Here is a 132,423-nt window from a genome sequence, read left to right as displayed (position 1 = left end):
CTGAAGATACGGTCTCCAGTACTGCGTATACACCAAGTGAGGTCTCACCTGTGTTCTGTACAATGGCATGAGCACTTCCCTTTTTCTACTGCTAATACCTCTCCCTATACAACCAAGCATTCTGCTAGCATTTACTACTGCTTTATTACAGTCTTCCTACCTTTAAGGCATCAGAAATATTTAACCTTATATCCCTTTCCTCAGATGTTGAAGTTAGGACTCTATCAAATATTCTGTACTCTGCCCTTCAGTTTTTATGTCCAAGATGCATTATATATCCACATTAAATGTCAGTTGCCACAACTCTGACCATTTTTCTAGTTTACCTAAATCATTTTCCATTTGGCTTATCCCTCATGGAACATCAACCCTGTTACATATCTTAGTATCATCAGCAAAAATACATACCTTACCGTCAAGACCTTCTGCAATATCACTAATAAAAATATTAAAGAGAATGGGTCCAAGTACAGATCCCTGAGGTACCCCACTGGTGACAAGCCCAAGCTTCGAATATACTCCATTGACTACAACCCTCTGTTGCCTGTCACTCAGCCACTGCCTAACCCATTCAACAATATTGGAATCCAAACTTAAAGATTGCAGTTTATTGATAAGCCTTCTATGTGCAACAGTGTCAAAAGCCTTACTGAAATCTAGGTAAGCAATGTCTATTGCACCACCCTGATCTATTATTTTAGTTACCCAATCAAAAACATCAATAAGATTAGTTTGGCATGATCTCCCTGAAGTAAACACATGTTGTCTCTGATCTTGAAATCCATGTGTTTTTAGATGTTCAACAATCCTATCATTTAACATGGTTTCCATCACTTTCCCCACTACTGAAGTAAGGCTTACTGGCCTATAGTTGCCCGACTCCTCCCTATTACCTTTCTTGTGAATGGGCACAACATTCTCCAACTTCCAATCTTCTGGGACTACTCCTGTTAACACTGATTGGTTAAATAAATCTGTTAATGGTTTTGCTAGTACACCACTAAGCTCTTTTAATAACTTTGGGTGTATTCCATCAGGTCCCATTGACTTATTTCTTTTTATTAACACATTCCCACATTCTCGTTATATTAACAATGGCTGGACTTTTCCCAGATAGAACTCATATATAGTGGTCCTTGAGATATAAGGGGTGTAGGGCCCAGAAAATGACAGCTTCCCGGTCTGGCTGTGTATTTCCATGTGGAATACTGAGCTGTTACTTACAGTGCTTAAAGGGAAACTACAGAGACCGGAAAACAAAGTTGTTTTCCTGGCATTTTAGCTCCATATAGTGCCCCCTCCATTGCCCCTCCCCCACCCGCCCTATTGTGGAGAAGTTTAAAAAAAAAAAAAACCTTATGTCACTTACCTGATTCCAGTGCTGATGTCCCTCTGCCCTGGTTCAAGCTCTGCCTCCTCTCCTCCTTCGCATTAGGACTTCCCCCATAGGAAAGTATGTATAATTCTTCCCTATGTGGTTTTGGGTGACACTGGATGTCCTCATGCAAAGCGTGAGGAAGTCCAGCATCAGGCAACCAAGAGCCACCTAACCACCTGGAAGTCCCTCTATTGGCTGCTTAGTAGACAGCCTCTAGTGGTGGAGTTAACCCTCAAAAGTGATTATTGTAGTTTATTAAAAACTGCAATAGTTAAGGGGCATGGGAAACTGCATCCAATGAGCTGAAGTGAGTTGGGTGCCTATAGTGTCCCGTTAACGTCTCTGCTCTACAATGACTCCTAGAGCGGAATGCAAAATATAAGAAATAAACAAAGGTTAAATCAGTCTACATACCCATACAGTGTCCCGTATACCCATACAGTGTCCTACACAGCAGTGTCCCATATTCCATACAGTGTCCCACATACCTATACAGTGTCCCACAAACATACAGCATCCTGCATACCCATGGTGTCCCATATATCATGTGTCCCACACACCATACATCGTCCCATATATTATACAGTGTCCCATATACCCATACAGTGTCCAGTATTTCATACAGTGTCCCACACACCTATACAGTGTCCCACACACCATATAGCATCCCATATAGTATTATAGTGTCCCATATGCCCATACAGTGTCCAGTATTTCATACAGTGTCCCACACACCTATACAGTGTCCCATATACCCATACAGTGTCCAGTATTTCATACAGTGTCCCACACACCTATACAGTGTCCAGGGGCGGACTGACCGGTCGGGCACTTCGGACATGGTCCGAGGGCCCGGCCAGGAGGGGGGCCCGCCATCAGGGGGCCCGGCCGCCCCTTTAAATGCTGCAGCCGCCTGAGCGCTCTCTTAAGAGTGCTCAGGCGGCTGCAGCTTCTCACCTCCCCTCCCCGTAGCGTGGCCGAGCTGCTCTGCGTCCGCGGTGCCGGCCGGAGTTATAGGAAGGTGCACACACACTGAGTGTGCACCTTCCTGTCAGTCCGGCCGGGTACAGGAAACAGAAACTCCTGTTCCGCGCGGAACAGGAGTTTCTGTTTCCTGTACCCGGCCGGACTGACAGGAAGGTGCACACTCAGTGTGTGTGCACCTTCCTATCAATCCGGTCGGCACCGCGGACGCAGAGCCTCTCGGCCACGCTACGGGGAGGGGGTAAAAAGAGAGAGGGAGGGAGGGGAGTTAAAAGAGAGGGGGGGAGGGGGGGTTAAAAGAGAGAGGGAGGGGGGGTTAAAAGAGAGAGGGGGGGTTAAAAGAGAGAGGGAGGGGGGGTTAAAAGAGAGAGGGGGGGGGGGTTAAAAGAGAGAGGGGGGGTAAAAAGAGAGAGGGAGGGGGGTAAAAAGAGAGAGGGAGGGGGGTTAAAAGAGAGAGGGAGGGGGGGTTAAAAGGGAGGGGGGGTTAAAAGAGGGGGGGGTTGTTAAAAGAGAGAGGGAGGGGGGTTTAAAAGTGGGAGGGGGGTTAAAAGAGAGAGGGAGGGGGGTTAAAAGAGGGAGGGGGGGTTAAAAGAGAGAGGAGAGGTTAAAAGAGAGAGGGAGGGGAGGTTAAAAGAGAGAGGGGAGGTTAAAAGAGAGAGGGGGGGGTTAAAAGAGAGAGGGAGGGGGAGTAAAAAGAGACAGGGAGGGGGGTAAAAAGAGAAAGGGAGGGGGGTAAAAAGAGAGGGAGGGGGTAAAAAGAGAGGGAGGGGGGTAAAAAGAGAGAGGGGAGTAGGGGGGTAAAAAGAGAGAGGGAGGGGGGTAAGAAGAGAGAGGGAGGGGGTAAGAAGAGGGAGGGGGTAAGAAGAGGGAGGGGGTAAGAAGAGGGAGGGGGTAAGAAGAGGGAGGGGGTAAGAAGAGAGAGAGGGGGTAAGAAGGGAGGGGGGAGTAAGAAGAGGGGGAGGGGGAGTAAGAAGAGGGGGAGGGGAGAGTAAGAAGAGGGGGGAGGGGGTAAGAAGAGGGGAGATTAAGAAGAGAGGGGGGGAGTAAAGGGGGTAAGAAGAGGGGAGGGGGGAGTAAAAAGAGGAAGGGGGAGTAAGAAGAGGGGGAGGGGGGTAAGAAGAGCGGGTAGGGGGTAAGAAGAGGGGGGAGGGGGTAAGAAGAGGGGGGAGGGGGTAAGAAGAGGGGGGAGTAAGAAGAGGGAGGAGTAAGAAGAGGTGGGAGTAAGAAGAGGGGGAGGGGGAGTAAGAAGATGGGGAGAGTAAGAAGGGGGAGTAAGGAGAGGGGGAGGGGGGAGTAAGAAGAGAGGAGAGTAAGAATGGGGGTAAGAAGAGAGTGGGAGTAAGAAGGGGGTAAGAAGAGGGGGAGGGGGGAGTAAGAGGAGGGCAATTGCCCCCTCCCCTGTCCGCAGGCACCATGCGGGCAGCCGGCAGGGGAGGGAGGAAGAGAGGACCCGGGAGCTCAGCCTGCAGCTCCTCTGGGTCCTTCTTGCGCGAGCACAGATCGTTGCCGCGGTTACCACGGCAACGTTACGGCTCTTGCAAGAGTAAACTCTAGCCCTGGAGCTACGGGCTAGAGTTCACTCTCAACACTGTGACCACCAGGTATTCCTGGTGGTCGCAGTGGTGAGAGTGAACTTTAGCCCCATAAACACACTGCCCCCACACCATACACATTCACACACTGCCCCCCATACACACACACTGCCCCCACACACACCATACACACACAATGCCCCCACACACACCATACACATTTACACACATTGCCTCACACACACACACATACACTGCCCACCCATACACACACAGCCCCCCATACTAACATTGCCACACACATACACAGCCCCCTCGTACACACATTGCCCCACACACCCTACACATTCACACACTACACCCCCTCACACACACTGAACCTTTCACACAGACTGCACCCCTTACACATTGCACCACTGCTCCTATACCCTACTACAGCCTCATATCCCAGCAGACCCCAGGTAAGTTGTCAAACTGTTCTTAAACGGTTTGACTACTTACTCTGGGAGGGGGGCCCGGCCCTCCTGGCACCATAACGACTACACAGAGTAGTAGTGGTTATTGTGCATGGATTATTTCTTTAAATAATCTACGAGTGCCCCAGTAGCCAGCAAGCCAGCCAACCCACAGGCCAGCCAGCCCACAGGCTGGCCAGTAGACAGCCAGCCAGCCTACAGGCCACCAGTTAGGCTTAAAGCCAGCAACCCCACAGCCTGCCAACCGCAGCCAGCAAGCCACAGCCTGCCAGCCAGCAAGCCACAGCCTGCCAGCCGCAGCCAGCAAGCCCACAGCCTGCCAGCCGCAGCCAGCAAGCCCACAGCCTGCCGGCAGTAGCCAGTAAGCCCACAGCCTGCCAGCAAGCCCACAGCCTGCCAGCCGCAGCCAGTAAGCCCACAGCCTTCCAGCAAGCCCACAGCCTGCCAGCCGCAGCCAGCAAGCCCACAGCCTGCCGGCAGTAGCCAGCAAGCCCACAGCCTGCCAGCAAGCCCACAGCCTGCCAGCCGCAGCCAGTAAGCCCACAGCCTTCCAGCAAGCCCACAGACTGCCAGCCAGCAACAGTAATTAAGGTAAGAGGAGCCAACTTGGCCTAGGTATCAGCTATGTTGTGTTGCTATATTGTGAATAGGAACCAGAGTGTTGGAGAGACCCCCCTCCAGGCCCCATTAGACTCCATTGTAGTCTCTAATGGGACCTGGAGGAAATTCTTTCTAACACACTCTCTAAAGGACACTGAGATAGCCTCTGCTAGAATGCTCCCCCCCTCCATGGCCCATTAGCCCTCAATTGTAGTCTCTACTGGGGCCTGGAGGCGACTGTTTCCAGCAGGGACACTGAGATGGCCTCTGTTAGAAAGACCCCCTTCCAAGCCTGTTAGACTCCATTGTAGTCTCTAATAGGGCCTGGAGGGGATTCTTTCTAACACACTCTCTAAAGGACACTGAGATAGCCTCTGCTAGAAAGACCCCCCTCCATGGCCCATTAGCCCTCAATTGTAGTCTCTACTGGGGCCTTGAAGGGATTATTGCACTTTTGTTCCTTGTGTCTAAAGATTGTGTAGGGTGTGGCAGGAGGCGGTGCATGGAGGCGGGACATGGGTGGCGCTTGCTGCGGAGTATGGGTGGGGCCTGTAAGGGGGCCCTTGATTTATTTTGCCCGGGGGCCCTGAGGGTTCTCAGTCCGCCCCTGACAGTGTCCCATATATTATACAGTGTCCCATATACCCATACAGTGTCCAGTATTTCATACAGTGTCCCACACACCATACAGCATCCCATATACCCATTCAGCGCCGCACAAACATACAGCGTCCTATATATCATACAGTGTCCCATATACCCATACAGTGTCTCCCATACAGTGTCTCACACAGCATAGTGTCCCATATACCATTAGTGTCCCACACACACCATACAGTGTCCCATATACCCATACAGTGTCTCTCACACCATACAGTGTCCCACACACCATACAGTGTGTAGCATAGAGCTGATTTCCCACAGCTTAACTCCGCTGGTATATTAAAAGGATGCAGGAACAAGTAGTAAATCCAAGAGGGTAACCAGCACAATCAGCAATAAAATCCAATAGTATCCCCTCACCTTTCCCAATCACTGGACGACACACAGTATCAGGAGTAGAACTGAAGTTTAATCACACAATTCCTGCTTTTATGAGATTCTCCCATGCAAGGGAGGGACTCACCATAATTACTACAGTGCCCAATCACATAGACGTTACCTCCCACACATCTCCTCCCCTTAGCTTAACAGTTAACATAATTATAAAGTACATATTTTTCCACCATTCCTGGATGTACCCCATATATGGTAGGTACACCTTTAAATATGGTAGCCCTGATCTGGGTGAGGAACATATCCAAAAATCACCCAGATCAGACCAGGGGTTCGGGAGGTATGAGGAAGCAAAGTTTCGACCGACCGCATGGGTAAAGTAGCCGAAAATAGTTCCATGAGTTCTGGCCCTGCAGTCGGTCTCTGTTCGTAAATCAAAAGTCCCGAAAGGCTATGCCATCCATGGTTAAGTTGGTAGTCGGATGAATCCCCTAGTTTGTGGGATTCATCCTACCGAACGACGGGCTGTTCGTGTGTTTCAATCTGCACTTTCTGAAGTCCTGGAGGTCTTAGTGGTGTTCGGTTAGTCGAGTGTCCGTTTTGAGTTCCAGACACTTGACGACCAAACACCGCTGTCCGCGGGTTTAAGATGGCCGCCGCCACGTGTTCAGCTGCCGAAATGGCGGCCACCCAGGGAATACAACAGAGGGTTTGTGCGTTTAAACCAAGGGAATGGAACGATCATACAGGGAGGTAAATTATTTCACACCAGGGTGGTCCGGTTGTTCGGTACTTTGGTTCGTATGCTGAATATAGCCGTTCACATGCAGACTTGTACATCTTTTACCGAACAAAGCATGGCCACATATGTGTGTAGGTGATTCTGTATAATCCAGGCACAGGAAAAACGTTTAAGTACCAACAATAAAAAGGGAATATATTGGACAGCCAAAAGGGGTTCTGCTACACAGTGTCCCATATTTCATACAGTGTCCCACACCCCATACAGTGTCCCACACACCATACAGTGCCTCACACACCATACAGTGTCCCACACACCATACAGGGTCCCACACACCATACAGGGTCCCACACACCATACAGTGTCTCACACACCATAGTGTCCCACACACCATACAGTGTCCCCTATACCATACAGTGTCTCACACACCATACAGTGTCTCAAACACCATACAGTGCCTCACACAACATACAGTGTCCCCTATACCTTACAGTGTCTCACACACCATACAGTGTCCCACACACCATATAGTGTCCCACACACCATATAGTGTCCCACACACCATATAGTGTCTCACACACCATATAGTGTCTCACACACCATATAGTGTCCCACACACCATATAGTGTCTCACACACCATACAGTGTCTCACACACCATAGTGTCCCACACACCATACAGTGTCCCACACACCATATAGTGTCCCACACACCATATAGTGTCCCACACACCATATAGTGTCTCACACACCATATAGTGTCTCACACACCATACAGTGTCTCACACACCATAGTGTCCCACACACCATACAGTGTCCCCTATACCATACATTGTCCCACACACCATATAGTGTCTCACACACCATACAGTGTCCCACACACCATATAGTGTCCCCTATACCATACAGTGTCCCACACACCATACAGTGTCCCCTATACCATACAGTGTCCCCTATACCATACAGTGTCCCCTATACCATACAGTGTCCCCTATACCATACAGTGTCCCCTATACCATACAGTGTCTCACACACCATAGTGTCCCACACACCATACAGTGTCAGGGCCGGTGCAAGGATTTTTGCCGCCCTAGGCAAAAACAATTTTGCCGCCCCCCCCCCATATGTCCTGCCCACCATGTGACATCACAATGCCCCGCCCATATGCTCTGCCATATGGGCCAACGCCAGTCTTCACAAAGTGTCTTTTATCTGAAAAGACAGTGTGTTTACATTAAAAAGCCTACAGGCAGAGGCTATAGACACCAGAACCACTACATTATGCTGTAGTGCTTCTGGTGACTATAGTATCCATTTAATGTGCGGTAAATTAGAGATTAGTGCCACTAATAATATATTGGATTGCCTACTTACCACCAGATGAGGACAAGAGGCTGATGATGGGCTCAGTCTGGCTCCACAGGTCTGGTGTAGAAGAGGCTCTCTGGAGACTGTTTTTAACAGTGCTCACAACAATTAACGAACAGGAAGCAGCTCAATTTTTTAGGGCCCCTTACACAGCTCAAGGTCTGGGCCCCCAGGGGGCATACGCCTACAATGCCCACCCATAAATCCACCTACATGGCCCATCCATGAGTTGGGGATTTTTTATGTGTGCAATTTGTGTAAGGGATGTAGTGTGTTTATATGGGATGTAGTGTGTGTTTGCGTGTAAGGAATGCATTGTATGTTTCTGTGTGTGTGTGTGTGTGTGTGTGTGTGTGTGTAAGGGGTGCAAGGTTTGTTTCTGTGTATGTAATTGAATGCAGTGTGTGTCTGTAAGGGGTGCATTAATTATGTAAGAGAACGTAAGGGATGTATTGTGTGTGAGTAGGAATGCATTGTATGTTTCTGTGTGTGTGTGTGTCTCACTTAGTGCTCTCCCTTGGCCCCCTGTCCCTCTGCAGTCCCCCCTTGGTGGTCTTCTCACTCCCCTCTCCCCCCCTTAGTGGTCCTCCCTCTCTCAAACCCCTTAGTAGACCTTCCCCTACTCCCACCACCCCCTTAGTGGTAATCCCCCCCCCCCTTAGTGGTCCTTACCCTCCTTCCCTCCCCTTAGTAGTCCTCCCTCCTTACCCCTCTTTGGTGGTCCTTCCCCTCCTTAGTGGTCCTCCCTCTCCCAAACACCTAGTGGACCTCCCCTCCTCCTCCCTCAGTGGTCCTTACCTTCCCACCCCTGTTCCCCCTGTGTTCCTTCACCCCCCTCCCCCAGTGGTCCTGACTCACCCCTCCCCTAGTGGTCCTTACCCTCCCCTCCCCTCCCCTAGTGGTCCTTCCTCCCTCCTCCCCTCCCGTAGTAGTCCTTACCCTCCCTCCCCTCCCCTAGTGGTCCTTCCTCCCCCTCCTCTAGTGGTCCTTACTCTCCCCTCCCCTAGTGGTCCTTACCCCCCCCCCCCCAGTGGTTCTTACCCCCCTGGTCCTTACCCACCCCCTCCCTCCCCTAGTGGTCCTTATCCCCCCCTCTCCCTCCCTCCCCTAGTGGTCCTTATCCTCCCTCCCCTCCGCTAGTGGTCCTTACCCCCCCCCCCCCAGTGGTCCTTACCCACCCCAGTGGTCCTTATCCACCCCCTCCCTCCCCCAGTGGTCCTTATCCCCCCCTCTCCCTCCCTCCCCTAGTGGTCCTTATCCTCCCTCCCCTCCCCTAGTGGTCCTTACCCCCCCAGTGGTCCTTATCCCCCCCTCTCCCTCCCTCCCCTAGTGGTCCTTATCCTCCCTCCCCTCCGCTAGTGGTCCTTACCCCCCCCCCCCCCCCAGTGGTCCTTACCCACCCCAGTGGTCCTTATCCACCCCCTCCCTCCCCCAGTGGTCCTTATCCCCCCCTCTCCCTCCCTCCCCTAGTGGTCCTTATCCTCCCTCCCCTCCCCTAGTGGTCCTTACCCCCCCTGGTCCTTACCCCCCCTCTCCCTCCCTCCCCTAGTGGTCCTTATCCTCCCTCCCCTCACCTAGTGGTCCTTTCCCCCCCTCATGGTCCTTAGCCCCCCCCTGGTCCTTACCCACCCCCAGTGGTCCTTACCTCCCTCCCCTCCCCTAGTGGTCCTTTCCCCCCCTCATGGTCCTTATCCACCCCCCCCCCCCCCGGTCCTTATCCAACCCCCCCTCCCTCCCTCCCCTAGTGGTCCGTTATTCCCTCCCCTCCCCTAGTGGTCCGTTATTCCCCCCCCCCTCGTGGTCCGTTATTCCCCCCCACCCCCCCTCCCCTAGTGGTCCGTTATTCCCCACCCCCCATCCCATAGTGGTCCGTTATTTCCCCCCACCCATAGTGGTCCGTTATTCCCCCCCCCCCCCCCCCTCCCATAGTGGTCCTTACCCTCCCCTCCTGCCCATGTAGTGTGGCCGGGCGGCGCGGAACCCGGGACAGGAACCTCTGTTTCCTGTACCCGGCGGACTGACAGGAAGTGCTCACTCAGTGAGCGCTTCCCTTCAGTCCGCCGGCGGCCGGGTACAGGAAACAGAGGTTCCTGTCCCGGGTTCCGCGCCGCCCGGCCACGCTACATGGAGAGACCGGCAGGAGGGAGCGCTCTGCGCTTCCCTCCTGCCGGTCACTGAAACCCGGCCGCCCTCCATGCAGCAGTGCTGCGCCGCCTGGGGCTTGTTAAAGCGCTCAGGCGGCGCAGCATGAGGAGGTGCACCGGGGACAGGGATCCGGCGCCCCCTGGTAAGTTGCGCCCTAGGCGGCTGCCTAGGTCGCCTTACAGGTGGCGCCGGCCCTGTACAGTGTCCCCTATACCATACATTGTCCCACACACCATATAGTGTCTCACACACCATACAGTGTCCCGCACACCATACAGTGTCCCACACACCATACAGTGTCCCCTATACCATACAGTGTCCCCTATACCATACAGTGTCCCCTATATATAAATGTCTATCAGCTGGTATATTATTATGATGTATCACCTTCCATCCAAACAATTAATTCCTATTATTGTTCTGAACACCATAGCATTTAGTTATACAGTTCTGGCAGTAGACAGCAGGTTCCCCTGGGCTGGCTGAGCGTGCTGTGTATGCTGTGTCACGTTATTCAGCCTGCTACCAGCATGGCACCGCCCACTTGGTGAACACGCCCACTCCGGGGTGGAGTCCCGCCTAGTGGGGGGCGTGGCCTGTAGTCAGCGCGCCGTACGTGGTCTCCTAGCAGCAGGACGCGGTGGGCTGACAGTCCGGGCGGAGCGGCTGATATCGGCATCATGCCGCCCGATAAGAAACCCAAGGAGAAGGGCAAGCGCGGGGCCAGCGGGAAGAAGAAGAAGGAGGCGGAGAAGGTGAGAGCGGAGCCGGTACCCGAGCAGAGCAAGGACTTCTACCTGATACAGATCCGGGACCTGGAGGGCAGGATAGAGCGGTAGGTACCCAGCCAGGGGGGGAGAGAGAGGGTAAATACCCAGCCAGGGGGAGAGAGAGGGTAAATACCCAGCCAGGGGGAGAGAGAGAGGGTAAATACCCAGCCGGGGGGGGAGAGAGAGGGTAAATACCCAGCCAGGGGGAGAGAGAGAGAGGGTAAATACCCAGCCAGGGGGAGAGAGAGAGAGAGGGTAAATACCCAGCCAGGGGGAGAGAGAGAGAGAGGGTAAATACCCAGCCAGGGGGAGAGAGAGAGAGGGTAAATACCCAGCCAGGGGGAGAGAGAGAGAGGGTAAATACCCAGCCAGGGGGAGAGAGAGAGAGGGTAAATACCCAGCCAGGGGGAGAGAGAGAGAGGGTAAATACCCAGCCAGGGGGGGAGAGAGAGAGGGTAAATACCCAGCCAGGGGGAGAGAGAGGGTAAATACCCAGCCAGGGGGAGAGAGAGGGTAAATACCCAGCCAGGGGGAGAGAGAGAGGGTAAATACCCAGCCAGGGGGAGAGAGAGAGAGGGTAAATACCCAGCCAGGGGGAGAGAGAGAGAGGGTAAATACCCAGCCAGGGGGAGAGAGAGAGGGTAAATACCCAGCCAGGGGGGGAGAGAGAGAGGGTAAATACCCAGCCAGGGGGAGAGAGGGTAAATACCCAGCCAGGGGGAGAGAGGGTAAATACCCAGCCAGGGGGGAGAGAGAGAGGGTAAATACCCAGCCAGGGGGGAGAGAGAGAGGGTAAATGCCCAGCCAGGGGGGAGAGAGAGAGGGTAAATGCCCAGCCAGGCGGGAGAGAGAGAGGGTAAATGCCCAGCCAGGCGGGAGAGAGAGAGGGTAAATGCCCAGCCAAGGGGACAGCCAGTGGGAAAGGGGTATATACGCAGTGAATGGGAGCATCAAGGAGTGAGGGGTGAGAACCAAATAGTAGTACCCAGTCAAGAGGGCAGCGATGGCAAAGGGGTAAATAAATACCCACCCAAGGAGCATTAAAGGGAGTGTGGAAATATCCAGCCTTTGGCCAGTGATGGGTGAATACCAAGTCATGGGGACAGAAAGGGAGAAGGGTACATAGGCCAAAGGTGCAGAAAGGAAAATAGATATAAATGACAAATGGCAGTACATGGAGAGGAAATGCCCAACCAAGCGGCAGCATAGTGGAGAGGTAAGTAAATATCCACCCAAGTCCTTAACTTTCTTCCCTAATGTTTAAAAAAAGAAAGCAAATGTTCTGCCAGTTTTTATGATACTCAAAATATAATTCTGTAACCTCATAGTAAATTCAATGTGAATTAAAAATGTTGACCCAGAAAAGGCCAGCCATGTTTTGCCTTAAAACTTGAAATACATCACTTTGAATCCCAGACAATCCGCACTTTCGTTAATAACTGTGAGAGGTACCGAATGCTATTTACACAATGTGACTGTTTCTCTGTCTCCTTTCCTGAAGGATTAATCGCTGTGTGTTTATATAACAATTTCCAGGTATCAGACGAAATTAGATGAAATATGTGCCAAAGAAAGCGTGGTTCAATCTCAGCTTGATCAGCAATCCAGTGATAAGAAGGAAATTGTGTCATTTCTAAAGCGGACCTTGAACGAGCGCATAGACGAGATCGCTGACCTGAATGACCAGCTTCTGGGTCTACAGCAAGCCAAAGATGCAGAGAAAGACGCCTACGAGGCGCAGATGGCACAACTACGGCACGAGTTTCAGGAAACCAGAGACCGGCTCAGCTCTGAAAATATGCTTCTAGGTACCACTTTCTGTCCTATAGGCCAATGCTGTGCTAAAGCTATAACTGGGGAGCTCTAGGGTACATATCCACTAAATAATGGTCAGTGAACCAGTGTTAGTTTTGGCGGCAAATTTCAACTTTGTTCTAGTCATAGTCTTTTGACTAAAAAGCCATTTTAGTTTTAGTCGTATTTAGTCATCTGAATTGTTTTAGTCTTGTTTAGTTGACTAAATCTCCAGTACACTTTAGTCGATGCGACAAATATCTAATGGATTTAGTTAAAGCCTCTGTCTATTTTGCCCCGTTCCCAGCCCCTCTGTGTCTCTTTGTGTCCTCCCAGACCCCATAGGAGTCTCATTCCCAAGTCCTGGTCTGTCTCTTTTCCCCCTTCAACAGCCCCTCTGTGCAGTGTTAAAGGACCACTATAGGCACCCAGACCACTTCAGCTTAATGAAGTGGTCTGGGTGCCAGGTCCAGCTAGGGTTAACCCTTTTTGCAGTAAACATAGCAGTTTCAAAGAAACTGCTATGTTTACCTATGGGTTAATCCAGCCTCTAGTGGCTGTCTCATTGACAGCAGCTAGAGGCGCTTCCGCGCTTCTCACTGTGATTTTCACAGTGAGAAGACGCCAGCGTCCATAGGAAAGCATTGATAATGCTTTCCTATGAGACTGGCTGAATGCGCGCGCGGCTTTCGCCACGCATGCGCATTCAGCCAGGGATGTCAGAAGAGGGAGGAGAGTCCCAGCGTCGAGGGAGCCCGGCGCTGAAGAAAAGGTAAGGGATTAACCACTTCCTCCCCCTTCAGCGCCACGGGCGTGGGACCCGGAGGGTGGGGGCACCCTGAGGGCACTATAGTGCCAGGAAAACGAGTATGTTCCTGGCACTATAGTGGTCCTTTAATTTTGGCTGCAATTTCAATTTAGTTTTAGTCAAAGTATTTTGACTAAAATGCTATTTTATTTTTAGTGATCTCAATTGTTTTGGTTTTAGTCGACTAAATCTAAAAAATTTTAGTAGTAAAATTGTTAGTCGAGAAAATTAACACTGCAGTGAACTGACAGTCCTGTTACAATACTCAAACCAATATCTCCAAACTGGAATAAAAAGTCTCAATTGGTGTTTTTTGTTTAATTTGCTATGGTTTGGGGTTATTTACCAAAAGTGAAATTATTAAGCATTGACTTAGTAAAAGTAAGCTGAAAGTTGAAAAAATTATCCTTTTTTAATTTTTTTATCTTTTGCTGTTTTAGCCTAAATTTGAAGAAGTTGAAATATGTTGCTTTCAACAGTTTAAATCTTTAGTTCTTACTCTGTCAGTCAAGGCACAAATGGGTCCCAATGACATACATCAGAACATTCGTGTTAATCAATACAATTTGAATATAATACACACAGTTTGCACATGCCTATGTATGTCCAGACAAGTATTTTGGAACTCACTTTTTACGTTTGTACTTGTTAAGTAAATGTTAGGTGTTATTAAAAACAAAAGATGGTTTAGTCTATTTGATAATTACATATAAATATACTTAAAAGCGTTACTGCAACCACGATGACCACTCCAACATATGGGACTGCGAAGCTGCAGATTGGTCAAAGTGTCCATGATGACATCCCCTGTCCACCGCCAAGAGCGCCTTCAATGGGGATGTGAGCATCAGAAATGGATAATGGAGCAAGAAGGTTGCCTGGTCTGGTGAATGTTTCCTTTTAGATCACGTGGATGACTGGGTGCATGTGCATCATTTACCTGAGGAAAAGATGGCAACAGGATGCTCTATGGAAAGAAGGAAGGCTGGTGGATGCAATGTTATGCTCTGGGCAGTGTTCTCATGGGAAACCTTGGGTCCTGGCATTTATGGGGATGTTACTTTGACACGTAGCACCTACCTAGAGATGGTTGCAGACCACATTTACCCTTTCATGGCAATGGTTTTCTCTGAGGGCAATGGCCTCTTTTAGCAGGATATTGCACCCTGCCACAGTGCACAAATTGTTCAGGAATGGTTTGAGGAACATGGCAAAGAGTTCAAGGTGTTGCCTTGGCCTCAATCCAATTGAGGATCTGTGGGTTGTGCTGGAACAACAAATCAGATCCATGGAGGCCCCACCTAGCAGGACTTGTAGGACACATTCAGAGGTCTTGTGGAGTCCATACTTCGATGCTTCAGAGCTGTTTTGGTAGTACGAGGGTGACCTACACAATATTAGGTAGGTGGTTTTAATGTTGTGGCTAATCATTGTTACTGTTGTGCCTAGATAGGAGTACAAAAAATACTTCACATTGTGTTCGGGTCAAATAATAAAACCATAACAGAAAGAAAGCAAAGAACAGAGAATATATAATATAACATGTAGGATGCAAGTTCTCATGTTAAGCCTGTTGAGATACATTGGACTAATGATCAAAAGGGCGGTTAAAGAGGGATTGTCTTCAGCATATTGGTCATGGCACATGGCTTTAATTTTTTGGCTTATCAGTGAGTTATTTTAAATTGCACCCCCAGCCACTTCCCTGGTGCTTAGCTAATGTGGAAGCAGTGATGGGTGGCAGTAGTAGGTCAAGAAAGCCAAGGGACTCCAGACACCATCACCACTTTATTGAGATAGTGGTTATGGCAGCTAAAGTGTTCCTTTAATTACTTTCCTCCATGCGCACCCTAATGAAATGCACGGTGCACACTTATCCATGCCATTTAATGTATGAGGCATCCATTACTGAAGACACGATAACTACATCACTGCACTTTGTGTCTCTTCTTGCAGCGGGGAAGCTGGCTTCACTGGAGGAGTTCAGAGTTCAAAAAGAAGAGCTAATGGCCAAATTTGCTGCACTTGAGGAAAAATTGAAGAAACAAGAAGAAGATCACAAAGAGACGCTGTACAAGATGGAGAAAAAGGCCGTGCTGGACAAGGACCGGTGAGTGTTTCCTGAGTGACAGGCACACCTACTATAATTATGTTCCTTCTAATGAAGGACCCCCTATTTATTAGGGCTGTAGTAATGGTAATGGTGCTTAGAGTGTCCATGGTGTACATATCTTCTCCTCACAGGTTTAATAGCAAGAACCTATGAGGAAAACATGGCTCCTTGTGTTTGTTCCATCATGGCTTCTAAGATATCTGAATGTTTTTACCATACTGGATTGTAGATCAGTGTGTTGCAGTGGATGTGATCTACTTGGATTTTGCCAAGGCATTTGATACGGTTCTTCACAATAGGTTAGTCTTCAAACTAAAAGAAATTGGTCTAGATGAATATTCTTGTTCTTGGGTAGAACATTGGCTTAAGGATAGAGTACAACGAGTTGTCATTAATGGTAAATTTTCAGGCTGGACAAAAGTGGTAAGTGGTGTCCCACAGGGTTCTGTTTTGGGACCGCTTCTATTTAACATATTTATAAATGATCTTGAAATGGGCATTGAAAGCCATGTATCAGTGTTTGCAGATGACACAAAACTTTGTAAAGTAATAAAATGTGAGCAGGATATTGCCTTGCTGCAGAGGGATTTGGATAGATTGGGGGACTGGGCACTAAAATGGCAGATGAAATTTAACGTAGAGAAATGCAAAGTTATGCACTTCGGGGTTAAGAATGCATAAGCAATTTACACCCTAAATGGTAGTGAACTAGGGATAACCACACGCGAGAAGGATTTGGGAATTGTTATAGACAACAAATTAGGCAGCAATATGCAATGTCAATCTGCCGTTGCTAAGTCCAGTCAGGTTTTGTCATGTATAAATAGGGGCATAAATTCTTGAGATGAAAATATAATTTTGCCTCTTTATAAATCGCTGGTAAGACCACACCTTGAATATGCTGTGCAATTTTGGGCACCTGTTCTAAAGAAAGATATCATGGCATTAGAAAAAGTGCAGAGACGAGCTACAAAATTGATAAAAGGAATGGAGCATTTTAGTTATGAAGAAAGGTTAAAAAATTTAAATCTCTTTAGTTTGGATAAACGGCGCCTGAGAGGGGATATGATAACATTATACAAATATATTTGGGGCCAGTACAAACCATTATCTGGAAATCTATTCATAAACAGGGCTATACATAGGACACGAGGTCACACATTTAGGCTGGAAGAAAGGAGATTTCATCTAAGGCAAATGAAAGGTTTTTTTACAGTAAGAGCAATAAGGATATGGAATTCTCTGCCTGAAGAGGTGGTTTTGTCAGAGTCATTACAGATGTTTAAACTGCAATTGGATAAATACTTACAAAAACATGCATTAGTGGGGTAATAGTTGCTTGATCCAAGAACACATCTGACTGCTATTTTGGGGTCAAGAAGGATTTTTTCCCCTAGTTTGTTGCAAAATTGGAAATGCTTCAGACTGGGTTTTTTGCCTTCTTTTGGATCAACAGCAAAAACATATGTGAGGAAGGCTGAACTTGATGGACGCAAGTCTCTTTTCAGCTATGTAGCTATATCTGTTTTCTGGAAGACCTGCCTAAACTAGTTTATTTTTTTCCTTTTCTGTTTGTACAGACTTTCAGTTAACACCTAGTACCTTCACCAAACATCCCATTTGTTTCTGTCTTCTTACTGCATTTGGCCTAGATAAAGAACTCGATTGTTCCTGTACGTCCAGTTGTCTGATCTCAATTATGTGTCTGTTAGTCCACCCATTGTACAGCGCTACGGAATTTGTTGGCGCTATATAAATAATAAAATAATAATAACTAAAGACTACCAAATAAAATTTTTGATGAATTTGTCATTTGTAAACCTACCTGCAGTCAATTGGTAAATAATCCACTGCACTATTCTAGACCTGTTTAACATTGTGATTGCAGGCTTGCAGCCTATTCACAAACCTTCACAGTGCTCGGCTAGTAAATGCCCTATGCAATTCTTATCTGCTGCCTCAATCATGATGTATTCTGTTAACACACATCCCGATGCACCTCCTGCTATGTAAACATGCAGAAGAATGGCGTGGAACAGCCCTCCCAGGATAAAGGACGCTAGGGGGCAATTTCCCCAATTGCAAGCCTTCCCATGCCTATAGGCTTCTCTTGACTGAGGTTCTGGTTTTGTGAATTAAGTCTTATCCTCTCCATACAGGTTGAAGAAAGAGATGGTGCTGCGTGTCAATGCAGTAGCAGCCGAATTCCGCAGAGTATCCAACCACCAAATGGCAGAAACCACAAAACGTGCCATTCGCGAGAATGTGTCTATCAGTTCACAGCTCGCCAAGATGTCTGACAAGAGTATGGATCTTATGCAAGAGAACGACTGCTTGAAAGATCAAGAAGAAGAGTTGAGGAAACATCTGGAGATGTTGGAGGAAAATGAACGGGAACTGGTGAAGAAGAACATAAGCAACCAAAAGGTGACCAGCAATGGGATCAAGGCTTGTTTAATATTAACTGGACACCTTGGTCGTTAGGATTGTAGCATAGTATTGCTCGGGGGACACAGGCACATCCCAACAGTTATCTCCCCTTTATTTACTTTCGGTTAGTTCATTATCTAAATTGTCTCTTTTAGTATATACTTGGTTATTTTAGTTACTAAAGGCCACTCAAAGCAACAGGTGTGCTTGGGTCCACTGCAGTTCACCCAGTTCAACCTGGGGCATAGTTGGGTTAGCCCAGCACTCTCAGACTATCAATATTGTCAAGGTTGGACAAATTTAATATTGATAACGTAGAAATGTAAATCCTGCATTCAAATAATAAAAAAATGAGTAGTGATGTATATGGCTATAGGTAGCCTGATGCCTGCTGATAGCTGTAGTTTTATAATGACTGGGTATCTCACTTTTGACCACTACTGTTTTTAAGTATTATCCTGAAAACAAACATGACTTTGCCACATATGTACTAGCATTTTAAATATATAGTATGTTTAATATAACTTGTGATAAATGTCTACAGTTACACGTGGATGGAGTTTTTTTTAATATTGAATCGATAGAGAAACCAAAAACCATTCAATTCATTGCACGTCTAAAGCCCCGATGCTGAACACAAAACAAGGGCTTGGAAGAAACCCATTGGAATGCGTAACATTTAAAGCAAATCGTTAAGATTCTACTGATTCACTGCTCTCCAATTATATCAGAGATTGAGCTCAGTAGGCGTTAGCCCAGTAACTTCTCACAAGCAAACACTCTTTAGATTTATTTTTTTTGCCAACTTACTTTCTGTAGGGTACTTTCTTACCCTGAAAATGTGACCCTTAAGATGGCCAGAACTAGCTCGTTAGTTTTGATAGAGGATTCAGGGTAAGAGATTCTTTATCCTCTATACTGTATGGATCAACACAAAACCCTGGCCCAACTCAATGGATACAATAAGCAGATATTGGAGGTCAATGAAAACTCCTAAACTCAATGACAAGAGCATTGAATGCTACCAATAGCTGAACTCTGCACTTACTTACAATAATAGATAATATGTTTAAATTCATGGCTATTAATTGAAATTTAGGGAATTCACAAAGGAAAGGTGAATTTAGGCTAAAACGGCATACATTGAAAATTCTCCAGCTGAGCTATTTTTCCGCCTGTTTTGGCCTACGATTTAAATTACCGCAAGTTCTTCACAATTTTAAGTTTTCCCAACATGCAGATTCTAGTTTAGTTATACAATGCTCCACTTGTTGTGTTAATGCGTGGTTAATGTATAGATTGTTTTCAGGGCTTTAGAACTATTGAAATACTGCATTACTTGTGTAATGTTCCAGGTGATCCGAATGTTGACGGAGAAATGCAAAGAACTTCAGGACATGTTGGACTTGTCTGAACAGACCGAGATTGAGCTGAATCGAGTCCAGAAAGAACATGAAGACCTTCAGGAAGAAGCAGAGACAATGAGGTGCGACCTGGATAAACCACTGGATCAGACGTGGTACCAGGTGTAGAAAACAATAAAAAAGCTGCCATTAAAAATGCCAGCATTGTAACATCGTTATTATAATGCCACTGTCTCATTAGTGTAAGCCCTCCATCGTGGCAGCGCTGTTGGTACTGGAGAGGAGGTAAATATTTAACTAACTTCTCCTAAAGCAATTCAATATATAATGTATTACTATGATAAATTGTATACTGACTGCATAAGGAGATATCTCTTTGAGGTTCACTTTAAGAGGCTTTAATAATACAACTATTGCATAGAATTTATTTGCTGGCACATTACACTTTCTTCTTAATTTCATTACTGTTTTGAAATCAATTAAGAGGGTCTGTTCACTAAACAGCGAGGTGTGGTAGGTGGCGATAGCCATCAAATTAAGAAATATAGGGCAAAGTAGCCAAGTTGCAGACTTTTTGTTTCCTATTCAGATGTTTTAGGCAACATTTTACAAATCATGTGTCCACTCACTGTTTAGAAATCCCTGAAGCCTTTTTGAATTATGATTGAGCTGATAATCCAGGGCATAAGATGTTTAAATAAGATAAGGCTATCTATGCCTGGATCGCCTCATAAACATATTTATTTGTTCAGTTCTCATTTCACCAAACATCACAGTACAATACTGGTTCAGGATACTTTGATCAGGAAAGAAATGTTCTTAAATTTAGATTGGAGAACTTTAAAAGAACAAACATGTATTCCTGACCCTATAGTGTTAAAACATAATCTAGCCCCTCTCTAAATATAGGAACATCTTACCTTTATTCCAGTCTGGTGCTGGCTCTGCCCCTTATGTGCTTGCTTGGCTGACATCATCAGAAGTGGTGTTCTGAGCCAATCACTCCCATAGGAAAGCATTGGATTGGCTGAGACGGTCAAGGAGGCAGATCAGGGGCAGAGCCAGCATGATTCAAACACAGCCCTGGCCAATCAGCATCTCCTCATAGAAGTGTATTGAATGAATGCATGTCTATGAGGAAAGTTCAATGTCTGCATGCAGAGGTAGTCTGAATGGTAGTCACACTGTGCAGCACTGCCCCAGAAGGCACCTCTAGTTGTCATCTGAGGAGTGGCCAGTGGAGACGTCTCTAGACTGTAATGTAAACACTGCCTTTAATGCAGTGTTAATGCAAAAAGCCTGAAGGGAATGATTATACTCAACAGAACAAATACAATAACCTATCGTTGTTCTGGTGACTATAGTGTTCCTTTAAGAGTGTTCCATCAGGTTCAGCCCTTAGTCTGAATGACTTTGGAACTTATAAATGATCCCTTTGGGAGAAAACTGAAATGCAAATTGGAAAATGTACTTAAAGGGATACTATAAGTTCCAGGAATACAAACCTGTTTGAGTATCCTTAAAGTATCTATTTATTCTTCAGATGCTATTTTTTTTTTTATCTTCTTCAGGCTGAACAGTTCTGCAATAGAGGAAGAATTGCAGGCGGCCAAGCAGGAGGCAAAAAGTCTAAATCTGCAGCTCGAGGAAGAGAGGAGAAGACGGGAATCTGTAGATAAAGTCCTGGGTCAAGCAGCAACCTCTCTGAAAGATGTTCTCCTGGTGAGCATATATAACACAAGCAACTCACCCCATACTCTGTTTGGCCTGTCTACCCAGGGATGTGACCTACTCAGCATCCAACAAAAAGCACCATGGTATATAAATAAAATCATTTAACACCATTCTGGGCTGTCTACAAAGAGATAAAAATAATAATTAAACATGGTGGAACTCCTGACATTCATATTTACAGGGTTATTCACTAAGCTGTGAATTGCCAGGGAATTGCAAATCGTAGACTAAATTAGCTGATAAGAAAAACTCTTAAAAAGACATGTTTTCAGCTCGGGTATTTTGGCCTGATATATGTAAGTAAGAATTTGATTACAGCTGTCCTTTCAGGCCAAGGTAGCCACACTGAAGGCATAGCTGACACAACATCATCCATTTATTGCAAACTCTCACCAGGCAGCTTATCAGCAATATTTTTTAAACGTTGAAAGTGGATTGCTTCATTATATGAGGAGTTTGGTGTCAAAGTATGTCTTCCCTAAACAGGCTAAATTCAGAGGGGCTGTGGAAGGGGCAAAGGAGACAGATTAAAGCTTTAACTAATCCCATTAGATTCTAGTCGTGTCGACTAAAATCGCCAGTAGATTTAGTCGACTAAGACAAACAATTCAGATGACTAAAATACGACTAAAACTGATTCCGTTACAGGCTATGACCAAAACTAAATTGAAATTGGCCGCCAAAATTAACACTGTAAGAAGTGAAAACAATTGACTCCAATGCTACTATACAATTTGACGATAACAGCCATGTGATTGGTTACCTACTAGATGAGATGTGTTTGTGTAAGGATTTCGTGTTATAACGGATACTGTCTGGCCTGATGATTGTGTGCTCACTTATACAGTGCTCTTATCTTTTCAGGAGATGCCAATGGAACACGGAGAAGACACTGAACTGCAATTTTTAGTGAGAAGAAACCAGATGCTCCAGAATCTCCTTATATTGTTAAATAGTGCAGCAACCCTGGGCCTGGGCCCTAAACTCCAGGACTTTGAAAGGACAGGCACCCATTCTGCAGAATACCGCACAGCACCAAAGGTCAACAGGTAGAGTCAAAAATAAAATATAATTTTCATTAAAAAAGTGTGCATTATTATTTAAATTGTTACATATAGTAAAATACAGGTAACAAAAGTAAAAAGTCCTTTAATGCCATAGTATACGGAATAAAGTACAGATCATGGTCACACCATACTATCTTCGCAGAGCTCTGGAATCCCCAGAATTGAAAGGCCCTGGTATTGTCCCTCATTATCGGATGGGAGATTTAGGACTGGTGCCCAGATACGACATATCTGCAGCAATGCAGAGCAAGGTTGGAATGCTCTCTAAAACCACAAGACTCGGACCATTGCGGGGGAATCCTAATATTCCAAAGGTACATTGTCTTTCCCATACGAATATCACATTAAACTAATTTCCAGAAACAAAAACTATATTCATTGCCTGTCCAATTTTATAATATTTTAGCCATAAGATATCACACATTACAAGATGATTATAAACTTGCAATCCTACTCTTCTCACTGATTAATTGCTGATTTTCTTTTTTAATGTAACTAAAAGGTCCAGGATTCCAAAAAAGACGATTTGGGGGTTCTATGTGCTATCTATGCCACAAGTCATGCTGGTGGAATGTCATTATTGTAAACATCCAAAACTCTAAATGTTTTGGCCAGGGCCCCTCTAGAAAAGGTTGAATGTATTTCTCCAAATGCTGGACGGAACAAATCCATAGTCACCACTGATAAATGGTCCTCCTGGGACAATCTGATCTTGCAGCTATGCCATGGAAGCAGTGTTTAGCTACTCAATACAGAGATACACACTTTACAACAGGATGCCACTTCTGTATGTCCAACCTTTCATACAAACTTTCCCTCCACCCCAATACAGATCTATCATGTCAGATATCAGTGCCTTTAAAAATCCAGGTTCAATAGGTGATCAGACCACCTTACCAGTAAGTGTCCCTGGGCTAAAACACCCAACTAGATATCTGAATACCTCAAATCCTCATACATTATAAGCTCGGTTAGCTTGTCCTTCTTCACCTCTTCCTTTTCCAGAATTGTAAAGAGCTGTGGAATATGTCGTCGCCATATAAAAATTAATTATAATAAATAAGAGCATCATAGTAATTCAGATCTTCACATGAACTGGGACATTTATAGAAAGAAATTATTTTACATCTTTGGTCTGCTGCACACGTCATTAAACAAAAAAAATTAACTCCACTGTATATACCCACTATATAGCTAGTCTGATGTTAAAGAAAATTTCCAACTGATTTTTGTTCATTAATTACAATCCTATAGGTCGGCTTCATGACTAAATAAGCTAGCAACCACCAAATACACAGCACCACTGGGATGAGGATGTAGGCTATTTATAGGGTCACTGTAACAAATTGCTTGACAGTATCAATAGCATTATAATGTGCTATTGATCTTGTCTACCCCTCTTATTGTATTTATTGAATCCAGCACCACCTTGCTTCATTTCCACGGCACATCTCTCATCACGCAACATTATCTGTGGTCCAATCAAATGCTTCTCATAGAGAAGAATTTGATTGAACCATTTTACTGGCTCAGAGTGCATGCCAGCAGCAGTATTTTACATTGAATGGTTAAAATGACTGGACCACTGCACCTAGGCTACCACGTTGAGACGAATGGGTGACTTTAGTGGTTCTTTAATCTCGACCCTCTCACCTCCACCCGGCAGCAATGCTTTGCCGAAATTGAAATACATGTATTAGAGGCCATTACATCATCACTTAATGTTCTTTACTCAATGGATTTTAGCTCTATATGGTTCCTATCGTGAAGTCTTCACATTTTGATTACGGTATATATTTTGTTTCGCTCCTGTAAGTCTGATCAATGTAAGGTCACCTATAACTTATTTCTCTATATTGTTCAGCTGATTATTAAACCTCTGTTTCAAATAAAGATTGTCCAGAGAAGTGAATAGGTAGGAATTCTGAGTTTTCTGGTGGTCATAATCATAATGTAAAGGTGTACTCGGAGGACAAATCCACTTTCATATAAGATCATATGTAATGATCACTAATCACTGACACTCCAACTGTTGCAGACTGCTATCTCGGGAAACAAAGCCGCATTCATGGGAAAATTAAGCCCACAAGAGTTAGAATGCCATAGTTGATTAATCAATGCCTTGTTTGTGGGCTGCTATCTTCTAGATCTTAATCAGTTCTCTCCAAATTTGCTTTCAGAATATGACTTCACGCAGCCTGGATGAAAAACATATAAAACCAACCACCCTGCCTGGAATCTTCCCATCAACAGCCAACAAGACCCCACTCTTTGCAAAATAAGAACTTGCAACTAGTAGCAAGTATGTGATATATTGGGGGGAAAAACTAATTGCAAAAAAATTGGCTAGAAAAATGCACGGATCAACCGTGTAGGAATAGAATGTGTATAGTAGTCCTCCAGCTGGCTCATATTCATTAAAGGGACACCATCATCAAAACAATAAAATTAATCAATTTTTCTGTTTGAAGATATAAGTATCTACCATCTGCCATTTTTTTTTTTTTTTTGTCAATCTTTCTTTTATTGAGGCAGGAGTCAAATGGGATACATAATAGAGAAGAGGGGGTGCACAGTATTTGTACATAGTGGGGTCACTTTTACACAATAGTACATCTCCTACGAATAGCAGCCTCATTTTTTTTTTTTTTTTGTATCAGCAAGCTTTCTAGTAAATTAATAACACATATAGTAAAACAGTTATACAGGTAACTGAACTTTACGGTGGTATCGTCTGAGTTATAGTAAAGGAAGCAAATGAGAAAAAGAAAAAAAAAATGGTGAAAAAACATATGAATCTGAAGCATGAAACGGTAAGTTTTAGTTACATTCTATACATGCATAAAATGAAGTTACTATAATCCGGTTTAGCAAAAGGTAAGACAATAAGTATGTTAGCAGGTCATCTATAACATGTGTGGAAGGTCACAGTGTAAGCTAACATTGAGATTAGATCTGCAGCGTGTATACTGATAATCCAATGAGGAATTGGCAGTATGATGGTGTATATTGGCATATCAGAAAAAACAATAGGAATATATTCAGGTTTAATCTCTCCAGTCTGCTAGGAAGGTAATAGGGTAAATGCGCCTCTGTCAGGGACAAAGTGGATATCAGCCTAACAATTATATTAAACATGGCTGAGTGAGAAGTGATGTTAGTCACTTGAGGGGCTAAGCATGAAATGCTAACACGGCTTAAGAACTTTAACGTTAAATTCCCTATATGTCAGGGTTGAGGCTCATGCTATTAACGTGATTGTAAGTAGGGTTGGTGGTTGCGATATGCTGCTTGCAGGGTATTATGTCATGGTCAGGTAGTGAGACTTATTACTCGAGTAGCGGTCTATGGTGGCACGCGGTGATGCATTACCCCTAACCAAGGGGGTGGCGGGGGGGAGGGCATTAGTGCGTTGGTACCTATCGCAGGCCCAGGGCCTTGTCACATCCTGTGCTTTTCAGGGCTGGAATTATATACATAAACTTTAAACTTAGGATTAAAACAGAAGAGAAAAAACAGGAAAGAAATGCAGGACGCTTAGTCCCTTAGTCCAGTGGCCGTTGTGCTGTTGAGAGTAATATGTGGGAGGGTTAAGAAAAGCCCTGATCCCAGTAATGTCGACCGAGCAACGTAGATCTCTGTGAGCACTCCGGCTGCTGTTGTCAGGTTTGGGGACTCGACAGTGTCCTGTCTCGTGGGATGAACGGCATGCTGGTGGCTGGGTCCCCTATCTCGTGCTGTGACTCCGGTGGTAAGGTTGCAGGTAAGTCTGGTAGGCCAAGTTTTTTCAGGAGTGCAGGTGCCTCTTCGCCCGATGTTACCGTGTGAGTGAGTTCATTGTGGGGGATTAGCAGGGATCTTCGTGGTCCCCATCTGTAGGGCACTCCTAGGTTGCGCAGGTGGCTCGTGAAGTGTGATAGTGTCTTGCGCCATTGTAGTGTGGCCCTGGTGAGATCTTGGTAGAAGGACAGCTGGGCCGTTTCAAAGGTGAGGGGTGTTTTACCTCTGGTTGCCGCCAGGAGTTGTGCTTTATCATGGGTGGATGCGCATCGTAAGATGACATCTCTGGTGGGCATGTTAGGCATCCTGGGGGAGGCTGGGAGCCTGTATATGCCGTCCAGCCCGAACTTACGGTTAACTGCCGGTGGTAGGATGGTGGTTAAGAGTCTACGCACGTAATGCGGCAGTTCAGCGGCCTGGATTTCTGTAGGTATACCCCTTATTTTCACGTGATTTCGCCTGGCTCGGTCCTCTAGGGCGGACATTTGTAGCGTTAAGCTGTGCTGTGTGGTTTGGAGTTGCTGCACGGCATCTTGAATGTCCACCATGCCGGCTTTGAGGTGTGTGATGTCTTGTTCCGTGGTTTGGATGCGCCCTTTGACATTGTGCATGTCGGTCTTCAGGCGTCCCACATCAGCTGCCAAAATTGTCTGTATATCTTTGACCCAGTTTTGTAGGTCCTGTTTAGTGGCAAAATCAGAGTCTCCCATTGCTGTGCTCTTTGCCGGCATTGTAAGCGCTGTGTCAGTTTGGGTTGATGAGTGGGAAGGTGTGTGGGCCATGGCGGTAGCTTTGGGCAGCGCTGGCCTCTGGAGCAAAGTTCCAATGTCCTGTGCCATACCGGGACCCATGTGAGCCTTCTGTGTGCGTTTCCCCATGGGTTCGGGGGTCTCTGGTCTGTATGGTTCAAAGTCACTTTCCGGATCGGAATCACCCTGTAGGTATGTCCCGCCGAGTAACTGTTCGAGGCCGTGCAGGCTTGGTGCGTGGTAGGCCTTAGGCCTGCGTTTTGCACTCCCAGACTTCGGAGTGTACCTGAAAGGCATCTGCCGGTTCGGCGTATGGGCCTGGACACGGTTCCGACAAGGTCCGGTTCGGATGACAGGTATTTTCCGAGATTTCAGCGGATTTCGGTTTACAAGGTGGGAGCCCGCTAGAATGGCGTCCGCTCCGTTTCAGGTTCCGGCCCCGCCTAAATTAATCCATTTTTAATAAAAATAATAATAATGTTTCTGTGTATATATTTTCCCCACATACAAATAAAATATATAGAACATAAATATATAGAACATAAATGTTCTTTTACTTCACCAGTAGAGGACTAACAGTAGCCTAAGGCTACGGTGCCCTTGGAGTAATAACATTTTATTTTTATTAAATTTACTCATACATTTACTAGTGCTTTAGTGTTGTATGTTTGTCACACTTTTTGGAGTGGTTGAGGAGCAATGACCAATTGAAAGATGGCTAATTAAAAACAAAAAAAATACAACATTATTTAGTAGATACACAACAATGAAAACATTAATGCATTGTATTTATTTTTCCTGTGTCGGTATATCAAGAAACAGATTTTAAAAAATGCTGCAGACCTTTGTAAGCCCTTCCCTACTACCCCAGCCCAGTATGGCTAATACTTAGAAAATACTTAAGTAATCGTTTTAATTTGATGATACCTGTGCTGAAATATTTCTCAGTATATAAGATTTTCCCCAAACGTCCTTCCAAAGTATGTAGATGTAACATGTTTCTCAAAACCTTTAAACTTTTAGAATCAAGATGAACTGGGTCTTCTATTTACAATCTTCTTCTAAGTCTGCTGAAATCAGTCAGCTTACACCAGAAGGGGCTGGAAACATTAAGCAAGAGTTATCATTCAAATTATGTCATATGAAGTTAACATAGCTACTCTCAATGACACGCCAACGTGGTGGCTTTCCAATACATTTACATTAAGTTATTTAATTCAAGTAATACCAGTGTAGTAATTAAAAAAATATATATAAAAATAAATATACAGAAAATAAAGTTAAATTTGGATATGTGTCTAAAGAAGACTTGGCTGTCTTATCTGGCATTTCTCAAAAGTCAAGCTCTGGACCACAAAAAACAGTCAACATTCTCCCCAAAGTCTTCCATTAAGATCAGGATTTACTGGGATTACTTCCTGCATTCTTTATGGTGACATTGCTTTCTGCAGAGGCGAGGCTAGCCCTCTGCCTGATGTGTGCAAGCAGTTTGTCTAACCCTTGCTCCAGAACTTGTGGCAGAATCTCCTGTTCAGGTCTTGTGAAGGGTTCGAGTACATGTCGCACGACTGAGGAATGATCAGGTGGACGTCCGATTCCAATCAAAAGCCGGACCATGATCTGCAAAAACAAACGGGACATAGATCGAACAAACAGATCCGGGTTTGTGATATCCATTTCCCCCAAGGCACATTAAATTACAGACTCACATCTGACTGCAGACATTCAATGCAGGAACGAACACCTCTATGACCTCTGAAATAAAATTGAAGAATACAATTTTGAAAATGTGTTTGATTAAAACCTATGATAGTGACATTCACATTAAACAGCGTTATGTTAGAATAAAATGAACAGTAAAAATGCTTTTTGTGGTTTTCTTTGAACTAAACAGTAGTACATTATTTAACAAATAAGGATATTCCCTTTATATAAAAATGGAGAATTTGTTTATTCTCCAATAAATCATTCTACTAGCTCCTGATGTTAGAACAGTAGACAGACATTGTATAATGACAGTGTTATTCACCAAAGTGTGTACTTTGTCAGGAATTCAAAGAGAATGTTCTCAGTTCATTAAGTTCAGCCCAAAATATGAAATTCACTGTAATTCTTTGAGGTTCACAAGTTAGTGGATATGGTTAGGGACATTTCTCCCAGCATCTTCTAGTCCTCCATGGCAGAATATGAAGAACAAATGGTACTTATCAACAGTTTGAGGATCATAACACTGCATAGTTAAAGGGACACTATAGTCACCAAAACAACTTTAGCTTAATGAAGCTGTTTTAGTGTATAGTTCATGTCCCTACAATCTCACCGCTCAATTCACTGCCATTTAAGAGTTAAATCATCAGTTTATGCAGCCCTAGTCACACCTCCCTGCAAGTAATGTGCATCGCTTTCCTAAGCAGTTACTGTAAAGTAAGGTCTAATGTTTACACTTCCTTTATGGTAAATTCTGTATAATTAAGAATTTCTTATCTTCTGCACAGTTAAAGTTTAATTTACAGAGCAGGAGATAAAAATTAGTATCTGATTGCAAATTAAACCATTTTCTTCATGCAGACTGTGTCAGTCAGGGGAGGTGTGGCTAGAGTTGCATAAACAGAAACAGTAAACTCCTAACTGGGAGAAAATTGAGCAGTGTGAATTAAGAGACATGATCTATACACAAAAATTAAAGCTAAAGTTGTTCTGGTAACTAGAGTGTCTGTCTGTTTAAAGGACCACTATAGTGCCAGGAAAACATACTCGTTTTCCTGGCACTATAGTGCCCTGAGGGTGCCCCCACCCTCAGGGACCCCCTCCCGCCGGGCTCTGGGGAGAGGAAAGTGGTTAAAGTTGCCTTTCTCCAGCGCCGGGCGGGGAGCTCTCCTCCTCCGATCCTCCTCCTCTCCTCCCATTCGGCTGAATGCGCACGCGCGGCAAGAGCTGCGCGCGCATTCAGCCGGTCTCATAGGAAAGCATTATCAATGCTTTCCTATGGACGCTTGCGTGCTCTCACTGTGATTTTCACAGTGAGAATCACGCAAGCGCCTCTAGTGGCTGTCAGTGAGACAGCCACTAGAGGATTTGAGGGCTGGATTAACCCATTTATAAACATAGCAGTTTCTCCGAAACTGCTGTTTATAAAAAAAATTGGTTTTCCCTAGCTGGACCTGGCACCCAGACCACTTCATTAAGCTGAAGTGGTCTGGGTGCCTAGAGTGGTCCTTTAAAGGGCTACTCCAAACGAAAACACGGGTTTAAGTTAGAGTAAACCTTTCTGAAGCTCTGCGTCCCCTCCCCCTAACTTTAATTTAAAAAACTCTGATACTCTCTACATTTACATTAGCATGCTGTTACATTGCCGAGACCAAAGTTCTCCCGTCAGCCCGATCCTCCATGATTGATGTCACTTGCTGGAGGCGGGGAGGACAGACTGTGGGGAGGGGGCATCAGGTGCCAATTTTACACAGAATTAACATTACCCAGGAACTTTGTCTAGTCTGGCTAATGACACTGCTGAAGTTGGAGTTAGGGGTTGGTCTCTGTAGTTTCATACCAAAACTCTGCATATACCAACTCTCAGGCACCATGGCCTCTTCAAATCACTGAGATGGTCATGGTGTTTGGAGTAACCCTTTAAAAGGGTTTATTTACAAAAGGTCGATGTTGCTGTACCAAATTCAGGTCCTAGCACAATACCCAATACAACCTGCTGTAGTGGATCATGTGGCAGGAGTGCATACTGGCACCAGGTTTGAGAATTTATACTGGGATGGCACCACGGCTCTCCAGGCATCATAACCACTACAGTTAGGGTGCGTAGAGTGTTCCCTTAAACTGGTTAGGCATTCCTTAGCCATGGAACCTGAGGAGGTTGGGCACTAATAATGCATGATACAATACATATAATGACCAATGGATTATGAACCACATTGCTAATATTTGGGTCCCCCCAACCAATAACACAGGAGATGGGGTACAGTTGAGTCTTAGGGACTATTTTTGAAATGTTCAGTACCTCAAAAGTTTAGGACACAATATAACAAAACACCTTATTTTTCTTGACAAACTTGAGAGTAACTTTTCTGGTGCAAGCGAGCATTTCTGTTCACAATGCACAGGTGTTTTCTAAATTCTCTAGCTCAATGTCCACTTTAAGGAACTGGGGGGTTGGGGGAAGATTATGACTTAAAGGCACTGTCTTCCCTTTTACAACTTCATCTTAAATAAACTAACACAATAGGTAAGGGAACAGAAATATGTATTCCTGGCACAGGAATCTAGCCCCCTTTGCCCCCCTAAATATAGTAAAATCTTACCTTTATTGCAGTCTTCTGCTGCTGACTCTGCCTCTGATCTGCCTGCTTGGTTGACATCATCAGAAGTGTTGTGTTCTGAGCCAATAACAATGCTTTCACATTGGATGGGTTGTGCTTGTCAAGGAGGCAGATCAGGGGCAGAGCCAACATCAGCCAAACAAAGCCCAGAACAATTAGCATCTTATCATAAAGATACATTGAATGAATGCATCTCTCTGAGTTTCTCCCTGCAGAGGGTGGAGACACTGAATGTCAGTGCTACACACTGCGCAGCACAGCCCTAGGAAGCACCTCTAGCAGCCATCTGAAGAGTGGCCAGTAGAGGTATCACTGAAAAGACAGTGTTTACTACAAAAAGCATGAAGGGAATGATTATACTCACCAGACCAAATACAATTTGCTGTAGTTGTTCTGGTGACTATAGTGTCCCTTTTAGTTGTTTTTAGGTGAGGAGCACCTGGCGCCTCCTTAATTCAAGGGGAATAGTTTTAATCAGTTTGACAGTGAAGGTGTGTGCCTGGCTCATGTCACCCCTGTTTCTATGGGCCTTGCCATGGCTGCCGCAATGCTTCCTATTCCTCTGCTTGGGCAGAGGGGATTGGCTGAGAGCATCAGTTGACTCTCTCAGCCAATCACGGCCGCCCAAGCTGAAGAATAGAAAGCAGTGCGGCTGCTGTGGCAAGGTCTGCAGGAGACAGGTCAGATGCTTTCATTCCTTGTGGTAAGACAACACCCTGGGAATCCTCACCTTAAAACATCTTCATTAAAGGGAAACTCCAGTGCCAGAAAAACGATCCGTTTTCCTGGCACTGGAGGGTCCCTCTCCCTCCCACCCACCAATCCCCGGTTACTGAAGGGGTGAAAACCCCTTCAGTCACTTACCTGGGACAGCGGCGATGTCCCTCGCCGCTGTCTCCGCCTCCGCGACGCTCCTCCTAATGATTACGTCGGCCAGTGGGCGAGACTAATCTCGCTCACCGGCCGAGGAGACCTAATGCGCATGCGCGGAAATGCCGCGCATGCGCATTACGTCTCCCCATAGGAAAGCATTGAAAAATCATTTCAATGCTTTCCTATGGGGTTTTGAGCGACGCTGGAGGTCCTCACACAGCGTGAGGACGTCCAGCGACGCTCTAGCACAGGAAACCTGTGCTAGAACCCAGGAAGTGACCTCTAGTGGCTGTCTAATAGACAGCCACTAGAGGTGGAGTTAACCCTGCAATGTAAATATTGCAGTTTATGAAAAACTGCAATAATTACACTTGCAGGGTTAAGGGTAGTGGGAGTTGGCACCCAGACCACTCCAATGAGCAGAAGTGGTCTGGGTGCCTGGAGTGTCCCTTTAACGTTAAACGTATAGTGACCTGAAATCAAGATTAGAAAATTCAGGACAAATAATCGAGCTGGAGAAATTCTAAAACTTTAAATGCGCTAATAAATGTTGCAAGTTTGCTTTTCAAAGAACCACAAATTATTTTTTAATTAACAAACCTCTAATTTTCAATAGTATGGTATATCTGGACATGCATTCATGGAACGCTATTTGCTTCTGATAAAATGTTTTTCACTGACAAGTTTATTTACTAACTTCAGAATTTTCACAACTTAAATCCAAATAGCAAAACTGAGGAAAAAAATACCCAAGTTGTGACTATGGCTGAGTTGGAGAATGTTTCCAGGTCAGCTACTTGTGTCTTAATTTGTCCACTGAGATTTAATTCACTAAAATTCAGAGAGAGTTTAGTGAATAAGTGAGAGACGAAAATGAATATAAAAGCTCTGTGTTGTACCTGGCACTTCCGCCGAGTTTCAGAGAAACTTTTCCTATGGGTTTGTCCAGCTCATCGTGTAGAAGGTAGATATATTCTGGGGTCAAATTAAACTTTTCAGCTGAAGAAGAAAAAAATAAAAAAAAACAAATCAATCATAAACATTATTTAATGGACATAAAAAACATTTCTGGGCACTCTTTAATTTGGAGGATATTTTGCAATGATAAAATCTGAGACATTTATAATTATGTAATAATGGTATAATTATAATGGAAATACAAGCTCATCTTCTGTATCACACTATGACTAGTTAAATGGTTACTCCAAGCATCATGCCTGCCTGCTGTAGTGGGTATGATTATTATTTATAGAGTGCCAGCAAATTCCGTAACGCAGTACAATGGTGCCACAAACACCCTTGCCCTGTTTTAATGGAGCAATCCATTTTACACTCTTAACTGGAGTAATAAAGCAGGATGCTGATCCTGCTGGCCATTCATTAATTCAAAGCACTGAAGTGGCCATGGTGCTTGGAATCTGGCGTTCCCTCCACAACATAAAAAGTAAAACTGTTTTGGAATTGTTTGACTTTCAAGGGGTCCGCCGGGTGCTGCTCTCCGCCTCCATTACTATCTCCCAAGAGATGACAGTTCTAAGCAAGAACATGTGGTACCTCTCCCCTAGTTAAAGTACCACTCCACAACCATAATGCACTTCAGCAGTCAAAGGCAATTTCTATAAGAAATTGGCACTTCTATTTATAAATAATGGAACATCCAGGGAGGTTCCTTCCTGATTCCGTTAGCTTCTCTGAGTTAATGAAAGTGTCAGGTATGCTCTACTTGAGCAGGCCTGTCTCCCACACATATCCCCTCTCAGATCAGAGCACACAGTGTGCGCATGTGCACAAGTAGACGTGCACACACGAGCAGGTATGCGTGTGCACAGTGGATATCTTCAAAGAACGGTAGTGATTTATGGTGCTTGGCAAGTTTAACCCCAAACTTCTGGAATAAAAGGGAATCATGACATGTCACACGTCATGTGTCCTTAAGGGGTTTAAAAAAAAAAAAAAAAAAAAGTCTATTACACTCCCTCCATATTCGTACATGGATTAACTTACCAGCTTTAGCCACACTATGTCCATTAATGTTCATGAACTGCCGGGGTTTTAGCAGGACAAGCTGCAATCCATCTATCTGGGTTTGAACAATGTCTGCTTTGGACTGCTTATCAGTTTTCCACTGGTCAGCAATGTTCAGCCTGCGGGCCAGCAGATTCACCGCCACCATGCCAACACTGTGCCTGGTACTGCCCATACCATGGTTCCCCAGTCCAACAACCTAATAGCAGAAACATATACACAGCTGTAACAGGACAGTGAACATTTCCGTAATGCAAGCCATAGGAAAACTGTATGTTGGAGTATTGCAATAAAATCAATATAGGGATTCTTTAATATAATATTAATGAGTACATTTGCTACATAACATGTGAAATGTACCAAGCAAGTTTTATTTTACCTTAACCCCTTAACCCCTTAAGGACCAAACGTCTGGAATAAAAAGGAATCATGACATGTCACACATGTCATGTGTCATTAAGGGGTTAAGGACCAAACTTCTGGAATAAAAGGGAATCATGACATGTCACACATGTCATGTGTCCTTAAGGGGTTAAGCTCTGAGGAATATACTTTTTTTTTTTTATAAACAAGCAATCCTGACTAAATAGAAATGTGATCACACTAGCTATACTGGGGTAGAATTAAGGTTGCCAGATCCAATGGCTTTCACAACACATTTGTACTACATGTTAATGTGATATACATGAAAAGTACTAACCAGCTGTATGTAACACTCACCTGCTACAGGTAAGAAAGTAATTAATTAACCAAGCAGATTGCCTTTATACGTTCATGCATTACTATCCTATGGCAAATCAAAACTACAAACTATAATCAGCACTTTTCATGTGGGGTGTGGGAACTCATACCACCCTCAGGCAGGTTATACTGTCATGCCAAAGCTTCCTCTACCAATATGGCCGCCACATAAAGTCATTGTGGGGTCATGTGGTCAGTGTGGGTTATACAGAAATAGAGGATCTAATAGTTTAAATATCGCTTACCCACCATTAGTAGCCGCTCCTCAGTGCGACCTTTAATCGCCACGTGTCTCATCCGCCGACCAAGTAGGAGAGACCATAATATCTTTAGGGGCAGCATACTTTCCCTGTATAGGATGCTTCACATGCCTGATTGAGAGCACTTCCGGTGTAGATGATGAGAGTAGCAAGTTGGCGTCTTTGCAGCAGTGACGTCATTACACATTGACTTCCTATTAAGATTTTTTTTTAGCTGTTCTTATTCCCAATATGTTTTCATTGTCCATAGTGATAACCTAAATAACCTTTGCATGTGTTACATGCTTAGCATATTATTAGTTTTTATGTATGTTAAATGGTATACATTATTTTATTGTACATGTCCTATGCAGTTTATTAAATTGGTATTTAAGGATTATGATTAGCTGTACGAATATTTGTTTATATAATCGCTGGCAGGACTGTAAGAATGTTTAGGAGCGCAAATGAGCATAACTGGACACATTTGCATGGCATAAAGTAAGTGAAATGTATAGATCCCATAGTGCCATAGCCTCTTAAAGGTGCAGCATGATGGAACACTGGGCAAAAAATTACCTCCCAACTTTTCTCTCTATTTTGGGCCTGAATTCCAAAGTCTACCTTTTATAGTCCAATCATGTCCCCTTTTTCTAAAAGCTCTGTATTTGTAGCGTGTGAGAGTATTAACAGAACCTAATTAGGGATTATTCTAGCTTTGTGATGTAATTCCAGTAAAATACAAGTTTAGCAGGCTAAGATTGCCACAAGGCATATGTATGTATATGTGTTTGTAGTATCAGTTAGTTAATTACACGTAGCTAAGATACTGTTATCACTGTACTGACCAGGTGCAGGAATGTAAGAACTGGAATTACGCGTCCCTCTCCTTTGTATCAGATGAGCCACGTGGTTAGACCGGATGGATGAGTTTAGACTCTATTTATTAAATAGGTTAAGGGTATGTGTGGGTGTAGTTAATTGTGGGAGGAGCTACAGTGCTATATAAGGAATGTACTCTATGTATTCAGTACTCAGACTTTGCTGTATTTTGGTGACGCTAGTCCCTCTGAGTCCCGATCGGTGATCCAATAAAGAATCTCTTCCTTCCTGAAGAAACCTGTGTCCATCTCTCTGTGCTTGGCTTCCGTCAGTTTCTCCGGTATCATTTGGTGCATTGGCCGGGAAGCTCATCGTTCAACGGTAGCTGAGAGGCAGAGGCGTGAGACGGTCTATCTTTGCCCACGTTCTCTACGGCTGCACCCCTGAACTTCTGCGTGGACCTCCCTTCGTCTCGGCGCCACTGGTCTGTTGTCCAGGAGATCATCGGCCTCTATGTGAGAAGTGCTGGGGTGTCCCCGTCGATGAGTGTGAACTCAGGTTCAGGAACGAGGAGGTAAGACAACTGCTGTTTTAGACGGCAGGACCCACTAGGGGTATACCGATTGTGCGGTAGGCCCAAAGGGGTTTTGAATCTGTGTATCTGCCCCCTCTGTCGGAGGGAAGGAGCGAAGGCGCACCGCTCGATCGAACGCTCTTTAGTCAGACCGTTTGATTTGGTTAGTCAGGCGGGGTCCTGGTGTAAATAGCCCTAGCCGGACACCGGTGTCTTGTCTAGACTAGCGTTCTAGGGTGTATATTACGTTCGCTAGGTCGGAGGGACCGGGAGACTAAGCGGCGCCTGTGTAAATTCGGTTCGCTAGTTCTCATCCTATCTGGGCTAAGTGGGAAGGCGTGTAAATTTGGAACCCACTAGACTTTTGATAGTGCGACTAAGAGGCGCCTGTGTAAATTCGGTTCTCTAGCTCGCTATATATGTGGTGATTGGGCAGTGTGGCTAACCAAAACGGGTGTATATAGTTTTAGGTAGTCCATTCAAGGTACTGGCCAATAGTTTAGTTGGGAATTGTAAATGTGTTAACGATTGTTTTAGTAAAGTGTATATCTTGTTAGATAGCGCGAGCTCAGCCGTCTAGCGAGAGTGTTAATAGTGTGTTGCTGTATTATAGTGCACGGTACCATAACCCTGTATATTTACTGACATTATATAATAAGTACTAATCATTGTCGTCCATTGCATGTTTAACACCATAACCACTAATAATTGTATTGTGACCTTAACTTGTGCTTTGACCTATGCTAACCGTACTGTAACCGCTATTTGTAAAAGACGATGTTACTGGGGTGTGTTATAGACGGGTAATTCGTATATAGAGAATTATAGCGTGGGTGACTGTATAGTTACGCCAAAGGGCATAATATTGATTATATAGTGACTGGTGTAACAGCTGTGTGTGTACGGGAATTCCCTGAGTGTTTATTGTTATTGTGTACGTTTCACTTGGTAACCGTACCACGTGGTGCTGTTGCCAGAGGAAACGGGTGTGACTGTTGAATAGTACGCGTGTATAGTATTCGTTGTCGACGACGTTCCATTGTTAAGTATGGGTGCGTCGCAGTCAACGATTCCGGATCCCTTAGGATGTATGGTTAAGAATTTTAAAAAGGGATTCAAAGTTTGTGATTTTGGGGTAAAGATGTCTCCTGTACGTTTGGTCACTTTGTGTACTAGGGAGTGGCCTACTTTGGTTGCGGCATGGCCGCCACGTGGCAGTTTGGATCCAACTCTGGTACAGCGCTTACACGTGGCTGTATCGGGTAGGCCTGAACTTTACGGCCAGTTTCCTTATATTGACTGTTGGAGACAGGCCGTAAATGACTCGCCAAAATGGCTCCAGACATGCCACGAGGAGCAGTGTCGCCTCATGGTAGCTAGGACTTGCTCGTCCACTAGGACTGGTGTTAGGCCCATTTTGGACACGCCCCCTGAGTCCGAGATCCCTTTGCCGCCCCCTTACTTTCCGTTAAGAAGAAGTGACGCAAACGCAGGAAGTCCTGCACCCCTCCCCTCATTACCCTCATCCACTTCCGCTTCCTCCTCCAGTACAGGATCCACCCCCCCTCGTACTAAATCTCCCCTTCCGGAACCAGAATCCACCCCCATTAGAAACGAATATCCTGATTTGGCGCCACTTCAGACTTCCGGTCAAGCTTCATCTAGCTCGGCTCGAAGTGTTTTATTTACGACCTTTTCCCAAAACCGACCTCCCACATCCCCATACCCTATCTCTCCCCGACCGGAACCCATGACTGACGCCTCTCTACGTAGCCCCATCCAAACCCGACAGTTGACTGGTGCCCAACAATTAAAGCACTATCAGATGCCTCTTCGTCTGAATCCCGGGTCAGCTTATATCGATGCCGCAGGTCAAATGGCACGCGCTGACCCAGTCTTCGTATATGTCCCATTTACCACAACCGATCTTTTAAACTGGAAGACCCATAATTCCTCGTATACTGAGAAACCACAAGCTATGACTGATCTGTTCACCTCAATAGTACAGACGCATAATCCGACATGGGCTGATTGCCAGCAGTTACTAATGACTTTATTTAACAATGAGGAAAGGACAAGAATAAATCAAGCAGCCATTAAAGCATTAGAGGATAGAGCCCGTGCTTTGAACCAAGCCAATCCAGCAGCATGGGCCGCGACACACTATCCCAACACCGATCCCGATTGGAACGTAAATGGTGCTGATATGGTTCAACTCAGAGCCTATAGAGACGCTATAATTGCTGGCATGAAAGCCGGAGGAAAGAAAGCCATTAACATGTCGAAGACAGTTGAGGTGATCCAGAAAAGCGATGAAGCGCCCAGTGTCTTTTATGACCGATTATTGGAGGCATACCGCTTGTATACCCCCTTTAATCCGGAAGACGCAGACAATTCCCGAATGGTTAACTCCGCCTTTGTCAGCCAAGCATACGGAGATATTAAGCGCAAGCTACAAAAGTTAGAAGGGTTTGCAGGTATGTCCATCACCCAACTAATGGAGGTAGCAAATAAGGTCTATATGAACAGGGATACAGAAAGTAAGAAAGAGGAAGAGCGCAAGATGCGTAAAAAGGCTGATATGCTAGCGGTAGCGATCGCAGGCGTAGATAAACGGGGCCCAGATAGAGGCAATAATAGATGGAGTAGGGAGCCTTTGAGTAGGGATCAATGCGCGTATTGCAAGGAAGAAGGGCATTGGAGGAACGAATGTCCGCAAAGAGAGCAGTACGAGAGAGACCAACCCAGGGCAGGCTACGGAAACTTTAGAGGTAGAGCGAGAGGTAGAGGAGGCCCCGGAGGGAGTAATGGTTATAGAGGGAGTAATGGGAACAGAGGAAGTGTTAGGGAAGACAGGTATATTCCAGCAGCGCAAAGGTCCCGCGATAGAGAAGGTAGGGACTTTGTAGGATTGGCTGACACTGTCATGGAGGACTATTGATACCGACCGGGCTCCATCCCCCTTGGTCGAGCGGAGCCTATGGTCGATGTATCAATAGGGGGGAAAAGGAGTGCGTTCATGATCGACACTGGTGCTGAACATTCAGTGGTGACTAATCTAGTTGCTCCTCCATCTGGAAGGATTATTACTGTGATAGGAGCAACTGGAAGAAGTGCTGAAAAACCGGTTCTTAAAAGTCGACTCTGTACATTGGGAGGCCACGTAGTAAAACACCAATTCCTTTATATGCCTGAATGTCCAGTCCAATTGCTGGGACGTGATATGCTATCAAAATTACAAGCGCAGATTACGTTCCTACCAAATGGAACAACATCCTTAAAGTTTAATGGACCTTCAGGTATTATGACTTTATCCGTACCAAAGGAAGAAGAGTGGCGACTTTATACAGTGTTGACTAGCCAAAACCCTAGGAGTGATGAGACATTGTTTAACATACCAGGAGTTTGGGCAGAGAACAACCCACCAGGACTGGCCCGCAATATTCCACCAATAAAAATTGAACTGAAACATGGGGTTTATCCAGTGAGCCTAAGACAATATCACATTCCGCAGAAGGCTAAGAAGAACATCCAATCCTATCTGGATAAGTTCATACGGTATGGTATCCTAAAATTCTGTACTTCCCCCTGGAACACCCCATTGCTGCCTGTTCAAAAGCCCGGTACAGATGAGTATCGACCTGTACAGGACTTAAGAGCAGTCAATGATGCGGTTGTTGGCATACATCCAGTTGTACCCAATCCATATAACCTGCTTGCTTTAATTCCGGGCGGGGCTACTTACTTCACAGTCTTAGATCTCAAAGATGCCTTCTTTTGCCTCCGAATTGCCGCAGAAAGCCAATGTATTTTCGCTTTCCAATGGGAGAACGCTGTAACGGGCTCAAAACGCCAAATGACTTGGACAAGACTGCCCCAAGGGTTTAAAAATTCACCTACCCTATTTGGTTCAGCTCTAAGTCAAGATCTACTGGATTTCGAGTCTATCCCAGGAGAATGTGTATTGTTACAATATGTAGATGACTTGTTGATAGCAGCAGTTACAAAAGAAAAATGTCAGCAAGCAACGCACGATCTACTACATATTCTCTGGAAGGCAGGATACAAGGTGTCCAGGAAGAAGGCTCAGTTGTGTTTGCCAACTGTCAAGTATCTGGGATTCCATATCTCTGAAGGTCAAAGGATTATGGGGCCAGAGAGAAAAGAAGCTGTCTGCCAAATACCAATACCCAAGAATAGAAGACAAGTGCGAGAATTCTTGGGGGCAGCAGGCTTCTGTAGGATATGGATTCCCAGCTATGCGATACTGGCAAAACCTCTGTACGCAGCCATCAAAGGTACAGAGCACGACCCCTTCTTATGGACCCAAGAACAGCAAACGGCATTTGAAGATGTGAAGAAGGCTTTGATGAGTGCCCCAGCATTAGGTCTACCTGATCACACACGACCATTCTACTTATATGTACACGAGCAAAGAAGAATGGCTGTGGGAGTATTGACACAGTACTTGGGATCATGGCAAAGACCTGTTGCCTACATGTCTAAGCAACTGGATGCAGTGGCCAGCGGACTTCCACCTTGTCTAAGAGCCGTAGCTGCAGCCGCCCTGCTAGTAGCTGAAGCCGATAAACTCACTCTGGGTCAAGAACTTTATGTACGAGTCCCACATGCAGTACAGACGTTGTTGGATTACAAAGGAAATCATTGGTTTAGTAACAGCCGTATGACCAAGTATCAAGCAATGTTGTGTGAAAACCCAAGAGTGCATTTAGAGACTGTAAACACCTTAAATCCAGCTACCCTTTTGCCGCAACCTACTGAAAGTCAACATGATTGTTTGGAAGTAATGGATGAAGTATTTTCAAGTAGACCAGATCTTCGTGATTTTCCCATCCAGAACCCCGATGTTCAATATTACACCGACGGCAGTAGTTATGTGAAAGAAGGGATCCGCTATGCAGGATATGCAGTGACAACAATAGACAAGGTGATAGAAGCTCGGCCACTGGCGAAAGGAACATCAGCACAAAAGGCAGAATTAATAGCACTAACACGAGCGTTACAATTGGCTGAAGGTTTAAGAGTAAATATCTATACGGACTCTAAGTATGCGTTTTTAACCACTCATGCCCTCGGAGCTTTGTATAAAGAAAGAGGACTACTGAATTCAGAAGGCAAAGAAATCAAGTACGCAGCTGAAATCCTACAACTATTGGAAGCAGTGTGGGAGCCGAAAGAAGTCGGCATCATACATTGTCGAGCGCATCTGAGAGGAGATGGTGATGTAACCAAGGGAAATCGGATGGCAGATAGTGCAGCTAAGCGTGCTGCTGAATCAGGAAGACAGGAGTATGTGGGGCATATAGCTGCTCTTATACCAACTCCACTGTCCCAATGGACTCCAGTTTATACAGCTCAAGAAGAGGAGTGGTTAAAGACTGAACCGGGAAAGTATTTGGAGAACAAGTGGTATCAGCTAGAAGATGGAAGAATAGTCATACCAGCATCACTAGCGGTAGAAATTGTCCAAAATTATCACAACGGGACACATTCTGGGAGAGACAGTACTGAAGAATCTCTCAGGAAACATTTCTACATACCAAGATTGTCCAACTTGACTCAGGCCATTGTACGCAGATGTGTAACGTGTGCTAAGAATAATGCAAGACAAGGACCAGTAAAGCCACCAGGAGTCCAGTTTATGGGGGGACTCCCCATGTCCGATCTACAAATAGACTTTACAGTAATGCCTAAATCGGGTGGACATCGTTACCTGTTGGTAATTGTGTGCACCTATTCAGGCTGGGTAGAAGCATGTCCTACTCGTACAGAGAAAGCAGGAGAAGTTGTAAGATTCCTGCTACGAGAAATAATACCCCGATATGGACTACCCTGTTCTATAGGATCGGACAATGGTCCAGCTTTTGTTCATCAGTGCCTACAACAACTGACTCATATGCTTGGTATAAAGTGGAGGCTTCATACTGCATATAGACCCCAGAGTTCTGGTAAGGTAGAGAGAATGAATAGAACTATAAAGAACCAGTTGGCTAAAATGTGTCAGGAAACCCAACTTAAGTGGAACGTTCTCTTACCCATAGCTTTATTGCGAATCCGCAGTACCCCTACCAGAAGGATGGGCCTCTCTCCTTTTGAAATCATGTATGGGCGACCACCTCCCGTACTTGGTAACTTAAGGGGGGACTTGAGTCAGTTGGGAGAAGGAATTACCCGGCAGCAGGTTGTAGAGTTGGGTAAGACTATGGAGGAGGTACAGAAATGGGTACAAGATAGATTACCTGTGAATATTTATCCCCCTGTTCATAGTTATCATCCAGGAGACCAAGTGTGGATTAAAGAGTGGAATAATGTACCGTTAGGGCCCAAGTGGAGAGGTCCTTATGTTGTTCTTTTGTCTACCCCTACAGCGATAAAAGTAGCCGAAGTAACTCCGTGGATACATCACTCCAGGGTTAAACCAGCAGCAGTCGATTCTTGGCAAATTACAGCAGATCCAGAGAATCCCTGCAAGATCCGGTTGAAACGCACTACTCAGTCGGAGTAACGAGGAATTATTGTGGATTACAAATTTTATTGTTACAGGTGTGAGTGAGAAGGCCATAATAAAGCCTGTCCGCTTACCAACACATAGTGTATAAGCCAGGAAAGTCTCGAAGGGACACCTGTGAAGACGAGCAGAACTCCATTCCCTGCAGCCCTCACATCCTGGAAGCTGAGGTTCCATCGCACGGACGAAGACTGAGGATGACGGCGAAAGATGTGCTTTTGATTGTGTTTATTTATATGTGTTTTTATATTCAGGAAGGTAGAGGTACCGACACTCCTAGCTGTGAGGTATGCATTAAGACTACGAGAACAGGTAACCATATTTCCCAAACCCTAATTTGGCATTCACAATACGAATGTAAAGGAGAGGTATCAAGATGTAGATACCTAAATATAGACTATAGTGTGTGCCATTTAGGAGTAGGAGAACCTAAGTGCTTCAGTCCAGAGTATCAACCTCGTACAATTTGGTTGACTCTCAGGAATGGAGATCCTCAGGGGACCCTAATTAATAAGACGGTGTTAGAATCCGTACATTCTTCGGGTGTTCTGCTATTTGATGCATGTAAGGCGATATCAAGTGGTAGAAAACCGTGGAATGTATGTGGGGATCTTAGATGGGAGAGGACGTATGGGTCTAATGATAAATATATTTGTCCCAGTAGTAAAAATAAATATGTGAGTCCTAGATGCCCAAATAAAGACTATAACTTTTGTCCATATTGGTCTTGTGTGGGGTGGGCGACTTGGGGACAGACAGTAGATAAAGACATGATAGTGACTAAGTTGCCGACTAGCCCTTATTGTAAGTCTATGGAATGCAACCCAGTCCATATACTTATTAATAACCCCGACAAGTTCCTAGATAAGTATGGAAATTTATTTGGGTTTCAGATATACGGGACGGGTTTAGATCCTGGGACATTATTGTTTATAGGAATAGAGACTGATACGGTATCCTCCCAGACTCATCAAGTATACCATTCCTTTTATGAAGAGATGAGTATAGATAATAAGATCCCCCATAACGCTAAAAACCTGTTCATTGACCTAGCTGAAAGTATTGCCGGTAGTCTTAATGTTACCAACTGCTATGTGTGTGGAGGTACTAACATGGGAGACCAATGGCCTTGGGAAGCAAAGGAGGTAATGTCCGGTTCTGAGGCAGTTGACCAACTAATATCTACACAAGCCGATTATCATTTGAGTGTTAGAGGTAAATCTGAGTGGAGATTAAAGACCTCCATCATAGGTTATGTTTGCATAGCAAGGAAAGGAATAATGTATAATACTTCTGTAGGAGAATTAACTTGTCTAGGGCAAAAAGCTTATGATGATGATACTAAAAATACAACTTGGTGGTCGGCTTCAAATGTCTCAGAACCATCTAACCCGTTTGCTAGATATGCCAGTTTAAAGGATGTGTGGTTTGATTTATCCATCACATCTACCTGGAGAGCCCCAGCAAATTTGTACTGGATCTGTGGTAAGAAAGCCTATTCGGAGTTGCCACAGGACTGGGAAGGGGCATGTGTGTTGGGTATGCTCAAACCATCCTTCTTCTTGTTACCGATTGAAACAGGTGAGACTTTAGGTGTTAAAGTGTATGATGTGAATCATAGGAAGAAAAGGGGACCCTTAGAGATAGGCACCTGGGAAGATAATGAATGGCCTCCCCAGCGTATCATAGATTATTATGGGCCAGCCACGTGGGCAGAAGATGGTACCTTTGGTTATAGAACCCCAATTTATATGCTCAACCGTATTATAAGATTACAGGCGGTGGTTGAGATTATTACTAATGAGACCTCACAAGCACTCAATCTTCTAGCGAAGCATAATACCAGGATGAGGACAGCAGTGTACCAAAATAGATTAGCCTTGGATTACCTTTTGGCAGTAGAGGGAGGTGTATGTGGGAAGTTTAACCTGAGCAATTGCTGTCTTCAAATAGATGACGAAGGGCAAGCAATAGCTGAGCTTACTAGCCATATGGTTAAACTAGTGCATGTGCCTACTCAGGTATGGAAAGGGTACAATCCAAGTAGTTGGTTTGGTAGCTGGTATGAGTGGTTTGGAGGGCTTAAGGCAGTGGTAGGTGGAGTCCTACTGATTTTACTGTTGTGTCTACTCCTACCGTGTCTTATACCCTTAGTAGTTAGGTCTGTGCAAAGCCTGATAGGAAGTATAGCAGAGAGGAAGGCTGCTGCACAGATAATGGCGATATATAAGTATAAGGCTCTAGATCAAGGAGAACCAATGCAGGAAGATGAGTGTTAAAAGATTCACATCATAAGATAAGTCTGGTCTGGTTCATGGTAACCTGAGGTATATGCAAACCAAGGTTAAGTGATGCCTCAAGTAATTGTGAAATATCAGAGGCATCAAAGGGGGGAATGTGATGTAATTCCAGTAAAATACAAGTTTAGCAGGCTAAGATTGCCACAAGGCATATGTATGTATATGTGTTTGTAGTATCAGTTAGTTAATTACACGTAGCTAAGATACTGTTATCACTGTACTGACCAGGTGCAGGAATGTAAGAACTGGAATTACGCGTCCCTCTCCTTTGTATCAGATGAGCCACGTGGTTAGACCGGATGGATGAGTTTAGACTCTATTTATTAAATAGGTTAAGGGTATGTGTGGGTGTAGTTAATTGTGGGAGGAGCTACAGTGCTATATAAGGAATGTACTCTATGTATTCAGTACTCAGACTTTGCTGTATTTTGGTGACGCTAGTCCCTCTGAGTCCCGATCGGTGATCCAATAAAGAATCTCTTCCTTCCTGAAGAAACCTGTGTCCATCTCTCTGTGCTTGGCTTCCGTCAGTTTCTCCGGTATCAGCTTTAGTGACTGAATAATCTAAATTTTATTAACGACAGGAGGCGAATATTTGCTTTATCTTTCTTTACTGAACCTCCCAGCAGCAAAGGAACAGTTAACAGTAATGTAAAAAGTTCAACCAATCAGATAGTATAACAGTATTATATGATGTCATCAAACTCCTCCCATATCCTCTTTCTTGCTGTGGTCGATGATATGTCTGACGATGAACTGCGGACTAAGTTGGAGTCCTGAAGTAGTCAACATGTGGAATCTTCAGCGTGCTTGAAGGAGCCGTATATACAAAGGTTGGTATTTTTCACACTAAGGGAATAGAGAAAAGACGTGAGAGTATAGGTTCTCATACTAGGTGAATGCAATTTATGGCATGTATGTTAAGAACAAATTGTAGTTACTCTTTGAATATAATATTGAATATTTCAAACACTAGATTAGAAGTGTTATGGCGTGAACCTATGGCAGATGGTGTATAAAGTGTGTGTAACCAGTAGACTGGAATGCATAGTAACTTACCTGGGCGGGTGTTAGAAAGTGAAAATAAAGAAGGGGGGGAAAATATTCGCCTCCTGTCGTTAATAAAATTTAGATTATTCAGTCACTAAAGCTAGAATAATCCCTAATTTTATGGCAAGACAGGAGGCTTCATATTTGCTGTTTTAACGCTCCTATATGATAGAAGATGCAGCATGTGTCATAGGTTTGAAATAAAATGTACGGAATGTGGACTCTCTGGACCAATCTGCAGATGACAAAATGTCTGAGAGGGAGCTCCCCGCGCGAAAGGCTGAGGATGCGGCTGCTCCTCTGACTGAATATGCGCCAAAATTTGAGTCAATGCCTGCTTGCGCTAGTATCCATCTGATCCACCGTGCGACAGTGGGTGCGGATACCGGTTTGTGTGGTTTTACATAAGACACGAAGAGGGGTCCCGTAGGGGGGCGTAGAGTGGTGGTGGCATCTAAATAATGCCTTACGCAGAGTGCCACGCAGAGTGACTGTCTATTAGGAAAGTAAGGTAGAATACGGAGGAAGAATTAGTTTTGTTCGTCTGGTGATGTGAAACTTAACGCCTTCAGGCGAGAAGACTACTGCGTGGGGATCAAATGCTCGGATATCCGAGACCCTACGGAAGGATACCAGGCATAGGAGTAAGGCCAGTTTGGCCGAAAGTTGACGTAGCGACAAATTTTCATTACCGGTCCAGGATTCTAAAAGGGAAAAACTTGAGTGATATCCCAGAAACAGGAGTATTTAGGAAGAGGGGGTCTGGCTAACCTGATCCCTCGTAAAAGTCTACAGACTGAAGGATGTTTCCCTATTGACGCATTGTCAATGGGATTATGGGCCGCAGAGATAGTGGATCTATAGACATTAATTGATCGATAGGATTTACCTTGATCAAATAGGGTAGACAGAAAATTTAGGATGATCGTCAGAGGTGCTGAAAAGGGATCGGTGTCCCTTTCCAAACACCAGCTGACCCATGTCTTCCATGCAGCAATGTAAGCTCGACTAGTGCCTGGGGCCCAGGAGTCCCATAGGAGAGCCTGAGTTGTCTCCGAAAGTCCTGAGACGTTCCAAGATCCCCTGAAACGTTCCAAGCTACAAGCTGGAGCCGGTCCGAGCCGGTCCTGAAGGGCGAGTGGGTGAAAGTGCCCTGTTGGGTTCCTGAGGATATCGGGTGATCGAGGTAGAAGAATTGGATAGTTCACTGATAATTCTAACAGGGTTGGAAACCAAGTCTGGGTTCTCCTTAGTGGAGTGACAATGACTATCGTCACTATTAGGGCTTTGACCCGGTAGAGGGTGCGTTGGATCATGGAGAAAGGTGGGAACGCATAGGCTCCTGTCTCCGGCCAAGGATGTAGAAAGGCGTCGACTGCCCATGACTGGGGTCTGGGAGCCAGCTGATAAAGGCTTCCGTCTGGCGGTTCAGATGGGATGCAAACAGGTCCAGTGTAAGGGGCCCGCGAAGGCAATGAATTTGGTGGAACACGCGGGGGTCTAATTGCCAGTCGCTTACATCCCTCCAATGGCGAGAGAACCAATCCGCGACTAGGTTGTCCGTGCCCGGAAGATATTCCGCTCTGATAGATAAGTTCCGTTCTAGACAGAATTGGTAAAGATCTTTGGTCAGATCGGATAGTAGCTTGGATCGGGAGCCTCCTAACCGATTCACATCGCGCACTGCAGAGACGTTGTCCATGCGCAGTACTAGTGAACAGTTGAAACAGTCTTTCGCGAAACTGCGAATTGCGAAAGATCCTGTAATCAATTCCAAACAATTGATGTGCAGTGCTTGTTCGGATGGGGACCAAAGTCCCCCTGTGGACCCTTGGGCGCATGTGGCGCCCCATCCCAGGAGACTGGCATCGGATTCCAGAATGAAATCTGGTTGTGATCCGAAGAGGGCTTTGCCATTCCAGGCTTCCATATTGTGAAGCCACCAGTGAAGTTCTATACGAACTTCGTCTGTCAGTTGGATGTACTGATCGTAGGAGGTGGAACGGTGTAGGTAGTATGTCTTGAGCCGTTGCATGACTCGGTAGTGTAAAGGTCCTGGGTAAATGGCTTGGATAGAGGCGGACAGTAGGCCTATAGTATGGGCCAGATCGCGTAAGCAAACCTGATGGGTTGATAACAATTTGCGAATGTCTTGTGCCATTATCAGGATGTCATCCAAATATATGATGGATCGAATCCCCTGTGATCGGAGTAGCGCCATCACTGGTTTCATCAGTTTCGTGAAACATCATGGTGCGGAGCATAGTCCGAATGGGAGGCATGTGAATTGCCAGATTTCCTCTTGCCAGAGGAATTGAAGGAAAGCTCGATGGTTGCGAGCAATAGGAACTGTGAGGTATGCGTCTTTGAGATCGAAGCTGGAGAACCAATCTCCCACGCAAAGGAGGTCCCTGAGTAGATGGATGCCCTCCATCTTGAAGTGGCGATACCTGACAAAGTGATTCAGGTTTTTTTAAGTTGATAATTGGGCGTAGGTCTCCAGTTTTTTGTAGCCAAAAAAATGTTGCTTAGAAAAGTATGCAGGAAAGGGGATTTCTTTATTGGCCCTTTTTTTACTAGCTTGCGCAGTTCGGTTTTTAGTGTCAGGTTGTCTGCTGCAGACATCTGTAGTGGTCTAGGTGGGGTGTCCTGGAAGGGGTGGAAAGGAAATCTATTTGAACCCTTGGACTGTGTGTAGGATCCATAGATCCTGAGAAAGTAATTCCCACTGTTGGAAAAACTGGTTAATCGACCTGCTATAGGTACATTGTAAGAAGGGAGATTTATTACCTGGAGCAGCTCTTCCGCGTAGGGAGGCAGATCCACATCCCCGGATAGACCCTCTATTAGTGAATAGTTGCCTGTGGTAGGGTCGGGGTTGTCCCGATTGCCAATAGTTTTCAGAGGGGCGAGGCCTGTAGCCTGTGAAGGCGATTCTACTGTTCGTTCGGCCTCTATAACGTCCAGCTCTCCCAGAAAAACGGCCTGACTGAGAACGAAAAACCCTGCGCAAGGAGGATTGGGCCTTATTTAGGGTGGTGAACACCGCTACATGTTTGGAAAGGTCTTTCATGAACGAGTCCCCAAACAGTAATCCATTGCCTCTGGTCCCAGTTCTCGGGAGCTCAGATCGGCTAATTTTGCATCCAGTTTGTACAGTGCCGCCTAGCATCTCTCGGTGGACATGGCCACATTAGCATTGCCTAGTAAGCATAAGGCTCTCTGGGCCCACTCTCTAACTGTGTTTGGGTCAAATCTGGCGTGAGAGCTACCTTGTTTGGAATGGTCGGTCGAGGGCACTCGGCTCTGAGTTTTGCCCTAAATTCTTTGTCCAGTGGTGTGCATAACCACATGTTACAAAAGTTGGAAATGTGCTCTGGTGGAGCCCATTCTGCCGACCGTGGGTGTCTGATGACCCTGGGGTCAAATAAAGGGACACCCGAAGCATCCAGAAGGATGTCTGAATCGGGTCCTTTTGATTAGGTAGTATAGCATCTAGATCTTTATGTGTGAGAAAGGTTTCCTTGACAAATTCCGATGGGGTATCCCCTAGCGCATTCGCCGAGGGGTCCTCATCAGAATATCCAAGGAAATAATCGTCAACCCCGTCTAACGTGTGGGATGTAGACCCTCTAAGGGGTTAAAGTTAGCTTGAACGGGGCGAGTGGCAATCAATTTTTGGGACTTGGCAGGAGCCTTGCCCTTGCCCGCAGACCTACTCTCCCCTTTCCAGGGGCGTTTGCGTGTAACCTCCTGATCCGAGGGTTGAGAGTCCTCGGAATCAGAGAGTTGACGTGCAGTAGGGGTGACTTCGGCCGAAGTCTTCTCATGAAAGGCTGCTAATGCCTTGGGGATGAAATCTGCAATGGTTGAAACCAACCAGGCTCTGAGTACCTGGGATATAGCGGGCTCATTATTGTCAGACATGGTATGTCTTAGAGCGGTTGCCAAACAGTTAAGTATATTAATTTGAAAGAATGGAGTTGAATGGGGTTCACCCAAAATTATTTCAGAGTATAGATGGGGGTCACCCAAAATATTTGTGTAGTTTAATACGTAGGTGACACTCAATATTTAGTGGGGTTGCCCACTAAAATATACACAAGTGGGTTGTACCACTATGATAGTAAACAGTGGGGTTAACCACTTAATTATAACCATAGACAGTGGGGTTCACCACTGAGTAGTAATAAAGTGTTGTATCACTTAATTATAGTGTATTTGTATAAGGGGGTCACCCTTAACAGTAATATTGGTGTTAAAACACCTTAAGAATTGATATTAAAGTGTTGTATCACTTTAATTATAGTGCATTTGTATAAGGGGGTCACCCTGAACAGTAATATTGGTGTTAAAAACACCTTAAGAATTGATATGAAAGTGTTGTATCACTTTAATTATAGTGCATTTGTATAAGGGGGTCACCCTGAACAGTAATATTAGTGTTGAAAACACCTTAAGATTTGATATTAAAGACACTCAATATAATGAAGTGGCAGATAATAAAATGGTGGGGGTCACCCACAAAGCCTTCCTTTATTTAGTAACAACAATGATAATACAGCAGGTGTTGGAAAAAATCCTGAGAAGGAAATAAAAGGGGGGAAAAAAATCACTTAAATAAATTAAGGTATTAGCACTTTAAGGTGCTATAAACAGAAGAGGAAAATAGTACTTACCAGATCCGAAGTCAGGCGAGTTGATCGCTGCTCTGGTGACTGGAACACAAATAAAATGGCCGCCGACAGCAAAAGGGCGGGAAACAATGCACTTGCTAAGTGCTGATGCGAACGGGCGGGGTAACGCGAGGGCGCGAAACTGAGAATAGTAAAAAGCAGTAATGAGTCGCAGGAGGAAAAACCTCCTGCGATTTAAAGGGGAAACCTAAATAAAGTTTAATAGGAAATTGACAAAGTAGTCCAAGATTGAATAGAATGAAATTAAAATAAATAGAGCATAAATGTTTCCACAGATAGTGTTGTTAAAGTGATAAGTGAATAAAGTGTTAAAGGTATATGACCATTGTAATACATTTTTTTATTGAAATATCGTATTAAAGGTTAAATGATACAGCAATATAATTGGAGTAGACTCACCTGGGAGGCAAGCAGCAAAGAAAGAGGATATGGGAGGAGTTTGATGACATCATCCTGTCTTGCCATAAAATTAAGCAGTTTTGGTGTATAGATCATGCCCCTGCAGTGTCACTGCTCAATTCTCTGCTATTTAGTAGTTACGTCACTTTTCTTATGCAGTTATTTAGTCAATCTACCCTGCATGTGACTTGCACAGCCTTGCTAGACACTTCCTGTAAAGAGAGATCTAACGTTTAAACATCCTTTATTGGAAATTCTGTTTAATTTAGAGCTTGCAGGAGCCTCCTATGTGTAATTTACATATAATGTACAGAGCAGGACATAAACACTTCTAAAGCAAGTTCACATCTGATTGAAAATCAAGCCATTTTTTATGTAGGCTGTCAGTCACAACCAGGAGAGGTGTGGCTAGGGCTGCATATACAGAAGCAAATATAATATAACTCCTAAATAGCTGAGAATTGAGCAGTGAGACTGCTGAGGCATGATCTATCCAACCACACTGCTTCATTAAAGGGGAACTATAGTGCCAGGAACAAACAGGATTAAACAAACTCGTTAATAACCCATTCTGTCACTTCTGTCACTTACCTGGGTCCAGTGCAGATGTCCCTAGGTGCTGGCTTGGCTCCACCCATGCTCCTCCCCCTTCAGCGGGGGAGACCTAATGCGCATGCATGGCAATGGCCGCGCTCGAATGAGGATTTTTCAGTGCTTTCCTATGGGGATTCCGGTGACACTGGAAGTCCTCATGCAGAGTGTAAGGATGTCCAGTGTCGTTTAGGCAACCAAAAGTCCCTCTAGTGGTTGTCTGGTAGACAGCCACTAGAGGAGGAGTTACCCTAGCAGGCAATTATTGCAGTTTAGAAAAACTGTAAAAATGTCAAGTTCATGGTTAAGGGTGATGGAAGTTTGCACCCAGACCACTTCAATGAGCTGAAGTGGTCTGGGTGCCTACAGTGTCTCTTTAAGCTAAAGTTGTATTGGGGCCTATTGTGTCCCTTTAAACTATAATCAAGGTGTTTAGAGATTAGTCTGTAAATAAATTACCTTGGTCAAGTTCTGAATTAAATTGTCAATTACAATAAACGGTTATCAGTAGGTATTAGGGATGCCATATCCACCATGTTTTCTGGGGCACATATAAGTTATAGAAACTGGTGGACAATATACGTTAAGTGTTGTCCTGTAGTATGTAAGAAAAATGTAATGTAGACAATTATTGCAAAATTTGTCCTATAAAATAATTGAAATTCCAGACATATGAGGCATTTTAACCACGAGGACTAATAAATGAATCTATTTCGAGTAACTTATATTTAGTTGCGCTTGTGGAGAAACTATAATAAGGAAAACTATAAAAAATATATATATATTTCTATTTTTTAATATTTTATTTAAATGTAATGTGCATTGTATACATTAATGTATAAAAAAAAGTACAATATAAAAACATGTATGGGTGCATTTAATGGAACAAACGCATATTAGAAGTGCAGAAAATGGCCTCAATTATGATTACAGATTTTCAGAAAAGCCTCGGTCACTATGGTGTAAAGTATAAGAACCGTTTATAAATTATGGTCTTAAAATAATAGACTTTAGTCTTGTTCCAAATTACATTTCCGGTTACATAAATGGTTGTCCATAGGTAATAAAATCACCTAAAATGTCCCAAACAGCCCCGCCCCCTAAAATATGAGTATCCCTCTTCGGCCATCTTAAATGATGGTGGGTATGTTGAAAAGTTTCAGGGATGAAGCTCATGAATGGAAGGCCAGTTTCACATCCAGTTTTACTTCAGAAGCCTGTTTGTAAATTAATCTTTTATACAGTGTAGTTCATTTTTAGACCATAGTATTATTGCTTTTTTTGTTCTCCTGTTTCTTTAATATAAAGTTCTGCGTAATGGCTGAGTAAGAGATGATTTTATCAGTAACAACAACAAGTTTTGTCTCCGATAAATATCCTTGTGCCTTGACCTGTAAAAAAAAAAAGGAAAATAATACTGAATGATTATTAAGTAGAATGGCATGAAATGTGGATTAATGGCTGTGTAAGATGAGCAAATCAGGTATTAATGTTAAAGCTGGGGTTCACAAACTTAAATGAATCTTCGGTAAACTGGGGCTTGTAAATACTGAAAACCTTGGCGTATTTATATATATATATATATATATGTGTGTGTGGGACCTAGGCTTGACAAAGGCACAAACGTATGGAAACATTGCTTTTCCACCTCTGTGATGGTTATAATAAAGGCACACTAAATTATTTTGGGCATAGGACATGTCTTATTGCTGGTTTGGGAAGTGGAGATGTCTTCAGATGTCTTAGCTGGACAATGTCACACTCCATGTCCATATGGAGCGGTTAGATAGGTGGAGAACCCTGCATTACTCACCCGTACTTTGTATTTCCCGGGAATCAGAATCTTGTAAAACTCTCCATAGTTGTTTGCTTGGTACACATATTTCTTTTTTCTTGTTGTAAATTGAATAGTTGCTTTAGGTACACTATTTCCTGAGGTGTCCACTACTCTGCCTTTTATACCTGTATTAAGATAAATAAATCCTTGAAAAATGCAAAAATAACATAGAATGCAAAGGGGATTTGGTTGTTTACTATATGGACAAAAAACAGAAATGTAGGCAAAAATATGTGAACTTGAAATACAGCAGTTTTTTTCCAAATTATTTGTCCTTGGATTTCTAATTCTATTGTAGGCACAAGGATGCAGCCACGAAAATTGACCTATGAATTATTGAGAAAAGTAAAAACAAAATGTATATGACAAGTTAATTTACTTCCATATGGTGAGAGTCCACCACGAGTCATAACAGAAGATAAAGTCCCTCGCAACCATTGGCTTAAACCACCAATAATGCAACACTTCAGCACAATCCTCCCTCTCAAGATCATCTACTAGAATCCTCAGTTCTATGACAGCCAAGCGGAGAATGTGGAAGCGCGGGAGGAAACAACAAACCGAGCATGGCACTGACACCCAATGAAGAGTGAAATAGGGTTCTCACCATTTGGATAGAAATGTATTTGTTAGGTAACATACAGGTTTTATTTTCTATCCTTGCATGGTGAAAGTCCCCACGTGCTGGTAGTGTGGACGGGTTCGCTGTAGACATCTCTACCAGAATTGCTACCAGATTTTGTACAGCCACATAGGAGCCACCAGAAGCACTGCAATCAATTCATGAGGAGTCCTGGCCTTCATAAAAGGTAACAAAGGGATCACAGTGAACAAGTATATCAAGTGGACCTGCTAAGACACCGTAAATGCATTTACCAGGTCCTGAATCTCTGATCCAGGTACAATACACCAGGAGCTAGGCATTCAAATGAGAGACAATCAGGTCTATTTTGGTAAGATCCCAGCATTGAGCAAGTTAGAAGATATTAGGATGAAGATTTTACTCTACTGAGTGAAAGACCCGGCCTCTTAGACCATTTCCCAACTGTCTACACCAAGAATGAGAATTAGCAACAGCGTTACATACTGGCTTCTGCTCACTGTAGAATATTGGAGACCTAGCTCACAGCTTGCATGACTTCTTGGTGGTTGACAAGGGACCTTCTTGAGTAGGTATTGTTGGAAAGTAGAAGACTCTGCATGTAGCCTGGTTGGCTACATATGATCCCATTAGGAGAACTTTGCCAATCCTGTGATCATTCCTTAGTCAACCCCTAAACCATATAGGATTTAGCTGGGATACCAGGTCTCCTTTGATAGCAAACACATCTATAACTTTAGGCTTGTTGAAAATAAAAAGATCTTCTTACTACAGTCAGAGCTCCAACAAATCAACTTTCCTCCTGGGAGGCAGACACGGATTGGAGGACTCAAGAGTATTGGGTGGAGAGATATGGTGCGGAAGTGCTGCATTCTGGGTGTTTCTACCTCCTTAAGATGGAATTTATCCCTTCTATCACGACTTGTGGACTATCGCCATCCAGAGAAGGAAATTTACTTTGGTAAATATGGTTAACGTTAGCTTTGATGGTACTGCAGCCATAACAATCCATGACTTAGACCACCTACCTTTGTGCACTTGCTTAATGAGTTCAAGGAGTGCCTGTTTATTCTCATCCCACAGTCGTGGAAGCTGATCCTCCCTGGGATATTTGCAGCATGACACCTCCAGAGTTATCTCGAAGCACTGGCCCTTAATGTAATTATAGTCCTGCAGGCATCCTGGACAGACAAATTGAAAAACATCAGAATCCTGCGTAATATGCAAACTCAGACACCTATGGAGGTTATTAGTAAATTGACTGAGAGCTGGATATACCAGTAGAAATGTTTGAGGACCTGAATGACGTGCCTGGGCTCTCACGATATAAGAGGATGTGCCAAATCTTTCCTTATAAATGTGTAATGAAAGATTATAAAAGGCATTAATAAACTCATATGGTTACAACATTTATTTTATTTACAGCAGAAGATTTAGCTCAGACAACACAATCTGGAGAAATCACATTCTGCTACCTGTCTAGAATCAGTGGTGGCCTGGGAGAGTGGTGATCCTATCTGGAATACTTTGAGTAGTTAAATCCATTTTACTATTATAATGGGATCCTCCTCTGACACTGGTTGTCCATGCTGACCCCTTTTGGCTATTATTACTGTGTTACACAGAACTGTTCTATGTGTCTACCCCCAAGTGTCCCTTTTTAGGAGGGACAATCCCTGTGTCAAACTCAAAATAACTTTGTCTCTGATTTGTAGAAGCTTAGTGTTTTCATAAGTATAAATGTACAACAGGCTCATATTACAATTCACAACAATGTGTCTATAAACTACAGCACAAGTGTTTAGAAATTAACTTTGTGAATAGGATATATACGTCGAGTTGTAAATTAGATTTTTGATTACATAAATAAGTGCTCAGCAGATCATGATGTCAGCTACACCATACCGGATAGGCTCAGCCCCTTGTCACATATCACCCAAGAGTCCCTCGTTGGCAATTTGATAGGTTAGGTGGCACGTCACTGTGAGCTTAGCCTGTAGGGTTTACTATGAATCACAACATTTATGGGCTATTTAACAAATGTTCTCATTAATGGATGAATGATGCCATTTATTCATTTGGTACACTGCTGAATCACCGAGTAATTTTTACAAATATTTTCAAACTCTCTTACATCTCCACCAATTCTCCCTATTCCCCGGCCAATAGAGTATAAGCAGAAAGAACCAGGATTTAAATCTGCCAAAGCTCCCAGATTTGCCCATATAACAATATAACATTATATGTACCTAAGACTGGGTACCATGCAGCAGCGTTTGTTATTCCTCCAGGAAATGTTTCGTTGCAGAAGTCGCCCTTGTGCATGGTCTTATGAGCATTTGCATACGTCTTTGTTAAATATTTAAAAATTTCATCATCTGGGGATTTGGCTTTGCCTCGATGACCTGAGCCAGACAGAATGCAGTGAAAGGTTAGAGGTAAAAAGTCATAACAAATTTAGCAGACATCTAAACATGTTCATCTTAGGAGAAAATATACCTTCCACACTGAAACTAAAAGGATACACAGCAACTAAGGCCCCACCATGGAGTGTGGCCGAGAGCACAAAGGTCTCACTTTGAAACCACTGCATAGCAGCAAGGGTTTCTGGCTGGAGAGGAGACAGGTTATGGCCAAAGATGGACGGAAAGTTCCTGTTCAAGTCTATATTGTTAAAGTTTGCTCTGAAAAATGCAAAATATATGTCAGGAGAAGTCATGGTGCACAACATTAATGCAACATGCATTGATTTCTATAAAAAAATAGTTTTGAGATAACAATCTTTTAATATAATAATATTTTCATGAAATTTTGAAAGGAACTAGTTTACCTATTTCCTTTCAAAAATGGTTCCAGAAAGGTCTGCTGGACATACCTGTTGGATACGGTGTTACTCCTTGGTGTCAATGAGACGCTGGAGTGGCATTGGTTTCTGTAGGAGCATCCTGGGACCATTCACAACTATTGTAAGATGAAATATATCTGAGCGACTTTGACAAGGGCCAAATAGTGATGGCTAGACAACTGGTTCAGAGCATCTCGAAAACGGTAAGTCTTGTGGGGTGTTTCCGGGTACTCAGTGGTTAGTAACTACCAAAAGTGACACAAGGAAGGATAACCGGTGATCCAGTGTCAAGATTATGGATGCCCAAGACTCAGTGATGCAAGTGGGGAGTGAAGGCTAGCCCATCTGGTCTGATCACACAGAAGAGTTACTGTAGTTCAAATTGCTGAAAAATGTAAATCTGGCCATGCTAGAAAGGTGTCAGAATACACAGTGCATCACAGTTTGCGGCATAGATGCAGATCCCATGATGGCCCCAAAAGCACCTTCAGTGAGGACGTGTCAAAAATGAACCATGGATAATAGAAGAAGGTACATGGTCTGGTGATGTCAGGTCCATATGCCTTCCCAGCTTACCTCTATCACCCACGCTGCATCTCCCTCTTCACTCGCGGAGATGCTGATCTGGAGTGCACCTCCAGGAGGATTTGGCCTAGGGAAGAGATGGCCGCAAGATGGGATGAATGCAGGCTGGCAGAGGCAGTATTATGCTCTGGGCAAAGTTCTGCTGGGAAACCTTGGGTACTGGAATTTATGTGGATGTTACTTTGACTTGTATCACCTACCTAGAGGTTGTTGCAGACAACGTACTCTCCTTCATTGCAATGTGTTCTCTGATGGCAGTGGCCTCCTTCAGCATGATAATGCACCCTGTCACACTGCAATAATTGTTCAAGACAAAGAGTTCAAGGTATAGGTGTTGCCTTGGCCTCCAAACTCCCCAGATCTCAATCTGATTGAGCATATGTTGGATGTGTTGGAACAACAAATCAGATCCATGGAGGCAGTGGCGTACACATTACCCATGGGGCCCCGGTGCAAAACTGATCCATGTGTCCCCCCTCTAACTCTCCTCCCCGACAGACACACACACATACAGACAGACACATACAGACATACATACACACAGGACGCATACATACAAACAGACAGATAGGCACACATACATACAGACAAGACACACACACATACAAACAGACAGACAGACATGCACACACACACACACACACACACATACAAAGACACATACATACATAAAAACAGACAGGCACACATACAGACAGACACACACACACACATGACAAACATACATACAAAGACACATACAAACAGACAGGCACACATACATACAGACAAGACACATACATACATACATACATACAAACAGACAGACAGGCACACATACACACAAGACACATATACATAAAAAGACACATACATACATAAAAACAGACAGGCACACATACATACAGACAGACAAACACAGACACATACAGACACACACACAAAGACACATACAAACAGACAGGCACACATACATACAGACAGACAGACACATACATACATACATACATACAAACAGACACACACATAATATTTAAGTCACCCTCCTGTTTCCTACCTTTTAGGTGCAGGAGGGTGACTTTCCCTGGGGTCCAGTGGTGGCTCAGGCTGGTGGGAGTCAGAGTTCCCACTCTGACTCCCTGTTCTTCCTCACGCGCAGCTCCCTTGATGTGACACCGTATCCAGCAGGTACATCCAGCAGACCTCTTTATGTAACAGTAATCTGTTGGTTTCCTCCCTGTGACGAGACCAATCTCGCCACTGTGCATTGGAAGAGCCTGGTTGCCTGCCTGCTGTCTTTTGACTATGGACCGGCATTTAAATACTTTATTTTCCTATGCAGAAAGGTCTATGCATGTATTTCTGCCATGGCGTTCGGTAGATTCTCGGATTTACTGAATGAACTCATTTAACCCAGATAGCTATGCCATGGAGCCTATTCATGTAATAAAAGACTTTGGCTCCATGGCAATTGAACTGTATGTGTGTGGTCTGAGCACCATTCAGTAATAATGTGCGCTCAGACCTAAGCTATCTGGGATATGTTGCATGTCTGTATTTTATGTAATAAATGTAACCTTGTGTATTTTATTGTATTTTACTGTTTTTTGCTACCATGTGGCTAATGGAGTTTTGCCGCTGTCCTTGGAGATAATTGGATTACTTCTCAATTATCTCCAGGATAGAAGACTGTGGAACTAGTTTTGGGCAGAAAAGCCATGCTTCATTTGGTCACAAAGGACTTCGATCTATCTTTTGAACCAATGGACCAATTTGGATGATTGGATGACATATGTTTGTATTTGGAGTATGCTGATTCTGAAAATGTAAGTTTTATGTGAATGTGATGCATACTTTTAAAGTTATGAATAATGTGGAAAAACTGTATTTCTCTGCCTGTGATAATTACATTACCCATTGTGTAAGGTAATTGTATTACAGGCAGAGGGGAGGATTTTGTGTGGGAGTGTATTGTACGTGCTTATTGGTTGTTTTCCAAAACCCTGTGGGTGGTACTAATGTGTAAGAATGTATATATAAGAACAATAAACCCACAGGTCTGTCTGTTCACTGCTTGACCCTCCACACGGAGCTTTGTCTCGTTCTTGGGGGGATTTACTGTATGCTGTTCCAGTTTGACTGCTAGGAGTGTAAACCTATTTGTATGGTTGTTCCTATTCGGCTGTTTACAGCATTCGTATGGTTCCGGTTCGGCTGTTTAAAGCATTCATATGCTTCTCCGGTTCGGTGGATTGGTGTCTACAGTAGCTGTGCCTGTGTCTCTGGAAGGGAAGATCTACTAAACGGCTGTTAACCCCTTTTATGCCTGGGGGTGCCGTTACACTCCCCTCTTAAGGGGAAAGGGTACATTCTCCAACACTTGATATCATAATTGTGAGGCATTGTGTCTCATAGCATGAAAGTAAATACAGATGTGTCAGACGATGGTTACTCACGGCAGTTTGTGTTGGGAATTCCTTTTATTAAGGGCCTAAGGTGTTTTGCCCACACATCCCAGGCCATAAGGGCACTTTAAGAGATACACTACATGGTCAGTTAGAGAGGAGTGAAGTCTCTTATTGTGATCTTCTGACCTGTTCCAGGAGGAATACAGTAAATCACCCTTTTTGATCCCATTATGATTGTAGGAGACAGGCTGAAATACACCAAAACCTGGTTTGGATAAACATTTTTGCTTTAGTACGAGAGTAGCATCAGCCTTCACTACCATATGCCGAAATGTGTTGTAACTGCTTGAAGGAGGTAAATAACTCACATGACGTATTTGGACTTCTTTAAATTTTTTGGGACTCTGTGCTCTTGTGGGCTCTGTGGACTATGGTGGACATGTTTTCTTGTTTTTGGTGGGTCGTGTGTATTGAAATTGGTGGGTTACTTTACATTATGTTGGGAGCTTTGTACATTGAAAAGGGTCTGTGTCCTGAAACATTAATACTTTTTTGTCCATAGTATTCCTTTAAATAATGTGGTAGCACTAGAACATCAACATTTCCACTTTGCGGAAATGTTATACATTTTTTGTTGGTCTGAATTTTTTGAACGGTACGGTACAAGGCAAACAGTGCTTTAACTCTTTGGCAGCAGTGGGTTGGTTTTCAGTGTGCCCTATGATCCCAAGGACCAAATACTGAGAATCCCGAGAAAAAGACTTTTCCTGAGAATTACCTCCCGTGACTTCCCTGGCAGTCTCCTGGGACAGAGGTCTTGAAGCCATCGGGATTCAGTGCTGGCAGAAAGTGAATCCTGGTGCTGTTTACCAAAGCTTCGATGTCTTCATTGTGTTTATAATTGTGCACAAGATAATTAATAAAATGAAGCAAGAGCTCTCGGCCTACAGGCTGCAAAAACAAGAGAGATAATCAGACATTTACATATTGGTTAATTTAAAGGAAGGGTGAGGCTACAAAACAGGGGTCTCAAACCACTGTCCGGTGGGTGCAGTTTCCAGAACCTTTACTTACCAGGCTGTCTGGTCAGACACTGGGCACTTGTCAACCATTGCCAGGTGGCCGGTCTGTCTGATAATTTAACTGCTGACTGCAGTGCCAATAATGTAGTGTGGTCGAGAGGCGTCCTGAGATTGAGAGCTCTTTCTCCTGCCAGGACTCCGAAGACCCAGTGCACAGCTACCGCGCAGTGTGTGTGAAGGTGACGGGAACAGAAAGTCATCACATGTCTATTCTAACATATGTATCTGTGTGTCTGGGAGTATAGATCTTTCAGTGAGGGCATTGGGGAGTAGGGTTTAGCAACCCCCATGAGAGTAGACATTGTGGTTAGTGGCCTTCCGGTAAATTGGGTTACAGGCGTTCAAAGCAAATCTGGAGCAAGGTGCTTAATGTGGATCAGTCACCATGGAAGCCAATTGAATGTTTTTACAGATTACATCATAGTCAGCAGGTCAGTAAACTGGCTGCTGAATCTGTTCAAATGTCAGTGTGACTCAACATGTTATCCTTCCAACAGCAATAAAATTAGCATTGTCGAATTGAGTAATAGGAACATATTATAACTCACAAAAAATACAAAAAGTGTCCCTTTGTAAGAGGCCCTCTTTTTCTAGGAGTTCAGAACATGCGATTAACATGCAGCACTATACAGTTGTAATAATTGTATTGGTCATTGGTTTATGTAAGTAAATTACACCAGACCATTAAGTGACCCAATGATCTAACAGTTGGTGAGCTTTACCAAACCCAACACTCAATCATCCAGTATGGCTGTTATATCTTACTTCAGAGGCTGGTCCTATACAGCAGTCTCTTGACATCTTGGCCAGTCCTACGTTCCACAGCAAGATCACAACCCGAAACATACCTGTGCTGCTAGAACCTTGAATAATGTCTCAAAATCTTCCAGGGAGGATAGGATAGAAATATTTAAATACATAAAGGGAATCAACACAGTAAAGGAGGAGAAAAACTACCAGAGGACATAGTCTTAAATTAGAGGAGCAAAGGTTTAAAATTATCATCAGGACGTATTACTATACTGAGAGGGTAGTGGATGCATGGAATTGCCTTCCAGCTGAAGTGGTAGAGGTTAACACAGTAAAGGAGTTTAAGCATGCGTGGGATAGGCATAAGGCTACCCTAGCTATAAGATAAGGCCAGGGACTAATGAAAGTATTTAGAAAATTGGATAGACTAGATGGGCCGAATAGCTCTTATTTGCCATCACATTCTATGTTTCCCATAGAAGGCCTACGTACTTTTACTTTGGGCAGGCAAGGTCATTGGACTGTGTTGTCCTACATATTCCTCATTTTATCAGACAACTCTCCAATATTCCGGTTTTGTTTCAATGAATTTCAAGACGTTTTTATGATGGAACATTTTCAGTTAAAAATAGGTTATCCACTAAACAGCAAATTGCAGGGAATTAACAAACCGCATTGTAAAATTTAGGCCAAATTAACAGACTTCCAAAAAAATCCCCAATTCCTTTGCAGTTAAAGACTGATGATTTCTGAGAATTTTGCAATTCAGTTTACAATTAAAGGACCACTACAGTGCCTGGAAAACATACTCGTTTTCCTGGCACTATAGTGCCCTGAGGATGCCCCCACCCTCAGGGTCCCCCTCCCGCCGGGCTCTGGGGGGAAGAAGGGATTAAACTTACCTCTTTCTCCAGCGCCGGGCGGAGAACTCTCCTCCTCCTCCTCCTCGGCTGAATGCGCATGCACGGCAAGAGCCGCGCGCGCATTCAGCCAGTCTCATAGGAAAGCATTTACAATGCTTTCCTATGGACGCTGGCGCCTTCTCACTGTGATTTTCACAGTGAGAAGCACGCAAGCACCTCTAGCGGCTGTCAATGAGACAGCCACTAGAGGCTGGATTAACCCTAATCCCTGAAACTGCTATGTTTATAGAAAAAAGGGTTCATCCTAGCTGGATCAGGCACCCAGACCACTTCATTAAGCTGGTGGTCTGGGTGCCTATAGTGGTCCTTTAACTACTATTCACTGTTTAGTAAATAAACCCCACAATTGCCACAGCTATAAAATGTCAAAGGACCAAATAGGGGCATACTTGCTTTGGGAGGCATTGCTAAGAGGCAATTCTAGAACCTAATGAGAACGGACTGGAAAAGACAAGTTACCTTGAAGTTCTGTTGTACAAACATTTCTGAGCTGCTAGAAAAGAGGGGCAGAGGGTGGTCCAAAAGATTAACTTCCAACTCTTAAAAGGTACACTTAGAACAGCAGTAAATGGTACCTGTAATCAAATGTATTATTGACAATGTGGATGTCTATAACGTTGCACCTCAAAATATCATATGGTGTACCTCATTTCCATGTATATTTGCAATGTACTTGACTTCTGGGATCCCCATTCGATGGACATCTGGGAAGCGGCCAACACATAGTACCCATAGAGGTACCCCTGCAATTAGAGAGCAAGCTATAATGTCTCTTAAACAGAGATCATGGGCCACAGTACCTAACCTGTAATCTTGATTTGAATGCTACCACTGACACATATAGAAAAATGAATGCTGTTATACATTTAGGAGTCTGCTAAATTTTGAAACTGAATTTAAAGGTTTGTTTGTTTTTTACTAGGGAATCATTGACTTAACATAAAAATTACGATAAATAGAAAACTGAATAGCGAAATTCTGCCTAAATTAACCAAGCTGTAACTAGCAAAGTTGGAAATGTTTGCTTACAGAGCAGATGTTTTGATCTAAATTTGAAAGGTTCCGTTTTCAATTAACTAACCACCAAATTGTAGGTTGCCAGGTCTGGGATAACCCTCTCCCAAAGCTTGCAGCCCACTGCGGTCATCCTAGGTTGCCAAAGACTTCTTGCATCATAACCAAATCATTATGCTGCAAGGACAGAGTAACAGAACTTTGGGGGTTAGGGGCAAAATTAGGTCCTGGGCACCTAGTCTAATGCACCCATTCCTCCATTATTTATCTTTCCTCAAAACCCCTTGCTCGCCCCTTTTTAGTGTCTTTCCTAAATACATCTTTCACATCTCAATACACCTTTTAGTTTTACCCTATGCCCATTCTTCAGTGCTTTCCCCAAGGCATTTAGGCAGTTCTCTGAACTCAGCCAATTTAGGATTGACCAATCGAACAAAGACGAGCCCCCAGACTTCCAGGACCGATTTTCTCAAGTGTTTAGTCTGCTCCTGCTAGGCTGTATGTATGGTTTATAGTAGCCCTTTAAGGGAGGTGGAGTTTCAAAACAATATGCTTTAAATCACAATGCAAATATGTGGACAACAACTAAATGATATGTTAAACAGTGGTTTAACATATCACGAACTGGATTATTCACTACATTTTGGGCCTTAAAAGGGAGACATAGGCACCCAGACCACTTCATCTCATTAAAGTGGTCTGGGTGCAGTGTACCTTTCCCCTTAACCCTGCAATGTAAAACACTGCTGTTTTAAAGAAATCGCAATGTTTACAATAGCGTTAAGACTGCCTTAGGTTTAGGTTTGACTTTATGTGTGAAGAGGGTGTTCTGTTTTTTTCATTTTATAAAAGTGCCAGTTTTAACAGATAATTGATAGCCACCTGGCTGCCAATACATTTCTAGTAGTTCAGCACCACAGATCTAACCTCAAGAGGCAGGCAATTGCCTAGAGCACCTGCCTAGAAAGACTAATATGCACATTAAGACGTCTGTACTGGGGGGTTGTTCCTGGACCACCATGCTGAATGGTCGCATGAAAGATCAGGTCCTGCTGATCCTGAATCCTGACTACTGAGCTCAAGAGCTGAAGCCAGGCTTTCAATGAGAGTTTTGGGCCCTAGGAGGGCGATTTTCCGACTTCGTGGGTGAGGCCTACCCAAGCTGTGAGTGGGGTGGAACGGCCGATCCTTTGGCACTGCAAGGGCCGAGTGCCTCGCAGGTCTGATCCTACCTTAGCCTGGAGGGACGGAATACAATGTTAATAGGCTTACCTTGCTGTAACACCTTGATGTCGCACCTGCCAATACAGGGGTTGTGGGGCATGCAGGATGCCAGACCTGATCGGGACTGCGCTATACCGCAGGAGGGTGTTGGCTGAACTGTGTCTCTTGCGGCTATTCTGCCACCGTGCCTATCCTTCACATACTTACACCATGCACCTGCTTATCGCTCCCAGTAACATTCATTTTTATATTTATGGTTTACCTTTTTTCTTTTTGTTTTCCTCAGTTCTTGTGGGGCTCTCTAGTCTACCTTTAGATGTTTCAGATATGGGCATTTCTTACCTCATACTTCAGTGTTAGGGGGGGGTCTCCTGGGTGAAATAATCACTATTAGTGATACACTCCAGCTTCATTGTAGTTTCTCTCCTAGTAGTCCTACACAAGCTGAGCTGGCACAGGTTTAAGCTTACAATATTTCTCTCTACTTAAAAGGAACACTATAGTCACCTAAATGACTTTAGCTAAATAAAGCAGTTTTAGTGTATAGATCATTCCCCTGCAATTTCACTGCTCTATTCACTGTCATTTAGGAGTTAAATCACTTTGTTTCTGTTTATGCAGCCCTAGCCACACCTCCCCTGGCTATGATTGACAGAGCCTGCATCAAAAAAAAACTGGTTTCACTTTAAACAGATGTAATTTACCTTAAATAATTGTATCTCAATCTCTAAATTGAACTTTAATCACAACATTTAATGCAGGGTCTAGCAAACTATTACCTAGCAGGGGATAAGAAAATCTTAATTAAACAGAACTTGCAATAAAGAAAGCCTAAATAGGGCTCTCTTTACAGGAAGTGTTTATGGAAGGCTGTGCAAGTCACATGCAGGGAGGTGTGACTAGGGTTCATAAACAAAGGGATTTAACAGTGAGGCTGCAGGGGCATGTTCTATACACCCATACTGCTTCATTAAGCTAAAGTTTTTCAGGTGACTATAGTGTCCCTTTAACCCCTTAAGGACACATGACATGTCTGACACGTCATAATTCCCTTTTATTCCAGAAGTTTGGTCCTTAAGGGGTTAAGCCATTCTCAGTTAGCAAGTAACCATAGCATTGTTTATCTCATTGTATTAACCTCTTGCATCTGGAAAAGTCCACTAACTAATATATTCCTAAAAATGAGGCAATGTGTAGCCATATACATCACGTTTATTAAGCCTTTATTGCACCTATTGTATTGATGTATGCTTACTTTGTCTGGCTTGTATATCTAAACATGTCTCAATAAAAAATTCAATTACCAAAAAAAAAAAAAAAAGTCTTTACTGGGGAAGAAGGAAAATTTTGTTTGTTTGCCTACAGATCGGCAGTTATTGCAAACCAAGATTTCATATACAACCAAAGAAAATATGGAAATCAAATTACATACATATCAACTTTGGGGGCATACCGTATTTATCGGCGTATAACACACACTTTTTCCCCCTGAAAATAGGGGGAAAATCGTGGGTGCGTGTTATACGCCGATATCCCATAATTACTTACCTGTCCTGAAGCGTGGGCCGGCTTCACAGCGCGCACCGCGGTACAGGAACTTTAATTTCAGGTTCCGGTTTCCGGCGGGACTGAAAGGAAGTGTGCACAATAGTGTGCACACTTCCTTTCAGTCCCGCCGGAAACCGGAACCTTAAATTAAAGTTCCTGTACCGCGGTGCGCGCTGTGAAGCCGGCCCACGCTTCAGGACAGGCAAGTAATTATGGGAGGGGAGGAAAGTACACTATGGGAGGGGAGGGGGAGGAAAGTACACTATGGGAGGGGAGGGGGAGGAAAGTACACTATGGGAGGGGAGGGGGAGGAAAGTACACTATGGGAGGGGAGGGGGAGGAAAGTACACTATGGGAGGGGAGGGGGAGGAAAGTACACTATGGGAGGGGAGGGGGATGAAAGTACACTATGGGAGGGGGGGGGGAGTACACTAGGGGAGGGGAGGGGGAGGAAAGTACACTATGGGAGGGGAGGGGAGTACACTATGGGAGGGGAGGGGGAGGAAAGTACACTATGGGAGGGGAGGGGGAGGAAAGTACACTATGGGAGGGGAGGGGAGGAAAGTACACTATGGGAGGGGAGGGGGGAAGTACACTATGGGAGGGGAGGGGGAGGAAAGTACACTATGGGAGGGGAGGTGGGGAAATACTATGGGAGGGGAGGGGGGGAAATACTATGGGAGGGGGGGAAATACTATGGGAGGGAAGGGGGGAAGAATACTATGGGAGGGGAGGGGGGAGAATACTATGGGAGGGGAGGGGGGAGAATACTATGGGAGGGGGGAATACTATGGGAGGGGGGGACAATACTATGGAAAGGGGGGGCACTATGGGATGAGGGGGGAACACTATGGGATGAGGGGGGAATACTATGGGATGAGGGGGGGAATACTGTGGGAGGGGGGGAAATTTCCTGGAATTTCTTTCTAAAAATGAGGTGCGTGTTATACGCCGATAAATACGGTATATCAAATTATTGTTGTTCATAGAAGAAAAAAAATCTTTATCAATATCGTTTACAGCACACCAGTCCTGGTACTTACTGAAAACAACAAAGTGGCGTTATGAATAAGCACATTTTATTTTTGTTTGTAATATATCAAATAAATTATTCCTGTACATAAAATATTAAAACTTGGTTTAGTAATTTAGACTTCAGTAGAACACCCAGTTTAAGCAAAATGTGACATGGCTAAAGATATAAAATAAATATTTCTTTCTGTTATATAACCATTGCTTTTGTGCACAGTAAATAAAATATCTTGAGAAAAACTCGTTTTGGTTCCACATTTTTTCAACCCTTTCACCTAAAATACTTAAATCTGACAGATCCTAACATGTTTCTGATTTCACTACATAAAGCGCCTTTCCACATTACAACTTTGTTAAAAGTGACATTAATTAAAATTCTCAATAAAATGAAGGAAAAAACAAAAACAAAAAAACAAGTGTATATTATCCCATGAGCATCAACACACTGAGTCGGTGAGCTGTTTTGCGAATTCACTGGGATACTAAAAATGTAGCCTAATAAATTCCCGAGAGCTCATCTTAGTGTATAACCCCGAGTTTTAGTGTTCTGTTTCTACCTTATAATTTGTCTGGAGTGGTACTGATAGCTTTACCAAAGATGCCATACATACCAACATATAGGCTGCTTGAATACAGTCATAAGTCTATAACACAATTGCAGATACACGTGTACTACATGACGAATGTACAGCAGTCAGAGCTCCAATTTTTCCTGGTCCTAACATTTTAGTTACACTATATTCACCAGAGCCACTACAGCTCAATGTAGTAGTTCGGGTGTCTATAGTACGTCCCTGGAGGCATTCCAATGTAAAACACTGCCTTTTCAGAGAAACGTGTCTATGAACACCTCTAGGTGCAGTCACTCAGACGGCCACTTGGGCTGCTTTATAGTCCAGTGCTGCCGTTCAGGGTCTTCAAGCTAAGCATGAAGGCATTGAACTCTCCCCATAGAGATGCATTGATTCAATGCATATCTATGAGGAGAGGATGATTGGTGCAGTGTGGCGTTTTGCAGAGCATACGCAATAGCCTCCCAATGCTTTCCTATGGGAAAGCATTGGATTGGCTGAGATCAGAATTGATAACTCAGCCAGTGAGGAGGAGTTAGTCGCAGCATGACTGGCACAGCATGGAAAAAAATAAATAAAGGTAAGCATACACCTTTTTCCATGCGATCAGAGGAGGGCCAGTCACCTAAATAGTTTAACACTATACGGTCAGGAATACTATAGTGTTCCTTTCAATGTAAAATTGTTTGCAGAAAATAACCATATTAAATCATTCCTCTTTTTTAAGTTTTCTTCACAGATGTTTTTCCAACAGTTTCTAAACCTAATATTCGAACACAGGTTTATGTTGTCCATTACAAAAGCTAATCCCTTGAGGACCGAGAAAATCTTGTGACATTTTAATTAAATGTGACGGTCTTGACAAGTTTGAAAAAAACAAAAACACTTTTTTTTTGTGCATAGGATGAAATGTAAAATATGTCACTAGGGGTACCTGAAACCAGACTGTCAGGGGGTATTCACAAAACCGTGAATTGGCAGTAAGTCAATAGGAAATTGAAGATTTAAAAAAGCACTCCAACCTAAAATGTATGTTATGGGCTCTGGAGGTCCTGGATGCCGTCTTACCATATGAGGTTAAAGCGTAACAGTTTAACCCATAAGCTTCCCTCCCTGTGCCTGTCTGCTTTAATTCTACATGTACTCATCTGGCACCAGCAAGGGATATTTTTCTACAGGAGCCAGTGACAAGTTTCCTATTGATGCTAAAAAAAAACCGACGCTTGGAGGACAACCGGAGGGTAAAACTATCCAAAAATAATATAACCACATAAGACAACATGATGCCCAGGACTTTGAGACACCAAACAGGAATTTAATGGCATAATGTTATTATGGGAGCTGGTATGTTATTTTAAGGCCAAAATTACTGTGCTGGAAATATAGCTGACTTGGAGAATGTTTCCAGTTCAGCAATTTTTGCCTAAACTTTACGATTTCCTGGTGATTTCACTGTTTAGTAAATAACCAGGTGTTTACATTTGACACATGTTCTGTTCAGATGTTCTTAATAAATAAAGCCTTTGGTACTTTTTTACTGGTGCAAGAAAAAATACATGATTGAGAATGTATTGTGTAACACTACGTGCAGATGACTTTTCTATATGGTGGAGGAGAGTAGCGCATTCCTTTAGGGTAGGTTATGTTCACTTCTAAACAAGGTTCTCGGCAGTTGACAGCAGCTCTGGCTTCAGCGCACTCTCTGGCCCATGTCCCACAGCTGCCTTAATATCCGTCATGACAGCTACATCCCAGCGGAAGATTAACAGGGCAGATGGAACTAAACCGCTCTCATTGAATGCAGCCTCCTCGGTTTCCAACTTCTGGCCTCCAGGGGCTATCAGCTCAAATGGCAGCCAATCGTTCTGAAGGTGCTGCCGGACAAAGTCAAATAGTGTAGAAACACGTTCCCGAGCATAAAACATGCCTTGCAAAATGTAGCCATCTGGAAGTTTAATTCTTAGCACGGTGTAATTGTATTTCTTCATTTCACGTTGCTCATCCTTCTCTCGCATCGCTTTGGTTCTTAACATTGCATTTCGCTCAAGAGCCTCAGTCCTTAATTTTTGCTCCCGTTTAATCTCATCAGCTGTCAGGTTGTAGAAGTCATCAGGGAGATCAAAGTGTGCAGCCTGTATAGACGGTGTGAAGACACGTGGTTGGCGTTCCAAAGTGGCCCTTAGTGGCTCTCCGCTGCTTAGAGAATCTCTGTAAGTTTGAAGCAAATCCAGCTTTTCCAGCGCCTCACTGCTCAAAATGAAGAATTCGTCTTGGGTCTCTTGTCCAGGCAAAGGCTGAGTCTTCCTCTCAAACCCAACAGCTTCAAAGAATTCATGAGCTCCTTCCAAGTGACTTATCTTCTCCTGGAACACTTTGTTAGACATTCTGATGGAGCGATACTTCTCTTCCTCAGGGTGACCAACGATGTTATCGAGGTACTTGGTCATTATTTCTACTCCCACCTTGACCTTTTCTCTATCTTTGTTAAACGTGTGAATCTTCATGATGGAGGCGGATGCTGGATCACTGACAGCCAACGCTTGGATGATCTCTGTGATGTGCTTCTCTCTCTCATCTTTCTTCAACAGGTCTCCAGTCAGCGGGCATTTAAACAGGATGTTACAAACGTCAGATGAAGTTTTACTTTTTTTCTCAGTGTCGCTTTTGATGCCTTCTGCCCCCTCACTCACCTGAGCTGCCTCCAGCTCTTTCCTCACTTGAGCCCTGATGGGGTCCTTGGCTGGTGCCTTGGCCCTGCCCTGTGACTCTATCCTGGCCATGGCTGCTGAGGCTGCTGCTAGCTGAGCCTCCCCAGTGGGAGGGCTCCTTGGCTTTGGAGGTACATTGCTAGCCTTTGGGGCTTCTGCCTTGCTCTCCTCGGTCAGTTTATGCCCTGGCCCCGCGGCCTTGAATTTAATGTCACTCTTTAAACCCTGGAATAATTTCTTCATCTCTGCGTACTGTCACTCCAAGCAGCCGCCTGCCGACCTGTCACGCACTGTAATAACAACATCCGGAGCCTGGCAGCTGAAGACCGGAAGTGCACCCATCCCCCTTGCGTGACGTCATTTTACGGCGCCGGAAAACGAACAATCATTGTTTATCTCCCCACTCATTGCTTCCTGATAGCCTACCAGGTCTTTGCTGAGACTTGTATCGCACTGTGACTGACTTCGGGATGCTATAACATGTTACAACTATTTAAGTCTCTGAATTTCACCAGGAAATAAACTGGGCTTCCAGTGATACTCAGCCAACCTACTTGCTGTGTGGGTGTAAATAAATCACCACCAACATTCACTTTATCTGGTGCACTAGTTCTAAAGTCCATAAAGTTACTGGTTACATAAATCTGAGTTAGGTACAGATCATTGAGATAGAGTATATGCCCATACACTGCATAGACCTGTCATAGTGCCACTGCACTCCGTGTGGCAGGTTATAGACTATAGCAGCTAATGACTGTTTTATGAGGTTAACCCATTCACCTGGGACATTAATGCTTTTGAACTAGGTGTGAGGCTGGATGTCCCAATTAAAACCATAGCCGGGGTATTAGCACCTCCCAAATTAAAATTTGTAACAAAAAACCTATGCTGATCGTTAATTCCCCCCCTCCCCTCCCCCTTTAACAAAAAATTGAATGAAAAGCTAGCTATTTTGGCAGATATTTGATATTTGTTAGGTCAGGTATGATTGGATAGTTGGTTTGTTAGATCTCTCATAATTACACATATATTAATGAAATTAACCCCACATGAAATATTCAGTCTGATATATTAGTAATTATGTGACGTATTTCTGTAATTATGTGAGAACTAACTTAGAAACCACTTAATATAACAGACTAATTCTTCCCTCATTAAATACCTAATATATATATAATTATAAGAGATTTAACAAATAAACTATGTGACCATACCTGATCTGACAAATATATTTAAGAAAATAGCTAGCTTTATGTCCAAATGTTTATTAAGGGGAATTGATGACATGTTAGGGATGCTGGATGGCCGGTCCAGATCCCCAACCATCCCCGCAGGGATACCCGGAGGAGGAGGTAAGCGAGCTCCGTAAAACTTTTGAACCCCTGCTCTGATCTGGGTGATTTTTGGATATGTTGCTCACCAAGATCAGGGCTATCCAGGGGACATGTTGTTGTTTTGGGGTGTTTCTGGACTTTGGGTAAAACTTGGGGTGTTTCTGGACTTTGTGTCCTGTGCTCCACAAGGTCCATGTGGGTGGTAACCTTGTGAGGAAAACTGTATATAAGAAATGCCTTTGTGCTAATTAAACCAGTTCTACTTCACCCTCAATTTAGAGTCCTGTCTCTTATTGGGGGAAACAGCTACAAGGGATCGCTATGCTCTTCATACTCCCATGGATAATCACTAAGCTCTTTTAAGAGCTTGTTCCTGCTTCACTCTCTGGGGAAAGAGAGATTCACCCACTGGAACCTGGAGCCTTGTCGTAGGTCCAGGGTGGGTACGAGACGGCGAGACCCCAACCAAGCTGCGGCGGTTCGTGGTCATCTGTGGTGGTTATGGTCTCTGGTGGAGTGCTTGGAGCCCTCAGGAAGCACTAGGAGCATCCTTCAACGGAGGTACCCAGTCGGGGTGCCAGGGGATCCGTTACAATAAGTACTTGGAAAAATGACAGTGAGTAGGATGTTCTCTCTGTCAGAGTGTAATCCACTTCACAAGTGGAAAGAGGTCCCACTACAACATATTGTCAGTCTCGTGGTGCTTGATGAATATAACTTGCCTCTTCCTACTGTCAGGGTATTTATATCGGCAGACATTTGTGCTATGATAGAAATACAAAGTGTATATAATGAAGTCATTGCTAAACAGACCAGACTCCATTTTGTTATCTTCAAGCTAACAAAGAGACACAAAATTTCTATCCTTTCACTTTGACTGACTGCTTTGCCCAAGCTGAATGGAATGTGTATATAAACAACAAAGAGATAAGACATTGAGAACGGGGGATGGACAGACTGTATAAATTCTATTCCCAGACTTAGGTGACAGAGGAGATTAAACAATTAAATTTTACTTTCGATATTGTACAACGTCCCATTATAGTTTAAGGTGAAACTTAGTTCACAAACTATCATATTAGGAATTATAGCAGAACTTGCAGACGCATGGTCTGGACAAAACTGAGAAAGACCCTGTGATCTGACAGATAAAATAAGTTATTGGATACATAAAGATAACGTAAATGACATCAAAAATAGCCACCAGGAAAAGTTAACTCTTTCCTGGATAGGTATGTCTAGTGGAACAATGCTGCCCTCTTGAGTTCAAATACGAAAATGATTACCTAGAAGGCAACCACACCCCACATTTGTGATTGGCTATCACCTAAGGAATTTTTCCCTTTAAAAAGTTAAGACAAGGGAAGAGAGGGAGATTCAGAGATTCGAAGATTCAAAGATTGAAGAGAGACACATTACGACACTCTGGGGATTCAGAGAGATCCAGGCAGAATCGGGCGACCAGAGTAACCAAGAAACTCTCACACTCCATGCAGAGAAAGAGATCTATGACATTTAGCTACCTGAGGATATCTGATGAGAAAATATCTACATAACTGGTAAATATACAGACAATTAATTAATCAAAATTAATTAAAATTAATAGCATGATATATGACTGGATAAATCATGTTTGATTTCATATTTAGAAATCTTAATTATTAAAGAATATATATATATATGGTTATAGCATCCCATCTGCAGCTGGGATTAATATAGCCATTAATGTATTTGTGTGATTAATATCACGTTAGCATATCATGACCATTTATCCAGCTGTATTGATTGGCTCTAAAATAAGATAAAATATCTATTTAGACAAATTAATTAAAATATCAACTTATGTAACATGTAGATTTCTCATTGGATGGATCAAGGAGTGGTTATTGACTATTTAAATATTATTTTTATTTAATATTACATAGGAATAGATCTTAAATCCCTAGAAGAGGTCTAGCCAGCATTGAAAGGGTTATTTCTAACTGCTAGCTAAGTTCTATTGCCCTACACTGCAGCTCAGTGTGAAACTCACATTCTTTCTCCCTGTAAAGCCTATCATAAATTGTCCTGACAGCCAAGTGCTGTAGAGGCGTTTATATTAACCAGGAAGTAAATGGCCTATTGTATTGCATATATTGTTTTATACTGAATATTCATTGATTATTGGCATATTGTATTGCATATTGTTATACTCGAATTCCATTGATCATTATCATGCATGTTACTTATATTATTATCATTTGAATATAAAAAGAAATATCTATTTTTATAACAATTTGTGATTTTTAATTACCGGTATATGGTTTTACATTTCATTTAACACGATAACGATTAGGGATCTGAGAATTGAAATAGTGGGCAATTTCTCATCTGTTTACATTATTATCCCATAAATATCCCCACACTACTAATAGACTAAAATGACATGGGGCCCCATTTGGTGCCCTGAATCAGGGATTTGAAATCACTGGTGTAAATGAACTTACCTTGCACAGATTGACCTATGGAGTAGAGATGTGTTATAGTTGGATACATTTCATTCAGATTTCTCAGTGTGGCTTCCAGCTCCTTCTCAGTGTGGTATTTAAATGGCAGATTTGTATTCTTTGTACATAGAGTGGGCAGTAGGACGTTTAAAACCAAAGCATAAGATATCAAAGATACCATTGTAGAAGAAGCAGATCTTAGACCCAAGAGAGATTACCTGCAAAGTTTGAAGGGGGTTAATAAAAATCAAATTAATTCCAATAATCAGAGGATATTCTGTTATATAATGTGGGCATGTCAACATTCCAATTAACTTAAAACAATATTAAAATTATTGTGGTGGGATGGCAGGTTAAGCTGAAACAGCCCAATATTTTACTTTTATGACAGATTATTTTCCAGACAAATTACCCTATAAAGCATTTGTATCTTAAAGTAACGCTGCGAACCCGTAAAGCAGGGGTGCCGAAAGGTAGATCCCCAGATGTTGTAAAACTAAAACTCCCATGATGCTTTGAATGCCTTTAGAGTGCCAAAGCATCATGATAGCTATAGTTCTACAACATCTGGGTATCTACTTTTTGGGCACCACTACCGTAAAGCATTTTAGCTTGCTGACGTGCTGTAGGGGTTAACAGAGTGTTTTCTCTTTAACACTTTATAAAAGAGCAGCTTTCAAGAGAAAATTGGTACTTTTGTCAAGCACTCAGCCGGGAGGGTGCTCTTCCTTATTACTTTGTGCCCCATGAGAAGTATTACCGGCACAGCATGAGGATTACCGCACATGCACCATGTCTCCCAATAATTTGCCAGTTATTTTTATAGAAGACCCCTAAACCATCACTGATAGAGGGGGTAAGCCTATTCTTTCTTCTGCATAGGCATACAAGTACACTGAATGATAAAGAGGAAGTTAGATTTCCCCAATATGACATTGTAAGTAAGGGAGTGGGGCTTTTTGTTACTGGGGATGCGTTAGGGTTTTTTTTTTTTTTTTTTTACTATAGAAAACTATTTGACAATAAATATATAAACTATACCAATAAGTGTATTGCAGCTTAACCACTAAGATAAGAGGTTTGATTATGGAACTTGTAGTATATATTTAAAAAGTTATATATAATTATTTATTTTTCCTCACCCCTCAGGGTGTTCTTTTGTGTATTCCACATTTTCGGGTCATCTACCAGGGGCCTGGGACTCTGAGGGTTCTACGCAGTATCTTAGCTGTTCCTAGAACTGGACTCTTCTAGACAGAGATCTCAGATGTCCCACATGGAATCTGCTGAAGCCACTCTCCCAAATTGGGAGTCACAGCCTCAAATGTTCCAGTACCCTGGGGACTACTACAGCCTTCACTTTCCACATCCTTTCTAGCTCCTCTCTCAGCCCTTGGTATATGTCCATATGCTGTATAAAACTATCCTTTGTAAAATGTAGCATGCACCACCACTCCTTGAAATACAGATATTATTTAAACAAGAAATTCTCCTAGTGCATACAGTTTGGCATGTTTTCATGGCTTTCATGAAAGAGTGACAAAGGCCCAAACGTCCCCTTGTCCACACACTGCAAAAATATATCTATTTAAATGATTTCTGGGTTTGAATGGGTGCTTCTGCAGTAATTTACAACAAACTATTTCTATTTTGGCCAGCAGAAATGTGCACCCTATTCCCGTGGTTAGTCAAAATTGTGGAAACCTTATTAAAATGTAAAGTCCTGACCTGAGCTCACAAAACTCTATGGCTCCACTCTCACCACAATACTCTTTAAAATGCCCTCTTTGTACTGGCAACGACTTACTCCACTCTTGTCTCATCACTTCCTGCCACTCCACGACTCCTGCCGTCCTTCTGATGCTCTTAAATTCTTTGCATTGCTTTTTAAGACACTCCCCCACATTCCACAACATTAAAACTCCACAACACTCTGTAAAACTCCCCTATTTACAATGCTTACCCTTCCACTTTCCAAATGTTCCTAAATCTCACATCTGGTCTCCATCATGACCATCCCAACTCAAAAGAAGTCTTCCTTCCCAATATGATCTTCCTTTCATGCAGCCCGCTCACCTTCTGTCCCTATCATAGCGAAGATCACACTCTTGTATTATCTACATCAATTCAGTAAACTCTGAATGGTAGTCACATGCTGGGAAAGCTGGCAACTTTTTGCCATGGGACAATGGGGTGGGGGCAAGTACAAATTAATTACCTTTTCGCTTTAGCACACAAAACTCACAGATCACAGCATGGATGGTCCTACTTATGGGAAATATATAATATGTAGATTTCTGGAGTTACAAGGTGTGAAATCATATCATATATATCCCTGCAACCTGCACAGTATGACCGAGCATTCACACAGATCATGACGACTTCACACTACTTCATTGCTACTAATAACAACCAGCATTTGTTACTGTTGTCCACTGAGAAATATCCCAGTGGGCCAGTCCAGGCCTATAGATTACTGAGATTCTGGCCATCAGCCTGTGCACAAACCCACACAGTTCTGTGCAATTTTAGCCTGTTTTGAAAAAATATGTTAAGGAAATATACTAATACTAATCGGATTAATCAACAAACCAGGATTTGTATTGAATTCACACAGAATTGGACATTTTAGGGACTAAATAGAAAAATTCAGCTACTTTTTCAACTTTGCTATTTTGGTCTAAAATGTGAATTCTGTCTATATAGGGATGGCAGATCCATGTTTACCTTAACATATATGTTATATATTAAAAATTGTGGATGTGCAGTACATCAAAAGTAATTCAATAGCAATCTAGTCAGGGCTTGTCTAGGGGTGTAAGAAGGGGCGCAGTGATGGATTGCACATTATGCAGAACTGAGTTGCATGGGACACTTACCATCTCATGGTATAGGTTGCCATTCGCTGACCTAGCCAGTATGCGCAGCCTTTGCATGCCCTCAAGGGAACAAGGTGTGTGCACTGAGCCGCAGCACACTTCCCTAATGTGTGCCTGACAGTCCAGAGTTAAATAGACACTCTGGTGCCTTAAAGCACTTCAGCTTGCTGAAGCACTTTATGTGTATAGAGTGTGTCCTCTTTCTTTTTTACTTTACAAAACGGATACAGATGCATTCACCTTGATACACCCCGTTGGCTGTCAATCAAACAACTAGTTCTGTTATTTCCTGGTTGCCTAGCTCAAGAGACAGAAAATTGCCCAGAGCACCTGACTTGTAAAGACTTCTCATTGAGCAGCATTGGGAAGTCTGTGATGGGACAGCCACAGAAAGTCTGGGTGAGATTAGAAGGGGAAGATCTGCAAAGGCGTCCGACAAGTGACCTGCAGCTTTTGTTTTTTAGATCTACCTCAAATGAAAAAAATGCATAATTAAATGGATGCATGTTTTCATTGGAAGCATATCTACTAATCACCGATTTATATTATTTTTGTTTGGACAGTGGAGTGTGTCTGTACACAATAACATGTCACAATACCTTACCTTTGTGCTTGGTAGTATTGAGGCGGGCATTGAGACGAGTCACTGGACCACCATGGATAACAGGAATGCAGACACTGGGGAATTGGAAAGGGAGGATGATTAACTAATTGGAAGATGGATTATAGGATATTAAATCAGGAGGATATATTTTGCAGGGATGTTGGAATAAAAATGAGAGTTTAAAATCACAGGGGTGTAAAGAAAGTTTAAATTGGAGCAGATATGGCATGGAAGTTTACATTAAGAGAGGGTATGTAATTAGAGAGATATACTTATGCAGATTACTCACCTGGCATTGCACACACAGAACAACAAACACACATGCTGATATTGCACAGAAACACATTAAAAAACATACTGATATTGTACACACAGAAACACTGACAATCACATGCTGACACAGCACACACAAAAACACAAACATGCTGATATTACACACACAGTAACACTCATAGACACACATATTGACACTGTACTGACAACACAGACACACATGCTGACACTGAATGCACAGAAACAGACAAACATGCTGATATTGAAACGCAGATACACTTATAGACAGACAAACAAACACTGCAGAAATTCACAAATTACGTACATAAAACACAAACACACTTATTGAACGCACTGAAACCTTGACATATAGACACATTGACATTGCACACACACACACACACAGGAATGCAAACATGCAAAGATACTGACATTGCTTATATATACATGCAACATATTGGCATTTTACTCATTGACATTGCTTAGAGAAACATTCACAATGCTTCTACACCCAAAAACCCTCACATGCATTATTATGGAACAGATTTATATGAAAGCGTCTGAGAGACAGTGAATGTTTAATGTTATAAGTTCATTTTACAGCTATTATAATATTCAATGACGATTATTAATAATAATGGCTAGGTTGACACTAGAGGGGCCTCCTGTTTGTCAAAAGGTGTCTGAAGGCCTTTCTATAGTATGCAGCATTCATATGCTGCTGAACGAATTGATTACTACATTAGAAGTTCTCAAAGAACTACATTAATTGCCTAACTTGATATCTCTCCTGCAGCATATGGATGCTACCTACTACAAGACAGCACTTTTATTTTAGATTGTAAGCTCATGTGGCTATCTAGTTAAGTAAGTTGAATACAAGTACTGTAAATGCTAGTTGCTACTGACCAAGCTCCCGTTTTCCTTTTCTACTTCCTTTGTGTATACTGTACAGCATTTCCCCTAAATTGTACGGCGCCGCTGAATATGTTGGCACTTCCTAAATTCAAATTATAACAATGTGCTTCCCATCAGCATACACAAGAGATATTTGTTCCCAGAGAACACAAGGGAATCTGACACGCCTATATGTACATCTGCATTCACGTTTGTCTGCTATTTTTTATTGTCTACTGATGGGATTCTGTTAGTATATATGATTTTATGGAGTATGAAGCATTCTTATGCTGCTGCAGGATGGAACCCAATAAAGGACTCAGGAATTCCCCCTTACCCAGATATGATCTGATTTCCTTCCTGTGACATATTTATTATAACCTATTGCAGAGCAGCACTTTTCATGCCCTGCCATCAACATGTCAAAGAGGGACATGTTCAGGAAAACAAGATTAATGTATCACCATGGAAACCAGCTCTGCACCGGACATAGATGTCCGCCATTTTTTTGGGCGCTCGATAGTAAAAGGAAGCACCGCCCCCTTAGAGGCGTCGCTTTCATGTAATACCGCCCATAGACACGCCCTCTTGGTAAATAACTCCTCCCGTAGCCCTTTCACTAAACGCCGCTCTCCAGACCAAGTGGGCTAAGCTCCGCCCATGGGCACGCCCCCACTCAGTCTTGAGACGTAAGCCCCTCCTCTTAGCAACAGGAAGCCTCCTTGACAACGAAAAAAAGTTTTTAAAATCTAGTGCAGATTAATCTGAGTGTAAAGGACTGACTGAGGGTGAGTGGGTGCAGGTATGGTATATAAAGTATAGGGACTGGCATGTGATGGTCAGAGGCTGGGGCCACATACCTCCCAAGTGTCCCTATTTAGGAGGGACAGTCCCTCTTTTTTAGGAGTTTCCATATTGTTGGTGTGTCTGAGTGCATTAGTGTCCCTCTTTTTTAGGAGTTTCCATATTGTTGGTGTGTCTGAGTGCATTAATACTTCCAGTAATGTGTCTTTAAACTACAATAAATGTGTTTAGAAATTAGTCTGTGTAAGTAAAATACATTGTATTTGTCCTAAATTACATTTTAGTTCCATAAATTGTTATTACTAAATCACCAGAATTTTCTTGGCATGTGATGATCAGTAAGTGCAGGAATTCTGTGTATATGTGTTTATATTATAGCCCAGGTGAGAATGTTTACATTATATTTATAATCCTCTACAGACAAATTTGTTTTTTTTAAGTGTAAAACAGAAAGAGCATCATTAACATAATGCTGGTAGAGAGCCCAGCTCAACTAGGTAAAGATTATAAATAGAAATGCTAACGTGAGTTCCATCGCAAGCTCTTGAGGTCAGTCTGTGCAGCTTTTGCATAAGGAGACCGGGACAAACAGAGTAAAGTTTAAATACAGAAATGCTACCAAGTTAAATTGCAAGCTCTTGGGGCCATTCCCTGTAGCCTTTGCATATAGTGACCAGAACAAGCAAGGCTTTTTAAAAAATATGGCTTTGTACAATGTTTCTCTTATCCTGTTTACAAGGTCTTAAAGGTTCATGGAGGAGAATCAATCAAGTCCGCAAGCATCTGAAGAGGTAAGGCCCTGTCATCCTGTCACCATAAGTCCCTCTGCTCAGTTTGCAGATCAACTGATTCATTCTCTTCCCTGTGCAGGTCTCAGAGCAGTTTTTCCCAACATCCGTAAGTGAGGACCAGCTCCAGGAAGCTCGAACAAAATCCTTTCGGAGGATATTTGGCTCAAGCCAGATCTTTTTAGACAAGGACGATAAACAATGGCAGTCCAAGCCATGCTCATTCCAAGACATCGTGCAAGGAAAGGTCGCCGAGCAGTAAGGAAATGGGCCATTACTGTGTTGTAAACTACTTTATCCTGTGAATTTATTGGGGGAGTTGTATGTTTACACTTTTCTTTGTGTTATTATGTCTAAATGTCCAAATAGTAGTAATGTAAACAGTAATATGAACAAGGCACCATTCAGTGTTCACCGGGAACTAAATGAAAGTATCAGGCTCCTCCTACAGCGCTTCCTGTTAACACCTGCATCATGCACCCTGTTATTGGCTGCCCTTCTTTAGCCTGCTGTTTGTAAAAGTATCTGCCAATCACTGAACTGTGCAATTTACATGGCTGCCCATACACCAATGTGATTGACGTAGCTACAATAAGACAAGGGTGCTCAATTTTTGTGCTCCACCTTTTCCACTTAGGGATAACATTAAATGAAAATGATTTAGGAACAACTATAGATCACAAACTAGGCAACAATGTGCAATGCCATTCTGCCGTTGCAAAAGCTAGTAAGGTTCTCTGATGTATAAAAAGGGCTTTTGATTCACGCAACCAAAATATAATTTTGCCTTTTTACAAGTCACCTTGAATATGCAGACATTGCAGAACTAGAAAAAGTGTAGAGGCAAGCTACAAAACTAGTAAGGGGGATGGAAAGCATTAGTTATGAGGAAAGGCTAGAAAAACTGGATTTCTTTGCTTTAGAAAAAAGGCACCTCAGAGGGGATATGATAGACTGTGCAAATATGCATAGTGTCCAGTGGTGTACCTACCACTGCAGGGGGCCCGTCCGCAGCCACGAACCCTGTGACCATGGGCCGCATATATGCCGCCCCCTCTGTGTTCCCCCTGTCATAGTGGGGCCCAAGAGGTGGCCCGCTGGCTACCTAATGGACCCCCCAGTGGGTGGCAGAGTTCCTGTGAGATGCGGCGAGGGAGCTGTGTTTTCTCTACTCTGGTCCCTCGTGCGCCGTTTGCTGATGCTGGGAGATGGAATATGACGTCATATTCCGGCTCCCGGTATCAGTAGACAGCCCACAAGGGAGCAGAGCAAAGAGAATACAGCTCCCTCGCCGCTTCTGAGAGGAACTCTGCCGCCCGCCGCACTGAAGCTCCACTGGACCCCACGGACAGATCTACAGTTAGGAAGGCTGGGTTGACATTTAATATTAATAATTTGTGTGTGTCTGCAAGTGTATGTGTGTGTCTGAATGTGTACATGTCTGTAAGTGTGTTTGTTTGTTTGTCTGTGAGTGTGTGTGTGTCTGAGTGTATGTGTGTGTGTATGTGTATTTGAGTGTGTGTAATTGTCAGACAGTGATCTTACTTCATTACTTTGAGCCAAAATATAGCTAAGCCTCTCAGAATTTCATCATCTTTGTTTTATTGTAGTTATGAAAATGGCTTGAAGTCTATGTGCCAGGGACAATGGGAAAATGCTGTTATTTCATTTTCAAAAGCTATTAATCTGGACCCAGAAAAGGTAAGAGTGATATTATAATGAATGACATACCACAATGCAACATTATTCCTTTAACCCCTTAAGGACCAAACTTCTGGAATAAAAGGGAATCATGACATGTCACACATGTCACGTGTCCTTAAGGGGAAGGGTTATTTCAAACACCATAACCACTAAATAATGCTGTTATGGTAATGATGCCACGAGTACCCTGGCCTAGTACCCCGGTAATAGGTCAAACCATTTAGCAGTGGCATGCCCCTTTACCTGGGTCCCTGCTGGGCTTGGATGCTAACTGGTGGTCCGGTGATGTTCTCTAAGCTTCTACAAAAGCCAGAAGACGTGGCCGCTGCTATGCTGAGAGCAAGTAAAAAAAAAAAAACGTTATTTATTAAACCAGGAACTTACTTATTTACTAACAGGGTTCTCTACTAAAGTGATAATTTAAAAAGAAAAAGAAAAGAAGCCAGTGACTAAGTCAACCGGCCTCTGAGTTTGCCAGGGGGATCCAAACAAGGGGGTAACCCTTACATACGTGAGAACAATATTTACAAAAAGGTAAACCTAGGTAGAGAAGAGGAACCTCCTCATCCCCACACCTGGTCCACCCAATAGGAGACCCCTCCCTTCGGTAATGCTTCACGATAAAACTTAACGTTTATTGTAATTTGTCAAAATAAAATATATATGTGTAAACACCAACAAAAATAAAAAGTGAAAAAAAGTGGGTAAGAAAAAAGTATAAAATAATGATGAGGAGAGCCACAAAAATAACTGTGGGTGTAGACCATAATCTGTAATATATATATTAGGTCCTCCCAAAAACACCCCAGATAAAATTCCAGCAAGTAGGCTCAATAGCCAGATAGGGTGAGATATAGAGAGGAGCTCAAAAATAGGTATAAAAACCTGGTGCACTTGGTAACAATATTGGAAACTAATTGTATCAAGTGCACATAGTTGCTCAATTGCTCTTAAATCCCTGTGTTGTGGGATCAAGTACACATTGTTGCTCAGTTGTTAAGTCCCTATGTTGTGGGATATAGTTAAATTTCCAATTCAGCTATTTTAACCTTGAATTTAAATTTCACTTTAAATTCTCACTTCACTTTAACATAAAATCTGCTAGAAATATTTGGACATATCAAGTGATTTAGAAATACAACATTTCTGCTTTCTATTTTATCCTAATTTGTACAATTATGTTTTCAAACAGTGTAGTAAACAAAATGTTTATACTCATTAATGGGTATCTCTTAGCACCATAACAACTTTGCTTCGTTGCATAGGTTGCGATGCAGAGAGTAACCTGCGCGTACATACTAGGTAGTATGTATGAACAGAGAGTGCAATTGCTGAGACATTAAAAGGTGCCAGATGATTGGCAGTTAGAAGTGACCCCCCAATCCATGGTATTGGGGATACTAGTGATCTGTACCCATACTTTACTGGTAGAATCTGAATATAAATACTGAGTTAGAATCCGGGTGAACTAATTTATGGTTGGGGTGGGTTTGTATGTCTGATTGCCCCTCCATGGTTGGGGACGATACTGGTAAAGTGTTATACCTGACATCCCTGCTTTTGTATGTCTGGTTTCAGTGTGCTATAGCTTCAGCAAAAAAACTTATCTTGTTGTGACCCAGCATGCTAAAATGGACACAGGTGTTTATCACTATATGAGTGAGATTAAAAGAAACCTTTCGGTAGATAACTGTGACATCTAAGACAACTGTCAGAAAGTGGTTTTGCAATCTTGAGCTTTCACCCGATCAGCGGACATGCAGAAACCATTGACAGGGAAATTAAAGGGGAACCATCAGTTGTGTGTAAACTATACAAATAAATAAAACTTTGAAAATCACCTATAATCGGTGTTAACCTTTTACGAGCTGCTCCGTTCTTTTTGAAATTTATGTTAAAGATTTAGCAATTTACATCATAATTATATCATAATTCAGTCTAGGCAAGGCAAAGCCAAGGCATACAATGCAAATGAAGAGGAGAAATAGAAACATTGTTTCATTTCAGCACTGTATGTATTCACTATGCTGACTGCCAGGTGCAAGACAGAGCCTTTAAGAGTGACTAATGGGAAGCTAAGATGGAGGCACTCAGTTACAGGATAAAATGGTGTGGATTTCTAAATTGTATTTTATTTTACACGCTTCATAAATACATATTTATTAAATATAGGAATAAGTAAACCTATTATTATAAAATCCTGGGAAGTGATTACTTTAATCACTGCATAGATTGTTATCAGATCTTGGCATCTCCCAATCCTGAGGCTGGTTTCATCATATATATATTTTTCAGAGAACCTGTACTAAATGATTTGGTTCCTCCACAGCCAGAGCTATATGTTAAAAGGGCAGAGGCCTTCATCCAGCTGTGCGATTTCCAGTCTGCGGCTCTAAACCTACAGAAAGCCTGCTACACCGCTCACCCTCGGAAAGAGGATGTTGAACTGCTGGCCTTCACGTACTACCTGCAGGTAAGGCTCAGGTGATTGCATCTTGTATCCTTCTATAGCTGTATGTTTACAATTAGAGCCTCATATCCATAATGCCCAATGCAACGTACACTAAAAAGCCGTGACTTGATCTATCTGATTAATCCAATCCTAGATTTGCCTAAACGCCCTAAATATTTTTTAATACTTTTAATACTGCTCAAATAACAATCACTCTGGGTATGGGCAAACTGCATGTCCATGTTGGGGTCCTCCTTGATGGACACACAACTGTTTGCATTTTTCGGTTGCTCTAAAACTCGTAAAACTTTTACGTTTAGTACCGCATTTATGTTGTACCATGGCTTAATTTGATTATTCAATAACCACTTTCCTTTTATAATAATTATAAAATGAAGTATAACTAATCTGTATACACATATGGTATTCGCAAATGTTTCCTGTCAATTCCTATGTCTGTTTATTATGCATATACCTCAATAAAAAATAAAAAAAGAGATTGAAAAATTATTTTTATGAAGGATGTATATTTTAAAACTTTGTGTCAGAGATGTCTAATTATGGCATTGCAGTTGTTTGACTGACTGAGCATCATGGGAAATGTAGTCCAACAAGAACTGCAATGACTTTTTTTTGGATGTTTGTCGTGATTGCACGTGGTGTCCTTACAGGGCCAGAGCCTGTTTGAACAGAGCTGCTTCATTGATGCGTTGGAGTCTTTTACACGAGCTGCTGAGCTACAGCCCGGGAGTGCACAGTACCACATGCACAGGTGAGCTAGTTTAGAATTACAGCACATTTATATGAATCCTAAGAGCAAACACTACTACATTCCAGAGGGAGAGAGTGCTGGCCTTATAAATTAAACAGGGGACTATACTGCTGCTATTTGTATCTTTTTAATTTTCTTCAGTTGTTTTTTTTTATTTGTGAGTTATAATTGCAAGTATATATTTGAAATATATATATTTTCAGGACGTACACTACTTATATATTACTGGCATCTTGGCTGATGTTCTTTGCTACTAGCCTGGCCTTAACAGTTACTAACCACTGCAAGCCATAGCATATCCACTAGGGGTGAATTTGTACTCACCAGGGCTACATTTTTACTTGCCGTTGGCAAGTGGCGAGTAGAACTTTTGATCCCTTTTAAATATATTTATATATATATATAGATTTTTTTTTTTTTGTTTGAACTCATACAATAATCAATCAAATAAAATTTTATATATACTATATTAATCCAGGTCAGCATTTAACAAACGTTACCATATTAATCTAAACGAAAGGAGGTAGTTGATATTTTTGTGCTTACAATATACACAGTTGGTTTATTAAACCAGGCTTGTGCCTTTTTTTTCGTATGTATTTTATGTTCTGTTTTATTTTCATTCTCCAATAGTATTTCTTGTCTTGAGGCTTTGGGGCGGCATGCAGAATGTATCCGTTTGGTCAATAAGAAGCTGGAAGAGGAACAAGGCAATGCTGATCTCTATGCATTGCGTGCCAGACTGTACAAATATCTCAACAAGGTAACCATGTTTCCAATTGATTGAACAAATCTGCACTGTCCCCAGGCTCGCTTTATGTATAATCAATGATGAGCATTTGCAAATCTTTTTATAATAATGATTCTGGCTCTGATGATAAAAAAAAAAATAACTTTGTGGTGTTAAACCAGGAATTCTAATGAGGTAAGCAAATAAGGCAATTTTGAGGCCAAAATACCAGAGCTGGAAATATTGCTAAATTGAAGAATATTTTTAGTTCCATTTATAAAGAGACACTATAGGCACTGTATCTGCTTCACCTAATTGAGGTGGTTATAGTGCATGGCGTCCCCTGGAACCATCATTTAATTCAGCATTAAATAATTGTTAATGTTTTTGTGTCTTACTGCTAAACGAGAGTCGCCAGCAGCCAACCCCCTCTGTGCTGTTTGGGCTAATGAGGAAGTTTTAGCTTGAGCAGCAATGTGTAGATGTGATTGGCTGAGAGTGTCGCCTGACTGCTTTTAGCAGAGTACCCATTCCCTTAAAGGGACACTATAGTCACCAGAACAACTACAGCTTATTGAATTTGTTCTGGTGAGTAGAATCATTACCTTCAGGCTTTTTGCTGTAAACACTGTCTTTTCAGAAAAAATTCAATGTTTTCATTACAGCCTAGTGATAACTTCACTGGCCACTCCTCAGATGGCTGTTAGAGATCCTTCCTGGGTCATGGCTGCCTAAAATGCATCCAAACATTCAGTATCTCCCCCCTCTGCATGCAGACACTGAACTTTTCTCATAGAGATTCATTGATTCAATTCATCTCTATGAGGAGATGCTGATTGGCCAGGGCTGTGCTTGAATCATGATCTGCCTCTTTGTCAGTCTCAGCCAATCCTATGGGGAAGCATTGTGATTGGATCAGGCCACCACTTCTGATGATGTCAGCAGACTGCTTGTTTTTCTGAGTCTAACATCATGCAGAGTTACAGCTTCAGGCTTGAATACAGTAAGATTTTTTGCTATATTTATGGAGGCATGAGGGGCCCAGGGGGGCTAGAGGGTGTTTTTTTTTTTTTTTTTTTTTTTAATTCTTTTTTTTCAGTTTTGGTGCTACATTTTGATGTTTACAGACAATGAGAAAAAAAAATCGAGGTTCTGTGTCGTTCGTGTCGTTTTGCACCATTTTGGGTCGAGCTATAACAATTTCTTGAACAATAGTAACATGTTAAACAAAACATATTGAGCAGTACATAGGTGTTGTGATGTTTTGTGCATCCTTGTGTTTGGGATGGGACTTTAGTGTATTACATTAGCTCCCTTCAAGTGTGGGTCTGGTGGTGATGGTACTCTATGAGAGGGTTGTGTTAGTATTCGAGTCATGGGGTGGCAGGGTTGCGTCAGTTCCAGGTGTCATGGTCTGACTCGCTGTGATGTGCTGAGTATAGGTGCCTGCATGCGTTAGTGGAGGTGAGCAGTTTGTCGTAGGTGGCTTGTTTGGGTTGGTTACCTGGGTTGGTTGGGGGCTGCGGGGGGGGGGGGGGGGGGTGTGTGAGTTGTCGGGCGCCCTGTGGTTGGATGTGTGGTGTTCTGGCTCTCATTGGCTTGGAGAGGGTGAGTGCATCAGTGGCCTGTAATGTTTGAGTATTTATAGCGGAGGCTAACTAGTAGAAAAGATAAAACGTAAAACATAAGTAAAGTCACGGAAAGAACTCAGAATTGAATGTAGGCACCAGTCACGGTGGCAAAGCCTGCGGTATCAGTCCACTTCCATCATGGTACAGGGTGTTGTGATCCGCTGGGTCTCGGTTCCGACTGGGCGGTGTTCCCGCGGTCCCGTACTTCCATTTGAGGACTTTTTTGTAGTGGAGGCCTCTGGTTGGGTAGATTCAAGGTGGTTAGGAGGGTAGGTGCTTCCTCCACGGAGGTTAGGACATGAGTAGTGCCGTCTTGTGTTACTTCTAGTTTCCCGTTAGTGCCCCACCTGTATGCAATTCCCGCTGCTCAGAGTTGTGTGGTGAGCGGTCCATATGATTTGCGCCACATGAGGGTGGCTTTTGATTGGTCTTGAAAGAACGTTAGGGAAGTGTTCTCAAACAGCAGTGGCGTCTTGCCTTTCAGCCCGGCCATTATGTGTAGTTTGTCTTGCACTGTGACACATCTGAGGATGACCTCTGGCTGTTGGGGTCTTTAGGTGTGGAGGGGTGGGCAGGCGGTATACCCCATCTATGTTAATTTTCTTTACCGCTGTGTGTGGGAGTACTGTGGCTAGTAGGCGTCTGGCGTAATGCGGCAGCTCTTCGGCCAATATCTCCGCGGGGATGCCCCTGATTTTTATGTGTGAGCGGCGTTGTCGATCTTCCATGGTTGACATTTTGAGTGACAGGTACGTTTGTTGTTGCTGGATTTGTTTAATGGAGTCTTCCATCGTGTTAATGTGAGCATGTACCATCACTACTTCTGCTTCCGTGGCTCTCACCTTTTCTGTGACCGTGCGTAGTTCGGTCTTGAGAAGGGCTGAGTCAGCTGCTAGGAGTTTGTGGATGTCTGCTAATAGGAGCTTTAAATCACGTTTGGTGGTTGGTGCAGAGTCATCTGGGGACTCCAGCAGTGGCTGTGGTGGTGCTTGTAAGTGCCCTTGTGAGTCAGGTCTGGGTTGAGGTGGGTTGTGTACCCTTTCAGGCTGTGTTGCCCATGGGGGTACCTGGGAGTTCAGGCCTTGTGGTGCCTGGGTGTGCAGCTGCAGTTTTTGGGGCTGCCCAGAGAGTTCTTGCCCCTGCTGTCCTGCTTTGGGTGTCTGAGGGAGCCCGGGTGATTCCGGCCGTTGTTGGGGTGTGGTAGGTTCCAGGGTTGACTCCGGCGTTCCTGCCGCTGGAGTGGGTTTGGGCTGGGCGGGCTTTTGTAGCATAGTCCCAATATCTCTGCCCCCGGGCATACCTTGTGGCTTTTGTGATCGGCGTCCCATTGCCGGCATATGTGTCAGAGCTTTGGATAGGTCCGGGGAGCCGGAGGACTCGGTGTGTTCCGCCGGGTATCCGCTGAGCAGGTCCTCGAGGCCCAGCCCAGGGGTGTAGTAGGCCCCGGTTTTGCGTCTCCGTTTCTGCAACCGTTGCGGTTGAAAAAAAGGCATCGGGAGGTGCAGCTCGTTGTGCTGATGCCGGTAGAGTATGTGGCGATGTCGGATGGGTCAGAGAAAGACTGATAGTTTGTGGATTTTGTCCGCAGAATTTGGGAGCTGATGAAAATGGCGTCCGTTCGTGTCTGGTAGCAAGCCCCGCCCCTAGATGGTGGTTTTAACACTATAGGGTCATACATGTTTGTGTTCCTGACCCTATAGTGATCCTTTAATTTTTTTTTTTTTTTTTTTTTTTAATTCTTTATTTTTCTTGTGCACAGATCAACATTAAGCGTGAAGTGTCACAATCGCATCAACAAGCTAGACCAGAACATTACAGGTTGTGGCAGATTAGCTGGCACTTTTTTTTTTTTTTGGAAAACATGAAAATATCAGACAGGTAGGCGTCATATAAACATACATTATGCAAGAATAATAACCAAGCAGAGTCAAGTTCACAATGAGACAGTACATATGCTGTGAGTTAATGAGGACATGTAGATTGACAAAAGCTGCACAGGTATTTTACATTAAGCATGCATAAGTAGATCTTGCCGGTGGTTGTTTGAACAGGAGAGGAAGGAATACACATGAATTGCACACTGGTTGAGAAGGCAGAGTGAAATAAAATGCATACAAACAAAGTAAACTATAGGCTTAGAATAACCACTGGGTATTGAGAATATGCTATCAGCAGGAAAGTCGTATAACACCTAACCAATATAGGTAGAGGTAGAGGGACCCAGTTTTCCCCACAGATAGTCTCTTCAATGGGAAGTCTCTTCTGGGCACGGACCCTGAGAAAGTCCAGGTGGCATTTTTCAGAATGGGATCCCTGTTTTCGTCGGGGACTAGCCCCTGCGGTTTTCCTTTCTTGCTCACCCGGCATCCAGATCGGCGGGCCCCTGGGTCAGGACTTTCTCGCTGGTTCTGAGGTGGGTGGCATCCCTGCGAGAGCTGTATAGGAGTGTGGATGCGAGGGGGTAACTTGCGTGATATGTGGAGTCGTACCGCAGTGCAGTTCCCTGCTCGGGGGAGCCGTCGGCGGGCTCGTCGGCAAGCATGTCGCTTTGTTGTGCGCCTTTCGGGCTGAGTAGCCGCCGCTTCAATCTTCTTCCCTTGCGTGGTAGGTGTAGCTGGGTAGGCTGTGTTGTATACTGTGCGCCTCCAGAAGTTCCGGCATATGAGGTCAGTAAAATGTTTTCTCCAAGCCTGCGTTTCCAGACTGCCGTGAGGTTGCAGGGTTTGGTGCTTGGAGGCCATCTTGGGCCCGACATGCGGTCTGCAGTACGGGCGGGAGACGTCAGGGTGCAGGCTTGTCAATTTGGTCCTCGAGGGTGTAGACCGGGATCACCCCCCCGGTCCAGAGGGGGGGGAACGGGGCCGGTATCCCCGCGGGTCCGACTCTAAGCCCCGAGCAGTAAGCGGCAGGGCAGCGGCCGTCCGCCCCGCTCGCCTCTGGAGTAGGCCTTGAGACAGTCGGGTAGAATTCCTCCACCAGGGGACTGTAGCCAGTTGGGCCAGCCTCACCCTGGGTCCCAGGGCTCTCTGCCCGGCGAGGGCCACCGTTGCCGGCAGGTTTTGTGCTAAAATTTGTGGAGATATAGCTGTTTCTGAGTTTAGGCTGCAGGAGCTGGTCTCACATGCGACCAGCCAGCTCGGCGGTCCGGCCCCGCCCCCCAGTGATCCTTTAATTTGTGTTAATCGAAAAAAAAATTTTAACACTGAATGGAGGGACAGAGCCAGGGGACTCCTAGTACTGTAACCACGCAAGGAGATGAAATGGTTATGGTGAATACAGTGTACTTTTCAAGTCTAAAAGTTGTACTTTAGTGAATCTACAAAATCACAGGTTAGCAAATAACCCCCTCGATGTCAAAATATTGTATTTGATTATAAATGAAAGCATGCTTTAATTCTGCATTCTTCATATCCAGTATATAGTAGTAATAATTTCTACTGCTCCCGATCTGTAAGGAAGAGGAAATATATATATATATTTTTTTTATATATATTCTTTATTTTTCGTGCTGACCGGTTGCAAAAGAACATGAGTGGCTTGCGCAGAAGCCTGTTTTGTAATTCAACGGTAGGTATGAATGCACGCAATAGTGTTATTGGTACCTTTTTGAGTTTCGTAGCCTGTGACCTGCGCAGAGCCCGGTTAAGGTGTCTATTGCTGCAGTATCTGTCAGCTTTTTCCTTTTTTCTCTTTTCACATACAGTGTAACATTTCATAACATAATAAACCATATTAAAATAAAATAAAATAAAACAAAGTAGGTCAAAAACACGAGTGAGAGTTCGCTATCCAGGTTCTGTCATTTCTATTTGTCTTAGATGTCGTATTGTTCCCATGTGGCCCAGACTTTCCGGAACGTGTTGGTGATATTTCTCACCTGAGCTGTCATTTTATCCATTAAGTAGTTGTCCCTAATTTTTGTCTTGACCAGGGTGAGTGGGGGTGTTTCTGGGTTTATCCAGTGTTGCGCTATCGCTCTTTGAGCAGCTAGGTAGAGCATATTTAGAAGTCTTTAGTCATGTTTGTGGAGCCCGTCCGTGGGTCTTGAGAGGAGGCATGCCCATGGGTCCGGTGTCAGTTGTCGTTCTAAAATTTGTGAGCATAAGTCTACTATCTTTCCCCAGTATTCCTGTATCTTAGGGCATTACCACCACATATGGATGTATGTGCCCCTCTCTCCGCACAGCCGCCAGCATGTGTCTGTAGGACTCTGTTTCATATGATATTGTTTCAGTGGGGTGGTTTACCACCGTAACATTATTTTGAAAGCTTGTTCTTGCAGTGTTGTGTAGATGGACACCTTTGCATTTGCCTCCCATTTGTCCTGCCAGTCTGTCCCCTCCAATGTTTCCCCCAAGTCCGCCTCCCATCTATCCGTGTATGTTTGAGCTCCCCATGTTCCCGATGCTGTGCATATGTGGTTATACAGCTGCGAGATTAGTTTCGCTGGCATTTTTTCTTTCAGGCATATTTGTTCGAAGAAGGTTAGGGGTTTCGCCGCGGCTGTTTTAACCTCTTTTGTTTGCGCGAAATCTCGCAGCTGTATGTACCGGAAGAAGTCGTGGGTTTGTAGCGGGGCGAGGGATTGTAGGTGCTCATATGAGACTAAGTGGTCGTCCGTGTAGAGGTGTGTATATCTCTGTAAGCCTGTTGCTTCTATGCCTTTGAAATCTTGTGCCCTTATCCCTGGGGGGAATGCCCTATTGCGCAGTACCGGTGTCATTGGTGAGGGGATGTCCGCTAGTTTATATTTTTGTGCAAATCGGTCCCATATGCTAATGGAGTTGTGAGGAAATATTTTATATTGTCACATTTACAAATTAATGACACATTCGACAAATGCAGTGTAGACTTGTTTTAAACAACTGTTGCCGTGCATTCCCCATCCTAATGCAGCAGCAGAAAGCACCACTCATTTAGTCAGCGACCAAAGACAGTTGGTGTGCTTGCCTACGCGATATGCCAACAGCAAATAGCAAGCCTCTGCCACATGCTCTGTTTTCTTCTTAATGTATAATCCAGTTCAGTCCAGGCACAACTAAGGCAGACCATGCTAATGAGGAGGAAAACAGAAACATATGTTTCTCCTCTTTCAATAACGATATCCAATGGCAAAAAAGCGCAATGATGATTGACAGGGAGCCAAGATGGAGGTGCCCCGTTGCAGAGTAGAGGCAAATACAGCAGTGTAAATTTCTATATTTAATTGTATTTTTCAGACATCACAAACACATATTTCCTAAATGTAAGGGGTAGGTAAACCTAATATTAAAACTCCTGGAAAGTGCCAGTTCACCTTTAACCATGATCCTTCACTGACCTACAGACCACTCTGAGCTATAAGGATGTACAGACAGCTCTCTCATTAAATCCTCATCATAATGAAGCACGGACCTTGCAGGAAAAACTGGTGGCAAATGCAGAAAAGGGAAAGGCAAAAGCAGTGAATTATGCAGTCCAAGGCCAGTTTCAAGAGGCACTAAGCCACATCTGCTTCGCCATCGACAATAATCCATCCTCTGCCGAGTACCATATATTCAGGTAAAATCTTTAAATTAAAGTTGTATCTCTGTTTATACAACATCGTTCTTTGCTGACATATTTTCAAATGAATACATGTTATTAACTAAAGTTAAAATTTGCAGCAAATTCATCCAGACGTATTGTGGGCAATTCAGAGGCTCAGATTTAGATGAAATTAATAAAATATACTATTTATTCATATTGTGCTTTCCAACCACTAAATGAGCACTGAATGGAACACCCGACAAATTGATCTGGATCTGTCCTGAATGGCCTGAATTAACAATGATCATGGGCCTAATAGCGCCAGAATCAATAAACCAAATAGCTCTCAAAGTCAATAAATAGGCATGCTGCAGTTAAAGCATTAGTTATAGGAAATTAAATCACCAAAAACAACAATGAAAACCTAAGTTTTCTATGAGTGTAGCGCTAGGTACAGTTGGAAATATAAAAGTGAAAAAGTGCTTTAAATGCACTTACCCTCTTTTTCTCACTTGTATATATGAAAAGAAAAAGAGAGAAAATATACAAATAATTGTGCAGTATATTACAGTGGGTTGAATTAGATAGTGAATATGCCGGATATAGAGTTGAATCCACTCACATTTTTTAGAGCCTTTTACAGATCTAAGGCTCTAAACTTCCTAGTGTCTGTGTCTTTTTTGGGTAGACCACACGACCCTTCTCTCCCGATATACGTGTGTGTATTTTCCTCCGTGTTGGGTAGAAAGAAAAGGGCACAGGTAATCCAATCTGAGCGTAGTATTTCAGATACTTTAAATGTCAAGATGTGAAAAAAAAATATGATATTGCTCACCTTCTTTAGAGCCTTTGATAACCGGCTCTAAGTATGTTAGCCTAGTGTCAATTTGTGGGGTGACACTTCCCCTTTCTGGAATCACTCCAACAGGATGCAGCAAAGTAGGTTTAAGTATAAAATATATATTTATTATAAACAAAGAATTTCTAAAAATTTGTATACAATATACTAGAAAAAAAAAAATTAAAATATCATGTGGATAATACAAATATAAATTATTGCCAAAACGCGTTTCACCGACTGAGGAAGCCGTGTAACGGTGAAACGCGTTTTGGCAATAATTTATATTTATATTTGTATTATCCACATGATATTTTAATTTTTTATTGTTGTTTTTGGTGATCTTGTATGTGTGGTGGGTTTATAGGAGTGCCCACAGAGTGTTTTAGCGGCTATTCTGATATAAATATACACGATTATATAAGCGCCACTTATTCCACACCATTGTGTACATAGGAAATTAAATACCTTCCGCAAATGCCAAAAAGCAGCTTTAATTGGTGTCTAAGTATTTTGAGCAAAATTGGAGAGACAGGACAAATAATATCAGTTTGTCTTGTCCCTGCCGTCATTTGCTCTTAGCACTTTTTGAAGAAATAAATTGTATATTATATTTTCTCATTGACACCAGATGAGGCTGCTTTCCTGTCTGGAATTTATCTGGCTTGGCTATTCTTTATAGGAGGAAAATCCAAGTCTCAGCCGCTAGGTAAACACGCGTATGTCCATGTAATATACACTATTTATCCATTCATATAATCTCTTGACCCTCTACTTTTCATACATATTGTGTAGCAATTAAAATATATAGATAATAAAGTGGAGTGTGCCTTTGACTCTCTAACCACCAGGGGGTGCTGGCAGAAGCCCCTCCTATTCTCTCACATATGGGTGGCGATAGGAGGTTTTAGTAATCCAAGTTAGCAGGTTCAAGGCTTGCGGCCTGCTCCTTTCCCACCCATGCTGCGAGTTTATTTAATGTAAATGTTTCCATGAGCCCCCATTATGGAGCATCTATCTCCTTATATCAATATACCATATGTGTTGGGGTTACATAGTTACATAGTTACATAGTTAGATAGCTGAAAAGAGACTTGCGTCCATCAAGTTCAGCCTTCCTCACACCTGTTTTTTGCTGTTGATTTTTGGGTGTGGGTTAATAGAGCGGGGGGCTTGTGTGCCAGTCCGTATGTCAGCCAAACATAAGTGCCCATCATTATCAGTGTAATACCATTGTGGTGTCAAGACCTCCTCTGGTACCATGCCAGGGATAGTACCAGTCCTAGGTCAACATTCATGCCCTTTCATGCCCTTTAAATAAATTTGCATTGGGGTACATTCCATAAACTTCCTCTGAAAAAGAGAATATTTGCTAAATTGCCAAATCTAACATAGTCCCTACTAATTCTCACCTTATACCCAGTGACATTGGCATCCACTAAAAATGAATACCTTAAAATGCAATGACCGGTTGTTGGGGTGCTTAGGATGAGGGTTATTGGGTGCTGGTGTTCTTACATTACCAAAGGCCATAATGGTTTATAAGTATGTCATTCTCCCTGGCAGGGGCACAGTGCACAAGGGGCTGAAAGATTACAGTGCCGCTGTGGATGACTTTGTGCTGGCGATGCAACTGTGCAATGCAAACGGTGAAGAGACTGACCAAGCAATGGAGTTACACTCACAGGCTGAGTACCAGCTCCTCCTTACCTACAATGACTTTGCTGTGCACTGTTACAAGAAAGGATTCTACCAAGAGGGGGTGCAACTCCTTAACAAGGCTCTAAAGGGAGAAAAGAACAGGAAGGAGCTGTATGTCAATCGGGGAGGTGAGTGATGGGTACAGGTAATAGGGGGTGAAGAAGAAGAATCATCAAGGAATAAGGGGTGATCAATAAGTTGGCATTGAGAACATTGAATGGGTTGAATGGATATTCTATTACTGGGGTAAAAAGCTATTATAGAATGACAAGTATCCCATGATGCTTTGCTTTGCACTTTAACAAATTTAAACCTCTTTAGTTTAGAAAAACATCACCTGAGAGGGCAAAAGATAATAGTATACAAATATATTCGGGGCCAATACAAACCATTGTGTGGAAATCTATTCACAAACCGGACTTTACATAGGACACGAGGTCATGCGTTTAGACAGGAAGAAAGAAGATTTCGTCTAAGGCAAAGGAAAGGTTTTTTTTACTGTAAGAACAATCAGGATGTGGAATTCTTTGCCTGAAGAAGTGGTTTTATCAGAGTCCATACAGATGTTCAAACAGCTACTAGATGCATACTTGCAAAAACAGAATATTCAAGGATATAATCTTTCAATGTAGGGTAATAACTGCTTGATCCAAGGATAAATCTGACTGCCATTCTGGGGTCAAGAAGGATTTTTTTCCTAGCTTGTTGTAAAATTGGAAGTGCTTCAAACGGGGTTTTTATTTTTTGCCTTTTGGATCAACAGCAAAAACCAAATGTGAGCAAGGCTGAACTTGATGGACACAAGTCTATTTGCAGCTATGTAACTATGTAACTATGTAATAAATAGTATTCTAGTGTACCCTTATGAAGATAATGTATATTGTATTAAATATTATTTTATTTTTTTAATAATCACAGGAATTACATTTTCTCCATTAAGGCTATGGTGCAATATATTAGTAATAAATAAACATTGTACCACCTTCAGCTACCTATATAAAAAAAGCACCATGCTATGGCATCATGCACATTTTAGAAAACCTATAGTCCTGAAAATGTAATTATTTTTTAATATTTTTTTTTCAGGGGCTATAAATTTTCTTTGATTGCTGTCACATCTGTCCAGCCCCCTTTTATGTTTAAAAAGTTAAGCTAATTATATTTTACTCACCTCGTTTCCAGACACTGCAGCCTTCGATATCGTCTGTGTTTTTGTCCAATCCAACACTTTTCATAGAGAAGATTTAGGGATGAGATGTGCATGCACAGTGAGATGTGCATCTAATCAGAAGCACTCTATGAGCAGCATTTGAATGAAGAATTGAGTCTGACTAGGCCATTGCAGTGGAAGCACATTTAGTGGCTGTCAAGAAGATAGCCAGTAGAGATGTGTCTTACCCTGCATTGAGAACATTGCAGTTCCTACAAAATGACAGTGTTTTACATTGGAGGGTTTAAACAACAGGAACACTGCACGCAGACCACTTCATTGAGATAAAGTGGCCTGGGTGACTATAGTGTCCATTTACAACACAATACACTGACCACGTTCCCCCTCCACTAGATGATCACTCACTACTTCGGAGCTCTGTCCCAGGGATCCCACAGTCCCCAGCCATAACAAGGAAAGAAAGGAAACGAAATAAGCAACATTGTGTTGATAAAACAGTGAAAAAGGGCTACAACCGAAAATTTTGTGGAGGGGGTGATGACGTGCCCGTAGCAGACGCATGTTTGCATGCTCGCGCCGCTTGATGGGTCAGCTGCTGGGAGGGAATGAGGAAAAAGACTGTATTGAAGGAACAAGGAAAGAGGCTGTAAGGAGGGAACGCCAGACGCTCACTGCTGCTGCATGAATGGCGGACTGCAAGCCTATGATCTGAGCCGACCACAGAGATATTGTTGGAGCCAGAAACCACTAGTCCCAGACAGGAGAACAGGAAGACCAAATATACACCATACAAGGTTTTCAGGAAGACAGAGAAGTTTGTGCCACCTGTCTCCCACGCTGAAATAGCACTCCATGTCTAGTTAAGGTCAGCAGACCTTAGAGGGAGTGAATTATAACAAGATGCTCACAAAAAGAAAACCAGTTACCAAGCCAGTGGTCTACCTAATTCTATACAGTTTAACAATTACTGTGATCAGTTAAAGATCATCAGTCAATTTCTATCCTCTCCTTCACTATATACCTCTCAGAAATTTCTGTGCTGATGCAAAACCAGATAACAATGAATCAGTAGGATTTTGAAGTAAAGAGAAGAGAAGGGAAAAGTGAAGAGGAAAAGAGGTGAAAAGAGGAAAGGGAAAGAAAAAAAAGGAGGAAAAAGTGAAATATACTTGCCAACCATAAAAACAATCAAACGAACAAACTTGAAAACAAAAAGTTTTGGAAGAGAAGGAAAATAGATCTTCTACTTTATTTTTTTATTTTAATTTTATTTTTTTTTCTCTCTTGCTCCCTCCTTGTTCTCACTACATGGCACCAAAGAAGGAAAAGGATAAGGATAAGAATCCTTCTAAACAAATCAGCAAATGTTATTCTCCTAAAACAATTCCAGAAAATAATAGAAGATCTCAACCTATTGAGACAACAACTTTACCCTTTATATCAATGGAGCAGCACAGTTCCCAAACGACAGAAGAGGATTTGGCCATCTCCGATCCAGTATCATCTCACCTGAACATCTCTGACCTGTTGGACAATTTATACAGAAAGATAAAAAAAAGATTTTGAAAACAATTTACAAGGTTTGAAAAAATAAGTCTCCCAACTTAACATGTCACTTAGAATATTCAAGTAGATTATACTTCACTGCAAACAGAAAATGTACAACTTGAAAAAAGAATGAAATATCTAGAAAACAAGGTCACGGATCTCGAGGACAGAGGACGAAGAAAGAAATCTAAGAATCTGTGGGATAAAAAAGTAAATTAACCAAGACCAGTTAGGCTCATATCTATGTGAACTTTTTAACTCTCTGTTATCTCCAATAAAATTGGATGTATTTTCCTTTGAAAGATTTCACCGAATTGCGAATCCCAAGGCATTAGATAAGAAATTTCCGAGAGATGTTTTGATACGTTTTTCCAGCTATCATATGAAAGATCTAATTCTACAAGCAACTAAAAAGAAAACCTCACTCGAAGATGCCTATAAAGATCTAAAGTATTTTCAAGATATTTCTTACGCCACCAGATCTGCAAGGCAAACATTTATAGATCAGACTCGAATCCTGAGATCTAATGATATAAGATACAGATGGACATTTCCTACTGTTACCGAGTAAACTAGCAGAAGCCAAACACAGAGAGATGGATGCAGGTCTTCAGGAAGTAAGAAGTCTTTATTAACATACCGATCGGGCCTCAGATGAACTACTGTTCCAAAAATATCTGAGAGACCAACACATGGTGTACATTCCTTATATAGCACTATAACTCCTCCCATCAATAGCTACACCCACATATACCTTTAACCAATCAATGAGCAGAATATAGACTTGTACATCTGGTCAGACCACATGGCTCATCCAAGACAAAGGAAATAAGTGCAATTTCAGTTCCTGCATTCCTGCACATGCTCAGTACATTGATGACAGTATCCTAGCTACGTGTAGCTAACTAACTGACACAAAACACATATGCCACATGGAAATCTTGGCCTACTAAATTTTGACCATGCTGGATTCCCATCACACTACAGCTCTACTACTATTGCATGATGGAGGCACGTATTCCTTTTCAGATCCTAAGACACTACAAGAAAAGTTAACTGCATGGAAAATTACACTTAAAACCACGGACGGAAATGTTTAGGATGTCACAGAATTGAATATTGGACTCTTCTTTTTTCCCTTCTTTGAAATTGTTGAAACTGTTGCAGCATAGAATCTCCAGAGCAACATTTTTGGGGACTTGATGGCCACTGGGCAATTTAGGAATAAACGCCTCAAGTATAATCACTCATAAAGATTATACATAGAATACAAGTAAATATTTAACTTTCAAAAGGTCGATACAGAATTATCTTAATGAGGAACTAGCAACTAGGTCTTAAATGTCCACACCCCATCGAAGGCCATTAGATATAGAATAGATTAACTCAACAAGCGTCTAACAAATAATGTTGACACATAGCCTACTTATATACTAGACAATTTAACTCTGGGGCACAAACCTTCGTAGACAATAACTTTTTTATCACTTAAAAACTAAATTTAGTCAAATTTTTAGGACATCCAAATGATCCATTGATCCATTTCACCTTACTATATGACATTATTGGTAATTATAATATAAGAATTATAAACACTTTTTTTTTTAAAAATTACACTATTTAAACTACACATACTTGGAGTATACTATTAACACAAAATTGATGATAAAGAGATATAAAGCTCTCTTATTCTTTCTGAAATTGGCATAGTCTAGATCCTATAGAGTAATATTCTTGACGACTCGATGACTTACGGCACATTGAATCTCATGAAGTAAGATTCCCTAATAATAATTATCTACGAAGATCATTTAAATACTCCATTCTCAAAGGCCCATATAGGGCCACTTTAATGATGTATTAGTTCTTAAGTGACTACATTCTTTAAAAGAATAAACGTTATTCGAAATGGAATGTATTAGCCCTTTAAGCACAGCAAAAGGTTGAATACTGATTATCAGAGAAATATGGCTTACTGATATATAAGATAGTCCAAACTTAGGATATTAAAATTCTCCAAATATGCACCTTCACAACTTTATCGCTTCGTATCTAAAATTTCATTTTATTTTAATCCTAAGTAAATCTGAACGATTCACTTGAATTTGTACTTTATTACTTTCCTATAAATGTATCTATTTAAAGTTTTTAGTTAATAGGAAATTAAAATCTAAAAGAATATATCTCTTATGGGATTATTATATATACTACTAGTGAAACATTAGGACCAATTCACAGACACGATTCACTTAATTATAAGAGAACCACTTTATGAAGTATTTCTTCGTTCTAATATGAAGTCTTTATTACCTTTATTATTTATTTAAAAATCAAATTTACCTTAGCTAGTAAAACCTAGGAAACCGCATTTAAAGTATTATCGATATGTGGTATCGAACCCCGCAGGCCCCCCAGAAGATGAACCCGTCACTAGATGGGGACTGTTGGCCATGCGGCCACAGGATCGTTCCTCCATATTTGGTGGGAATGCCCAAGGGTCAAACCTTTCTGGAAGGCGATCAACGCCATACTACAGAGGTTTTCTGACAACCCCTGTCCCTTCCGGCCCGCCCCATTTCTCCTACACCATACCTCTTCACTGACCGCTAATTATAAGAAATCCCTGGTGATTCATATCTTAAATACAGCAAAACAGGTCATCCCCTTATTCTGGAAACAAGACATATTGCCACCCCTTACTGTCTGGTTTAGTAGAATGGAAGACTTAAGACGACTGGAAGAATTGATTTACATAGCAAAGGACCACTCCCACTTGTATGTAGATATTTGGACACATTGGCTGACGACTGCCAACACTTCAGACTTTCAGGGGTTACTGACATATGAGACCTGAGGAGAGGAGTGAGCGAGAGGAAGGAGGAGAAAGGGGCAACTGTGTAATGGGGTCTCGGGTTGCCAGCCGTGAATGACACGAACGTTCTAACAGAGTTTTAGGGATGTTGAAACCCCCTTACCTCTGACCTATAGGCCCCTTCGCTGAGACACCTTGTTCGTGACGGTTTTGCAGACGACCTCAGCCCGCTTCCTGGACAGGCTTAGGGCGGGTGCAGGGGGGTTATGGAGTACTGCTCCTCGCTAACCAAGACAGACTGGCGAGGGGAGGGAGGTGCTCTCAAACCACTTAAGCTCATCTCTTGCCAGTACTACTTCACTCTTGAAACATGAGTAGATGGAATTTGTGTATTAACCTGTGTTACATTATATCAGAATTACTTTAATTGAGCGCAATGGACCTGCGGGACTTGACAAGTTTATTATGACGGTCCTGCGCGACCCACGAATGTTTGCTAATTTGGACCTGTGTGTCCAAGAATGTTGCATTTGCTGTTCTTCTTGACGATCAATACAAATCGTATTCATAAAAAAAAATCCAATTTAACATTGGAAACTTAGGTCATATTGATTGATTCACTTGCATTTTTTAAAAATGTTTTTATTTTATATTTTTGCAGTGCAAAAGATCAGTACATACATGCCTGAGGTACCCCGACAGCAATCCTCAAGCATCATGTCATTCTAACAATTGGAGTTTTTAGAGTAAACTTGCACAATTTTATATTAGAATAAGCATGAGTAACCAAGCTATGTATGGGTTGAAACTTAAAACAGGCTACGTGTGAAGGAGTTTCGCTGCTAGGGGCATGAGGGTAGATGCAGGAGAGTCAGTATGTGTTTATCACAGACTACAGTGTGGCTCCTTGCATTTGGTGGGTGATTACTTGTAATTGCTCCGTGGACCCAGGTTGCGTGCTGTCATGCACGCCCCACAGGTCGGTAGGCTATGTGGTCATCCTGCAGGGGTTATAGCTCGAGTTTGGGCTCAGTTCTTTCGGAGGAGAGCAGCCACGTGGAGGTGAGGCACCCCTCCAGCCCGGTGCCATGGGAGAGCTGGCACACTCTTGCCACGAGTCTGAATCCGTTGCGGTCCAGGGTCCTCCCTGTCGGGATGGTGCGGTGGATCTTGCTGCCATTCGCTGAGTGTTGCCTCTTGTGTCCTGTGGCATTAAAATGACTCCACAATTATATGACATAGTTGACAATAATTATTTAGACATGTTTAAAACAGTCTCAAATTATCTTACCTCTTGTAAAGGATTATAAATATCATGGCTTGGCCGTATAAGTGTTTTAAATGCCTATGTACTCCCTAGAATATGATATCTATTTAGAACTATTCCTTTTGGGGTGGATTATAAAATATTGGCCAAATACACAAAGATGTTTTGGGAATATTTTTGGATGGCTAAAAAACCCAGAATAGCATATAATATCCTTAACAAAAACAAAAAAGAAGGAGGGGCATCCTATCCAGATATATACCTCCTTCATGAAGCCACAATGCTAGGCCACTGCATTTCTTATTTAAACTTAAATTCACAACTTACCCATTGGTATTTTATTGAAAAACAGAGATGAGATAATACTTCATATATTTTGGTCGTACCTTCCTTTGATTAAACGGAAAATTTCTCAGAACCCGATTGTGAAAGATATAGCAGTTACATTGATAAAGTTAAAGAAAAGATTTGGTTTAATTAACAGTATATCCTTAGAACCCCCAATTAAGACGCTTCACTATGATTTCGCTGATTTAAATATTATACAATGGAAATAGAAACATAGAAACATAGAATATGACGGCAGATAAGAACCATTCGGCCCATCTAGTCTGCCCAATTTTCTAAATACTTTCATTAGTCCCTGGCATTATCTTATAGTTAGGATAGCCTTATGCCAGGGGTATCCTTAGAATATCAGACTTAAAAGATGACTGGGCTGTAATTCCCTTTGCCCAATTAAAAGGAAATTTCGGTCTTCCTAATAATAAGTTTTATTTAAGACTGAAAAATTACTTTACAAGTAGGAGTAGTATTCCGATCCATTGTCTTGATGAGCTATTTAAAAATTCCATTGTCAAAAAAAGTTAATATCTAAGATTTTGAGATGTTTTTATTCCTATTTCTGAAATACTGGAGTGGGGAACGATGAGGCACCCCCCATAATAAAATGGGAATCTGACTTAGTTTCTCACTTTCCCTGGGAAGTATGGCTGTCTGGGATTAAAAGCCTCTCTGTTTCTGTACGACTGGGATGTAAGAATGAATGTTTTTATACTTGTACACTCACGGTATAAATAATATAAACAATTGCGCTTCTGATATTGTAATTACCTTGTGTAAATACCTTTCACTTTGTCTATTTGAAATTTGTCTATAGAAGTGAAATCATTAAGAAATTGTAAATGATTAAATTTTCAATAAAAACGAGAAAATAAATAAGCTAGAACCTAGTGGCATCATGAAAATGTTAATGCTTCTCTCCTGATTAAATTTTTTTTCAAAAAATCAATATATAATTTTGTATGTTAATATCTCTTTAACATTTCTCTCTAGAGAATCTATTTAAGGTCGCTATTGTACATTATTCAAATACTAACATTAAACCATTGTGTATCATCACACAGATTGCTTCTTCCAGCTCGGGGAGATGTCGTTTGCCTTGGCAGATTATGAGCAGGCTTTTGAGTTAGATGCTACAGACTGGGGAGTGCGGACTCGTGTAGCCAAAGTTCTGGACGAAATGGGACTGCAGGCTCAGCAGCGGAGGTTGGCTATGATACAGGGCAACATGTACATATAAGAAATGGTTTATGAATTGCCAGTCCCTAAGCATTGCATTCCTACAGGCAGTACGATCAAGCTGAAAGCCATTTCTCTGAAGCCATCAATAAACAACCCCTACTGCCACAGTTGTATCTGCATAGGGCTCGCGTCAGACGTTGGCTACAGAACACAGTGGATGCAGAAGAAGATGCTGTTATCTCAGTTGTGTTAAACCCATACAGTGATGAGGTACTTCTGTCGTAATTTACATACATTGGGTTTTTCCCCTAACTAGTGGAGCTGAAGAATAGGCATGTGCATGGGAAAAAATTTCGGTTCGGTTCGGCATTCCGAAATTCGGGATTTTCGCAATTCGGGACTTCGGCAATTCGGCACTTCAAGACTTCGGCAACTTCGGCACTTCAGCACTTCGACACTTCGGAAATTCGGCAACTTCAGAAATTCGGCAACTTCGGAATTTGGGGACTTCGGCACCTCGGGATTTCTCTTGCAGCCGCTTGGTAGATAACTCCCTAATTCCCACGGTATTAGGGAGTTATCTACCAAAAGGCTGAAAGACCTAAATTGGTCTTTCAGCCAAATTTACTAATACTAAGTAAAAATTACTTAGTATTAGTAAATTTTGCCCCTACTCACTATATGGAATTTTCCCACGCTGTGTAATTTGACTCATAACTCTCTGATTGGTGGATTAAGTAACCAATCAGAGAGTTATGAGTCAAATTACACAGCGTGGGAAAATTCCAAAGAACTTTCCCACGCTGTGTAAAATGACACAGAGCACTCTGATTGGTGGATTTCAAACCAACCAATCAGAGGGCTGTGACAGGTAAATGTAGAGACTTACCTGTCAGTCTCTTCATTTACCTGTCAGAGCACTCTGATTGGATGGCTTAAACCCACCAATCAGAGTGCTCTGAGCCTAATTGCAGGACGGGGCACGGCTTTATAAGCCTTCCCCCGCCCTGCAGAGCTCAGTCTGCGCGGAGCCCTCGCCGGGTGAAGAAGGATTTTTTTTTTTGCGCTAGGTTTTTTTTTTTTTTTTAGAATTGCGTCGGTTATTATGGTTTTTTATTTGGCCTTTTTTGGGGCTGAAAAAATAAGATTTTAGAAGAAAGAAAACATCGAATGGTAAGTGTTTTTTTTTTTTACAGGTACTTAGTTAAAGGTCCCACCCTCAATAGTTTTTAGGGTGAAGGGGGTAGGTAGGGGGATATTTTTTATTGGGGGGAGGGGGTGACTAGGGGTTTGGGGACCCCTAGTCACCTGGGGGGGGATTTTTTTAGGGCCCCCACCCGCCGCTGAGGAGTGGGGGCCAGGGGGGAGGACACTAGGCCCCCCCCCCTCTTATTTCAATTTAGGGACCCCACCCACCGCTCAGGGGTGGGAGCCAGGGGGGAGGACATTAGGTCCCCCCCTTATTAGTTTTTAGGGCCCCCACCTGCCGCTCAGGGGTGGGGGCCAGGGGGGAGGACCTTAGGTCCCCCCCCTTATTTTACTGTAGGGCCCCCACCCACCGCTCAGGGGTGGGGACCGGGGGGAGGACATTAGGTCCCCCCTTATTAGTATTTAGGGCCCACACCCACCGCTCAGGGGTGGGGGCCAGGGGGGAGGACCTTAGGATCCCCCCTTATTTTACTGTAGAACCCCCATCCACCGCTCAGGGGTGGGGGCCGGGGGGGAGGACATTAGGTCCCCCCCACCTTATTAGTATTTAGGGCCCCCACCCACCGCTCAGGGGTGGGGGCCAGGGGGGAGGACATTAGGTCCCCCCCCCTTTTTTACTGTAGGGCCCCCACCCACCGCTCAGGGGTGGGGGCCAGGGGGGAGGACATTAGGTCCCCCCCTTATTATAATTTAGGGCCCCCACCCACCGCTCAGGGGTGGGGGCCAGGGGGGAGGACATTAGGTCCCCCCCCCTTATTTTACTGTAGGGCCCCCACCCACCGCTCAGGGGTGGGGCCAGGGGGAAGGACATTAGGTCCCCCCCCCTTATTATAATTTAGGGCCCCCACCCACTGCTCAGGGGGGAGGACATTAGGTGTCCCCCCCTTATTCTGATTTAGGGCCCCCACCCACCGCTCAGGGGTGGGGGCCCGGGGGAGGACAATAGGTCCCCCCCCATTATTTTACATTAGGGCCCCCACCCACCGCTCAGGGGTGAGGGCCAGGGGCTCGGGAGGGGGGAACTTATTTATTTTCTTTTTTTTACAGTGAGCAGCCACAGGCTGCTCACTGTTTAATAGACATGCCCCTATTCGCGGTATAGCGAGTAGGATCATAATTTACTAATACTAAGTAATCTTTACTTAGTATTAGTAAATTTGGCTGAAAAACCAATATAGGTCTTTCAGCCTTTTAGTAGATAGCTCCCTAATACCGTGGGAATTAGGGATTTATCTACTTATTCATTCCTGTCATTACATTGACAGGCTAAGTAACTTACATTTTATATAAATGTATGTTACTTGATTGTTGTAAGTGTTGCAAATGCTTACAGCTGAATCCTGGCTATGTTTGTATACTTTTTATTTAAAATTATTTACAATGTAACATTCTTCTTCTTTCACTGGGTAAGTATATTAGTACTTCGGCAATACTGTGCTTCGGAACTTCGGACATTCGGTAATTTCGGGACCTCGGCAATTCAGTACTTCGGCAATTCGGACATTCAGAAGTCCGAAATTCGTCCGAATACATATTCAGACGGAAACGAATTGCACATATCTACTGAAGAATCTCTATTTCAGCATGCGATGAAGCAATGGACAAAATGCGTTAATTTAATTGTAGCCATTAGGGCATTATGAGACTATTTGTTAGACCCTTTAGGGGGATGAGTTTTCAAGAAGCATTTGCAGACATGTAAGAATGGAGAGAGATGACTATGACATAGCAGTGGGATCTAGAAGTGTGGGGTAGTTTGAGAAACATCTTGTTGAGAGAAATTGAGAAACATTGAGAGTTTTAGGCCATGAGAAGAGCAGGTACAAGGAAATAAGAGCTTTAAAGGTAATTTTTATACTCAATTAGATACTGATGAGTTCTCAAATCATAGAAGAGTTCGGATGTTTTACAATTCTTTCTTTCTGGAAATACTGACAAAACCTGGACTGTTGGTGTGCCCGAAAGACTGGAGTGGGAACCCAGGAGATAGAGAGCCATATTATTATTATTGATTATTCCTCAATATTAACTATTATCCTTTATAGAGCAACCATATATATCCATGTAACTTCATGGAAAGGCATGAATGGAACAGGACGTAGAACCTATTATGAAGAATGTTCCCCCAAATTAAAATGACCTATTCAAATATTCCATACACTATTTCCAATCCAAAAACACAGTATAGGCAGTCCATAGCAGTAAAAGTACTAGGACACAAATTTGCAGATGATGGATTCATTTAACCAGTTTAGTGTCTGAAGATGTTGAGTGCACTTATAGCAAAGCTATTTAAAACAGTTCACAGGGTTTAATGTTTAAAGTGCAGTCTTCATTTTATTTAGATTTCCATACAAAGAGAGGTTGTCAGTTGGTTATCAAGAAAGAATGGTGCTTAGTGGCATTGAAGGCCACTAGGTGATTCGTCCTGTGCTATTTATCTTTAACATAGAAGAATGAAAAGGGACATTTTGCGCAAATAATCCACTTTATCTTAAAGGAACACTGTAATGTTAGGAATACAAATCTGTGCCCCTGTCCCTAGTGGTATCAGGTGTTTATGGAATACAAATTCCTAACACTATAGTGCCCCTGTCCCTAATGGGTTAAAACTTATTTTTTATTTATCTTTTTCCAATCCCGAGGCTCCCTCAGATATGCCCTGCTCTCATCACGGAGAAGGCCTGGGTCTCCTCCACTGATGGTTCAATCCGATGGTCCAAGCCAATGCTCCTCAGAGGTGAATTTGGGACCTAATCTGCGGCAAGAGCTGCACGCACATTAAAACATTGAATCAATACCTTCCTATTGGGCTTCCGAATCACGATACCAAGATTTACTCAGCCAGAGCAGCAAAAGCACCTCTAGTGGTAATCTGGGTAAGCACCTCTAGTGGTAATCTGGGTGATTGCAGTCTCCCTTTAATCTGGCATTGCAAAACATGGCCATTTCTGAGAAAAGGCAATGTTTATATCATTGGCAAAAGAGGGTGCATCAGGAGGCTGTGCGCTTTTCCTTATTTGCATTGGACACTAATTCATAGACTGTTTTTCTCATATTTGGCTGAATGGTAGATTCCCAGCTGTTTTGGAATTTCTACTCCCATAATGCTTTGCCAACCTCAACAGCTGGGAATCTACCTCTTGGACACCTGTGCTTTCTCTATAGCATTAATAAATGAAGGAATATTTGCAACTAATGTCAATCCATCATGTCTCTATCACATTGAGCAGCTGACTAGCAGATCACTGACACCCAGTTTTGCTCACACAGGCAGCTCCTGCAGTGATGACTTTCTTTCCTGGTAAAACCGTGGAGGAGATTGTGAGCAGTAAACTGGCCCAAGCAGCTCATAGTGCGGTGGAAAGGAACCTGAAAGGTCTTCCTATTACCTGGAAAGACACTGGGTAAGTTACTGTGCTGGGTGGGAGCACATCAGGAATGGATCATCTTAGTGAATATGATTGACCCATGACATAAATTTTACCGGTGCCCAAACAATAGGGTATTTTTTATTTATTTTTAAATCTTTTTTTATTGAGTTTTTATAGACATGGAGACAAAAGAGTTGTTGGCACACAGGCCTCACCACACAAATACATGCATATATTACACAGATATACAGTTTGTGCGGTTCCATTTGCGTTATCAGGTGTTGTACAATTGCAAGCGGTGGAACTCGTGTTTCATTCTAAGTAAAACTATGGAGCCTTCCCCAATAATATTATTGTTTATATCTGCCTATGGTCCCATAAGGCTTCTTGTGTCAGTTGTGTAAGTCAGTCCCTCCCATCTCCATGTCAATGTAGTAAGGTCTGCAAGAGAGGACAGCGAAGAAAGATGCAAGAGGTAAGTAAGTAAAGAGAAAAGGAGCAGAGAAAGTCCCCTACAGGCCCCCATGTCTCCCATGTGTGTACTCATTTAAAATCTGAGATATGTACTAGCATATGAAACAGTGCATGCATCGCAACAAAGTGTCATCCCTAAAACGGTTATTATGAAAATTATGAAACTGTTATCACATGTGGCCTCCTGGACAGTCTATTATCGATTCCCCACCACAACTTTAGGATTAAGTAAACCGCAGTGGCTAACAAGTTATTCCCGGTTCACAAACATTATACTTGTTTTGTACGGAACTCTGCCTTGTACAACGTACCTTGTAGAGCATCTTGCACCAAGCGCACCACAGCAGTAGCACCTGCCAGATTTTTCCCTTTGCCGATTAGGCTGATATAAGTATTAGGAGGGAGTGTCAATCCTTTCCTGCTCTGGTCATGAGAATAAAATCGGAGAAAGAGAACAACGTGAATAGAGAAAGTGGAAGAAGAAATGAAGCCATGCAGGCGGGTGGGCGAGCGACCCCAGGCAACCCCCACATAATCCGCTTGTGCAAGCATTATAAGTCACGCGCCATATATACAAACCATGGTTGCCATGCTGTCTGTGACCCGTCCCGAGCAGGGAGGCATGCATAACAATGGGGTATTTAAGGTGTTTTAGTTGCAATGAAAACCCCAGTCAGTACACAAATGCTCCTATACCCCTTGTGACTCCATCTATACCTGGTGGTTTAGTAGGAGAGCAGGAGATGAGTTCCATGAACTTTCTCTTAGACAGACACTCTTTATAGTTTTCCACTAATACAATAAATACTGTATTGCCAGAACGTGCAGGAATGCGAAACCCTAGTTTCCCTAGCTACAGATCCCAGCTCCACGACTAGTCACCAGGGTTTAGAAAGATGGACCTTAAGGTAAGCACTGCACACTTGCTGCAGGAAAGTAGGAAGAAGAGATTAAGGATCAGGGTGATGGACACTGCATGCCTGTGGTTCAATGCCCACTAGCACTGGTCTGCCTTGTGACATTATCAGTTATAATGGAGATTTCACATGTTGATGGTGAAGAGAGAAACTGGACTGAATAGGATTGACCAGTTTCATTTTAATTAAGACCCAAAAACAGTCTTTATGAGGACGATGGACTGTCTGATTTATTGGTTCTCTCTTGCAGCCTCCTCTTGCATAAAAATGCAGAATCATCCGCTGCTCAAAAAGCAGAGGGCCTGGCTGTATGTATGAAGGAGGACCAGCTGATGGAGCAAGTGGTTCTAAAACACAGGAAGGTAAGTTGAGAAGAAGCAGTCTTTATAATGCGTGGCATTCTACACACTGCAATAAAATCAACGTATCATTTATAGCCACCCTGCTGAATGGATTCTCCAGTTAAAATGGAAATCTGAGGTCTATGGATAAATTATTCTTAGAGGGACAGCCCAGCATTATAAATCAAAATCGAATTATAATTTATATTTTATATCTGGTCAGTGGAGTGTCCCTTTACGTGCAGAGCAGGCACTACCTAAGTTCTTAAAAAGGTTTGTGGAGGCTCACACTGTGTTGCATTGTGGTATTTATAAGTAGCCCAAGCAGAGCCACCCATACCTTTGCCCCCCTCCAATCCCCCATATCAATTTCAGTAGCACAATGTAAAAAAGGAAATTTATACAGAATGTCAGGTGCACTTTAAATAACAATCAATGGTGGGGTTAATCATAAAATTTGGAAGGGTTTAAAACCTCCATCCTTATGCTACAATGCCCTTCTCCAGGGACCGGCCCAAGAAAAGATGTCCTACATGACCCAGTGGGAGAGGGAGCACACTGTCACAATGGCACAGAGCCATGGCGAACACTAAACGAGCCTCAAGGAGCTTATCACTCTGGGAGGCCTTCTGAAAAATCACAATGAGGTGGTATCTGGTGCCCTATAGGTTATCACACATCTACAATGGAGCGTCAGAGCTTTGCTGGAGGTGTGAAGATGGGATAGGCACTATGCTGCATATATTTTGGGATTGCCAATCCTTAGGCAATTACTGGGAGTGGGTAGGATCACTTGTCTCCAAAACTATACACTGCAGCCTCCCTACAAACCCGAAATGCAACCTCCTACATGTAATCTCCGGGTTAGTGAACCACCCCAACCGCAAGGTGATACTCAACATTCTCATGGTAGCAAAAATTAGTTTAGCGTTCTATTGGAAGAGCAAAACGGTCCCCTCAATGGAGAGTATCAGCCATAGGCTAGACATCATTAGCTCCTATGAAAAGATGGCATGTAGAATACAGGGAAGTGAGAATAAATGCGCTCGAGACTGGGAAAGCTGATCCGCAAGGACAGAGGTCATCCACAAAAGCTAGAAAATAAATCCTGGAGCAGATAGGCTAGCGGGGCACATCAAGGCTACAGCAAAGGGAAGGCAGAGCAACAGAGAAACAACTGACTGACAAAACAGTCAATGAGAACACAAAGTACTGCGGGACTACAGAGTAGACAACTAAAGGTATTGGAACACGGACAACAGGACATGGTAACAGATCAGTAACAATGTGATCCCACTACCCCTGTTTCCTTTCCGTATCCCTTCCCCCCTGTTGATACTATGTTAATACAATGTTAGAATCTATAATATGGTTAAATAAAACACGCAAGCGACTAACTTACAATCATTGTGCATAGCTTAGGGACTTGTGCACTGAATATGCGACTCAGTCCTACAAGATAAGATTCTCAGCTCAACAAAATAGAGTGACTACAAAACTGCATGTGGGCACACGAATTAGCTTGAATCAATTGTTAATGTAGAACGTAACATGAAGACAATGTATAAGACCCATTTACAAGTGGAATGTGAGATATTGTTGTAATAATGCACAAATGAACATATTTCAATAAAAACGATATATGGAGAAAAAAAAATTAGGAAGGGTTTTCTGGCACCAATGTTATTGCTGGTTTATTGTCATACTGGAAAAAAATTCTGTGCAAATGAGTAACAGCATGTTTTATGCACTTTTTAGTTAACACACACACATATATATATATATATATATATATATATATATATAATGGATAGAAAAGAGATGCACTCTGTGGTCTTTGAAAAAAAATTACTGGTATTTAATATCCAATATAATTACATAAATACGATCAACGTTTCGTCTCTTCAGGTCTTCCTCAATATCAATTTACAGACATATATGACAATAATATATAGAGGAAATAAGGAGGATTACTCACCAATCATGCAGTGTTCACCGGTATCCAATTGCCCGAACCCGGAAGTGTGCGTAAGGAGTCACATGACGCGTGACGTGTATCATATGGGCGTGTCTATCTCCTAGCCGTGGTTGCTAGGAGATAAGTAAACTAGAGCCAAGCAGTGTATAGTGACAGTCCAGTGACTCGGGGCTATTGAGAAACTGTGTACCTGGTGTAGAGAAGGCAGAAGCTGCCTAATATAGTTGAACAAAGTATAATTAATAAACAGTGCAACAATATAGAGAAAAAAGATGATAGATATGAGGACCAAAGGTCCATGTGTGCATAATGTGGAGTCAACTACAGTGACATGAATATCCAGTGTCACATACAACACTTAAAGTGATAGTAAATGTGTGTGAATATTATATAGCATGCACCCAATAAAAACAGTGCCAACAAAGGTAATCAATGTATAACATAAAAAGTTACACCAAGCATAACATGGAGACGTGTTGTAAAACTAATAATCAAAAGAAACATTCTATAATGCCTAAGGTTTCTACTAAGAAACTACTAAGTAGTCAGATTTTCAATTGGGTACTGGGCAAAGGTATGGAGACTACGGAATCTGTAAGAATATGCATAATATAGTATAGTATATAAGCCCACAGCACCAAAAAGGCAATGGACAACCTGCCCTACACAGGCATAATAACTATCTCGATCCCAGAGATCCAGGCAGAAGTAATCAACCCAAGTAAGAGCTGAACAAATGCTACTAGTCAAAGCATGAAAACAAACGAGAAAATAAATGAACTAACTATATCACAGGTAGTGGGACCTACCACTTAACATAACCTGGTATAAGAACCCAGATAGGTAGCAGGAATATTGGCATATACTAATAAGTAACCTAGATAAGAGAGGCATCGAAGGAGATTAGGTTACGATGTAATACAAGATAATACATATGTACAACACTGAACCTCATTTACCAAGTAGCTGAATCTGTACAAATAAGTAAAGTAACCAAACAAAAGCAAGTATTTACAAGTATACTCAAACATGGACAGAGACACATTAGTATTCACAAAAGACTGTCTGGACCCTACATTCTAAATCCTAAATAGGGGACCAGGATTTGTAAGATTAATAAGGATATAATAATGACATATCAGAGGAACACTGAGTACACAATGTTTTCATTTAGTCCTCTTGGAGTCACTGTATCAAGTTGATATGTCCAGCGTGCTTCTCGTTGAAGTAACATTCTCGATCTGTCGCCACCTCTTGGAGGAGGCGTGATATGGTCAATCGCTATGAAGCGTAATGTAGGCAGTCTGTGCGACAGGGCCAAAAAATGTTTTGCTACTGGTTTGTCGCTGTAATTGTCCCGGTAAGCGGTAGTGATGGTTGAACGATGTCCACGTATCCTATCCCTTAAGGTGAGGTTTGTTTTACCTACATAGGACAATCCGCAGGGGCAAGTGATTAAATAAATCACATGATCTGTGGTACATGTGATATGATGTGTAATATTGATCCTTTGACCACTGTGGGGATGTGTGTATATATATCTATATATCTATATAGATATATATATATAGATACAGCATAAAGCCGTAAACATCTAGAAATAAAAAAAGAATATAGCGTAAAACAGAATATGAAAACTACAATCCTATGGGACCTACAGCTATTTTTATACTATTTTCATTTATTTTACATTTGGTCTTGTTTGTACCAATAAAGTTGCTAAAAACAATGCCAATCATCCAGAGTCCTGATTTGCCTGAGAGTAAAACAGATCCAGGAGTGCTTTAGAGCCCCCCATTTCTATGAGGGGAAGGCACCTTTGGAGCGCATATCTACTATACTCTTGTGAGTGTATTACATCATAGCGGAAATAGTTTTCATATACTGTATTACGCGATATTTCTTAATTTTTGTATTTCCAGATGTTTACAGCTGTATCCCATTCTCTGTATATATATATTGATTGTCAAGGGATTACTACCTGGGAAGTCATCTAAGAGAAGCTGTTTTTTAGATAAGTATTACTTTCTTACTTTTTGTAATCACCCATACAATATAGTTTTGTGGTGAAGGTTGTTTATGCTTTTAGTTAACACCTGACATGGAGATATCACTATATTGGGAATTGTGGGGCACTAACCATAGATTTTCATATTAATAGACCAAAATGGCTGAGCTGGATAAATATCGGAATTTGACTGTTTAAATCTACATTTTGCAATTCTCTTCCAAATTCAACACAATTACCAGTTTGGAGAATAATCTCCATTTGCTATTTTGCTTCGGAGAAATCACGTTTCTTGCGGTTTTTTTTCCAGATTAACACAGAGATCCAGACAGCTCTGAATAGAAGAGGTCGTTTGCAGTCTAAACCCTCTCGTGAACCTCAGTTGCCACCAGCTAAAGAGGAACCATGTAATGCCAGTGCACCCTATCACTGGAAGAACTTCAGTTCAGGCTTGGAACCTCCTGAATAATGACCTTCACCAAACTGGTTTGCAGAATTGAGGCCAAAATGGAAAAGGTGGGGGAAAGAAAATCCCAATATTAAGATTAAATCCTGCATTAACACCCCACACTCACAAAGAAATCCACCACTTATTAAATCAGCATTTTATTACTTGACATGAGATACAAAGTGGATCATTATTCATTTGTAATATCTGTACCAGATATATGGAGTTGAAGATAACGACCCTATTATTTTTGTACTGTAAAGCAGAATGCTCATTTGAGAAAATACATTTTCACCTATATTATAGAAACAATAATCCAACAAATAAAAACATATGTTTAAAACCCAATCTGATTCTTCTCCAGTCTCTCCTAACCTCTAGTTTGGCCAACCTGACCGTAATCATTGTTGTATAATTTTGACTAAATAAATCACACAACTTTTACCGTATTCTCAGTTAATTCTGGACTTTGACAACATTCCATATTTACTCATGATTACTTGGCCAACCAGTAGTTAACAGAAGTGGTTGTAGTGCCTGGAGTACACTGGTGTCATACCTTCATTAAGTGTGAATTTCTGCTTTAGCCATACCTCTGGCAGAGTGTAATTTAGTGTTAAGTGGCTTAATACTAAACAGAGGGTAGGACTTCAGGCACTTTACAACAACTCCAATGATATGAAGTGGTTATAGTACCTTGCTGGTCCTTGTAAAACCCATCTAGCAGTGTAGAGAGCATCTTTAACTAGCCCATATGCACTTTCGATCTCTTGTGCTTAAAACATTACCCAGCATGCACCTGTCCCCATTGACTGCTCATTATTCCTCTTCTAAAAATAAGTTATAATAATTTATATTAGGAGGTCGTTTCAAGCATACCCCAAATTTTAACAGCACTAAGTTGTTGTTGTTGTAGCAGTTAAACTAGAAATCATTAAACAAATCTAAGAACCATTGAACAAGTAAAACCAAACAAAAAATGTTTCATTAGTAGTAATGTAGGTTTCAATTCTTTGATTACACAGCCAGCCCAGGAATGGACATAAAGGGTCACTCCAGATCCCTAAGCACTTTAGGTTGCTGAAAAGTTGTATGTGTGAAGAGTGTCCCCCCCCCCCCCCCCCACCCCACCCCCCTCATTTCGAAAAAAGTGCAGATTTCAATAGAAATTTACACTTTTCTAAAATTACATTGGTTGCACAGTGTGCAGCACTGCCCCAGAAGGAAGCACCTCTAGTAGCCATCTTCTCACTAGACTGTAATATAAACACTGCGTTGTCTCTGAAAAGACAGTGTTTAGTGCAAAAAGCCTGAAGGGAATGATTATACTCACCAAAACAAATACAATAAGCTGTAGTTGTTCTGGTGACTATATAACTTTGGTTATATCTAGAAAAGTGATTTTTTAAAATTTATTTTGTATTTGGGCGCTGGTGTGTCCCTTTAAAATATAGATGAAGCAGATATAGTAAATGGGAAAGTTCCAGCGAGTAGGGCTAGGCTGAAGGTGACTTTGGGTAAAAATGTTCGAAAACTTTTACATTAAGCACAGAGGGACAGCACCACCCCCATTGTACAGCGCTACAGAATATGATGGTGCTATATAAATAATAATAATAACCACTACATTGGCATGTCGTGGTTATGGTGCACAAATTATCCCTTACATTATTAGTAATAGATAAGAAAAAAAAAATCTGTACATTGACTGTTTGAATAGAATTAAAATGGACCAATCATTTTGTTAGTATTACAAAATATTTGATTACAGTCCATCTGTTTTGAAGTGACTGAGCGTAATAGTAAGGCCTCTATAAAACCATATGCTGTACTTCATGAGGTGACATTCCTGCTAAGTGCACGGCCGGGGGGGGCTTAACCTAAAAACAGATATACTTATTTGAAGCTCTTCCTTGCCAGTGCCACTATCTTCTTTCATTTTATTTCCTGATTTTTCTGTTGAACTCGGATTGTGGTGGTGTTTCAATGAAATTCCAATGCAGTCAACAGAATATCTTAATTAAATAATTTAAAAAATAAGTGTATGACGACAGAACCATTTTAATTGGGTCCCAGTGTAGTGATAAATTGATTGATGGCTGAGGCTAACCAACAGTCAAGTTAAACATTGAGTGCAGAGACAAAAAAAAAAAGTTAGACACAACGATTATAAAGACGAATTGCCACAAATATCCAACAAACAGACCAGACTTCCAGTCTAATATTGTTCTGGATACCCCCAACCTAGAGATGGGGCGAAAATATAAGAGACAAGCATGCCTGGAGGGCTCCTATACGCCTGATATCAGGCGGTCCTTCAATAGGCCGCAAAAGCTAACACAGACCAAGATGGCGCAGGAAAGTACCCAAAGCTCCAGTGAATCGGAAGCACCGGCCTATGAGCGGAGCCCCCCGACCACACAGACCGCCAATGCAGTCTACCGGACGGAAGAATCCAACTCTGACGACTCGCCCTCTACAAAAGGCGATATCAAAAAGCTGTTACTCGACTTACGGAGGGTATGGAAGTCGGATCTGGACGAGGTACGGTCGGAGATAACAGGAGTTACAGCAAGACTGGGCGCAGTGGAGACTAGAGAAGGGAACAGAGACGTTCTCCTTACCGAGACCCAAACCCAAATGACCGCCCTGACCCAAAAACCAACAACTTACCTGCACGGTGACCGCGATAGAGACCAGGCACCGCAGGAGAAACATCCGCATCCGCGGAGCACCTGAAACTATAGGCCCAGAGGCCTTGCTGGAGTTTACCAACAGACTGGTGACCGCAATGGGAGCAAAGAAAAACGGAGAGATGTGGCCCATCACAGCGGCATTCAGGATTCAGAAGGCCGTGGCCGCCCCTGCAGACGCACCTCGGGACATTATTGCAATCACACGAGACATCGCGGTAAAAGCGGCAATTATGGCCTCCTCCAGAAAAACACCCACCGCCACAGTGGATAACCTCCACGTCAAGGTATTTGACGACTTACCATTTGTGACTTTGCTAGAGAGGAGAAGGCTCATGCCAATCACCCGGCAGCTGAGAGAACATGGCATCAGATACAGATGGGGGGCATCTGGCACGCTGATGGTGCCACACAAGGACAGAGTATTTTCATTGTCCGCAGAGGAAGACCCTTCGTACTTCCTACAAGAGCTCCAACTCCCCCAGCCTGAACCCCCTGAACAGGGGAGAAGCATGACCCCTGGCGCCGACGGCAACAACGCAGCACGAGAGAGAGGCCCTGAAGGGTCGGGGGCACAAAGATGGCCATGTCCGCAGAACCCCCCATAGAACTGCCAGTTGACAAGAGAACTGTCCACATGCATGCCTACCTGGCTTGGGTGAACTAAACTCTTTAAAACCCTTAAATACCTAGCATGTCATTTAACGTTGTTTTTAACAGGTTTCCCACTTAGTTGATTCCTCCCCTCTTAACTTAATTTTCTTTTTTCTTCAGTGACGCACCAACTGATATCATATAGAGGACCCTAGGGTACCAGACACCTTTGGTTCAAACCACGTTAACCATGGGACCCCCCACTAGAGACATAAGCGAAGACGGGGGAAGAAAAGGGACACAACACACACGGGGTGGGGAGGGGGAAGAGGGCAAACACCATGCCGCACATGTACCCCACACAGCAAACCTGGTCACACGACACCCCCCAAACAGTGAAAAGCACACCCTAGACGTGCATATTGATGAGGTAGAGCAGAAACCAAGGGAAGCAAAGTGAGACCTGTAACATGAACACACGCAATATACCTATAGACTGCCAGGCTACAAATGGGACCGCGTCAGCAGCACTCACCTACGTGACAAACCTCTAAACAATCACTAGCAGCGACGGAAAGTAAGGCGCGAAACACTGCCAGCTCCTGACAGCCAACACACGACTACTGGAAAGCCGGACAGGACTCCTGCTCCTCATCAGACATAGGTCAACCCCCAAACCAACCTTAGCTCACTCATACCCAAGACACTATTATTACAATTTTTATATGTTTATACTATTACATTAACATTCTGACCTATCATTATTTTATAACCGTTACAGCCTTTATAAAGAAGAAAATGTTGACGATAACTAGATGTTTACTTACTGCTAATCATTGTATGTAATATGGTACGATTTGAATCGACTAGTTAACCTATCAAAATGTGCAATTTATGAATATGTTATGACACTGTATACCCTAAACAGCCAGCAGTTGCTGTTGTGGCACTGCGGGCATGTCTGTTAACCCCATTGCACTATCAAAATAAAGAATTAAAAAAAAAAAAAAAGTTAGAAAAATAAAATTGCTTTCAAAGGAAATGTCACTTTTAGATTACTCAGGGCATTGATTTTATGGGTATTGATAAAATCCACATCCACTGGAGAGGTGGAGATGAAGATCGCACTTTAAGCCTAAATGAAATGAAGTGGATGTTTGAATTGGATACATTAGCCCCAAAGGGACTAAATGTTGATTTTGAAATTAATTCATTTATTTAACAATGCTTTTCCCTTCTACACTTGTTTTTTATCCTTTATCTAATTTTTATTTGTATTTTTTTATTTTTTACTTTCCAACATTAAGTTTTATTAAACTAATCGTAAGTTTTATTATGCTATATATGTTTTTAAGATCAAATTATTAAGAGATTTTCAATTTTTAGAGATAATGTATTGTAATTATCTATTTCTCCGCTTATATATCGTAAATTATTTTTCCTGATGTTCTTTTTACTCGATTTTAATGCTAGAAGTTGTAACTTGATATGTCTTATTATTTTGTGTTTAATCAAAGTTTGGTTTAAAAAAAAATCGTTGTATAAATGTGTATGATGTGAATTTAGTGATTTAATAGTCTGTCACTTTAAGGTATTACTGTGTTTTGCCAATCTGACGTCAATCCGAACGTAACAACGTCTTTTTTCCGGAGATAGACGAAGTGATCCGGAAGTAATGACGTCGTGACGTAAGGACGCGGGTTGACGTCATGACGCACGGGACGTAACAGGAAGTGGAAGAACGGCAATTGAAACAGAAAAGGCGCCGATATCTTCCGTATATAAACTGGAGACTTACAACAGTGGAAATACTCCGGATGAAGGCGAGAGCCGAAACGCGTTGAGGGACTGGACTTATACTTTATGGGACTTATTTTCCAAGCTATTTTATTCTGTTTTATTTTTTTCAATACATTTTATTTGTAACCACCATCATTTGGCGTCCTGAATGAAAGTGGAGGTACCAGTTACAGAATTCTTGGAAGTTCCTACGAGAAGTCCTGTTTTCCAAGCCTGAAGTTTGAGCCAGCTTTTAAGTGGCTCTGTATATGTGAGTGAAACCAATACTTGCTATACAAATATTTTGTTTTAACTATATTACCCTAGGTCTTTCTCTTCTGTTTTAATATTTTAGATTGACTGACAGAGTTTGGGTAATATTTATACTATCTTGAGTGCTCTCATCATTTTGTATTTTATTCTATCACTTGTTGTATTTGTGCTGGTGTGGCCCACAGAGGTGATTGTAGCACCATTTCATTTTTAGGAATTTTATATTAAATCTTTATTGTAGATTACTATTGAGCCAATTCTCTAAGCAGTGTTTTATGGGTATGGCTAGGGTTCTAGTAATGTGGTTCTAGCAAAAAAAATCTGGAGTTTTAGTTCAAATGGCGAAAAGAAAGAAAAGGAAAATAAAAAAAAAAATAAAAAAAAGGCTCAGCATATCACCCAGCACCTTACACACATAGGGTCTTGAGGTGTGTCCTTTTAAGTTCTGGAATCCAACATACTTGCCTCCCTCCAGACAGAAACATGAGATAATATAGTTCTTATTTTATCTTAGCAATAGCTAAAAGAAAAAAAAATCTACGTATATAAAGAATATTATGCAAACAAACAAAATAAATGCACATGCATAGCAGTTCACATTTAGGTACAATTCCTGTCCATTAACTTCATGTTATAATTCAAATGGTCTTTGTTCCCAACTAATAATACGTTTGCTCCACAATACATGACTTTTTCCCCCCCCCCTCCCCTTGTGTCTAACCGATTACAATGTAACATCACCTCACTAGCCCTTTGGACTCTGAATAGAACAGTAGGCCAGTAAATCACATATCTAATATAGATACAAAATCCACATATAATTGCTCACTGATTCAAGCGAAATATTGATAAAATTCTCCAACCCATTCAAGGAGGGAGAAAGGTTGCAGATTGTAAGATGATTCATTAACAGTACATGCGCCGATTTCAAGTGGAATTAGAACAGTGTGTCAAAGAAAGTAACTGACGCGAGAGGACACAGTTTTGCAGCCAGTGGAAGAGAAAGCCTTTTCATCCTCAGGGAAATAAACAAGATTGTTCAGTATAGATTGAACGGTGTCCTCTTCATACACCAATTCTTGCTGCTCTACCTCTTTCTGTATGCACTGCCGGATGTGACTTGGACGCAGAGGTAAAAAAGGCACAATCACATCAATAAGGCTCTGATTCATAATCTGTGACTTCCAGAAACCATCTGCCAAACAAACAGTAAATAAAATTGATCTTTAGTAAACAGCTTTAGAAATACGTCATGCAAGTTATTTTGATCCTAGATAAGAGGGACCATACTTACTGTCAACGGATGAAGATAAGGAGAATATAAAATACAGGTTTAACTTTTATTCAGCTAGTTGAAGAAGTGTCCTTACTCAGACATGAGCTTGCACCCTAAATGATCTAGAGAGATATACTGATCGTGCCGCTATTATTAGTTTATTCTAGGATGTTCCAGTCCTCAGGAACCAACCATAAATCGAGGTTTCCAAAATGACCGAGTCCTGAGATAGCAATCAAACCTGGGCATTTGTTGGTTATGGTGACCAAAGTGGGAATCATCGATGGAGAATTTTGTGATGCCCATGTCATTTATTCATTATTTAGAATCCACCCCAAATTTTTCAAAAATCTTAGAACTACTGTGGCTTTTATAATTTAATAAAAGATTGCTACAAACTCCATGACAACTTCAGTGATTGGAAGTGAAATATATGTTCAGCGATTCAGTAAGAAATGCCAGCAATAAAAAAAACAGTGTTTTCATCAAATCTTATTTTTGGTTAAAGTAACAATTCAAACAAACATGGTCAGTGCTCTACCATCGCCAATCTAAAAACTTAAACCAATATGGCAATGTTACCAAAGCACACTCATTTACCTGGCACTACCTGACATTCAGCCACGTTCAGAGACAGATAAATTACCTCCCAGGGGTGAACTTTTTCCCCCTTCTATTGTTCCCTGTGGGCTTACTTTTCACAGCCAGTGACATCTCCATGTGCATTTTCTTTATACTCCCTGATGCACAGTGTTATTATGTCTCACTGTCGTATCAGCTGGTTACAATAGAATTAGTTTGTCTTTCATTTGCAAGTTTCTAAAACAACGCTGTATAGTCTTTTACAGAATTATACACTAGAATGACAGGGTAGTAAGAGCTCATTGCTAGGCCTTTTGGATTAGGTTCACTGTTTTGTTTTGGATTACCTTTTATACAACTCAAAATAAAAAAAAGTTTTATCTTCCTTGTTCTAGGCAGTCTCTCCTATTATAGCAACCTGTTAACCCCTTAAGGACACATGACATGTCTGACACGTCATGATTCCCTTTTATTCCAGAAGTTTGGTCCTTAAGGGGTTAAAGGAACACAATTTAAGCGATAGGGTCCTGCCGCCAGGGTTAAAAAATAAAGTCCAAGCAATAAGGGAGAGCAAATAAAGTTGAGGAGGAAAAACAACAAATTAAAAAAAAAAAAAAAACACTAAAAGGAACTAGAAAAATCAAAGCATCTACTTCTTCTTAGTATGCTTTTCATAAACAGACTACCAGGTGCAAAGGACAGAGTTTATAGCAATTATTCCAAGTAGTGTAAAAGTTCAGATGGCTGAATAATGACAATAAGCAGATTCTGCCACCCCAAGCACTGTCCTCTGTACATTTGCAGCCTTCGTGCACAAATAAAGAACATCCTTCCGTGAGATCATCTAGTTTATACTTTATTATATATGACAGTCAGCTAAAACACAGTTGCCGTGAATGGAGGTTTGGATTTCTAAAATTTAGGGATCAACCAATGTAATTCCTCCAAAGCAATTACACTATCACTCCGAGTCAGTCCGCCCAGTACATTACAGTAGATTATTCACAGACTCGCCTCCCTGCCTTCACCTGAGCTCCACATGCAGGGACTCACAGGGTGGGGTGACGGAACCGATAATCAGTCTATCGCTACTACATTTAAATGGTTACGCTTTCCCTCTGCCACTACTAGCCTGTTTAGGATTACAATGCCCTACTGGGCATTGCTATCAGGCCTTCCCTTCTTGAAACATAAAAAAAAACAAAAACAAAAAAAAAACCTTTACTGGAATCCAGAATGGGGCAAAACTCCTGGCACGGATAACCCTCTTCCGTTTAATGTTAGCAGGGGGCCTTGTGCATTCCAATCACAGGCTTCTATATATAGAAGAGAGTAGTGGTGAGGCAGGGATTTTGGAAAGGATGGGGAGATTTTTCATTAAAAATAGAAAAAATAATAAATAAATAAAACAGAGGGAGACAGGATGGAGTAAGCAATATTCCCCTTGCAGGCACACTGGCTGCAAGTGAGATTAGTTAAGTGTGTTGCTAGTGACGTAAAACATGCATAGAATTGACATTAGGTAGCCCGGAACAGAGTTCTGGGCTGCCCAAGTCAGGTGTACCAGGGATGTAACTAGTCCCCGCACACAAGTGCAAACATCTATGGATGTGCAGAAACACACCTACTACCATGACCACTTCAAATCTCCTTCTCCCGCAAATGCCAATGCCGATGGGGGAACCTAATTTGTGCGTGCCTTAGTGCTTCCCCATAGGGAGGCATTGAATCAATGCTTACGTATGGATAATTTGAAGACGTTGGATGCCCTCATGCTTTGCATGAGGATGTCTAACATGGTTTTTACAGAGTTAAACTCCATTAGAGTCCAGGAAGCACCTCTTGTGGCTGTCTCAACCCTTCAATGTAAACATTGCAGTTTCTATGTTTCATATTACAGGGTTAAGGGGACAGGGGCACTTTGCATTTCATTGGTCAAGTGGTCTGGAAGCCTGTAGTGACCTTTTAATGTCAGTATTGATGTTCAAAGTTTCACTTACGTTCCGGAGTGGACATCACAGCAATGGAAATTGCAGATTCTAGATCACGGAGTTGGATCTCTTCCCTGTCTTTGCGATCCCTCCAAAAATCCAGTGCTACCTGATTAATGACGTCCCCACCAGCATTACTGCAAAGAAATGCAAATCTAAGGTTTATAATTTCCATAATATAAACAGTTTGCTATTTCCCATATATCAAACTCCATAAAACAAAACTATTTTGATGCATCTCACTCCCAACTAAAAAAAAAAAAAAAAAAAAAAAAAAAAAAAAAAAAAAAAAAACAATTTATAAATGGTGCTTCATGGCCACAAATAATTCCCTGGCAGCTTGAAGGTAACCATCAACTCAGTAGGTCAGCTGCTTGTTTGAGACAATTTCCACTCAGGCCTACATGAAAGACCCATTAGATCCTTCAAATATGGGACTTGAGATTTATTCAGCTAAAACATGGTCACTACATTTCTTTGTATCAACCCAACACCCTGAGTCACCATACACTTGGATTATGATGCAATCTTAAAAGTTCCCTGTAATCACTACATGCACTCTCCTCAAAGAAAATGGGTTACAAAAAATAAATAATCAGGTCAGTACACCTATTCATGCTTTTTGTTGTATATTGAAGGTTTTTATTGCTTTTTTTGTGTTGCTCAGAACTGGGGTGGGGGGGTGGTTTGTCTATGTTTGGTATTGTGTATTCTCTGCGGTGTTCACTCCCCTCCACTGTGCTCATCTTTCCAGAGTTTCAGAACCAGGTCTCCATCAGGGCTGTGGGACCCAAGGGCCGTCTGGCCACAAGCTCATCCTGTTCAGACCGAGGCTGCTTCAACCAAAGTGGTTCCTATCAGGACTTTAAGCCAATATCACCCCTCCTCCCAAACTAAGATTGTGCATGGTGTTCCAGGGGTTTCTGAGGATCCAAAGCAATACCTGCCTCAGTCTGTCATAAAATCACAACTTTTTGTCATGAAATAAAAAAAAAAAAAAAAAAAAAGTAAAAAAAACGTGATTAATTTCGAAAGGGAATGCAGGGAAGCAGCACCTTCACAAGTGTCCTCAAAATGAAGATGAAGTGATGTGCAAAACGAGAGTACAAATACGGAATATGGTTAGCGTTTTGTTTTACTCTGTACTTGTAATTGTATTATTTTGGTTATAAATAAAACAAGTTTTTTTTTTTTGTTTTTTTTTTAATGGCATTTGAACCTCCCTCTTTATCGCTGAAGATTTTTACCTGGAGGATTCATACTTTGGTTTCCTAGGTGGGTAAGATACCGCCTAAGCTATATAGGACTGAGCAGAACTTTACTGTGATCTCCATTTGTGAGTATACCTCCTTTACAAAAAAAAGTTGTTGTTTTTTTTTTTTTAATTATTAGCTGAACAGAGAGCACCTTCTTCTGTTTTTATTTTAATCTATAAACTCGTGAACTCTCACTGTGATAAAGCTTTGTCGAAAGCTGATCACCACACGCTGCTGACCGGCCTAGGGATACCTTTCCACATAAGACCAAGACCAAGATCAGCACATCCACAGATGGGAATTGTACCGTCCAAGCGCATATATCTGGAGCGGATTTCAAGCTCCAGAAGATTGTAAGTACATTTCCTTTCTTTTATTTATTTATAATCACCAACATCAAAAATACTACAATATATTCATTTTTATTTGTCCTCTCGTTTTGCATATCGCTTTATTTTAAGGACATTTGTGAAAGCGCTGCTTTCCTGCATTCCCTTTCTTTATCTACCCTTGGCCAGTAGGAGGACACTGCCACATAGACTTTTAATAAGCGCTAGAAATCCCATCTTTTTATTTAAATGAAAAAGCAATGTTAGTCCTATGAAACCAAATAATAAGCAGAGTGCGTTACTGTAAAAAGAACCAATGGTACAGTTACCTGATGAAGATAAATATAGCTTTTCTGTAGTTTGTTCCATACACCACCCAGGATGGCCCTAGAAAAGGGACAAGGACATCAATTATGCCTGGGTGCATCTTATCCATTTCCTCGAAGACAAAAACTGAGCGACTGCACTGTGTTAGGTTTCCTTGTATCCATTGCCTTAGGTCTTCCTGGAAGGTGAAAGGTGCCGTTAGATAGTTATCAGAGCATTCCATTGAAGGGAGAAGGACAAATAACTTGGAAGCATATTATTTATTCATAAACAAGTCTTTACCAAGTAACCATGGGGGGTGGTACACCTAGTTCTATGGCAAAAGACAATCTAATAGGCTCATTGATTAATTGGGACCATCAGATGGATATTCAGTCTGCTACTAAAAAAACTGCAGTGATAGGGGTGGACAATAAATAAATAAATGGTGCTGGCTATAAGTCCCACACTTTTGCCCAATGACAAAACTGCCAGAAGTTATGCTTATCCTACAACTTCAATTACTTATACAAATACAAAACCAGTCATGGGAATAAGATAAATCCCAGGGGCGTGGGTGGGTGGAGGAAGGAATATTCTTGGCACCATAACAACCTCATCAAAATGAAGTTGTGATGGTGCCGGGAGCTCCCAGGCACTTATTAACTGAAGAGGTTAAACCATTCTCGAACAGTTTAACCCCAAAGGTTGCCTCCAGTGCGAGATCTCAGTTTCCCCCAGTGGCATCCAGCTGCCAGACAATCAGTGGCGCCCCTGCCCAGCAGCACTCCGCTCTTCCTGAAAGTAAATGACAGAAGCTGGATGCCACTTGGAAAAAGGGAGATCAAGCGCCTGGGGTCTCCTAATTATATACATTTTTAAATGGACACGCTATAGAATACATTACAAAAAGGCATTAAATAATTTTACCAAGCGAGAGACCAAAATTAACTCAAAGAAAAGTTGTCCAGTCTTTTTTACAAAGTCTGTAAAATTCAACAATTCATAGTATTTCACTGGGATCAATGGAACTCACAAAATAAATAATTCACTAACCTTATACTGCTCTACGTTCTGCGCATGAGCAAAGTGTAGGATCGGGGAGAAGTAATGCACATGAGGATTCCGGGTCCCGTCTTTGTAGAGATGTTTGACCAAGAGAGAGCTAAGAAAGGTTTTTCCAGATCCAGTCCAGCCATGGAACGATAACACTAAAGGTTTAGTTGGCGAATCTGTTTCTACGAACCGTTTCACAGCTTTAACCACTAGATCACAGGCTAGGTGCTGCCCAAACACACTGCGAGCAAGTTCACATTCCAGAGCTAAAAAAAGAAAAAAAAAAAGTTTATCTGGGCCGAGGTGCGTCAAGTCTTGGGATTTCACTACAGATGATCACCTAGATATGGGGTCTCCGACACTCAGCCAATAAATTCCATTCAGACAGAAATTTGATATTGCTAGTAGGAACTTTCACTTTAGTGATATCTAGGAATAGAGTGCAGACTGCAGGCACATGGGGGACCCAGGTAGGTATCAAACCGTTCGAATGACTGGACTCATAACAGTGGGATGGCACCAGGGAAATTCTAGCACCATAACCACAACACAGTACTGTAATGGCTAAGGTGCTACCCATTTAAAGTCACTCCACAAGTCTTCTTATATCCCTTGTATCTTAATGATTATACACACATATATTATCTCCCCCCCCGCCGCCAATTAATTTTACTGATGTATTGTGGGTAAATTGGATTGCTAAATGAAAGAAATTGCTCAAGTTCATTCTCGTTGATATATTTTCTCTTTTACATGTCTTTGCACTTACATGAAGACTGTGAATCTTTATAACTATTTCAAGTGCAACGCTATTGTGTCGGTCATTCTCAAGTTTTGTCTCGACTGCTATACATAATGAAAAGTAGTCCCCGCTTTTATTATGTATTTTATGATAACCAGAGCACTCCCCAAAAATTTTTTATTTTTATTTTTTAAATGCAGCAATTTAGACACAGTAAGAAACAGATTAGAGAAAGGTTTGTTTGTTGCAAAGCACACAGTTGCTGCTAGGTAGATTTGGTAGAGAGGACAGAACAGCAGACTGCTAGCAAAGGCATTGGACAGACCCCAGTACAAGGCTGCAGTCTGGTGGTGATGGCATTGCTGTACAGACCCCAGTACTGCGTGCACGGCGGCAGCCTGGTAATGATCAGTGATATTGTAGTGAGGATATTTCTGTACAGACCACAGTAGTGGGGGCATTGCTGTACAGAGGGCACAGTTCCAGCCCAGTAGTGAGGCCAATGCTGTACAGACCCCCCCCCCCCCCCAGCACTGAGTACATGGCTCTAGTCCAACAGTGAGAGTATTGCTGTACAGACCCCAGTACTAAAATCGTAGTTCCAGCCTGGTAATGAGGGCAGTGCTGTACAGGCCCCAGAAGTGAGGGCACAGTGCCAGCCTGGTAGTGAGGGCAATGCTGTACAGAACTCTGTAGTGAGGGCACAGTTCCAGTCTATTAGTAAGGGCAGTGCTGTACAGAACTCTGTAGATGAGGCAGTGCTGTACAGATAGAAGTACGGAGTGCATACATGCAGTCTGGAAGGGAGGGCATTTCTCTACAGACCCCAGTAGAGAGGGCACAGTTAGAAACATAGAATGTGACAGCAGATAAGAACCATTCGGCCCATCTAGTCTGCCCAATTTTAAAAAATACTTTCATTAGTTCCTGGCCTTATCTTATAGTTAGGATAGCCTTATGCCTATCCCACGCATGCTTAAACTCCTTTACTGTGTTAACCTCTACCAATTCAGCTGGAAGGCTATTCCATGCATCCACTACCCTCTCAAGAAAGTAATTTCTGATATTGTTTTTAAACCTTTGTCCCTCTAATTTAAGACTATGTCCTCTTGTTGTGGTAGTTTTTCTTCTTTTAAATGTAGTCTGCTCCTTTACTGTGTTGATTCCCTTTATGTATTTAAATGTTTCTATCATATCCCCCCTGTCTCGTCTTTCCTCCAAGCTATACATGTTAAGATCCTTTAACCTTTCCTGGTAAGTTTTATCCTGTAATCCATGAACAAGTTTAGTAGCCCTTCTCTGAACTCTCTCTAAAGTATCAATATCCTTCTGAAGATACGGTCTCCAGTACTGCGTACAATACTCCAAGTGAGGTCTCACCAGTGTTCTGTACAATGGCATGAGCACTTCCCTCTTTCTACTGCTAATATTTCTCCCTATACAACCAAGCATTCTGCTAGCATTTCCTGCTGCTCTATTACATTGTCTGCCTACCTTTAAGTCATCAGAAATAATCACCCCTAAATCCCTTTCCTCAGATGTTGAGGTTAGGACTATCAAAAATATTCTGTACTCTGCCCTTGGTTTTTTACATCCAAGATGCATTATCTTGCACTTAAAATGTCAGTTGCCACAAATCTGACCATTTTTCTAGCTTACCTAAATAATTTGCCATTTGGCTTATCCCTCCTGGAACATCAACCCTGTTACATATCTTAGTATCATCAGCAAAAAGCCTGGTAGTGAGGGCAGAGCTGTACAGACCCCCAGCACTGAGTACATGGTTGCAGTTTGGTAGTGAGGGCAGTGCTGTAGAGACCCCCAGCATGGAGTACATGGTTGCAGTCTGGTAGTGAGGGCAGTGCTGTAGAGACCCACAGCACAGAGTAAATGGTTGCAGTCTGGTAGTGAGGGCAGTGCTGTAGAGACCCCCAGCATGGAGTACATGGTTGCAGTCTGGTAGTGAGGGCAGTGCTGTAGAGACCCACAGCACAGAGTAAATGGTTGCAGTCTGGTAGTGAGGGCAGTGCTGTAGAGACCCCCAGCACAGAGTACATGGTTGCAGTCTGGTAGTGAGTGCAGTGATGTACAGACCCCCAATACCGAGTACATGGTTGCAGTCTGGTAGTGAGTGCAGTGCTGTACAGACCCCAGTAGTGAGTACATGGTTGCAGTCTGGTAGTGAGTGCAGTGATATACAGACCCCCAGTAGTGAGTACATGGTTGCAGTCAGGTAGTGAGTGCAGTGCTGTACAGACCCCAGTAGTGAGGGCACAGTTCCAGCCTGGTAGTGAGGGCAGAGCTGTACAGACCCCAGTAGTGAGAGCACAGTTCTAGCCTGGATTAGGGAAGAGATATACAGACCCCAATACTGTAGAGACCCCAGTAGTGAGTACATGGTTGCAGTCTGGTAGTAAGTGCAGTGATATACAGACCCCCCAGTAGTGAGTACATGGTTGCAGTCAGGTAGTGAGTGCAGTGCTGTACAGACCCCAGTAGTGAGGGCACAGTTCCAGCCTGGTAGTGAGGGCAGAGCTGTACAGACCCCAGTAGTGAGAGCACAGTTCTAGCCTGGATTAGGGAAGTGATATACAGACCCCAATACTGTAGAGACCCCAGTAGTGAGTACATGGTTGCAGTCTGGTAGTAAGTGCAGTGATATACAGACCCCCAGTAGTGAGTACATGGTTGCAGTCAGGTAGTGAGTGCAGTGCTGTACAGACCCCAGTAGTGAGGGCACAGTTCCAGCCTGGTAGTGAGGGCAGAGCTGTACAGACCCCAGTAGTGAGAGCACAGTTCTAGCCTGGATTAGGGAAGTGATATACAGACCCCAATACTGTAGAGACCCCAGTAGTGAGTACATGGTTGCAGTCTGGCAGTGAGTGCAGTGATGTACAGACCCCCAATACTGAGTACATGGTTGCAGTCTGGTAGTGAGTGCAGTGATATACAGACCCCCAGTAGTGAGTACATGGTTGCAGTCAGGTAGTGAGTGCAGTGCTGTACAGACCCCAGTAGTGAGGGCACAGTTCCAGCCTGGTAGTGAGGGCAGAGCTGTACAGACCCCAGTAGTGAGTACATGGTTGCAGTCAGGTAGTGAGTGCAGTGCTGTACAGACCCCAGTAGTGAGGGCACAGTTCCAGCCTGGTAGTGAGGGCAGAGCTGTACAGACCCCAGTAGTGAGAGCACAGTTCCAGCCTGGCAGTGAGGGCAGAGCTGTACAGACCCCAGTAGTGAGAGCACAGTTCTAGCCTGGGTTAGGGAAGTGATATACAGACCCCAATACTGGGTACATGGTTGCAGTCTGGTAATAAGGCCAATGCTGTACTGACCCCCATTACTGAGTACATGGCTCCAGTCTGGTAGTGAGGCCAATGCTGTACTGACCCCAGTTATGAAGACATGTTCCACTCACCGTTCAGGTTGGGCCGGAAGCCGCACTCACAGAAGTTATAAAAGCTGCAGTGTAACGCTGACAGCTCCCAGGGATTCACAAAGCCAGCGATAAGAACTACCAAAGTGATCTGCCACCAGTCCGCCGCCATCCTCCCGGCACCACTGCATGTCGGGAAATGTAGTCCGTCGCGGAAAGCGCTCACAATGAGGTGTCGATAGACTGGCCAATCAGCGGCGGACAGTCACATGATCGAACTAGAGCTGGCTCTGCTGCCATGCTGGTTGTGGAAACAAAACATTCCATTGGAATGGCAAGATTGTGAATGGAACATCATTAAACAATATGTAGATCACGTTTCCAGAACATGTCTGTTTTATTAAATATCCTGCCACAGGGGATTTATTAATGGAGTAAGGAAGAACTAGTAATTTAGCCTCAAAAATCAAACTCACATAAAGTGGGAATTGGCAAGCATTCAAAATGATTTTAAAGTGAATTTCTACTTTTAGGATGAAACAGCTCTTTTAATTTTGGATGTTTTGGCACAAATATTTACATTTTCAGGCCTCCCAA

General features: G+C 42.7%; 6 protein-coding genes across 7 annotated transcripts; 2 read left to right on the top strand and 4 right to left on the bottom strand.

Moving 5' to 3' along the window:
* The first annotated feature begins 10,811 nt into the window (after positions 1–10,811).
* Positions 10,812–24,760, top strand: CFAP157 (cilia and flagella associated protein 157). The gene is made up of 9 exons (XM_063432582.1): positions 10,812–11,054; positions 12,526–12,797; positions 15,548–15,701; positions 17,864–18,131; positions 19,490–19,620; positions 21,070–21,220; positions 22,097–22,281; positions 22,442–22,613; positions 24,480–24,760. Exons 1-9 carry the CDS (start codon positions 10,900–10,902, stop codon positions 24,579–24,581), a joined length of 1,590 nt encoding a protein of 529 aa, XP_063288652.1. The 5' UTR covers positions 10,812–10,899; the 3' UTR covers positions 24,582–24,760.
* A 2,839-nt stretch (positions 24,761–27,599) lies between these two features.
* Positions 27,600–35,281, bottom strand: PTRH1 (peptidyl-tRNA hydrolase 1 homolog). Its single transcript, XM_063431413.1, has 5 exons — positions 35,045–35,281; positions 34,034–34,253; positions 32,929–33,028; positions 28,538–28,583; positions 27,600–28,448 (listed from the first exon to the last, which is right to left on the bottom strand). Exons 1-5 carry the CDS (start codon positions 35,135–35,137, stop codon positions 28,224–28,226), a joined length of 684 nt encoding a protein of 227 aa, XP_063287483.1. The 5' UTR covers positions 35,138–35,281; the 3' UTR covers positions 27,600–28,223.
* A 17,931-nt stretch (positions 35,282–53,212) lies between these two features.
* LOC134572439 (carboxypeptidase M-like) lies at positions 53,213–80,089 on the bottom strand. Its single transcript, XM_063431412.1, has 10 exons — positions 80,042–80,089; positions 78,408–78,481; positions 74,925–75,142; positions 63,652–63,749; positions 61,030–61,202; positions 56,934–57,118; positions 56,684–56,839; positions 55,463–55,615; positions 53,810–53,958; positions 53,213–53,387 (listed from the first exon to the last, which is right to left on the bottom strand). Exons 3-10 carry the CDS (start codon positions 75,103–75,105, stop codon positions 53,253–53,255), a joined length of 1,230 nt encoding a protein of 409 aa, XP_063287482.1. The 5' UTR covers positions 75,106–75,142; positions 78,408–78,481; positions 80,042–80,089; the 3' UTR covers positions 53,213–53,252.
* On the bottom strand, positions 69,616–71,417 carry UBXN6 (UBX domain protein 6). Its single transcript, XM_063432581.1, has one exon. It carries the CDS (start codon positions 71,345–71,347, stop codon positions 70,049–70,051), a length of 1,299 nt encoding a protein of 432 aa, XP_063288651.1. The 5' UTR covers positions 71,348–71,417; the 3' UTR covers positions 69,616–70,048.
* Positions 80,090–80,360: 271 nt separating the features above from the next.
* TTC16 (tetratricopeptide repeat domain 16) lies at positions 80,361–115,989 on the top strand. 2 transcript variants are annotated; one of them, XM_063431410.1, is made up of 14 exons: positions 80,361–80,379; positions 81,121–81,172; positions 81,252–81,427; positions 82,780–82,870; positions 85,203–85,346; positions 85,997–86,097; positions 86,731–86,860; positions 93,785–93,999; positions 96,371–96,633; positions 104,710–104,851; positions 104,932–105,097; positions 109,310–109,443; positions 111,052–111,163; positions 115,439–115,989. In XM_063431410.1, exons 2-14 carry the CDS (start codon positions 81,134–81,136, stop codon positions 115,595–115,597), a joined length of 1,872 nt encoding a protein of 623 aa, XP_063287480.1. In that variant the 5' UTR covers positions 80,361–80,379; positions 81,121–81,133; the 3' UTR covers positions 115,598–115,989. The 2 variants fall into 2 exon arrangements, with proteins under 2 accessions (XP_063287480.1, XP_063287481.1); XM_063431411.1 differs by lacking the exon at positions 80,361–80,379 and adding an exon at positions 80,391–80,415.
* A 5,725-nt stretch (positions 115,990–121,714) lies between these two features.
* TOR2A (torsin family 2 member A) lies at positions 121,715–132,009 on the bottom strand. Its single transcript, XM_063431409.1, has 5 exons — positions 131,869–132,009; positions 127,712–127,977; positions 126,679–126,854; positions 124,774–124,901; positions 121,715–122,110 (listed from the first exon to the last, which is right to left on the bottom strand). Exons 1-5 carry the CDS (start codon positions 131,996–131,998, stop codon positions 121,866–121,868), a joined length of 945 nt encoding a protein of 314 aa, XP_063287479.1. The 5' UTR covers positions 131,999–132,009; the 3' UTR covers positions 121,715–121,865.
* Positions 132,010–132,423: the final 414 nt, after the last annotated feature.

The sequence above is a fragment of the Pelobates fuscus genome, chromosome 9, assembly GCF_036172605.1.
Source record: "Pelobates fuscus isolate aPelFus1 chromosome 9, aPelFus1.pri, whole genome shotgun sequence".
NCBI lineage: Eukaryota > Metazoa > Chordata > Amphibia > Anura > Pelobatidae > Pelobates > Pelobates fuscus.
Note: the sequence above shows the minus strand (reverse complement) of the source record. Positions and strands in the feature narration are given on the sequence as shown.

Bases quoted from the DNA above. Each gene is read 5' to 3' on its own strand.
- CFAP157 (XM_063432582.1), top strand. From the start codon at position 10,900: ATGCCGCCCGATAAGAAACCCAAGGAGAAGGGCAAGCGCGGGGCCAGC. The intron at 12,798-15,547 runs GTACCACTTTCT...CTCTTCTTGCAG, and splicing joins CTCTGAAAATATGCTTCTAG to CGGGGAAGCTGGCTTCACTG. The intron at 15,702-17,863 runs GTGAGTGTTTCC...CTCTCCATACAG, and splicing joins GCCGTGCTGGACAAGGACCG to GTTGAAGAAAGAGATGGTGC.
- PTRH1 (XM_063431413.1), bottom strand. From the start codon at position 35,137: ATGCTGCCCCTAAAGATATTATGGTCTCTCCTACTTGGTCGGCGGATG. The intron at 34,254-35,044 runs GTGGGTAAGCGA...TTCTGCTATTAG, and splicing joins CTGAGGAGCGGCTACTAATG to GTTGTTGGACTGGGGAACCA. The intron at 28,584-32,928 runs GTACAACACAGA...ATTTTATTTCAG, and splicing joins AAACTCGGCGGAAGTGCCAG to AGGTCATAGAGGTGTTCGTT.
- UBXN6 (XM_063432581.1), bottom strand. From the start codon at position 71,347: ATGAAGAAATTATTCCAGGGTTTAAAGAGTGACATTAAATTCAAGGCC.
- LOC134572439 (XM_063431412.1), bottom strand. From the start codon at position 75,105: ATGGTATCTTTGATATCTTATGCTTTGGTTTTAAACGTCCTACTGCCC. The intron at 56,840-56,933 runs GTATATTTTCTC...TGTCTGGCTCAG, and splicing joins TTTTAGTTTCAGTGTGGAAG to GTCATCGAGGCAAAGCCAAA. The intron at 53,959-55,462 runs GTAGGTGGTCTA...ATCTTAATACAG, and splicing joins CATTAAGCAAGTGCACAAAG to GTATAAAAGGCAGAGTAGTG.
- TTC16 (XM_063431410.1), top strand. From the start codon at position 81,134: ATGGAGGAGAATCAATCAAGTCCGCAAGCATCTGAAGAG. The intron at 96,634-104,709 runs GTGAGTGATGGG...ATCATCACACAG, and splicing joins GCTGTATGTCAATCGGGGAG to ATTGCTTCTTCCAGCTCGGG. The intron at 111,164-115,438 runs GTAAGTTGAGAA...TTTTTTTTCCAG, and splicing joins TGGTTCTAAAACACAGGAAG to ATTAACACAGAGATCCAGAC.
- TOR2A (XM_063431409.1), bottom strand. From the start codon at position 131,998: ATGGCGGCGGACTGGTGGCAGATCACTTTGGTAGTTCTTATCGCTGGC. The intron at 127,978-131,868 runs GTGAGTGGAACA...TTCTTTTTTTAG, and splicing joins CTTCCGGCCCAACCTGAACG to CTCTGGAATGTGAACTTGCT. The intron at 126,855-127,711 runs GTTAGTGAATTA...TTCACCTTCCAG, and splicing joins AGAACGTAGAGCAGTATAAG to GAAGACCTAAGGCAATGGAT.